At 41.2% G+C, this 119,888-nt stretch overlaps 6 protein-coding genes across 10 annotated transcripts; 5 read left to right on the top strand and 1 right to left on the bottom strand.

The window, feature by feature from the left end:
- The first annotated feature begins 20,659 nt into the window (after window positions 1-20,659).
- On the top strand, window positions 20,660-27,177 carry usf1 (upstream transcription factor 1). Its single transcript, XM_055045730.1, has 11 exons — window positions 20,660-20,806; window positions 21,448-21,494; window positions 21,636-21,685; window positions 23,227-23,342; window positions 23,516-23,629; window positions 23,828-23,981; window positions 24,644-24,731; window positions 24,849-24,907; window positions 25,268-25,362; window positions 25,447-25,575; window positions 26,463-27,177. Exons 2-11 carry the CDS (start codon window positions 21,487-21,489, stop codon window positions 26,550-26,552), a joined length of 903 nt encoding a protein of 300 aa, XP_054901705.1. The 5' UTR covers window positions 20,660-20,806; window positions 21,448-21,486; the 3' UTR covers window positions 26,553-27,177.
- A 98-nt stretch (window positions 27,178-27,275) lies between these two features.
- Window positions 27,276-40,602, top strand: gkup (glucuronokinase with putative uridyl pyrophosphorylase). 2 transcript variants are annotated; one of them, XM_055045340.1, is made up of 23 exons: window positions 27,276-27,409; window positions 28,993-29,099; window positions 29,202-29,246; window positions 29,327-29,480; window positions 29,561-29,632; window positions 31,145-31,233; window positions 31,304-31,460; window positions 32,213-32,290; window positions 32,829-32,920; window positions 33,021-33,126; window positions 33,201-33,280; window positions 33,368-33,436; window positions 34,174-34,234; window positions 34,347-34,363; window positions 34,453-34,510; window positions 34,607-34,699; window positions 35,545-35,605; window positions 35,837-35,950; window positions 36,173-36,230; window positions 37,510-37,578; window positions 38,457-38,520; window positions 38,606-38,677; window positions 40,098-40,602. In XM_055045340.1, the coding sequence occupies exons 1-23, from the start codon at window positions 27,353-27,355 to the stop codon at window positions 40,212-40,214; spliced, it is 1,890 nt and encodes a 629-aa protein (XP_054901315.1). In that variant the 5' UTR covers window positions 27,276-27,352; the 3' UTR covers window positions 40,215-40,602. The 2 variants fall into 2 exon arrangements, 1 of the variants encoding a protein (XP_054901315.1); XR_008606977.1 differs by lacking the exons at window positions 38,606-38,677; window positions 40,098-40,602 and having other exon boundaries at window positions 36,159-36,230; window positions 38,457-38,499.
- A 67-nt stretch (window positions 40,603-40,669) lies between these two features.
- LOC129369749 (ubiquitin-associated and SH3 domain-containing protein B-like) lies at window positions 40,670-80,871 on the top strand. The gene is made up of 14 exons (XM_055045339.1): window positions 40,670-41,071; window positions 71,291-71,344; window positions 72,161-72,347; window positions 72,435-72,633; window positions 73,029-73,198; window positions 74,115-74,323; window positions 74,584-74,728; window positions 75,194-75,320; window positions 75,388-75,507; window positions 75,583-75,675; window positions 75,752-75,896; window positions 76,866-76,972; window positions 77,051-77,160; window positions 77,536-80,871. Exons 1-14 carry the CDS (start codon window positions 40,836-40,838, stop codon window positions 77,671-77,673), a joined length of 2,040 nt encoding a protein of 679 aa, XP_054901314.1. The 5' UTR covers window positions 40,670-40,835; the 3' UTR covers window positions 77,674-80,871.
- A 235-nt stretch (window positions 80,872-81,106) lies between these two features.
- LOC129369748 (mucin-17-like) lies at window positions 81,107-94,293 on the top strand. Its single transcript, XM_055045337.1, has 5 exons — window positions 81,107-81,154; window positions 86,811-87,323; window positions 87,411-87,754; window positions 87,839-87,883; window positions 89,378-94,293. The coding sequence occupies exons 2-5, from the start codon at window positions 86,857-86,859 to the stop codon at window positions 94,270-94,272; spliced, it is 5,751 nt and encodes a 1,916-aa protein (XP_054901312.1). The 5' UTR covers window positions 81,107-81,154; window positions 86,811-86,856; the 3' UTR covers window positions 94,273-94,293.
- Window positions 94,294-97,040: 2,747 nt separating this feature from the next.
- On the bottom strand, window positions 97,041-105,694 carry LOC129369967 (porphobilinogen deaminase-like). Of its 4 annotated transcripts, none has more exons than XM_055045672.1 (14): window positions 105,533-105,694; window positions 103,861-103,914; window positions 103,487-103,559; window positions 102,422-102,471; window positions 102,223-102,278; window positions 101,370-101,447; window positions 100,556-100,633; window positions 100,393-100,468; window positions 99,618-99,731; window positions 99,495-99,533; window positions 99,284-99,403; window positions 99,143-99,196; window positions 98,006-98,092; window positions 97,041-97,918 (listed from the first exon to the last, which is right to left on the bottom strand). In XM_055045672.1, exons 1-14 carry the CDS (start codon window positions 105,554-105,556, stop codon window positions 97,742-97,744), a joined length of 1,080 nt encoding a protein of 359 aa, XP_054901647.1. In that variant the 5' UTR covers window positions 105,557-105,694; the 3' UTR covers window positions 97,041-97,741. The 4 variants fall into 4 exon arrangements, with proteins under 4 accessions (XP_054901647.1, XP_054901648.1, XP_054901645.1 ...); XM_055045673.1 differs by having other exon boundaries at window positions 97,041-97,915; XM_055045670.1 differs by lacking the exon at window positions 105,533-105,694 and adding an exon at window positions 104,015-104,327.
- Window positions 105,695-106,936: 1,242 nt separating this feature from the next.
- Window positions 106,937-115,943, top strand: LOC129369961 (coatomer subunit delta). The gene is made up of 10 exons (XM_055045663.1): window positions 106,937-107,109; window positions 109,478-109,741; window positions 110,519-110,698; window positions 110,774-110,973; window positions 111,064-111,225; window positions 111,350-111,515; window positions 112,446-112,593; window positions 112,827-112,935; window positions 113,347-113,551; window positions 114,564-115,943. The coding sequence occupies exons 1-10, from the start codon at window positions 107,107-107,109 to the stop codon at window positions 114,651-114,653; spliced, it is 1,527 nt and encodes a 508-aa protein (XP_054901638.1). The 5' UTR covers window positions 106,937-107,106; the 3' UTR covers window positions 114,654-115,943.
- Window positions 115,944-119,888: the final 3,945 nt, after the last annotated feature.

Raw genomic sequence — 119,888 nt, 5'->3', positions numbered from 1 at the left:
AGAAAGAAACAAAGAAGAAAGGTAGCAATCACACATGTTGGTTCCACAGGCTTCCCCTGAAAATATGGATAAAACCGGTTATGATAGGGTAAAAGTAATTTGAAGAGGAAGAAGCATATAAACAAGTCAAGTCAATGACAAGTCAATGACATGATGCAATCTGCATTTTTTAACTTGGATTACTTAATTTTTTATTTATTTTTTGCTGACTTAAATAATACATTGAGATTGCTGCGCTGTTTGATAAGTAGAATGGAAATAACTTTTTTTTTGCAAACTGTCTTGAGATTACTTATTGTAAAATTTGCATTTTAAAATCAACTGAATTAAGAAAGGTTACAATTTGCCCAACTGAAGAGAAACGATGAGCAATGTTTTATGGGTTGATGAAAGCAGGGATTGGTGTTTTTCTCTGTAACATCAAAATTTACACTTTACAAAATTTACAATGAGTTTTCCCAAATAACATTGCGTGGTGTCTGAGCAGGTAAAGGTCATCCCTTGCAATATTAAGAAGCTTTTGTCAAAAATTATGATCTTAATTTTTATTCACAAAGCAATTTTCAAAGATATGAGTCATACTATCCTGTACAGCAAAATTTCCAGTATACAAAGTCTGAAAAGTCTAAAACAAAAGGATTTTAAGCTGAAAACAAACAAAAAAAATAACCCCCAATGAAAACAAAAATGTACTACATGGCATGCATTTGAAGCTGTAAACCAACACAAAGCAGGCTGTACACTTTGATGGAGGTATTTGTCTCTTTAAAAACCTGTTCCAGCATCTTCGACACCTTCGACCACTTTAGCTGGTCCAGGCCACAGTCAAATCTGAGGAAGAGAAGAGAAGAGAGTGAATGTCTGGGTGATGTCCAGACCTGAACTACACGGAATAAACTATTGTGAGCTGCAAGAACAATTTGAAAAACTTGATCTGCAGATCAGTCAGGAGAGGCAATCTGATCTGGAGAAATTGGAGGAGGACAAGGCCCTTCTGGAGAAGTGTAGTGAGTATGTTTTATTTTTAATCTTTGTTTTTAGATAAAGTGCACCAATAGCAAACTTAGTTAATGTTATTATAAGTTGGGCTAGTTGTCAGAAGATGTGAGAGAGGTTATTTAAAAAAAAAAACAAGAAAAAAATCACTGATTGAATTGTTGGTTGATAGCCAGCAAACATCTGGTTTCCTTGATAGAGCATCGGCATGCAGGATCAGGTCTTTTTGTCTTTTGTCTCTCCTGCCTTAAGCATCTCTTAAGCATCTCTTAAGCATCTCCGGCCAAAATCATGAAAGCTGATATTCCTGCAGGGTGGTTGCCAAAGGTCAAGAGTATGACTCTGTACAGAGTACCAGATCATACTCTATCACCCCTTAACAGCAGGGTTCTGCTCTCCCGGACAGAACCTAACATCTGGTTTCCTTGATAGAGCATCGGCATGCAGGATCAGGTCTTTTTGTTTCAAGAAAACAAAGAGGAGGGGGGGGAGGAGGGTGGAAACAACAGATGTCTAAGGAGGGGTTGTAACCTAACACCAGAAGGGGGGCAGTGGGGGTTTGATTAGGGGTCAAAGGTCATCAATCACTCATCAATCACTCCTCCGATTAAATTTTGATAGAAGGGTGTCTATATAGTTCTTTAAGGTCAATGCATGTGTTAGAAAATGAAATAAAATAACCTTACTCATCCTTTTCCACATTGTGTTACGACCTCAAGGTTCTATATTTCATTAGGATTTTATTGGCAAACACAAAACGGTTCATTTCGAATGGAGGGAAAAAGATGGCTAGAGCAAGTGTGGTGTGCAGATAACCCCTGCTGACTTTTTCCACAAAGCTATTACTACTTTGTATGACTAACGTTTTTCTTTTTACAGCAACAAGTCTTTAGGGCTCTGCTATTTCAGGCACAGTCAGATTGGAATGCATTTCAATTCTGGCCACATATTTTCTGCTGAAATCAGGTCTGGACTTTGACTAGGGCATTATAGCTGATGAATGCTCTCAACTAAACCGTTCCATTGTAGCTCTGGCTGAGGGTTGTCATCACATGGCAAGATGAATTCCACTACTCTGCAGTTTTTGCAGGTTCTAATGGGTTTTCTCCTTTAATTCCTCTGTCTTTAGATCCATCATCTGTTTCAGAAAGAGCAGAAGCTTTTGAAGAGACAGAGTTCCAAATCAAAGGCTTTAATTAGGAAGCAAAATTTCTTTCAAGGCATAATTGATTCATTGATTTTATATCTGAAGGTTAAATAGTGACTTGATTGTGCTATAAAATCTGACTATATGCCTGGAAAATACTTAATACTGCCTCTTTAAGGGATTTACCTGGCTCTAGTGACCTTTAATGACCACGAGTGGAAAGAGAGAGACAAAGAGAGAGAAAAGACATTCAGCAAAGGTCAACAGCTCGGGACTCCAACCTGTGACAGCCGCAGAGAGGACTGTGACCTCTGGGTCTGTACACAGGTCACATGCTTTACTCTTAACCCAGTATGATATCATATGAAGATGAGGAATACAAAGAACACAACCAAATTGAAAGCAGGTGAAGACAAATACATAAAATCTGCCACAGTCTGTCCTTCATGTCAACTGCCTGACTGTCTCAAGGACTCCCCACAGAGGCAGAACAATCAGCAGCCACAGGAAGGTTGGAGTCTGGTAAAGCTGCAGGCCTGGGCTTCCAGAACAGGGCTTCAGTTTGTCTTTGGGAGAGACAGAAAGTAAAGAAGAGCCTGGTTATGTACGTCTGATCAGTTTCACAGAAGTTACAAATTACAGATGACTGAACTGTAAAACCATGTGGACAAATGAGAAACCATCACTGTTCACTGAGACTTCAAAATATGCATCAATATTAATACTGCCGAGGGACTGGTATGCATCTTGCTTATTGGTAGGTGTCAAAGCTATGCTTTACATTTCAAAAGTAGTTCATATTTTAACTCTGCTCTCTTTCTATAAGTTATAAATAGCAAGTCAGCTAACATAAAAGCAACTCAGATGTGTAATTACTCAGTGTTAGATGAGGTTCACTGTCTATGCAACATGTTAAACCAGTGAGTTAGCAATTTCCATTTTTCACTTTGTACAGTGAAAAATGCAAAGTGTATTTCACTGTATGTTAGTATATGGAGTCCCTGGGCTCCCATGAGGGATTTACACCAGCAGCGACGGGGAGGAGAAGAGCACGCCATGTCCGTGAAGCATGAGACAGAGCAGGTGGGAGACGGGTCAGAGGTCATGGATCCTGTCCAACTCCTCACCATCTCAGCAGAGAACATGGCGTGTGGAGAACATAAGATCAGAGGTTGCTGCTTTTCAACATGTAAGTTAGCTCTGTTTCATTTATTCCCTTTGCACATCATAAGTTGTATATACATTTTATTTTATGTAGCACAACATTAGCTGTTGAAAATGAGCTTCAGCATCTATTTTATCTGTCAATTCAGCAACTGAATTTACAGCAGACACAACAAGTGTTGGAGCAACGTTTGGAACGGGATCCAGGCCTGATTTTTGAGGTACTCAGCCATTGTACTGCTTCTCCATCATCACCTCCTGTCCCCAACCAAACATCCTGGTGCATCTACCAGAGCTGCAGAGAGATGCCTTACATGGTCATGAATGACGGAGCAAAGATTCGCCTCCAGCCTCTTATTGGCTGCTTCGGTTCGGGAGCGGCGTATTTTTCAAAATGCCATCAGGGGTTCAGGAAGAGCCACGGGGACTTGTTCTTTTTTCAAATATTATCTCTCTCATCTTCTATTTTCACATATATGAAAATAATATATCTTCAACAAAGTTACATACTTTAATGCAAATCAACCTCACTAAAACCAAGTAACAAAACAAGTCATTTTATAATGTTGATGCATAACACTGCTCAACAGACAGAAAATTGTCTGGGGGTTTTCAACTGTATGGTCATTTTGATGAGCTGAACCCAATAATCACATTGGTTTTGCTCAATCGGTTCAACTTTCTGAACTACGGAGTAACATGAGCATCAAAATGCAGGACTTATTCTCACATCTGGATCGGTTTCCTGACAATCTGAGATCAATGAGTGATGAGGAGGAGGAGAGATTCCACCGGGACAGGAAAGAGACGGAGAATTTTACACAATGAAGACGTAATGATCAATTCACATGTACCAGTGATAATTATTCAGTTTATAGAAATCCAAGTTTGTAACATTTAATTAATACACTCTGTTAAAAAACGTTGTTTTTTTCTCCTTAAGCCTTTTTGGATGAGAAATATTAACAGAAATGAACTGATAATTTAGTCAGAAGATAAAATTTCTCTATATCAAACTGGAATAAAAACCTGACCTGATTGTGAAAAATGGATGCCATTTTTGGATTCAGGGGTACAAAACAGTCCTAATTCATTTGGGAAAACATAGACGGCTTCCAAAGATATGTTTTATGATATCTGCTTTAACGACTCAACATCATTTTGAGCAGAACTATGAGATGGAATTAATGCAAAATACTAACGTTTCTTTGCCGTTGGATTGGGGTCAATCAGCACTGTTTTATTTTCCGTTCTCTCCCTTCTTTTCAGTACGCAGGTGTAGTTGATGGGACTGGTTGGCAGCTGCCAGTCGGTGAACTCTTGGCATTTCGATGAGCCTCCCAGGTGAGTCCCATTTGAGTAGAACTGACAGCTGGGGGTTGGAGAGTCCTTACATTCAGCATAATGACACCTCAACCTTCAAAAGAATAATAATTAAAAAAAATACAAATCACTTGAGAATATTTATAATTCAATGTCATTATCAAGTGTCAAGAGCGAATTCAAACCTGATGGTGTTGTTCATGGAGCAGACAGAGAATATGCCAAAATCTCCTTGCTTTTGGGAAGAGACTGAAACTAGAGTCAGACGGCGAGTTATCATAATGTCAGAAATATCAACCAACTTTCAGCCAACAGCTCCATAGAGCAACATATGCCCACTCCCAAATGCTTTGTCAAAAGCATATTTAGAGCACAAGTTACAGGGAAAGTTGCTTTTTGTTGAAATTGGGTTCGGATGGCAGTCAAAATCCTGTTGGCAGTGGTTAATGGGGCAGTATGATGTGCATTTTGCATGGCTGAATGGTTGCCATGGGAGATTACACAACTTCTGAAACGAACGTAAAATAATGAAGGCAACACTCCACATATGTTTTTGATGAGGGGATAAAAATATGGCATGATGCCAAGTTAAAAAAAATCATTTTTACATAACACTGCCCCTTTCACTCTCTTTGCTTTAATAAAACAATGATTAATATGAAAGCTGGTCGAGACATTTTTTAAAAGACATCCGTCTTCAAAAGAGAACAATGGAGCTGATGAATACTTAAGAAAAAAGGGTTATAACAGGAATCCAGTGAAACAGAAACTAAAATCAGGGAAGTATGAGCTCCATTTTTAAGTTTTATCAGAACTCCTGCTGCAGGATTTTGGATCAGCTGAAGACTTTTAGCTTGATTTTCCTGACAATAAAGAATTACAGCAGTTCAGCCGTGACGTATCAAATGCATGAACTAGTTTTTCAGCATCCCTCCCAAACAAGATATTTTCTAATTTTGGCAGTATTCAGTTTATTTGTCTCCGGTTCAAAAGCAAATTCTTTTTGTGTAAATGAAAAAAAGTGAAAAGTTATATTGTGGAAACATGCCTGCAAGTCTGCTTAACTGATTGAGTCAATCTGTTGTTATTGTTGGGTATTATCAGAATATCAATGGGGAATTTGGCATGTGCTGTTGCATAATTATACCAACAGGAAACATTTAAAGCCAAAGGAATTGTTCCAATCACAGAGCCCTGTGGTACTCCTCATGTAACCCTGGAGTGGGAAGATTTATCATTGACATGAACAGAGTGGAATCTGTCAGACGGACTGGACTTCAACGGGCCTGGCGCTTTTCTTTTATATCTTCAACACATTCAAGTCTTTCTCAGAGGACATTGTAGTCAGCTGTGCAAAAAGCAGCACTTAGATCGAGCAAGACGAGAACAAACACAAGTCCATTATCTGAAGCCAGGAGGATATCATTAGTGACTTTCATCGGTGCTGTTGATGAGTTTCAAATCAATCACTCAAGTTTGTTTGTGTAGAATATTTCAGGAACAAGGCAGATCAAAGTGCTTTACATCATGAAAACCAGATCACTAGTTGTCCGGATGACATAAATGAATATGCTCACATACTTATGTAGCAACTAGTTTTAAAAAAAGACATTTTAGAAAGGAAAGCGTGATTAGATATAAATGTGTAATTTAGAGGGAAGGTTTCTGTGAGCTAAAATAAATCATTTTGGTTATTCCAAACCTAAGTATTTGTTTGGTTGGACTGACAGAAAAAAGATCCAACCAGTCCAGATTATGATAATATAAATATTATTTAGGGGTGTGAGGTTAAATTTAACAGAAAAAAGTCCTATTTTTGTAGCCTTTGACCTCTGTGAGCTGAGCAAAAATAAACTGAAAGCAAGTCTGTTAGATCACCGGAAAAAAACAAAACGATTCTCCACATCTGAAAGATTTGAAGAAGTTTTACAAGAAAAATGAACAAAACGCCATGTTTCATACAATCACTTAGGTAAAATGCATTAAAACCAACCAGAAATGTAAGAAGAAAAGTAAACATGAACACAGGGAACAGATCAGCGTTTCTCATTTCTCAAACAGCTGTTGCATGTTTTAGCTGTTTCCCTTCTGCTACATGTCGGACTTGAGCAAGTGGCTAATTAACAGCCTCGTGCAGCACTTGACGGCTACGAGGAGGTCATGAGACCATTTGGATCAGGTGTTCTCGAACAGTGAGCACATCTAAAACACACAAAGTAATGGTCCTGGCAGACTGGAATTTGAGAAACACAGGAATAGAGCCACAGACTAACAGTGATATAATCAAATCTGGGGATAAACCAATTAGAGCTGGTTGTGGTGAATGATGAGTTGGATAGACACAACAACGGCAGCCATGGAAATTCTGTTAGAATTGTCATAATTTCCAAAAGCAGAACCCGAGGCTCCAGTGATTTTTAGCCTCGCAGACAAATATTTGGATATATAAAGAAACACATGAATACAAAATTCAAGCACATAACTGATAGTTCCTGTTTGTTTTAGCGTGACCACAGCAGACTTACCGACGAGGAGGAAAAGCAGAAACAGAGAGTTGACCATTCGCCTGATCTGTAACATTTGACAGAAAGACAACAAACCCAGTGATGTCACAGACAGAAACACCCAAATAGATGGCATATTAACCTATTGAAGAGTTTCAGCAAGATGCTCCGTGCTTTTCTAATGTACAAATATTTGGGTCTCATTAACCTGATGAAGCACAGAAAATGCTCAGACTCACTCCAAGAACAGTTTTAGAAGCCTGTGAAAACCTACGAACGCGTTGGATGAGAGAAAACATGCAGGTTTCTGCATCCCAACTGGGGGATCTGTAAAAACAATTAGTTCTGTCCAACACTTCTCACTGTGGAGCAACAGGTGCCATGGAGTGCCTGTGGTATTGATCGAGTGCAAAGAGAAATGTAGCCGATTTTCAGTCTTACCATGCTTCCTTGTCTTCTTTTTTTGTCCTGAGGGTCACAGCTATGGAGGAAACACAAGAATCAGTGTAAAGGGTGGGGCTGGACATGATGAGATAAACAGCTGGATTGGAGCCAGATGGGAGGTCTGTGGAATAAAAATGACTGAGTGCTGTACTGTACATCACATACTCTCTGCATCTGAGTGCATTTGGTGATTTCAAATGTAAGACGTTTTGGTTTTGTTTTGACAATTTGCAACACAAACCATTCAAATTTTAGCTGCTGTGAAAGAAGACAATAATTCTAATAGCAATAATGTAGAACAATATTATTAATTTACTCTTCTTCTGTAACTGACTATTGTTTTGGTTTCCTTATATTAACATAGTTGATATATTAATCATGGTAAATTTGAGTAATCACAATCAAATGATAGCAATTAAGCAATTATTGAAATAATTTAGATTATTTTCAATTGAAAGAAAGCATATGGAACATTGATTGTTAATTGGTGTATACAAAAGCCACTTGCTGAAAAAAGCAACACATTCAGAGGAATAATTAAGCCAAAATCATTTAAAAAATGTTGTATTTGCATGTCGACGGGAAGATGGAACCTATTGGAGTCTGCAAAAGGCTTGAGACCAAGAAAGAGGCCGATGAGTGTGAACAGAAAGTCAGAGGTACAACAGAATGTTTTTAAACCAACGCACGTTCATGAATCACGTGTTAGAATGGTGACGTCTAGACTAAATTATAGACAAGATTTACGAAAACAATCATCATCATTTCCAAAGATGAAAAATAACATGTTCAAAGTCTGATTCCAGCTCCCTCTGCAGATGACACGGCTCTCTGGTAATCAGTGCACATCCTGTTTGTGAGGAAGGGAAGCGACGACCCTCTTGGGGGGCATAACCTTCACAGCCTAAAGGTGAGGCTGAAATCAATTAGCATGATGTAATGTGTTGAATTCACAGCACAGCTTCAAGCTTCACCTGCTCCTCTGGTCTGATCACAGTGAGTGTGGGGATGAGGAGAGTGATGACAGTTTTATATGTGCTGCAAGAGTAAACTGCACTATAGCCCTTTAGACAGAAATCTACAATTACAATCAAGGGAAATTAGTAATTAGCAATAATCTGTCATCAAATAGCAAAAGATTCTTTCTTTTTTTCCCTCTTGAACAGTTTTGAACATCTCAGTGAGCATCCAGATGCTAGCATCCAAGCTATGAGTGCAGGCTTATGTCTAATTTCTTTCTCTCTGTCAGATGTTCTTGCTAATGTTATTGATCCCATGACAGTAAATCAAATTAGCTGAGTTGATAATTTATTTATAATTAGTATGACTGAGATTTATGTTATTTCTAATGTTATTGATTCATTGACAGTGAATCTAACGAGCAGAGTTGATCACTTATTTATAATTAGTATGACTGAGATTTATGTTATTTCTACATAAAATTTAAAAGAGATTATTTTCGATTGAAAGAAAGCATATGGAACATTAGAACAAAAGATTTATTGAATCTTTTAGTTAGTTTTTTATGTCACATGAGTTCCACCCTAAGCAGGCCTGGAGAATAAACCAGTAACACTCTATATGTTGATAAACACATGATCAGATAAAATATTCAATAACTTCAATGAACTTGGAATAAAAACAATAAATGCTTGGCATTCTGGGAAATGTAGACAGAGGAAAAGCATTAACCACCCAACCTCTAATGGACAGTTAAACAAGGTTGGTGATGTCACAGTGGGACAGCGGGGAGGCGGGGTTTAGGAGAGAGAGAGGGACCTACATCCCTGTCTCTCAGACCATCAGACCGTCAGTTCCCGAAACCACACACACATGCACACACCCATAAAACACACCATAAAGCACACAAAGGGTCAGAGCAAATAATACAAATAATTCAACAGTTAAGTGAAAATGTCGCCCACAATATTTGCAGATTTAACAATGGAAGGTTTTTTTTTAGAATAAAACTGCATGTTTTATTGAAATCATGTCAAATCATACTCACACATTGACAACTTCTTCTTTTTGTTATATTTCATGATATTTGGCAAACCAGTCAGTGTTTTATGTGTTTTCTTTTCCCATGTTTTTGTGATCCATTAGAGTTACTGTGTTCATATTCACACAAGGGGGAAAAGTCTCTGTTTGTGGTGAAGAGGTCACGGTCTGTTTGCATGACGAAGTCAAACATTTTACACAGTTTATAGTGCAGTTGTGTAAAATCACCATGACTCTGATACCAGACCACAGAGTAGTATTGACATGATTCTGATTATTTTTTCCACTGTTTAACTTTGAGCTCTCAGTGGTGGGTAAACACAGAAAAATAGCAGGATATTCATCAGATCAAACTTTTAGAAAACTTTAGTCTCCAAACTGAATGTGAGGAACTTTTTCATTTTACACTGAATAGATCCACATTCATTCAAGTGCAGAGGCCAAAGGCAATCGAAGGGTGTAGGTGGAACCTGAGTGGGTGAAACACGGTGAGGGAGAGTGGGGGGCCTCTGTCATCTACAGACTGAATCTGAGGACATTCACAGACAGTCATGGATCATCTCTGGACCCAGATGTGGAAATGGACTCTGTGTGTCCTCTTGTCTGTGGGCCGAGGATCAGCTGCACCGTGAGTCTTTCTGCATTTATAAACAATAATGTGTTGATGTTATTGAACCATGTTCAGATCCCATCAAAGTCTGATTACTTAATGCAGTGGCTGTGTGTATCTGTGAATCTGTCTGTAGACATTACATGGTGGTCATTCCTGCTGTTCTCGAGTCTGGAGCAGAGACTAAATTCTGTGCCAGTCTCCTGCAGCCCACTGAGTCTCTGCTCATGACGGTCACTCTGGTGTCGCAGCACAGCAACGTAACTCTGCTGGAGAAAACATCCAGCACCGAATTTAATGAGTGCTTCCAGTTTCAGGTCGGCTCCCAGCAAAGCTTTTCATTCACGCGCTTGTATTTAAACATGTCAGCATCTTGAATCCTCATCCAATGAGAATAGACATAAGAAAATTCATAAAGCATAATCGAAATGTATGTAATATTGCAATTTAATTCACCCAGCGCATAATGGGTTTACATACGTGTCAGTGCAGATTTCTGTATCTTTAATAAATGTTTTGGGTTTTTTTTTTTACAAAGAAAATGATGGTGTTAATAGATATCCCAAATACAATTGAAACCATATGTTTATATACAACTTTTTCTCACAGTCTGAAGTTAAATCATCCCAAAACTCCTGTTGCTAATTCCAGAGGTCATTGTTTTTTGTTTTGTTTTTTTCTGTAATGTCCATCAAATTGAGAAGTATACTGTCATGACTTCAGCGTTTCTGCTCCACCTTCTGCGCTGATTGCTCATCACTCTCACCTGCACTGTGCTGCTCCCTATTTATACAGCTGATTTTCTCCAACTCAGTGCGAGATCGTCTGTTGCCCTTGTCACAGCTTTCAAGCCATTGTTTCATGTCCCAAGGAGTTTTCTGGTTTACTGATCCTGCCTGTTTTTTGACCTTAGATTCTGCCTTGTCCTTCGGCTGCTGAAAGTACTCTGATCTCCTGTTAAAGAACCCTGCATGTCGCCGACCCTGCCTCCTGCTTGCTGTTTGCTGGATTATCTGTGCCTGTTGCTCTCCTGTGTATGACCCTGGATCGTCTCTCTACTCCGTCTCTGGTTTGTGGACTTTGCCCCTGTGGTCTGTTTGTTCTCTGAGCCCCCAAGACTGTCTGTTGTCCTGTCATCCTACTTCGTCCCACCCCCAGCTGGATCCCTGTCCCCTGTGGATCCCTCCTCCCTTATCTGCTCATTTTTTCCCACCCCGTTCAGTCCCATCGAAATTATTTTTTTGTCATTAAAACTTCTGATTTAACTTTCTCCTGTGTTGGCTGCGTTTTGGGTTCTGGCTTAGTTTGCTTACCTTTACAGTACGATCTCGCCATTATGAACCCACAGCCAAATCCTGATTGGTGTTCCAAGGTGGAGGGTGCTATTTCTGGCCTTGAGAGAAATGTCCAGGAGATTTTACAGGGACTTTCTTCTCTAAGGGTTTCCCAAGCCCAAGCTAGCCCCCCAGTTATGCGGCCACCCCCCCTTTCGGTCACTCCCATGGCTAACGCTAGTAGTGAGCCCAAGATTCCGCCCCCTGAGCGTTTTGATGGGGATCCTGAACAATGCAGACCTTTTTTGACCCAGTGTTCTTTGGTTTTTGAACTCCAGCCCTCTGCCTTCCCATCTGAGTGGGCCAAGGTGGCCTATGCTATCCCTACTGTCTGGCAAGGCTAAGCTGTGGGGAACTTCTGAGTGGGAGAATGATGCTGACAGCTGTGACTCATTCTCAGAGTTCTCTGACGAGATGAAGAGGGTTTTCGATCCTATCCGTCCTGAGAGAGAGGCTGCCAGGAGACTGTTTTCTCTCAAACAGGGCTCTCGACCTGTAACGGACTACATAATCAATTTCCATGCCCTGAAGTCCAGTTGTTTTTGGAATAATGAAGCCCTGTTTGACGTTTTTTACCAGGGTCTGACTGATGACATCAAGGATGAGATCGCTACCCGTGACCCTCCCAAGACTCTCGAGGCCTTAGAAAGACTTGCCACATGGATAGACCAACGCCTCCGCGAACGTAAAAGGGAGAGGTCTTCATCTAATTATCAAAGAAGGGTTTCAACCGTTCAGGTCAGTCAAGGCAGCATGCCCAGAGTCCTCACGCCCCCCCCTTGTTGAGACTGAGGAGCCCATGCAGCTGGGTAGAGCCAGACTCTCAGCTGAAGAGAAAGAGAGGAGGTTCAAGAATCATCTGTGTTTCTACTGCGGAGAGAAGAACCATCAAGCTCTTAACTGCCCGTCAAAAGGACAGGCTCAGTAAGGCTGGGGGGTCCTTGCTGAGCCCGATCTTCAGATCTCAGAACCCTTCCCCCATCAGATTTCTGGACTCTCTTGAAGGGAGGGAAGTTCCTGTTTTCATTGATTCTGGTGCTGATGCTGACTTTATTGATGTTGGTCTAGCTCATAAGCTTGCACTAGAGTTGGAACTTCTAGAGAAACCACGTGAGATTTTTGCTATTGATGGGCATCTTATTGATCAAGTCACTCACTCCACTAAGCCTACTTCTGTGCTTATTTCAGGAAATCACCACGACAGGATCACATTTCTGCTGACCAGGTCTCCAGAGATTCCGGTGATTCTGTGACGCCCTTGGCTCATCAAACACAATCCTGTCATTGACTGGTTCACTGGTGAGGTTCAGTCTTGGGGACCATCTTGCTCCACTTCATGTCTGCGGGAAGCCCCTATCATGGTATCTCCCTGTGAGATCAACCAAGATTACCCAGACTTGTCTAAAGTCCCTGAGGTTTATCATGATTTGTGTGAAGTGTTTAACAAGTCTAAGGCAACTTCTCTGCCTCCCCACAGAGAGTATGACTGTGCTATTGATCTTCGGCCTGGAACCACCCCACCCCGGGGCAGATTGTATTCCATTTCTGGTCCCGAAAGACAGGCGATGGAGGAATACATTTCTGATGCCCTCAAGGCTGGACTAATCAGAAAATCTTCTTCTCCAGCAGGTGCTGGATTCTTCTTTGTGGGCAAGAAGGATGGGTCTCTTAGGCCATGCATTGATTATCGAGGCCTTAATGAAATTACAGTTAAGAACAGGTACCCTCTGCCCCTCATGTCTTCTGCTTTTGAGCTCCTTCAAGGTTGTACGGTGTTCACTAAGCTGGACCTGCGTAATGCCTACCATCTGGTCCGCATAAGAGAAGGAGACGAATGGAAGACGGCCTTCAACACCCCTTCCGGGCATTATGAATACCTGGTCATGCCCTTTGGGCTCACTAATGCACCAGCTGTTTTCCAGGCGCTGGTTAATGATGTTTTAAGGGACATGCTAAACAGATTTGTTTTCGTGTACCTTGACGACATCTTGATTTTTTCGAAGGATCTACCTACCCATGTCAAGCATGTCCGTGAGGTTCTTCTCAGGCTTCTCCAAAATAAGTTATTTGTTAAGGCGGAGAAGTGTGCATTCCATCAATCATCTATATCCTTTCTTGGTTTTGTCATAGCTCCTGGCAGGATTAACATGGATCCTTCTAAGGTGGCAGCCGTCTTGGAGTGGCCCAACCCTTGTAGTTTGAAGGAGCTCCAACGGTTTCTTGGGTTTGCCAACTTTTATCGCCGTTTCATCAAGGGTTACAGTTCATGATTTAAAATGACTTTTAAATTTAAAAAAATCTCATTGTGTCATCTCACTGTTTCACACAGGGACATGTGGGCTGGATTTTTTTCTCTGTTAATAATAAACACCATTCAGAAACTGTATTTTGTGTTTCCTTCTGTTGTCTTTGACTAGTTTTACAGAGGTTAAGGTTCTGAACCACACAAGTCCAATAAAGATGCTTAAAAATAGAAAATAATGAGGGGGCAAATACTTTTTCACATCAGTAACAAAGCAGTTCAAAGTCCTTGCATAATAAAAACAAAACACAATATTCGGCTGTAAATCCATTATAAGGACTTTATAGCGGGTGATGAGCTCTATCTTCCTGGTTTTAATGAAAACGGCAGCAGCAGCAGCGTTAACTGTAGCTGGAGAATATTCTATTTATTTACGTCAATGTTTTTTAACAGATCTATGAGAACAATGTCACAGTAAGAAATGCAACCAGAAAATTTCTGAAGAAATTTAAAAGGGCCCTGCCAAAGTGTGACAGTCGGTTGGAACCCAGCATTGATGCTAATACAAATTAGCATCAATGCTAAACTAAGCTGCAATGTACGCAATAGCATGAGAAAAGTCACAAGCATGTTAAGTAACACGGACCTACGCCATTCAGTATGTTGAAATAAGTGTTCAGTTAAAATGAGCCAAATTGCTAGCATTAGCATATGGGGCATCATTAGCATGTTGTCTTACATTGACTTCCTCCATTTAGTATGCTAAGCATGGCTAATAAGAAAAATAGCTACAAGCTTTTTTTAGGGAAAAGGCTAATAGGGCAGCAATGAAATGCTAATGTTTGTGCTAATATTTGTGCTAATGTTAATAAGTACAATTAACTGAGAGAAAAAGATAGTAAAGGCTAATATTAAAGTAAGTAAATATTATTACTAATACTTAGGCTTTTATTTTGAAATTTCCAGTAAGCTTTATTTTAAATGGCTAAACTCATCCTATTAGTAACAGTGGTTGGGTTGAATCAGTTATATAATGCCCAAAACATTTCACCATGTCTGTAGTTCTAAGATTCTGCTCAGCCTCCTTCTCTAGTAAGTCAGCGTTCCGCCATTACTGTAGTTCTAACCTTCAGCCATCATTGTAGTTCTAAAGGGCAGCTCTGCCTTCAGCCGACTGTCATGTGTGTGAGACAGAAAGGTGGAGAAAGAATTTTGTCTTTGTGAGACACAGTCAGTTCTTCTGAAAAAAGCAGTCAGAACAACTTCCTGTTCAGGAACCGTGAGACGTATTCACAAACCGTTTGAAGCGTGAGAGAGGGCTATTTCTCATCTTTGTTAGTAGTAGATTCATATCTGTACCTCATTCACAGTAATAGCAGCGATGAGAGACAGATGGTGACATCATGACCGACTTTCATACCAATAGAAACATATTTGTGGGCGTGAGTTAAAACTGTTTTGGGATCAGAGTTTCTCACTCTAGCAGAGGAATATTGTGCAAGGCAGTGCACTGACCTGGGAGATTTTTATTTTATGGTAAAGGCTACGACAGTGCACTAACTTGAGAGGAATATTGAGGCTTTTATTTTGAAATTTTCAGTTAGTTTCATTTTAAAGGGCACAAGAATCACATGTGTAATAGTGGTGGGTTAAACCAGTCATATAATGACCAAAATAGCAACTACCTGTTATGAAAAATATGAAGGCTTTTATTATGTCGGGTATGTGATGCTGTCATTTCAACAGTCCACTGTGGTTGTCAGTTAAGGGGTATCATGTTTCATGAGTCAGATGGTTCTTACTTCCTTTGCTCTTCTCCATCTTGTCTGTATTAAATATTCCGTCAAGGTGATATTTATATATTTCTAAATATTACTGAGGTAACTCACTGTTCCACCATCACTGTAGTTTTTAACTGCATGTTAATCCCTCTGAACGCATCATTATCAGGTCAGAATGTTCAGTTCCAATGACATCAGCAGTGATGACATCACTCTATGATACCACAAAGGAATCTCTCTCTTGAACGTAACTCACAGGCAGTTTTCTTAGACCTGTTCCACAGTTCTATCGTGACAGGTCACTCTTCAGAGCATGTTCAAAACAAGCGGGATATCGATTCTGGATATTACACACCTTTCAGAGAAGCAGGAATTTACCAGAATACAGACATGCAGCAACAACAGATTGCTTGTGAACATGAAGCTTTTCCAGCTGAGCTTTCATGGGTCGACATGATGGACCTCAACATCCAAGTTGACTACAATGCAGTGGTTTTCCCTTTTGAGGATGACAGTGACAGTCCCATTGAGCCGGAAGATGAATCAGCAGAAATCCAGGAGGAATCAAGTCCTTCAAGCAACTTTGAGAGTCCAACATCACTGGAAGTCAAGCAGGAAACAAATCCCTCTGCTGGCTTCAAGATGACCCCCTCAGTGGAAGTCGTGGAAGAGAAGAGCCAACCAACACGTCATTGATCTCACAAAGCAGGTAGACGATCTTAAAAAAGGACTGGAGAGTAAGATTTTTGATCTCCATGAGGAAAGAGACCAAAGGATTGCATATCAGGCTAAAGTCAAATCACAGCAGCAGGAGATTCAGAAACTGCAAAAAAATGTTAGAAGAAGAACGTCACATGCAAGTCAAACATCAACATGGAAGAAACGTGCCAGAGATTAAAGATGTGTCAAAGATTTCTTGCTCTTCCAAAGTTACAGCCGACAAGAACATTCTTCAACAGCTGGAGTACTTCAAGAGGGAGGCTGAAAAATACGCCTCCCGCAACAAAGGTCTGGTAGAAGTAATGGTTGAAGAATACAGAGTGAAACTTAAATATGAGGAGCAGCTCAAAAGTCACTCTGAGCAAGCTTCCAAATTCAAAGCACAGGAGGAAACATTGAAATCTCTGCAGGGTCAGATTTCAGACCAGAAGGTGAAGCTGAAACTTGCTCTGGAAAACAACCATCCTAGAGTCTCCATCCAACCAGAGGCCCCCCTGCAAACAGAAGACTCCCTATAGGAGACCAAGGAAAGACAGACCTTTAATCAATGAGGGGTCTCCATGCATAACCTAGCTTGGCCTTTGTGTCGATCTAAACCCAGGTTACAAACAGGAGGCTCCCTAAAAACAGAGGAGACCAAGGAAAGACAGACCTCCACTCAATTATGGAGGTCCGAGGAAAGAGAGACCAACAATCAACCAGGGGGCTCCATGCATAGCCTGGCTCAGCCTTTGCACCGACCCAAACTCAGGTTGCAGACAGAGGAGTCATGCAAAGCCAAACTTCCACACAAACATGGAGGTCCGAGGAAAGACAGACGTCCATGGGACCAACCTCCACTGATTGCATGAAGGGCCTTCATATTGGAAATGGCATGAAGGCCAAGCTCTGCCCGACTCGGCCGGTATGTCGACCCACACCCAGGTGGAACTAAGCAAGGTCTCTATCCAAACCCAGGGTTTGCTAAAACTGGACATTATTCTGAAATTCAAGGCTTGACACAAATTTGGGAAATATAAACAGACACCAGGCCTCAGCCCGAATAAAATTCCTGACTCCGACATCAATGGATTCAACAAAAAAAACAAACTATATAGTCTATATTCTGTCAAAATTTAATCGGAGGAGTGATTGATGACCTTTGACCTCTAATCAAACACCCCACCCCCTTCCGGTGTTAGGTTACAACCCCTCCTTAAATGAACATTCCTTAGACATCTGTTGTTTCCACCTCTCTGCCCCCCTCTTTGTTTTCTTGAAACAAAAAGATGCTGGCAACTCATTCTTATTCTATCCAATGTTGATGAGGACGATTTCTTGCAGGTGCATGGAGTCCAAACATCTGTTCCGCCTTCCAGGTCAGCAATGTCCTGGCTCCATCTGGTGGTAGACTATGAGAAGGCAGCAGACAGAAAAGAACTCCCAACAAAGGCCAAAACCCCAACTGTTTAATGTTCAAATGACTCTTTAAAATCACGTTTTCATGCAGAACATAAGCCACATAAACAACTGTATTTACAAAACATGTTCAAACAGAATCTCTGGAAAGAAAGGCAACACTTCACAAGTCATTTTAAAATATGGTCCAGTAAGTCTGCTCTCAGAAGTACATGTTGTTCAAAACATTCCTCCAATGATTATGTGACTAGTTGTCGGTCACATATGGCAACAAATATTACAACGGTTCATTCATAAACGTGATTCCCTTCCTTGTTCCTCTCGCTGGTTTAACTCAGTGGTTACTTCGTTCAACTCTTCTATGCAGAAATGTTGTCCCTCCCCCGAACGGGGATCAAACCACGGCCGCTGTCCAGCGTTTTGAGCCTCTTTATACCAGCCGAAATGTTTCCAATCTGTAACAAAGTCATCAATGTTTCTTTCAGTAAAGGAATTGATTAAGTTGTTTATTTGAACTCCCTCAAATATTTGCTGTAGTGAAAGCAGCTGGTCCGTGGACGGTTCAATGTCAATTTCTAAGAGTGGCTAGAAAGTGGGAACAGCTGTTGTCAGCATTTTTATTGATGAGTTTTAGTAGCATTTTCTTGTGTTGTTGGTTTATTCAGTAACGGAAATGGAAATGTTGGCGAAAAGTTACAAAAAATAGTTTCTTTCTATGTGAGCTCAACAGTGACCCCTGTCGGCTTTCATGAGTTTATTTAACATGTCATGTCAGCTGTTGTTACTTTGAACGCCCGCTGAATGCCTTCACACTCCTCCATAGAAAAATAGCTCTTTATAATGTGTGATATTTGTGTTTGATTCCGGTCCTCGGTTTCTCTCTTGCACGTCTTTCTCCTTCTCTAAACATCTAAATCAGGAACATTGTTCTTTATTGCTGTCACTCTTTTGTTTTCCTTTTTGATTTCTGTAATCCCAGCATAATTCACAATTTTTTCCAAATTGAAAATTTTGATTTCTTCTTTTCAGCATCCTCCGTGGTGTTAATGTCAGGATGGTCCAAATCATCCAGCATGTTTTCTCCAGAGATCCTGGTCTCTCCTGTGGTGTCTGGATCTGTGGAACAACCCAGTCAGTTTTCTCCTGGTGAAACATCTGGGTTTAAATCAGTAAGCAGGTCGACTTGTCTCTGTGAGTCTTCCTCCTCCTCTGGTAAAACTGGGGCATGTTTTTGTTCTAAATCTTCTTCCTCGGCTCTCAGCATGTTGGGCAGCAGGAGGTCTGCTTTTACTCTTTGCAAATCATTTCTCATACAACACCTTGTTCTCCTTGTTGTTCATAATGAGAGTTGAGCTCCTTGTACAATTTTTTAACATTCTCCAACTCAGGGTGGGCAGTCCGTCCTTTCTCTTCTCTGGTGTCTTCATTCTCGTCTCTGATGCTGTCGATAATTCGCCTTGTCCTCCTCCAATTTCTCCAGATGGCTTTTTCTCTCCTCACTTACCTGCAGTTGTAGTTTTTCAAGTTGTTTTTGCAGCTCAGACTGGTTTCTTTCATGCATAATAATTTCTTTCTTTTCTTTTGAAAGCCGTTTCATCGTGCTGTTTCTTGGTCTGGTATATTTCAGCCTCCTGCTGTAATTGGATAACGTCTGTTTCATATTTACTCTTTCATGAGTTTATTTATTCATATAAAGCGTGAAGCTGATCGAATTCGTGTTGCGTCTTCTTTTCCCTCTTTTGCACAATTGCGATGTCTCTTGACATTTTCTGGAAGAGCCTATCCTTTTCAGCTCTCGGGTTGCTGATGAGCTGCTGATTCTCTCTCTCTTTCTCTTTCTTGTCCAGAAGGGCCTTGTCCTCCTCCAATTTCTCCAGATCAGATTGCCTCTCCTGACTTATCTACAGATCAAGTTTTTCAAATTGTTCTTGCAGCTCACAATAGTTTATTCCGTGGATAATGTTCTCTTTCTTTTCTTTTGAAAGAGCCATTTCCTCTTGCTGAATCTGGTACTGGTTTCATCCTCCTGCTTTGAATCCAGAATGTTTTTTTCATATTTACTCTTTAGATCTTCATATAAAATGTGAAGCTGATCAAGTTCTTGCTTTAGTCCTGAAGCTTTCACAGCTGGAATTGAATTCTTTGCATAAACTTTTGATTTGATTCAATTCGTCCTTCAATAGTTTCTGGTTGTCTATCAAGAATGTGATGTTTTGTGTCATTTCTTGAATCATATCATCTTTTTCATCTCTCCGATTCTCCAGGACATGTTCCTCACTGAGCTTCACTTCATTAATGGTTGGTGTCTCGACCTCTTGAATTACCGGAGCAATGTCTCCTTCATACTGAGAGTGCAGCTCCTCGTAGAAAATCTTCAGTTCATCCATTTCTTCTTGGAAGGTCTTACTTTTGTCCTTCTCAGCATGTATTTCGGCCACTTTTGCTTCAAGGTGGGCCACCTTTAAATCTTCAAACCGTTGTTCCAAGTCCTCTTTCTCCAGGTCCTTCACATCAAGGTGAGCCTGAGAAACAATGGTCACAGCTTTCAGGACTTTTGGATCACTGAACCTTTCTAGTTTCTCAAAATCCATCTTTGCCTTGAAGTAGGTTCTCAAATCTTCTTTGAGCTTTTCCTGCTTTTGTAACTAGAATTTCATCTCTTCCAGTTCCTCCTCCAGGAGGGCCAGTCTTTAGTTGTGTCTTTGTGTTTGTTGAGGCATTTTCCTTTTAGTACAGTCACTAAAGTCATCGATTGGTAAACTAACTAAGGGTCGATCGGAAAGAGCTTTGCAGGCGTCTGAACTGGTCCGTTATATTGCAAGCAATGACAAATATTCAGAATTGTGTTACATACAATTCTGCAGTTGATGACATCACAGCCTGAATCACCAGTGACATCACAGACTCTTCGTCTGCTGGTGGTTTGACATCATTCCACCACCAAATATCCATTCTTGTTTACATTCAAAATAGTCCATGCTTCTCTTGTTTTATCATAATGAGATACTATCTCATTACTATCTCATTATAATGAGATTATTTATTTATTTTTAAGAGGGTGGCAGAAACGGGCTTCCACACGCATGCGTACCATTAACGACGGAACTGCGATGACAAATCTGGGAGGAGGGTCTACGGCAGCGTAAGTACATCTTGTGCAGTGTGTCTTAAAATCGCCACATTTAGCAACGTCTTCATAATTTAAACCAAATGTTGTTTACTGTGGTTAGCGATGCTGCCCAGCAAAGCAGAGAGGAGCTGCGGTTCTTTATGAAGCATCTGTTAAAAAACAAAACACAAACCCTCTGGGCCGAGTCGTTAAGTGTTTGCTGTGACTCGGTTCGCCTCGGTGAAGCCCTTTACTTCCTGTGAAACTTCCAAATTAAAACTTTAGCTTAGTCACATCGAACAAATAAAACTCTGTGACGTGAATAAAGTCAATAAACGAAGCAGCTCGCTAATTCTGAGACTTAGCGCAAACTAAAACCCATTTATTTGAATATCGTGTATCCGTCGCATCTCCTACGCATCCGCATTTATCGTAGTAAATATATATATTTGTAAATGTCATTCCTTGTTTTATTTTGGAAACCTCAGTCGGTCTGTTTCCGTCATCTCCCATGGAAACGGCTGCGGCTCGCCTGTCGTTTCCAGCCATAGCTAACGTTAACAGTCGTTTCAGGTTCAGTCTCCTGGAGATGAGCCATTATCTGGGTCAGCAGTGCTCCGGGGTTTAAAGGAAGTTTCTCTATGGTTTTGTTAACCGTCATTTGATCTCCACAGCCCGGCTGTCGGCCTGCCCGTCCTAACCCCTCGGCTGACATGAAGAGGTGAGTGGGATGCTAGTCAGTTCGTGCTGTTTCATACCAGATAACAATAACAAAAAAGTGAACAATCAAAACGTTTTAAATGCAGTCTTAGTTTATTTAGCCACATAATAACCTTCGTTCTTGTGTTTTTGGGGCGCGCAGCCAACAGAAAAGCCCGGAGCCAGAGGGGAGCGTCACTGTTAACGAGGAAGGTAAATTCAATCTTCCTGAGCCACCTTCACTTTTTATGCATGAATATGTGTGCAGTGGTTGTTAGATCAATTGCCTTTAATGTGAGGGGATGCATCAGACATGTTTACTGCTTTGTGCCACAGTTCAGTTGTGATCTGAACATTTCCCTTTAGTTTCTACACTCACGAAAATAACTGGCAGTGACAAATGTGGAATAGCATTTTATTTCCTATAAAATAAATCCATGTTCATTGTAAGTGGTTCATATTTATATTTATAGCTGTCATATTTATATTTATATTTGTACAAAACATTTTATTTTATAGCACATCACTATTCTCTGTTTATGTCTTTGTACACCTGTTTATAAATATTTAAATCCTGTATAGCACTTCTGGATAGATGCAAACTACATTTTGTTGCTTTGTACATGTGACAGTGCAATGACAATAAAGTTGAATCCTATTCTGTTCTATTCTAATCTTTAAAAAAGTTCTCAGTAAGGAAGAAAAATATGTCTTCAGTGCAGACATGTCTTTTTTGTTGTTGCTGACTTCCTCCCATTCAGCTCCTTAAGATTATTAAATTATACTGCTTCAGTTTTTAGAGTGACAAGTGAAATCCTTCTAAAAACCTAAGTGTTCGATTCAGAAGTGAGTTGCCACCAGTGCAGAGCTTGCTCAAGAATAGCAGCAGGCAGATTTCTGTGTTTCAACACACACAGTGAGAAGGGGACTTATGCAGTGACAGGACAGACAGAAAGTCTGCAGGAAGTATGTGGACTGGACGATGTGGGATATCTGGAAAAAGAAAAGTCTGGAGAAGAAAAGGTGAACACAGATGTTTGCTGCAAGAACAACATTCTTACTGAGCACAAGTAAAAATGAAGAATGTTGCTTCTTACTTGCTCAGTAACATACCTCACAGAACCCCCAGGAAGTCATCATATGTAAATGGACTGAACTTATATAGCGCTTTTCTAGTCATTTTGACCACTCAAAGCGCTTTATACTGGAGTCACATTCACCCATAGACCGGTAGGCAATTTAGGGTTAAGTGCCTTGCCCAGAGGCACATCGACAGATGGCAGGAGGAAGCTGGAATCGAACCTACAACCTTCCGATTGCAAGACGACAACTCTGCCACACAGCCACAGCCGTCTCTACCACTGCAGCACCTCTACTTAATGTTTCACGAACACAAGAAAAGAAAATGTGTCAACAACAAACTACAAGATCTCCCAAATCAGGGCTTAAAAAACACAATGATTGCATTTTGTTCTTTCAGCCCTGAGAGAGAATAAAGAGAGAACCAATTTTTCTGTTCTTCAGGGGTTTGTACACAATTATGCACAATTATCTGGAAATGGTTTTTTTGGATTGGCTTTATTGATCACCAACTGCAGTGCTCCCAGTTCATCCACCTCCAGAAGGTATCCTTAGGACAACATGGGCAGCTATTACTGTGCAGAATTATTACGCAACTGAATGAAAACACATTTTCTCATCATGCTCTTTTTCCCCCTCCATCTTCTTAACCCTTTCATTGGTGGGTTGTTTAGGCTCTGTAGCTACAGCAGAAGATCCGGCCGCCATCGCTGCCATTCAGTCTGCCGCCACCTTCACAGACCCACAGATCAAGTATCAAGTCTTCAAGACAGAAGGAGCCGGTGGGCAGGTACGATGGAGTCGGAAATACTCGTTGTAAAGTAACACCTTTCACATAATACTTACTCACTCATATTGGCAGGAATTTCATGACCCCGCCTGACATGTCGGATTAGTGTCGTTCATAATGTGAGGCAGCGGTAAAGAGAGCGTGGGCTCTGATGGCTGCCCGTTGGGTTGCAGGTGACCTACAGAGTGATCCAGGTGTCCGATGGCCAGCTGGAGGCCCAGACAGATGGAGCTGCGGCTGTCAGTCTGGTCGCTGGTTTCCCAGCAACCACACAGACTGTCACACAGGTGGGAATTGCGCTCCCTGGCTGTAGAGCAATATCAGCAGCACATACAGTTTCCTGCTTATTGAGCAATAGATTAGCGCCCTAAAATATAAAATATAGTTTGTAAAAACTAAACAAATTCAGCCGAAAAGTTTTTGCATCTTCATTAAAATGCGCATCGTCCTTTCAGTGACCGTTGGGCTTTAATGTGTGGTTTTAGGCGGTCATCTCTCAGCCAGAAGGGCTGGAAGGGGACGGCAGCGCTGAGGCCCAGTATGCCTATTACCCAGCCTCCATTGCAGAAGCCACTGCTGGCACCATGGTAACAACAGTTCAAGCTACTGACACTCTGCTGGGCCAGACCACCCCAGCAGGTGAGCTATGCACAATTAAAGTGGCAGTGTTATGTAAAATCAACGTTATTGAGCTTTACGTTATGTTATGGTGTTATCCTCTCATCAAACACGTACCTGAAGTGTTGCTTTGATTCTTTCGTGCATGTTAGAGAAATCCTTTAATCTCCCGTGGCAACCATTCAGCCGTGCTAAACGCCTGGGCGGACCTAGCTCCGCCTTCAAGACCCAACTCTTCCTCAGAGCTGTGAGGAGGAGCAGCTCTCTCCTTTCTCACTCAGCTCCTTCAGACTAGCCAGCAGCAATTAGCAAACACCTGAGCTCATTATTGGAACTACTTCTCAGCGCAACATCAGGAAAAATGTTGCACAGAGGTTGATGGAGAAGCCATGTTGGGACGACTTCCTGAAGGCAGCGTTTCATGAAGAGGAGTTTTATTTTAACCCAGTCTTTAAGGTGTTAAATTACAATGTCAGCTTCTTTTAAATCATATTTGATTTTTATAAGAACTGAATATAACTGAATATTGATTGTGCTGTAAAATGGCACTATGTGACTGGAAAACGAGTCACACTGCTTCCTTACACTCTGAGTTTAAAGCTGTGGAAAGAGGAGGAAGAAAAATTAGCAGTAGCATAAAAGATGTCGCTTTCTGGAGTTGACTGTAAGGTTTTATTTCAAAGGTCAGCTTTATGTGATGATGTCACCCCAGGAAGTTTTAACTGGATCCAGTCAGAGGACGATAGCACCGCGCACTCAGCCATACGTAGCGTGAGTACATCCAGACTCATCAGAATGCCGTTTGGTTCAAATCAATAAGCCTCAGTTCATGAAAATCTTCTCTACTCCCCAAAATAAAGCAACTGAATCTATTTATTGTGTGTGTAGAAAGCAGGAAGCTCCTCGGGGCTCCAGGGATGAAAAACGGCGAGCGCAGCACAACGAAGGTTGGCATGCATGCTTAACGCACTCTGATTTTGTTGGGTTTTCAGTTGTTGGTTGTTGGTCAGACATGTAGTGCTTTAGATGCAGCGTCTATTGTTTCTTTAACTCTAGTGTTTGCAAACCTCTGACCTGCAGGTGCTAACTTCAGCTGATTCCAAATTCACTTTAAGATAAGATAGGAACAGAGTTTCCTCTGTCTTTCCAGCAGTGACAAGCAGTTAAATATTCATATTTAGACTCCGAGGCAGTCATTGTAACACAGGGTTTTACTAACAGTTTGATATTATCAGATATATTTTCTGTGGGGTTTTTTTCAACAACAGCTTCCTAAGAAATCTCCATTTGTCCCAATGTCCCAACAGTCGAGCGGAGGCGCAGGGACAAGATCAACAACTGGATTGTTCAGCTTTCGAAGACCATCCCAGAGTGTAACATCGACTACACCAAGACAGGCCAGGTAACCTTTGACCCCCGGAAAAACTGACCAACTATCGTTGGTCTGCCTCGACCTTTTACATCATTTCCAGGCTTTTTTTTTCAGAGTAAAGGGGGCATCCTCTCAAAAGCCTGCGATTACATCAAAGAGCTGAGACAAAGCAACATGAAGCTGGGAGAAGACATCAGCGTTCTGGAACGACTGCAGGTCGACAACCAACTACTAAGACAGGAAGTACGTCAGCGTGCGGTGTGTCTAACATTAACAGGTGTCTTCTAATCGTGCTGTTTGGACACAATTCAATTGCATGATTAGGAGGAAAAAAATGTGAATATATAGAAAGGATTGTTGCGTCCAGATTGGAAGACAATTTAAATCCAGTAGTTTAATAGTGGTGGACAGACAACCAGTCTTCAGCAAGATGGAAAAGTGGTTCTTAGGAATTTTGTGTGCAATTACAGAAGTCTCCAGACTGACGGTGTGTTAAGCCACTGTAGATAGCAAAATATGGAGTAGATTTCTGAGAAAAAAACTCTGATGTTTTTATTGTTTTTTTTTTCAGAAGTTTACTCCTCCCTTTGTCTTTTACATACAAAGCCCAAAATACGCCAAACATTCCTGAAAAAATGAGGTCAGTATTTGATTCTGACTGTTTTGGTTTGAACTCTGGCGACCTCTTGTGTCCAATCATATAGACACAAGAGGTCTATTGAATTCAGGCTACATGAGGCCTGAATAGAATGAAAATAATGCTTACTGTTCCTCTGCAGGGAAATTCAGAGGTGACATATAAGTGGAAACAAGTAGATTTATGCAAAAAAAAAAAAAAAAATCAAAGGTATAAAGGTGGAATTTAGAGTGTAAAAAAATACTGTGGAATTATTGAAAAATAACACCATGTATTTAAAAAAAAACTGAAAAAAGTACATGTAATACAGTATTTGTGCATTAAAAAAAAATCAACTAACAAGATGGATGTAAACACGTATTCCTTCTGACTCCCACCACCTGCACCGGGTCAAGACATCATTTAAGACTTTGCCCATAAATTCTTGCTTATAGTCACCATGTTTCTAATACTATCTTAAGAAATCCGATCATTTATTTGTGTGTTTTCATAGGTGGAAAACTGGGAATCCAAGAATCAGATTCTGAGGAACCTTTTGCGACAGCATGGCATTGTTGGGTCATCGAGCTCGGACCCTCAGTGAAGCCGGTTGCCAGTGAAGTATCTGAAGATGAAAACACACGGGCCAAAAGAGTACTTGAAATGCTTACAAAATATGTATCTTGTTATTGAGCATACACAATATGGGTTCATTATTAGAATATTGTTTTGAATATTCTCATCCACCCTTTGTGAAATTTTCCAGATTTTTTTTTTTTTAAGCTCTTAATTATGAAATTCACCTAGGAACTATAACATTATTTTTTTATTTAATGGGTCTGCAGTGTGTTTTTTTTTTTTTTTCAAATGAGATTTAGGAAAGCTCTTCTTGATGCCTTTTACTATGAGCATGTATGATCGATCATTCAACTCCAGTACAGGAAGCGCTTCTTATGCTTAAACTCTGTTCTAGTTGGTATAAACAGCACTCATTTTAATGTCTACAGACATTGCATTCTTGTGTTGATGTCTTTTATCATTGTCACTTTAACCAGTCGATACCAAGTTTATCATCCAGATTAAAGTCTGGGTTTGCTCTCTTTCTCTGCTTGTTGTGGACTGTAGTTACATTGCAACAATGTAACCAACGAATGGAATGGGTTTAGGAAGTCCTGCATTGGATGATAACTGTATGTCTTTATAATAAAAATGTAAATAGTGACATTCTATTTTTTGTTTGTTTGTTTATTTATCTATGAATGTGTTCACTTGAGTTGCAAACGGTGGTATTTTAATTTGAAGGGTCCACCTGGAAGTGTACCCTGTTTGTAAGGTCAGAGTCTTGACGATCCTCGGTGGACTTTACGTTTTTCAAGCCTCACCTGAACGAGCCGACCTGCATCCATGATCTGCATCCTGCTGGTCGCGGGCCACGGCACCGTCCTGCAGACCCAGATTAAGGTAAACTAGCTCTGTGGTGTGTTGCAGAGCAAGCAGGGCAAAGTTCACGTCCTTCACGAAAGTGCGACCGCTCAGCGAAGAACCGCGTTACAGAAAGTGGCTTTTAAACATCTGCCGTCCTGGCTACTATCGGTGTCTGTTGATTCGTTGTTTTTGACACGGACACGTTCGTTCCCTCACAGCGGGACGTTCGGCTCCGAGTGTTTTGGGAGTCGTGAGAGTTCTGGGAAGTGACGCCGTGTGCAGCGTCCCCCCTCTGCACTGCGCGGTACCGCAGATCTCCGTCACAATGTAACGGGAACAGGTGTTTAAAAGTCGTAGTTCCGTTCGAGGAACGGCGTTTGTTGCCTTTTCATTGTGCCGAATTTACGAGCCCAACCTCCCATTGAACTGAATAACAAGAACAATGTCACAGAAGTGTCGCTTTACCAAAGTAAATAGTGTAAACACAAAATGGGCCGGAAGAGATATGGGATTTGGTGCGGAGATACAGCAGCTCTTCTGACTGACAGGACTTGTGCGAATTTAAACCAAACTCCTCTGTGGCTCAGAGAAAATCACGGCCTGGGCAGTAAAAGGTGCTAGTTATTCCTTTTATTAGTCCTGCTTTACACATCACGTGTAGATAAATAACAAAATGAAAATCTAATTAATTTTGGGGGGAAAAATAAGACAATTGGCAGAAAATACCAAAAACTAATAACATAGATAAGATACTAATTTCAATTGCACTGATTTTCTTTTCCCCTTTTCCTTTTCATCGGTGTTGAAGGTCAGGGAGAAAAAAAGTGTTTCCAGTCTGGATTTAAACTGATCTACTGGCTGATGAAGCTTAACAGACAGAGAGATTCTTGTTCCAGAGTCTTTGACATTACATTTTACTGAACAAACAACAGGGAGCCAGTGAAGGTGTTCTCAACAGAGGTAATAGATTCACGTCTGTTTGTTTTGGTCAGCAGACGGTCTACAGCACAGGAGTCAAACTCCAGTCCTCAAGGGCCACTGTCCTGCAGATGTGCCACTGGTACAAAACACTGGAATGAAATGGCTGAATTACCTCCTTCTTGTGTAGATCAGTTCTCAAGAGCCTTGCTAATGACCTAATTATTCTATTCAGGTGTGGTGCAGCAGAGGCATGGCTAAGAATTGCAGGACGCCGGCCCTTCAGGACTGGAGTTTGACACCCCTGGTCTACAGCATGTGCTGCAGTCGCTCCAGGTTCTGTTCTGGTCCAACCCTAAATACAAGGAATTACATTTATCAAACACAGTGTATTTACACAAAATCACAAATGGGTGCATATTGGACACCCCTGGCTTAGTTTTGAAGCCCACAGCTATTTTGGAAAATAAATGTTGATGCCTTTATTATTATTATTATTATTATTATTATTATTATTATTATTATTATTTCTTCCTTTATTCCTATTTTCTGATTGAATCAAATCAATAAAGAGTATTTCATGCCTGAATGGATTTATTCAAGGACAAAACCACAGCAAAGCAAAAGCCAGACCATAAATGAGCTGGAAAGAAGACGAGATTGAGAGTAAAGCTTTGGCGGATTTTTGTTTCTTTGCCCAGAATGACGACACGGGTTTATACTGCCATCTGGCCGGTGTACCCAAGGCTTTGCTTCCTGGGACTGGGGGGAAGAAGATTCTTGACTTCTGGTGGGAAACTGTCAATGTGTGAGTTTGACTGGCACCAAACATGAATCGTTCTAACCTCATCAGATGTGGAATGTCCCAGTTAAGAGTTCAGAACCTTCTGAATGCGTTGCCTCTCTCCAGGCGGCAGCTCTTCACTGAGGTCTACCTGGTCACCAACGCAGACAAGTGAGTAGCAGAACCAAGCTGCTGTTGGTCTGGACTTACTGCCTGAGCTTGCTGCTGCAAATCCTTTTTCTTTTGATCAGGTATAAGCACTACGAGCGCTGGGCCACAGCTAACGACTTCCCGGTGGAGAACATAGTGAACGATGGCAGCACGACCCTGAAGGACCAGCTTGGGGCCGTGGCTGACCTGGAGCTCGTCATACGGAGTCGCAAGCTGGACGATGACGTTGTCGTGGTACGAGGTGGACAGAACGTCGGTCATTCAGGTTGCACGGCGATGTACATTCAGCCTTTTCTTTCTCTGTGTTTGAGCAGATTGCTGGAGACATGCTGTGTGCTGATCAGAACTTTGATATCGCTCAAGTTATCCGCTTCTTCAAGTCCAAGGTGAGCTTCTATGAAGTGACTGGATATAAGAATGATTATGCTCTTCCTCAAACGAGCAGCTGCTGTCAAATTAATGCTGCATTCCAGTTACCTGGGAAGTCGTAACTCAGACCTCATAATAATGCATTCAGAGGGATGAGCATGCAGTTAAAAACTACAGTGATGGCGGAACACTGAGTTACGACAGGAGGTTGAGCTGGTATTTAGAAATATAGAAATAGCACCTTGACAGAATATTTAATACAGACAAGATGGAGACCACAAATATGTTTCTATTTGTATGAAAGTCGGTCATGATGACACCATCTGTCTCTCATCGCTGCTATTACTGTGAGTGAGGTTCAGATATGAATCTACTACTAACAAAGATGAGAAATAGCCCTCTCTCACGCTTCAAACGGTTTGTGAATACGTCTCACGGTTCCTGAACAGGAAGTTGTTCTGACTGCTTTTTTCAGAAGAACTGACTGTGTGTCTCACAAAGACAGAATTCTTTCTCCACCTTTCTGTCTCACACACACGACAGTCGGCTGAAGGCAGAGCTGCCCTTTAGAACTACAATGATGGCTGAAGGTTAGAACTACAGTAATGGAGAGGAGGGCAGAGTTGGCAGTTAATGATGGTGGAACGCTGAGTTACGCAAGGCAGTGAATTAATATTAGCACAAGCATTTGCATTTCACTGCCCCCATCAGCATTAGCTTTTTCCCTAAAAAAAGCTTTTAGCTATTTTTTTTTATTTATTAGTCACACTTAATACACTGAATGTAATGACGCCCCACATGTTACTGACAGCTTTTTGGCTAATGTTAGCAATTTGCCATTCAGTATTTCAACATACTGAATGGCGTAAGTCCATGTTACTCAACATGCTTGTGACTTTCCACATGCTATAGAGTATGTTGTAGTTTAGTTTAGCATTGATGCTAATTTGTAGCATCAGAATGCTGGGTTCCAACAGACAGCCACACTTCAGCAGGGCCCGTTTAAATTTCTTCAGAAATGTTCTAGTTTTAAGCTTTACTGTTCATAATAATCACCACTTTTAATTTGTTAAGTTTACAGTTGAAGTAGCTACATGGAAATGATTTTAGACGCACTCCTACATGTGTGTCTGGTAAAATGTCTTTCACCACTTCTTACTGCTGTTGATGCGGGGAGCGGGCGCATCCCCGGTCATAACTGGGGATGTCAGAGTCGTTCCCGCTTTCCTAGTGGAAAATCCGACTTCAGAAGGCGTTGCAGTACATTTTTTCCGACTGGTAACTTGGAATTTTCTAGATCAAATACAACTGCCATCTATGTGTGTAAAAAGTAGCAGCTTTTGGAGCCACATCCGTTGGACGCAAAAGACAAGTGTGGGGATGTTTGACCATAGTGAAAAACCAAACCCAGCATCTCAGCACTAACACCTCAAACCAGCTGTGGTTGAGGGTAGTGATGTGGGTCTGCAGTCAAAGGGTTGTTTATTTTCCATTTGATGGTTGGTTTTTATTCATTGTGTGTGTTTCAGCCCGGAGAGCTGATCATCTACTATGAGCTGGAGGAAGGTGAGCGGAGCAGCTCCAGGGGGATTGTGGAGGTCTGTCCTGAAACCCACAGGTGAGGATGGTTCTATGGACCTGAGCTTCCAGCTTCTTCCTGTTTTTGACCCATTCGGCCTCTGAGCCAGGATAACTCGCTTCTTGGAAAAACCCGAGGAAGGGCGGACAGCATCCCGGCTGGCCAGCGTCGTGTTCTACTGTGTCCGCAGAGACACGCTGTCCTACATGTCCAACTATCTCAGCCTGCAGACTCGAGCCAGCGAGCGGACCTTTGGACTATTCTGGGTTCGTAGGTGATGTTCATTTGGTTAGTTTGTAGTTTTATTATCACTTCTTATTTTCTCAACATAAAAAGTTAAGTTCACTTCCTGTTGCACCACTTAGACCAAAACACCAACATATAAATGTCCATTTATTCAATGTGGAAGGAACCACATGCTAAGAAATATTGAACAAAACACAAGTACCACAGTTGCTGACATCCTGCTGTTAACGTAGCGAGAAAACAATGTTTTTGTCCAGCAGGGCAGCATTCTATCTTCTATAACAGTTTCTAGAAAGAAAAAAATAACTGCATAGTTTTTGGTTATATAAAATGTCACTAAATTTAAGTAGACATGAAAAAACAAATATCACAAAGTGGAAATGCAAACTTTTCTTCTGCATTAGCTATAAAACAGGTTTAAACCAACCTGTTTAAATCTACCTCTAACCAGGTCAACTCTTTAACTCTGAAGAGGTGACCTATAACTCGAACCTTATCAAGAACTGTTGGAGCTGCTTTTGTGTTCAAACACAGCAAAAAGCTGACCGCACACACAGCAGCAGAAAGGGAAGTCATGTCCTCTCTGTGTAGGTGTGTGTGTTACCACATCTTCTCATATCATTGATCACACACTGACTGCTGTAGGAAGTAACCTGTAGGAAGTGTCACGTCAACCTGAGCCACGCTGTTTTCTCCAGAAACAACTTCAGCTGTTTGTCATGAAGTTGGGAAGAAGTGTTGACATGCTGTCCTGTCCCGCCTTTGTTCCCAGGAGTGGCTCATCAATGAGAAGCAGCTGGACGTGTTTGGAATGAAGCTTCCTACTGGCTTCCAGCTCATTGGACAAGTGGTTTGTATCTGATCCGTGGATCTGAAATGGGTTTAACGTTGTGTCTCCCCACTTCACCCCACTAACCGGAGAGTTCAGACTGCTGCATCCTTGAAGCAAAACCACAGATCCTCCCTCTGAGCAGCTGTTAGATTTTATAATCATTACTACTCCCAGCAAACTTAAACTTAAAAACTTGAGGAAAAAATATTGTAATCAGTCTGTTGCTTTTTTCTATGTACAAATTTACACATTTTATATATCTGTAGATTTATTTTGACAGAAGTATTCTTTAATTGGACAAAGACATTCTGTAAAAGATCAAAATAAAAAATTGAGCTTCTTTGCTTTCTGACTTATATTAATCTGTCATAACATAGTGACAGTTTAACAAATATATTAATAAAACTATTTTTATAAATGTTACCTAAATAATAGTAAGTGATTTTTCTTTCTATGCTAATGAACTCTGGGAATATGTCTAAGTAACGCTTCAACATTAAGAATTCAGCTGTAATAAAGTTCCCAAAGTATCTGAGAAGCCTCTTTATTTTGATAGGGCTTGTCAGACTACACAAAGTGGCTGACTCACTACTCCACCAAGAAACAGGACAACCCCGCTCAGCCAATCACATGCCGCTCATATGCCAGGTAAGACAGCCAGGTGTGACACGTCACTCTTTTCTTCTTAGAATGTTAAAACTCAACAAGATGAAGTTGTTAATGCAGATTTCCTCATCTTGTATCACAGGGTTGGATTAATGGGAAATCCCTCCGACGGTTTCAATGGGAAAACCATTGCCATGACCATCTCTAACTTTTGGGCTGAGGTTACTCTGCTAGAGAGTCAAACTCTGGTAACATGCGGTTTCCTGTAGACCAACGTCTCTGGCAGCACGTTTAACTGAAATGCTAACTCTGTGGTTTCCAGGCTTTAGTCCCTCACCCACTGAATGATCCCACAGAGTTTGGCAGTCTGCAGGATCTGTTCTGCATCAGCCAGAGGGAGGGGTGAGGGACCCTAGATACAGGCCAAGCTGCAGGACGGCGTTGATTGCATTCATACAAACCGTTCTGCTTCCGTTGTGAATTTTGCAGGTACCTGGGAGGTCTGCGGCTGCTGCAGGCTACGTGTAAAAAGTTCTACCAGTTCTGCTCCAAACGAGGGTGAGGCTTTTAGCTCCCTTCTTCTGGTGCTGTGTATTTATTTTCACTACCATTATTGGCTCTTCCACGGAAGGACAAATATCTGATTTATTTAATTTCCCTTTGGTATCAAAAAAGTATTTTTGAAAATTTTTTGTTTTTTTTGTTTTGAATTTCAAATAGAAAAAAGTCAATTTTTAAAAGTACTTGAAATAAGAATCACAGTTTTCTTTGGATTAAACTATTTCTGTTTTCACCAATTAAGTCACAAATAATTTAAATCAAGACTCCGGACTTTCCATTTATCAATTTTTATTGTTAGTAATTTTTCCATTTCATAATTTTCTTGTTTTATTAATTTACATGAAGTGTAATTAATTAAAATGATCAGCACTACATTTAACAAGAAAACTCAGCTCTGCATCCATCCTGCTTTTTCTTAATCCAGCAGGCAAAGCTAAGCTAACTGCTATGCTTTGCTGTGCTAACCTGTCCCAGACTGCTGTTGCTGTCCAGCATCTGCTATCAAAGCATGAAACAGCTTGTCAAATTCATAAAATAATGTAATCCAACCAAAGCACAGAAGCTTTAAATTTGTCGTACGGAGTTCTGAAAACTACAGAAAACATGTTTGCTACTCTGACCTTTAGGAAGAAAATTCTCGACATTATTGACAACAACATTTTCCTCTTGTTCACTGAGATTCAGTTTTCAGCATTGCTCCACTCAGTTCTTATTTCACTCTCTTTTTGCTGCAGCATTGCTTTAACGAAGCAGAACTTCACCCTAAAGTATGACACCAACATTCCTCGGCAAGTGGTAAGGATCAGTACAGACAGACAGAATCACTGCTGCCTCACTGCATGATGAGCACCAGTTACATAGCAACACGTTCACCTGTTCTGATGAAATTATTTCTCTTTCTGTTAAGGGCCTAGCTGGAAGCAGGTATATAGTTTGTTTCCCACATATTCCTGTCTAATTATTTTTCATTGTGAACAGAATAAATACTTTCCGCTATCATTGTTCCATCACAGTGCCATCGTTTCAGCTACTCTGAAGTGTCTGATGAAGTTCTACAACATCACTGACGATGTAAGAAAGCATAAAACCACGACCGCTGTCATCCTGCTTATCAGTTGGATTAGAGCAGACTGCCGAGTTTTGATTTCTGCTTTTGTTGTTTTGAAGGATCTTCCCAAACCGATTCGAGCCAACTTCATCCTGAGTGTGGAGACCGATGAGCTGTTCATCACGGCTGGCCTGCAGGACAGAGTGGTGCAGGTCAGTGAACCCCCGCTCAGCCTGTCCACCACACACAGTGTCTGACTTCACTGGTACTTCAATGAAATTTTGAAAATTGGCTATTAAGGAATTTTCGACAGTAACGGTATAACAAAAGTAAAGACTCTGTTAACTCTGATATTGATAATCTGATGCAATTTTGCTAAACGTCTTTTAACTCAGGTGAAAAAAAAACCACCACACCAATATCACCTTGTCAATATTTATTAAGCCCACAGATGAAGCCAAAATGGAAAATCATATCTGTGTATAAAATATATAACAAGGAAGAGAAGTGGTCAACAGTAAACAGGGAGCAGAATCTTCTGGCTCCAGATTCTCCATTTCATTTACTCCTGAAGATGGAGCTCAAATCTCAGAATAACATTGCTTCCAAGTTTTTCCATATTCCAATTGCAGCTTGAAAACAACAATAGGATTCGATAATTAAGTGGCCAGGCTAACATTTAGCAAGAATAGCTAATAACAATGTGTTTTTCTAGATTTTAGATTCATTCATAGAAACATCTTGCATGGATTTTATGCCAAAGTTTTTTTGTTTGTTTTTTTCATAATATTCCAAATGGTAGCAGATATACTGTTATAAGATCAGATGAACCTCCATCTTTATCTACCTGGAATTCTAATTGTTTTCTTGTTTTCATGCTTATTTTTCCAATTTTGATCTTAGGAGTTGTGCTTTGTCAAAGCAGTAGTACCACTTATTTAAAATGTTTTTGTTTCATTTCCAGTATGGTAGTTAGTATATATTGAAGTGGGACTTGTTCTAAAAGGTTTGAGAACCTGGTTGGAACAACATTGACAGGAAACCTCTGTCCTTGCAGGTGTATGAAGGTTTGGTCTACATGGATTTCAGCAAGAAGCTCATGGATGAGCAAGGCTACGGTACTGATGTCACTAAGTAAACAGATGATGAAATGTGGGAGTTTCATAAAACTTTTTTAGACACAGAATATAACTTTGAATGTTCTTTACTTTTGACTACTGCATTATGGACTGTATCCTTGTGTTATGTTGTAAGAGATGCTGTTGACATTTGGCTCATTGTCAGGTGGATCTTGAAGAATCAAGTCACTGCAGTGGATGATTCTTCCTGTGGGGTTTGTCCTCTCTCAGGGAACTATGCTTCTATGGACATGAGAGACCTTCCACCGTTCTGGCTGGCCTACCTGAGTGACCCCAGCGACTCTGGACGCATCCATAGCAACATCCGGCAGCGTTGGCTCAGCGGTGCGTCTTCTGGTCCAGCAGCTTGTGTTTGGAGTTGGAGGGGAATGACTCTTGTCTCTTACTGAATACTGGTTTATAAAAGATCAGTAAAGTTTGGCATGCTTGTAAAAAGCAAGTTGCTTTTTCCCCTTTCCTTGACAATACTACTTTGACAACCTTTAAACTGAAAACCTTTTTCGTTGCTTTTGTTGAACTGCTTTCATATTAGTTGTCCACCTGCAGGGGAACCAGTGGTTGTCGAGGCCATGAAGACCTTTGCTGAACTCACAGACCAGGCGAGGTAGATACTCTCCAAAAACAATCCTAAGTATTGGAAGAAGCGTTTGCCATTAAAGATTCTTATTTCCTGTCCTGTTAATAACATATAATATGATGCATTACATTTTTTCTTTAAGAAATCACAATTTTTAAGCTCCAATGGGGGGGAAAAGTATCAGTTAGAATGTCACTTAAAGTCACAATTCTGACTTAGGTGCCTAAGTTTAAGGCACCTATCACATCAATCACATCATAAATTCATCTGTGCTGGAACAACACGTAATTCAGGCTAAGTTTCCAATATACTTTCTTGGAATCAAATGATATCAATGAGTTGACATGACACTTTGTATATTTACTTTGTAACAATGACTCAAACAATGTATTTTGTTTAGAAATTCTGTTTAGATATTTGAATTTAGTAGATTTGCTTTGGATCCTTTCTGAGTGCTGTGTGGGTAGAAACGCTAACCTATTTTCAAGCAGCATAGTTTTAGTAATTTGGTCCAGAGTGTTTTCAGGTGACTTTGAACAGCTTCTTCTTGGTTATTTAGGATGGAATATTTAATATTTAAGGTTGTTTCTGGTAAAATGGGGCAGTGTGTTTATAGTCAGTAATGACACAAATGATGCGTTTTAAGTAAAGTGGGACTAAATTTTAATAATATATGTAATAAATGAAATAAGAAGTTGGAATACCATGTTTCAGATCATTTGAGCATCTCATTTAAGGTAATTTGGGACAAAATATTTCTTATAATTCAGCATATTTAATTTTTTGGGGGACAGGGTGTTTCTAGTAAAGTGGGACTGAGTATGTGAAGTAACGTGGGAGTATTTATGGTAATTCTTGACAGTATATTATACTTTTTTTAAGCAAAATTAATGTGGGACTGAATATTTCACAGTGGAGATCAAGCATGGAGATCAAGCATCCCCATTGGGGTTATAACCGTACATCTGATCATGTTTATGCACATGATGTATGTTTGACCTGTGCATGTAAACACTGTCTGTTTTCATTCTTTTAGACTTTTTATTTCATTTATTACATATATTATTAGCAATTTTCCCCTCCATAGACAGACAGATTAGATGCATGACAAACGGTGCAGAGAGAAATGTGTTACTGGATTCTATTGGTGATCGTATGTCAGCAGTGTGCTCACTGAGAACCAATAAACAAATCTCACTTGTTTTCTGACTTTTAGCTTCAGTGTGGATAAATCGGGTCTGAGCTCATTCACAGACCCAACTTCAGAGCTGAGGACTGTTTTTGTTTGTTTGTTTTCTTCCCTCAGATCAGCGATTGAAGAGAGAGACTGGACTCGACTGGCCCAACTGATGGACCAGAACTTTGAGCTGCGCAGGTAACCCCAGGTTTTCTGTCCCAGTGTGCAGAATGTTTGTTTGTCGAGTTTTTGTCGCATCTGCAGAAGACTCTTAGTCTGTTGCTCCTATGCAAATATGCATTAGACAAAGAAAAACTGATTCTACTGGGATTTCATGTGCTTGACCAACTCAAAGTAGCTCATATCTATAAAATGGGAGCAAAACAATATGCGCTATTCACATTTTTGCTACAATAAACATATGAAAATGTGTGCTTTTGTATTCACCCAGCTTAGTACTCCTAAATAAAATCAAACGCTGCCATTTCTATTTGGAGCTAGTGTGAAGAATCCACCTGTGTGTGATGTAATGTGTATGTGACCGCAGCTGGAGTGTGAGGACCTCAGAGGTTCAGCAGAGAACAGAAGTGAACAGAAACAACAAACCTTAAACATAACCATGGAGATCAGTTTAATCCCTCTCCTGAAAATGGAAAGTGGAAATATAGTGAAGTTATACTTCACTATATGCTCAATATTCCTCATTTTTTTATTTTTTGTTCTGCCAGTAGGAATGACCATGAAATTGTTACTTCAGTCTACTAATATTATAACTTTATCATCGTATTGATACTTTTTTTCTTGTATTTTTACGGCTTTATTCCTGTAATTTTATGACATTATTCTCCTATTATTATGACTTACTATCATATGATTTTTTTTCTCTCAATATTATGATTATATCTTTGTAGTTTAATGTCTCTTTTCTTAGCCTGGCCCTTGGACTAATCCATTGTAGTGTCACGTCAGTATGATAGATGATCTTCTATATCATATCAAAGTGGATATTTGCTACCTTTTCTAAATAAATGCTTCGATTCTACACCTGCCTGATCTAAAATCGACGTGGTTTACAGGTCTATCTACACTGATGACTGCCTGGGTCCTGGGAACCTCAGGATGGTTCAGCTGGCCAGGCAGGTGGGTGTTAGGAGGTACAAGACTGAGCTCTTTCAAGAGCACCAACTGTACGATTAATTAATGAAGACTCTGTCTGATCTGACAGTTTGGCTCAGCAGTGAAGCTCCCTGGCAGCGGGGGGGCCGTGGTGGGCCTGTGTCTGGACCAGGCCAGACTGGTAAGGCTGAAGCTCATTTTTTAATCGTTGAACAGAAAATGGTTCAAGTTGACTAAGGCAAAAAAAAAAAAAAAATTCACACGAGCATCAAATCCTTCCATCTGTTGTCTATACCTACTTATCCTACATGGAGAGAACCCTGATCTAAAGGAGGGAGGTCCATATCTCCTCAATGAAAGGGATGAGGATGATGGAGCCAATCTCACTGTTGGACTTTGTTACTTACAGTAATATTAAATAGGTTTTTGTTGTGATTATCTAGCTAGCCATGCAAAGTAGTGCACGATTGTGAGATGGGAAGAAATGTGTGCATGGTTCTTAAGATGGTTTGCAAATAAAACTCTGAAATGTGTGGCTTTACTGAAGGAGAGAGCAATCCAACCCAGTCAGAGCCCAGTGTTAGCTCTGTAGCCCAGCTAACTGCTTACGGAAGCTGGAAAAGTAAAATGATCTTGCCTTCCATAAAGCTAATTATTGCTGTTAAGTCATTTTAAATGCCGTTTTTACGGTGGGTACGACTTTAGTTTTGCTAGTTATTAATCACCATTTTCGTCACTTTGGTGAAAACTCAAGTGATGATGTCATGAAGGAAGGACGGGCGAGATATCAGCAAGAGAACCATAGACTTCTAGATGTCTGCAAAAGCACTCAGGGTCAGAAACTGTAACCTCTGGAGACATGCCAAACTGAAGTGGCTTTAATGGCCATCATCACATTTAGAGGAGAAATGAAGAAGCTTACAAGCCTGCGGACGGGGCTGGCTATTTTATGTTATTTTGTGTAAGTGTTTTATTGCAGGAGGAAGTCATAATAAAAGACCATCATGTACCAATATGAACGCAAAATCTCAATAAATTAGCAAGGAAGTTGAAACGAATGCACGACGCCCCTAATCATAGGAAGTCAACGGTTGAAAGCCATGTGCAAGCAATTCAGCCGACAAACCCAACTCAGATACAGCAGTTCTGCCAGGAGGAAGGGGCAGAAATACCAGCAAAAACAAACCAAAACATTTGACCCAATTCAGAGAATTTAACAGTAAATTCTACCAAAAATACTTGGGAACATATGGAAAGTTTTTATTAAATTCTCTCATTCTTCTTTTTTAAATTACCTAAAACAGGAGCAGGAATAGTCTGATTTGACATCAGACTGAGAGAAAGTTTGAAATATCCATGTCAGCCTTGCATCCCTTGTGACGTTCAAATATGATTCATCAAACCCAACAATGAATGCGACGTTTAAAGACCCTGTGGTAGTCAGGAAGAGAGACACTAACAATGATGACTCCTCCAAATATTCTGCATCCATAAAACAACAGCACAGATCTTTACGTGATGGGCTGCGTGCCCTGGTTTTTGCTGATGTGTGAGGCCGGTGCGCCTCTGAGTCTGATGCAGTGTCTCTCTTTGCCCACTAGGTGGAGATGAGGCAGGCTTTCCAGGAGGCAGGCTGCGTCTTCTGTGTCATCTCACCGTACATCCCATCTGCCAGCTCCGTGGGAGGCCCTAACCAGCCTGACCCCGCTCACCGCTGACCAGTACCAGGAATGTTCCACAGCTCAGCGGAGCGGCGGTCCCGTTGTTGGGCCCAGCGCACTCTGGTTGGCTTTATTGTAACAATGGATGCACTGAGCTGCATGCAACCAATTAAACTAATAGCTGTTGAGGCTCCCAGTTTTCTCTGCATCTAGAATAAAGAAACAAGTTACAATCAAGGGGACACAATCAGGTGGAGTTGGTGGAATTGTCAGCAGCATCAATCTAAAGTTATGTAATCATTTTCTACATATGAGAGGTGGAGTTGGTGAAATTATTGTCAGCAGCAACCATGTCAAATTCTGTAATTATTTTTCTATGATGTGAGATATATTTTTAGTAGCTACCGCAATTTTATACTGAAATTAAAAATGCTTTTTAATATCATGCTGTGTTTTCTTGTGTTCTTCTGTGAGGATGGCTGGATGGAGCCGCGGTGTTTCTCTCGGTTCTGGTGTCACTAGTTTCGTGTGTCCACTCCGCGGGGTTCTACAGGCTCGGTTATCGGATCTCATTCGCAGTTTCCTCCAGTGGGCGGAGAAGCCGCCGCGCCGCGCAGCGCAGCGCCGCTCCCAGCTCCGCTCCCCTCAGTGCTTCCCGCTGCCTCAGCTCTGCGGCTCATGCGGACCAGCTGCCCGGCCGCTCATGGACTAACCGCGGGTCTGACCGTGAGCTGTGACGGACTAGGCGGGGGGAAGGACAGCCTGACGCCGGTGGAGGACTGGACTATGGCGGCCAAGGAAGACCTGTACAGCAAAATTCTCCCCAGGAGGCTTCGCCAAAACCGACCGGGCTCGATGAAATCCAGCTCCAACCTGGACGTGCTGCTGTCCATGGGCTTCCCCAGACACAGGGCGTAAGTAGCAGGAGCCGAACAACGTATGGCTGCGTGTGTGGTGGTGTGTGGTGGTGGTGCAGCCGGGGACGCGGCGGCTGGGAGAGCTCTGTCTCTGGGAGGAGCAGCGGTCCGGTCCGGTCCGGTCCGGTCCGGCGGGGCATCTCTCCGGCTAGCTGCTCATCCCTATAGCTCTCGGCACAACAGCAGAGTGGAGCAGAGGAGGAAAATAAATAATTATACTCTTGAAAGATGCGTATAAAAAGTTAAAAAGACCGAGAGAAAAAAAAAGTGTCAGAATCAGTCACTTAATGACCAACTCAGAACAGCTGAGTTGGTCATTAAGTGTTGGCTTCATATTTTACCACGAATGACTGTTTTTATATCTGGGCTGGTGAATAAGTGCTGAGATGTAATTGTGAATGTTTTTCATTCTGGACCTGTGTGGGACTTCAGGAGCCTTGTGTTAGTTACTGACATGTTAAAGAGCAGCTGTAATGTTGGGTCAGTCAGGAGGCCGGAGGTCATGACCCCTGCCCGAATGTGGATGTTCCAGTTTAGGAGGATGTTCAGGTTCTTCTTATTGACGAAAGTTACAAATAAATGATAGTTTTGTGCTTTCTTCTCTAAACGGTTCCATACAAACACATCATTCCTAGAAATGCTTGTGTCCATTAAAAAAAAAAAAAAGTCATAATAATTATGTGTGCTTAGTTATATTATACAATATTTAGGCTGGGACAGAATGATTTTTGTTACATATTGGCTGTCTTCATGAAAATGTAATATATTAGAACAGCTCAATGCAAGGTATTTTATAAGTTTTCAGAAACACAGTATGCAAATGTCCTATTGCCATATTTAAAAAGCCCAGCCTATAGATTATGTTACATATCTGTTTAATGCCCTGACAGTATGATTACAATGCAAAGAAAATGCTGATAGCTTATTGAAATAAGAAGCAAACAGATAACCCTTGCATTTGTAAACATTTTCACAATCAATCATTTCAGAATCGGCTTTCATTGTGAGCACAAACAAGGAGTTTGACTACACACTCAGCATACAGACATTAAGTATAAATATATGAATTTTAGAAGTAAAGCAAAATATATTTCTTGCCATGTCAGATTCACATTGCACCGCTTGCTTAGAAATAACTTTTTTGGTTCAAATTTACTCCTCATTATATTTTATGTCTTTATAAATAATACTTTCTACAAGAGAACTTGTAGAGATGCCATGTTTTGATACTTATGTAAAAATATAATCACGTCATAAATGAGTTAATTGCGATGAAAATCTGACTAAATTCATAGCTGTGTGTTTTCTCTGGGGCTCTAAAGGTTTAAGAAGCTGTTTAGTTGTCTCTCATAGCATGCCTAGTTATACGTTCATCCAGTTGAATCAAAGAAAGGTATATTCATTTGTGATGTCAGTCAACCCTGACTGTGGTACTGGCCTCTTGTGGGTGAGCGACTTAAATCTGAAGCCGAAGCTAGAGACTGTGTCAGACGTTAAGGGAGATGATCTATGATGCTGAGGAAATGAGTAGCACTTTACCTGCACTAAAACGTAATGTTAGGATTTACTGACACTGGGGCAGTATGTGTCAAAAATACCTCTGTGAACTCAGTTGGTGATGTCTGTCTGTTTTCAGAGTTGTGCAAGATCCTTATTACTAAGAAACTAGCTCCAAGCTTTGTGGAGTTTACTGACGTTCATAGCTTTGCTTAGATTCTCACATTTCATGTTAGTGCAATTCTGATTCTGTTTAACGAGAAAATCAGCTAAGAAAAAAAAAATCAGTATGTAAACGTGAAATTAGCAGAGTTGTTGCTTCAGCTAAGCTTACCTGTGGAACGGTCTAAGAGGAGGGTTGGAGGTGTCGGAGCGCTTTGAGCTCTCAGTTGTAGGTGGGAGGCGTATATTTGGTAACACATTCCTGTTAAATTGTCAGGTTTCTCTTGGAAATGAGAATTAGATTATTATTGTTTTCTTCCACTACAATTTTAGAAAAACAACCACACTTATAGCATACAAAAGTCACTTTGTTTCAAATAAAGGAACACACTTAAATTAATACTTTAGTAAAGCACCTTTTGATTACATTTTTACAATTTTTTATTAATTTTTTTTAGTTTTAGTGGTATTAGTGACCCTAATTGAGAGTAACCAGTCAAAACCTGAAGCGCACGTTGAAGCTCTGTGGTGGTCCCATCATGTTGTGAATTTTATTCAAATGAAACTGGAATTTTTGTGAAGATGAAATCAGTTTAAGCGAGTGTGAAATATCAGTTCTGGTCCAGAAACCTTTTGGATGTTTGCTAGGATGCTGAAAATGAAGAGAGATTCTGTTTCTCTTGTAACGATTTTAACACCAAATGCGGCATCTGAAAAAGTTGCGCAGGACACACAGCAGTCACCGTGCTCTCGCCTTGGAGGGAAAAAAATGCCATTTCTCTTTCTCGGCTGATGCTGAGCTCGGTTCGTGTTTGTCATGTAAAAACAGCACAGTTAATCGCAAATTCCTTTAATTGGGTTAGAGCTTCTTGTGAACGGGCCATTAAATGCATTTGCGCCTAACACTGACAGCCATGTAAATTAGGGGAGGAATACTCTGCAAAATCAATCCATTTTTGGTTCGGTTCTTTCTTCTTCTGTATCGTGGATGTCATGAAGTGATGTAAAACCCGAGGACATGAAGATCGTTTGGCATCAGGCCCGTCGCTGTGACTGTCCCAAACAGCAGCAGTTCTGTTTTCAGCTGTACATTCTAGTTTGTCACCTCAACAGGAGGCAACACAGCCCACGCATTTTAACTTTTAAAGTCGGCACAAAGAGCTCAGTTGTGGCAAGTGTGCAATGTGAAATGTCCGCAAAAAAATCAAACATCTAAAATGAACTCGGCTATGCCAGACTGAGCGAAAACGTAATTCTGAAGAGCGTGCATGATTAACTCCTTAATTCTTGAAGTTGTGCTTGAGGAAGGACTGATGCAGCCTGAGATGAGGAGGTGAGATTATGTGGTTAGAGGAGCAAATGTGAAAAAAAGCTGAGCTGAAGAATACGGCACGCTTCTCTGAGAGGATTTGCTTTATGCTGAATGGAATGCAACAAAAAAGGGTAAAGTTTTTCTGGGCTGTAAAAAAAAAACATAAAGAGATGAAAACACAATTATTGCAATAATATAAAATTCTTATTCTCAACAGCAGTTCAGTATTTTTGCATCTTAAATCTGTGAAGTAGCCTCCTAATTCTGTTTTTGATCTTGCCATCTTACCTGAAGGCAGCAGAATGCATAACAAGGCCTATGTTTCCAATTGTCAGGCTGTTTGTAAGAAAACGTGTGAAATGCTGCAACAAAGATAAAACGAAAAATGCGAATTAGACGTGTTTCCTAGTGTGAAATTTCATCAGATGTTGGAGCTGGGGATGGCTGCAGTAAACAGGAAGTAGACGTTGAAAACTAGCGCGGAGCACAGATCTCAGAAAACTGGACAGACTCCTCACTTTGTAAGCTGAAGATTTGGACTTTCTGTTTCTAATGTGATACTTCATTTGCTCCTGATCCTGGGCACTCCAATAAACCCTCCAACTCTCCCTCACTATCCTCTTCAGGGCCCACTTGATTGCTGATTTATAATCAAAGTGTAACTTGAATATATCGAGAAAAAATCTTTCATAAGATTATCTGAGAAAGTAAATAAGTAAATGCCCCGCGTTCCCATCAGGTCACAGCTGTAGAAAATCATTAATGAAAGCTTGTACTTGTCCTCAATATCAACAGACTTTCCTTTTTTCCATTCATTCGGCCATCATTGGGAATCTTCTGACCTCTCCCAGTCAGACATATGCTCCACATTGTGTGTGGTTTGCTGAACGGACACAGAAGATGGTGGCAGGCCCCCAGGCAGGTCTGCAGTGGTCCTGTACAGACTCCCTGAGGGAAGCCACAGCCTCTTTTATAACACCACTACAGGCTTTGACACGACGTCTGACCTTCCTTTACGACCTGAGCACCCTGACCCACTAACTATCCTGACCATTTTCTGCTCTTTCTTTTGTTGTGGTACAATTCTCAAACATCTCTCTGTTACCAGGAGACTGCTTTTGGTCTGGAGAACAAGAACATTTTGAATTGGTTGAGGTTACAAACGTATCTTTATTTCTGCTTATCATCATTTCTTTTTATCAAAGACAAATTAGAAGAGCTGCACCCATTGAAATTTTGTTTGCAGTTTTTATAAAGCATTGACTTACAGACGCCAATAAAATAAACCAAAAAAATAAAATCCTGGCTCTCCCCAACTGTTCACACCAGGAACAGAGGTGACGTGTCTGAGTGAGAGAGCAGTTGCTGTAAAACACAGAAATGTGCAGTTACAGAAACTATATATAATAAGAACAAATGATTGTGCAAAATTTTTCTCTTTGTAATTGATTAGTAAAAATGAACATGTTCATTCAGAAGTGTAGTTTCTAGCAAAGCCCGACGGCTGTTACTATTCATGATGCGTTCACTGATCAGAAAAAGGATCAGATTTTTCAGCGTCCAGCCAGCTGATCATCAGGCTGGATTAACTGAAAAGGTAATTCCGGTACGCAGCCAATTTCCTACTGCATTTCTAAAAATGAATTGTTACGACTAACAACACGTAGATGGAAACTGGAGAAGAAGTGCATCATCCTGGACCAGGAAGCGGTCGTGAGTCGCCTGCACTCACTCGTGAAGATAAATTGCTTGAAAACAGAATTGATTTTTTATTTTTTTTCCCCCCCCAGAGAGCAAAAGCTTCCAGGAAGTCACAAGGTGCTTCTCGTTTACGTGGTAAATGTCAGCCATGTGCATGTCAGCCAGCTCTTAATGTAATGATCAATTATACATGAAGCAGAGTCATGCTTGTTGTTTTAAGAGCTGTGTAAATGTCTGCCTGGATGAGGGGACAGAGGATTTGTTCAGGATCGACGGTCTTTGTGTGTGTGAATCCTCGTGTGGTGGTGCTGCAATGTGACAAAACGTTGACATCTCTACTGATGTGAACATTTTTTGTTGGATGATTAAGACATGTATTGTGCATGTACAATGTTCTTAAGACTGTTGTATTTTATAAGTTTCTGCCCTTTTGGGGGTTGCAAAGCAGCAGCATAGATTTTTTTTAAATCGCAATACGTTGGAGCAGAGGGGAAGAAATTCAAGAAGATGAAATGTATGTTCAGAGTTCAGCTGAAACCAAGGTACTAACTGTAGAACCAGTTTTTCTAAAGCATTTAATATAATATAGGGGGTTTTCACACCTGATAGTCCAGTAGACTTGATTTGATTGGGAGCCAAACTTGCAACATTTACAGCTGTTGGTATTCGCTTTCACAGTGCACTGTGTCAAATGAACCAAACCCTTTGAAAAACCTGTTCCCCTCCTCACCTTTGGTGGCGCTGCCCCAGGAACCACTGAAGGAAACAAAAAAGACACACGGTGCAACTTCCTTCTTCAGGAAATGTAAACAAAGCCAGCTATATTTTCATCTGACTTCCTTTTCATTCCACGTCTGATAATAAGACATTTTTCTCGCTATCGCCAGACTCTCATGTTTCTTTTGGTTGTATTTACCCAGAATGCCGTGTGCTATAGTCCATTTCCTGCTTTTGAAGTGTGCTTGGCATTCACATATGCATTCATAGCACAACAGAGTTGACTTCAGCCGAACCAAGGCCAAGTTTTATGGCCGGGCCAGAGTTTGTTTTTTTTTGTTCTGCATCAGAGTTCTGTGACACATTCACACCTCCCCAAAGTAACCGGACTTTCTACACAAACACACTCCAGGCAGATTAAAGCAGACTAAATTTGTACAAAAAAACATTTGTATTTCCTTTCAAGCAAATTATTGGACATTTCACAACTCCTTGCATTTTTTTTATAATACTTTGCATTATAAGAAATATGTATGGATCATTCTTAAAATGTATTTCTATAAATACGTAACATTTATTTATAATATTAATGGAAATACTACTTACTACAAAATGACCTATTTGCTTAGTCAATGCTATAATTGTCAGAACTCACAATAATTGTCATAATTTTGTTAAAACGATTTGTAGTTCAGTAGATAATTATCTATTGGACTCGCATGGACTTTAACGAGTTTATACTATCTGGAGTTGCGTTCCACAAATAAGTCAAACTGAGAATATGAACAGCGAATAGGTGGTTGTCCACCTATTCGCTGTGTTTTAATGCTTTTTATTACCGACATCCATTAACTTTTGTATTCGAACATTAAAACAGGAACCGTACTGTCGCTAAAAAAAGTGCCAACCTGGACCTTTTAGGACAACTTCTTGAAAATAGAAAAAAGAAAACTTTTCTTTGTTAAATCAACATGCATCTGTTGCCTGCTAATGTCCTGATGAACAGACTGTCACTTCCTTTGTAGATGTTGAATTTATTTTTATACCAGCTGCTGTCCAAACTGACACGCAGAGAGGCTAATCTCCTGATCTGGTTATGAATGCAGTGAAAGGTCATAAACTCTGATATTTGACTCCAAACTTTGTCTCCTGTGACACAGCTGGGATCACATTAAACACATGTTCTGTATAGCTCAGCTCTTAGGCTGCATGTATTTTCTGATTAGAAGGAGGACAATGTTCAGAATGCTAACTCCGTTTCATCTGTATGAGCCGCATATAGCATGGGAACTGAAGCGGTGTGGAGTTGCTATCTCATGAATTATTGAATCATTTCCTCTTTTTTGTAGCTGGGTGCCTTTGAAGTGTAGATGATTGTGCGCCTTTTGCTACGTTAACAGCAGATGGTTTCAGCTTAATGGGAATGCTTTTACAAGATATTAAGAATCTAATTTATTTTTATTCATGCATTTGATATATTGTCATCATATGGCCGCATCGTACAAGGTTAGATAAATGTCATTAGCCTCCTTCCTGAAATAGGAGAGGACAAATGTTGCAATCATTTATTGGTGCACTTCAGCATGGGGATGGTATTGTAGTCCATTTGAAGCTCTGTCCGGAAACAGACAGCGCTATCAGATTATAGGCCCATTGTCTCTACTCAAATGTCTCACTGAGGCTGGAGGAAATGAAAGGTAGGGCCACTGCTTACTGAGAAGGCCAGTTTGCATCTCATGCTAATGGTGGTGGAGCAGAAAGAAAGAATCTGCATGCAAACTTGCTGAAAGTTTTAACTTATTTGACCAATTTAGAAAAGATGTTTCATTCTCCCATGAACAAGGACACTCACATTGGCTTCCAGTCTGGAACAAAGCAACAATTCCTCACTGCAGCTGCTGTAGAAGCTCATTGTTGGCTGTAAAACTCACCTCTGTGTTTTATTCTTAAATAATTAAAGTCTAGTTAATGCGACCATGTAATTGATTTGATTTACAAAAAAATGGAAATATGCCAGTTTAGAAAAAAATCTAGTTTTTCACAAAATTATTATTTTTTTTGCTAGATTAGCTGTTTTTGTTTTTGTTTTTTTTTTCTTCTTCTTTTTTTAATCTGTATCAAATTTAGCATATTTAGCAAAACAGCAGTGGTAACACTTTAGTCACAATGATTTCTGGCATCCATTTTCATACAGGAACACTCAGCAGATTAGAAGTTTTGTTCAGGTTAATGTTTCATGGTGTTTGTGGCAAATCTCACAGCTTTTTTTCCTCACTCTGAGGGAAAGCAAACAGTGATGAGTTCCCAGAAATCAGGAGCAGCTGCTGACATTGAACTACTTTCTGCTATTTCATCAGTTCACTGATAGCAGCTGTAGCTCAGAGGTGAAGCCGTGTAACAAATTTTAACCAGGTTTAAATTTCTGTTAACAGTTAAAGGAAACTCATTCATGTGTCACCTTCGCTTCATGGCTCTTCTATTTGTCATTATAAATAACCTTTTTTGCATTGCTTTGGTGTGGCGATATCATGGTTGCACCTTTTATCTTTTCAAGATTTCCTTGTAGTGTTTTTGCCAAAACACTAAAAACCCCTGTTCAAAAGAGGATAGAGACATTAGAAAAGCAAGAGGATACATTTATTGTATGTTTTTTCAACTATTCTAAAATAAAAAAAAAAATTTGCTTACAGTAATATTAAAAAATGTAAAGTATTCTTTGAAAATTGATTTGACAAAAATGGATGTTTTCAAACCTTTATTTCTCTGCATTTGCCTGCCGATAACAAAAACCTAACATGTAAGATAGTGACGTTGCATCAGATCAATAACACAAATTTCCTACAGAAGCGTGGGATGTTTGCTTGTTGGTCTGGGAGAGGTAACATTTAATTTTTACTGCTAAAAACAATTTCAGAAAACACAACACAATTCAATTCATTTTGTAATTGACAAAAATTTCTATGAACAAAAACATAAATTAAAATTATGGAGGGACCCCTGTTGGTCAGGGGACCTTGGAATAACTTTCATAACTTTCCTCCTGACTGTGTGTATTGGTGGATATTAACATGTGTGAACTATTAAAAATGGCAGTCTACATGTTTTAAAAGGGGTCTCAACTTAAATATTGGTGGATTTTAGCTATCGTCCTTTGCATAGGTACATTTCTGAATTGTAGAGAAGGTTGTGTTGACAAATATCCAAATATGAGTATAGAGAGACACTGATTTCCATAACTCATGTTTTGTTGGTCTACTTCTCCTCAATTCGAGTACATCACATCTTGTGACGGGAGATCTGATTCATTCAAATTATGAGACACAAACACCTGAACCTGAACACAAATGAATCATCACTTGTTTCATGTAGATAAGTAATTAGGGCTTTTTAGTCTTTTGGAATATCCTGAATAAAACAGAATTTTTTTTTCCATATAATTTTTGGTTTTTGAAGAAGCCCTGGTATTAAACTCCTCCAGTATTGATGTACTTACTTCCACTGTTGCTGAAATGAATTCCAGTCTCAGCATTTGCATGACCTTCAGTTTGATTCATCAGGTCCAGGCCTGCTGGGATTCCCCCTCTGAATGAGACATATTGAATAGGTGAGTAAGTACATCAGTGGGTGGACTACCCTGAGGTTCTCCCCAGACAGTCGGACAGAAAGCTTCACGTTCGGCCCTGGGTTTCCCTCCAGCTGACTGGTGACAAATAGCACAATCCCAATTGTTGTATCTAAAACTAAACCGCTGGCTGTTCAGAGCTATTAGACAACAGCAGAATCTCACAATGTGTCATATCAAACCTCATGTGTGTGAATGAGTCATTGTGATCCTGACTAATCAAGGTCACACAGATATATTCTCTGGTTACACTTAGAAATGATCTTTTTATTTTTGCTAAAACTCTTTCCATGTTCCATGTTCTAATAAATGGTACATTACACAAGATCATACACAAGGAAGAATTGATGTAGGTGTTGTGTAAAAACAACACCAACATATAATATGTAATTGTGGTAGCGTTGCGAGAAATTGCAAAGCTGATATAGATAACCTGCATATCTTGACTTTATCTTTATTTTCTAATGTCTGTCGGTTTCTAATATCTGTTCTAAGGTTTAGCATCTCAACCTTTAGCGATATACACCAGCTGTGGTCGTCACTGCTATGGTCCACAAAGCAGGACAAAAAATATTCAGATAGCGAAGCATTAATGCAATCAAACACATCCAAAACACTATCAAAAATTGCATTCAAGCAGACCTTTGAGGTTGATGTTTTCCTCATAATGAAAGCAGTGAGGTGGAGAGTCATTTGATATTTTGTACAGCTCTAGACAATGTACTTTTTTTTTTACTTCATCAGTGAATGCTGGATAAGTGTTTGCGTGTTAGAGTTGTCGTATTCCTGTCTTAAACATCAGATCCATACATGGAGAGCAGAACCATTCCCAAGCAGGAAAAGCATCTGAAGAAGTGTCAGGATGTTCAGTCTAGATACTTTTGGTGTATAGGTTGAACTTATTTGTACACTTTGTGGGTAACATTCATGTTCACATCCATTTTTGTCAGAGAGCGTTTAATGCAAAACAAACTGCAGTGTCACTATCACGTCTGTGTAGTTTAAAGGACATATTTGGAAAAACAGGTAGTGGTGAAGCTGGAAGTAAATTATTTATTTTCACAGGCTAAGAGTTGGAGCCATCCAGCTTTTGTATAAAAATCAATATGAACCTTCACAACATCATATTTCAGACCGCGCCTTGCTGCCTCCGCCTGGATACAGGCGCTGAGTGCGATCCCAGCGCATTTTAAAAATTCATAAACCAATGCAGCTGCCTGCTTGAGCAGAAAGAAGACTCCTTCTGCATTATAACTGTACGTACTTCAATCTCTAAAGGTAGACTTGACTCACCGAAAAGTTTTAAGAAAAGGAAAATTAGAGACTTTTGGAAAGTTCTCCTAACACCCACTCTGACTGACGCAATCATGTCGCGTTCCTGCCATGCTTTTGTATCAACTAAGTAACATTCTTTCTGCTCCCTGCGGTACGTGTCATTTTCATCTGACAGGTTTGTAAGCTACACCACCATGTTTTCTCAAACTTGGAAAGAAACAATTAGCAGTACTTTCACTACAGCGTGTCCTCCATGCTCCTCGACATGCCAAGGTTAGCACAGAGTCTGGCATGTTGAACATGTGTAGGGAAATACATTTAGGATAAAATTCAATGTATTTGCTCATCCGTCCGTCCGTCCGTCCGTCCATCCATTCATTTTCTGATCACCCTTCTGATCACCCTTCTGATCATCCATTTTAACGGGGTCGGGAGTTGCTGGTGCCTATCTCCAGAGGCAGGGTTCACCCTGGACAGGTCGCCAGTCTGTCGCAGGTATTTGCTGATCAAGAAGAGTAAAAAGATTAGCAATATATTTTATAAAATAGTTGTTTTTAGACTTCAGACTAAAAGTGTTTGAATCATATTGCAGTTTGAGCAATAAAGTCTTTTCTTTTTAAAAAAGAGGAACTGAATTGTTTTTTACAGAACCAGAAATAGCTTTTCATTACTATTTTTCTTGTCCTGTTCTGTTATGTACGTATATATAACAGAACAGGACAATTTTTATGTGATTACTTGATTAGTCATAAGGGTGATGATTACTTGGTGACTGAAGTGATGTTTTATAGCAGCCTTATCGCCTGGTATTGGCACACAAACTAATCTGTGAGCCCAGTTGCTGTTTATGTTTTGCATTTTGTAAAGGAGAGGCCCACAGGACCGGGCCTGGGGAAGTAAAGTAGATTTGATGTGTCATTTAATCTCATCCCTAATTTGGTGCTGACTAAATGTGTGTCTGTGTGTGCATTTATTCACACATTTTCTGTCTGTAGGTGGCGTTGCATTAATCTGCTGGGACTTCTCCTCCCCCTCCCCTCTGTACCCTCTGTGCATGTGCTCGTGTGTCGTCCTCAGTCAGGGGCTTCTCCGTGTCTGTCTGTGTATACGGGGTGTGTGTTCAGCGACGGCCGCGCCATCTGCCCCGGTGCTAACTTTGCCAAAACAGTGACTGGAGCGGCTCCAGCGGCCGCCGTCCTCCGCCTCCCACTGTCTGCCCCTCACATTGGCTTCAGCGAGGCACGGCAGGAAGCGGCTGCTCCATCCCAGACCCGCTTCCTCTCCTCTCCTCTCCCTCCCACAGCGCTCCAGTAATCCTGCCAGATGACTGCATTTGAACTGAGTGCTGGTGAAAACTGATTTGATGAGACATTTAATTGCGTCCCTGGTTGAATGTGCGCATTATCTTATTGGCGTTAACGGGCACAGACAGTTGACCTGGATGGTAAACACTGCTCACTGTCCATGAGCTAATGTGAGACAAAAAGTCACTCCTGCATTTTTATTTCTGTTGAATATGGAAAGTCATCAGGCAATGCAGAGTATCATGCAATTGAAGAAGCACATATGAATATGATGATCTTATCGGGATGCTGTGATATGAAATTTTGAGCAGATATCAATATCCGATAAGCAGCCACTGTGGCTGATCACCAATATTTCATCTATTAAACATGTTTCACCTCTCGACGCCTTAAAAAAATAAAATAACTGCAACACTGACTTCACTACTGCTTTCCAGTTTCAGTTAAACTCCCCATAATCCTTTGCTGCATCTCTGTCACTCACATGACCAACTCTGCTGAAACAAACAGCAACAAGATGGAAATAAATATCAGTTGATAATATCAGCCTAGTTTGATTTGTTAGATGTATAGAATATGTTTTAAAAAATGTCGAGTAGCAGCCGACAAGTTGTTAGTGCCGACATATCATACATCCATAGTTGTTCCCTAGTTTTAGTACATAGAAATTTAGGCTAGAAGGGAGGTTTAATCTTTAAATTTTCATTCTCAGTCGCAAATAAGCAGAGCGGCGGATGTCCACTTAAACATTCTACAGAAATTTGATTTAAATATGCAAATTGTCTCTTAAAAGCTAGGTTAAAGCTCAGAATGCAGCTCTCTCCAGAACAGGTCAAAACCCAAAGGTCAGATTTTTATACTTTTATGTAGGCACCAAAAACTAGAAAGTTTTAAACATGTTTTTAAAAGCAAAGTCAATTTTCTGGAACAGATCAAGATGTCTGGCTGCTAAAAGGAAAACCGACTGGTTCTACCTACTGAGGAATAGTTCATATATGCTATATATCATTTATGAAATGAACTGTAAATCATTTTGTCTTTGTTTTGAAATAGTAAAAGTTGTACACCGACTGCTCCTTCACACAAGTTGTGCCCTCACCTCTTCTCCTGATATGAACGAGACTTTGTTCACACAGCAGGAACTGTAAATGCAACTTTTTCATGGCATTCTGAACGAACGGCCCAATTCTGATCTATTGACCCCACAGCATTGCGCCACTTCCATGTATGATACTAATTCGAATACGTACCGCACAAACAGCTAGCTAAAGAAAAATACAGAAATAGCTGAAAATACAAGAACCAACAAACAGAACTCAGACAATCACAAAATTCATGACATCATGAAACTAAAAAAAACACTTCTAGTTTTTCTGGGAACAAATAATTATTTTTTAATGAAGAACAGAAATCCATCCCTTGTTGTTAAATATTTCTTGTTTTAAGGTAATTGTGAGCAGATTGGAAACTGTTGTGGCTTCAGAACTTGTGGTTTTGGTTTCATTTCATGTTAACTCAAAAACAGAGCAACGTTGTAATAGATCATTAGAGGAATGAGCTAAACAGTCAAAGTAAAGCCGTATGCAGCTGTCCTTTTTCACTAGCTGATCACATCTGGCCCAAATCACAGGTTCTGAACCTTAACATCAGATACCTCTGCACCTAGTGTTGGATTTTACATCAGTTATTTGCAATTGTTTCATGGTTGCTGTTCACCTTCTGTTAGACCTGTTGTAATTCCCTAAGCACATTTACTCAACTATGAATAATCCACATGTTCACATGTATCACCAGACAAGAGAACATGCAAAGCACTTCAACTGATGAGACCAGGCCTCAGTCTAGTGCAGTGATGTGTCAGTGTGGATTTATTTCAACAGGACATTAGAAACAGCTGAAGTTGACCAAAGTGCTTTACAATTTATTCACACAAAAATAAGTTTGCACTCACACTTCACTGTGTCAAACAATTCAAACTAATGGAAAAACCTGTTCCGTTGGTTCGCCTGTGTGCTGCTGCATCAGAGTTGGACTGAGCATTCACACCTTACCCAAATGAACCGGACTGCAGTTCTGGACAAACGAACTATGGTTTGATGACAACAAGACTGATGTGAATGCACCTTAAAACAAGAGAGACAACAAACAAAGTTAATAAGATACCACCGAGAACTATTAGATCTAATGGAGTCTCATGTTCAGCTTCCATCATATGCCAAGGAGAAAAGATGGGTTTTCACGTCAGCATAGATAAAAAAAAAATCAACACTTAGCAGTCTGGATATGAATGGATAAGTTATTCTGGAATAAATAGATTCAGATTAGTTCTAGAACAGTTCAGAGACAGCTTCATGGAATCTCATGGCCGTCTTGTTCAACATTAGTGTCTGACGTCAACGAATCAAAAACATCATATAAAATCACTCATAAACCTTATGGGACGATTTCTCTAAAAGAGTCGAGGCAGTCAGCTTTTCTTTTAAATAGAGATCAGTTATTCGAAACTAAGACTAGTGAAGCCAAGTTTTCACAGAGCTCAAAGTCACTATGTAGGTCCATATCATGATTTTAACTCAAAAACCCGAATGCTTATCCATTCTGGTATCTGACCTGCAGTAGGCATGTGTTAGATGAGTAAATTATATTGTCTTAAACTACTGATGCCTGCTAAAGCTCTGCTGTCAGACCAATCAAGACTGTAAGTAATAGCCTATGAATTCAAACATTTCCCCAAAGATACCTTCTACCCAGTGCCTTCTCCCCTTATAGAGCAATTTTAATAAATTACATAAGTTGCAACATCTGAACTTCAGGTCCCAGTATATATAAGGAGTCTCTTTCCGGAGACTCCCTGGGACAATGTACTGTAACACAGGAAAAAGAAGATCGGTTCTATTATTGTGAGTGAGGAAGTCAGCGTCCCCTTCCGCCACACACAGTACAATGCTGGCTCGTTATAGCAACAAAGACTCAGAGGACAAACACACACTTCACCGAAAGAGCTGACGAAACTGCCTGAGAGTGACCGCAGATCCCCTGCCCACTATGAAGGCACAATGAACACACACACCGCTCACTCCCTGCTGTGGTCCACACAGCAACTTTTCAGACTGACTTTTATCCCGATGCCGAATATGCTGCCGAAGATTTAAGGTTATCATGGTTCACTAAACCAAGGAAAGAACAAAAACTGAACTTGAGAAAACATTTTTGTTAACTGAAATGAATAAAAACGGCAATTTATGGGGGGAAAAAAACTAATTTCTCGGCAAATTACTGTACTCCATCCTCCTCCTGGCGGCTCTTACGCTAGTCCGCAAAATGGCGACTGCAAAAGTCGGGAGAAAACAGCAGTCGGTTGGTCTTTTAATTGAATGAATGTTTTTGAAAATGGTCACTTATGTTTAGTATTCTTTACCCAATCAGTATATGTATAATCACAATGCAATACTCTGACCTCTCTGAATCCTGCACCTAAAAATTAACCTAAATATGAAAAAACTATTATAACAGATAAAAACAATATTTAACTAATAATATCCAATAAAACCTAGCAAACGCACAAAAAACTAACTACAGCTAAACACTGACTACAGCTAACTGAACTAGAAAACTAAATAGTGCAATGAAATACAACTAAATTAATGACAAATCAAAGGTTTTCCAACTCTGGTAAGATTACTTCCAGACATATTCCTGCCCTGCGTGGCATGTAAAGAGTGATCTGGTCCGCTCTCAAGGACATCAGTACCTCTCCGATTAAAAGTCAGGAATACTCAGCATGTTTGATTGCTTTGGCCTTAATCCCAATGTCGCAGCATCATGTTCCTCTGTGTTCCTCGAGAACAAACGGTAACGCAATATCCTGGTTCTATAGCAGGATGTTGATCCTGGTATAGAACAGGATCAATGCCCTGTTCTATACCAGTACAGGACATTGATCTGCTATAGAACAAGGTCTTGTTCAATACCAGAACAGACAGAAGAAACTTTAAAAGCTTTAGAGATTTTAAAGTAGAAAGCTTTAAAATTTTTCAATTATGAGAGATTTTCAATTCAGAGTTTTCTAAACAAAGCACTGTCTGGAAAACATTCTGAAAGCCAAACATCATTCCACAGCCTCTTGTATCTGATTTACAGTACAAGAAATGAAGTCTCATGCTAAGCCATGTTCTCTTCCAAAAGTCTTTCAACTATTATTATTCCTTGGGTTCATTATCTGCCCTCCTCTGTGGAGACTGTTGTGACCCGCTTAGGAATCTGTGCCTGTTCACATGAGCATACGCCCGCTTTCCTCTTTCCTCTATGCACAGGTCTCTGCTCTGTGTGCGTGGGCTGTCATGTGTATGGATCTCTTTGCAAGTATGTGTGTGTGTGAGAGATTTGTAAACAGGAAGTGTGAGGATGCATGCAGTGAGGGGACACAGATAAATGGGATTTCCCACAGTGACTGCTCAGCTGAATGTGGCTCACAATATGTGTGTGTATGTGTGTGTGTACATGTGCGTGTGTGTGCGTGTGTGTTGCATTAAACGCGGGTGGGCTGCTGTGTGGTGTGTGTAAATTCTGGACAGCTGATTAGCAGCTGGGCACCAGCGCTGCGTATCATTTCCCAGATAACGGTGTGTCCGATCTGACGTCCCCAAGAGCGGAGCGGAATGCTGACCTCTGTGCAGGGCATGAGTCAGGGCATCTGCTGGGGTTGGAGGTCAGGGGTCAGAGGTCAGGGATCACTTCTACATGTGTTGGAAACAGACGAACAAACTGCAGTTGTCAGACAATAAAGGGAGGGGCTCAGACGTCCCACATAGAGCAGACAATTGTCAGTAGATTTAATATCAACTGTGAACTGGTTTACTTCCTCTGTGGACTCGACTCAGACTCAGAGCTGGAGATTCATAGGCGTTCATGGTGGATAACTTAGTTCGATGAGGCAAACTTTTATTTTACTCTGAAAGAAAATTTAAGTTTACAGATGTGTTGAAAAGCCTGATAATCATGTGGATTTCACATGTGAATGCTTTTGTATTTGCAGATGCATTGATTTGTGAATGGTGGCTGAATCCTGATCTCCTGTACAGTTTTGTTGGCATGCTGATGCATATTTTACATATTTTCAAAATGGTGGAAAGATTTCAACAAAGGTGACCTATAGCTGTAGCGCTAAAGCATGGTGTGTTCACAGTTTGGGAAAGGATTGGATTTTTGAGTTCCTGATCAGGCGATCCACTTTCAGGGCCGATCAAGCTGAAAATCGTCCAATCTTTTCTTCAAAAACACGCATCGTATTTACTCTGGTAGATTTACCTGGCAAATCAAAGTTTGAAACATAGAACTGGATTCTAATTGGACTCTAATTTGAGACCATTCAAGCAGCTGCTGCTGAAACCAGGCAGGCGAGCGTTGCACCGAGGCCCACGGCCCAGTTCAGAGCTGGCCCGTTAGTCTGCTTCATTCAGATGGTAACTTTCTGCGCTGTTGATATGTAACGTTTTGTCTGCTCTGCTCTTTCATCGGAACAATGAGCGAGGAAAGTTCCACTGCATGAATGAATGTCTGTTGTTAGAAGAAGTCATTAGTTGTTACATCAATGTGATTTGCTCCGACAAATGTTTGAATATGCATCACGGAAAGTTTTAATGTTTCCTGTTAAAGAGAATTTAAAACTATTATGATATTTGATTAATTTCAGAAGCATATTGGCTCATCTGATTCATAAACCGGTAAAAATTAGTGAGTTTTTCCAGAAAACTATTTTGTGTTTTCTGCTTGCCGATATAGAAAATTATTGATTGAAAGATTATTATTGTAAATGTTATAAAGTAGGCCCAGGTTTTCTGATCCTGTCAGTGGTGAGATCATTTTCTCACTAAAAGTGACTCATTTTACTCCATAGTCACAACAAATCCCCACTGCATTGTGGTTTTATACTGAATATTCAATAGCTTTAACAATTAATTATAGATATAAGTTATTTATTCAAGTACAATTTTCAACTAGGAAGATGCTGAAAGTACCTTTAAATCTGATTTATTTGTTACATCTTCTGCACATAAAGTAGCAAAAAAAGATTCACAATTCTCTTGTATAACAGAGTAATAATAATAAGCCATAACGTAAACAGATTTTCTTAAGTAGAGCTGACGGCAGCCAGTGAACTAGAGCGATTCCTTTAAATGGCAGCTGTTTGTCCCCTCTGAGCATGCTCAGATGATTACTACTGTCTACTGGGGAATCAACCTCCTTCTGCGGCAGATATGTTGAAACCAAACACGTGACTCACCTGAAACGTCTCCGCCACCATCTTTATTAGAGGAAAGACAAAGACAAAGGAGTTCCAGCAACTTCCAGCCTTGTAGTAGATGTAGAATCTTCAAAAGAAAATACAAAATCCAACATTTTGAGCTCAAAATAATGTAAAAAAAAGTAAATACGTCTAGATTAACTAATTACATAGATTTTAACATGTTAAAATATGTTACGTGTTTTTACATACAAAGGTCCCAGCCTGGAACCATTGTATTGTGTTTTTGGTATATGCGGAAATCTGATGCAACATTTTCAATTCAAAAAAGTCTTTTTGAATTGAAAATGTTGCATCGTTGGTCAATATGAGGTTTTTGATTAAAATGTGATTAATTGAGATTAAATGATAAAATAATAGTAGAAATTTTTAGCTAAATAAAAAAAAAACAGTCCCACCACTGCTACCATCACAGCATAATAGAAAAATAAACTGAGGAGCAAACACAAAAAGGTTTGTGCAAAAGTGTATCAAACATGATGTTATATAATATAAAATGTGAGTTATTGTTCAGTGCATCTACAAATGTTGGAGGTCTTGGAATATCTGATGACTGTACAGCCTTTAAACAAAGATGCTTTCTGCATAGTTTTGTTTTGCTGAATAATGTCAAACGTTTGATATACGGATAAATATTTCACACTGATACAGCCCAGCGAAAGGGCTTTTTTGTTGTTGTTTTTGTTTTGCATGAAACTCGCTGAAGACATTAATTTTGGTTCCCACTTCGTTTGGTTTCTGTGTTACAGCTGCATTAATTTTTTAATGCTGTATAATTACGTACTTGTAGCTTAATGTGCTCTAAGCTGTGCTGCAACATGCTTAGCGGTGAATTTGAACATGCAGCGTCGTATGATCAGGCCTGAGCTGGGCTGCGTGGGCGCGCTGCCGTGTCTCTTTCTCTTCCTGTCTCTGTCAGGCTCTGCTAACACTTAACAGAGGATCTCTCTATGGTTGGAAAACTTGCTTTCACATCTGTGGGCGACAATCAGCGTGTGGCTTTCTCACAGTAAATCCATTTTGAGATAATAAGAGAAAAAAAGGGCAACAATATTAAAAACCTGATCGAGCTGAAGCAGACGCTGCAGGACGAACAGAGAGCATGTTGACCCTGCAAAAACTTTACATGCACTTTTTTCTTTTAATTAAAAGAAAAGGAACGTATGCAGAGCAGTTCTGCTTAAAAACTTTTCATTTTCCAGTTTACTCATTGCTGAGGAGGAACATTTTGATCAAGGGACATCTTTTTATTCCTTTAGTTTATTCAGCCCACGCCATTCTGTGAGCGCCGAACGTGGAGAGGCGGACGGCGAGGCGGACGGCAAGGCGGACGGCGAGGCAGTGAAACAGCTGTGGACAGATCAGGGTGCCATGGGAACGCAGGGAGGGGCGACCAGTGGAGAGGGACGACTTCTCTGGGCAAGGACTAGCTGTGTAACACATGAAGCTGCAGCTTGATTATTCTGATTGATTCTGATGAAAGTGGCGCATTCTGCTCATTCTTTATTTAACCACTTACATTTATTTTATGCGATATTGAGAGTAAAAGAGGCAAAAAAATGAAACAATTAATAATAAGAAGCAAAAAACAAATAATTCAGTTTATTCCTTAAAATGAATTATGTGTACCAAAGAAGGCCTCTGCAGCAACGTGTGAAAATCTCAAACCTTTTTGGTTGACATAGCATCAGTAAGACTAATCCGATGATTATTTTTTGGATTAACCGACTAATAATTGCATAGCAAAAGGTTGTTCAAGGGAGATTTTTTATTTTTTGACAGAATTCAAACCATCTTTATTCAACTCTGCCTTAATATCTGTTCTGAGGGAGCTGTTCTTTCAGTAATTTGCATTTTTTAGAGCTTACTAACCCAGTTGGCGATCATTTCAATAATTGATGAATCACGATTAACTGTTTGAGCCTTAGCTGATAACACTCGGGAGCATTTTCACTGTTAAAGTTCAGGCATGTCACGGTTTTAAACTCAGCCAAAGTTCTGGTCACCAACACATATCCCCATGAATCTCTAAAGCAGGAATATCTTCAGTTTTAATATTAGAGTTGAAGCAACACGTGTCGGAGATTCAAATACATCGGTAAAATGCATGGAAGGTGGAACAATTTCAGTCAGACTTCCTGTTTGAAAAATTCTGAGAATTTAAATATTTATGAAGCCAAACAGAAATATTGCAGCTCCATTTTCATTGGGGCAACAGTTAGTCACCACATCATTTTCGAAATAGTTAAAGTGGTGGGATTATGTATTATAAATGAACATGCCACCATTTTATAACACAAGCAAGTAAATGTGTTACCTTAAGTTGTTATGAAAATAGTGTATATATGAAAATTAACAACAAAATGTTTTACTTTGCATCATAGTTGTGTCTCATTTCTCTGTCTCTTTTATAAGTTCCTAACCTTCCCCATCATCACAACAATGGTTCTCCATTATGCTGTTTGCAATCGCACTTAGGATCTCTTCAGATGATTATGACATGATACAAAACCCAAAAAAGTTAATTTAGCATATTATCCCCTTTAATAACATGTAAATGCACCGATACAAAAATTTGGGTCAATATCAGTATCCAATATTGATATGGCTGTTATGCTAATCAATGTATGTACGTTATTTACATATTATCTATATTTGACTATCCTATCCTAAAAACTACTCTGCTGACTTTACTACTGCTTCAGCGAAACTCCCCACAATCCTTTGCTGCATCACCATTACTGTCACATGACCAAACAAAAACCACTTGACTGGCACATGTCCTCCCTGACCCGTCCAGAAATAAACAGCAGCAAGATGGAAACAAATATCGGTTTTTAATGACACCCTAGTTTCATTTGCCAAAACTCATATGCTAAAAATGAATAACATCGGTTGATGTCAACGTTAGTGCTGATATATCATGTGTCCCAAGTAAATTTAACTAGAAAATAAAAAATATATATATTTTCTGGGGACTCATTTACATGTGTGACATGCATAGCTGGAGTTCAGAACATAAACACTCCTTTAATAATTCCTATGGATTTCTTCATGTAACTTTTTGCATCAGCAGGTGGAAGTTGGCGTGTAAAACATCGACTTCAGGTTCCTTCATGACCGTGTCTCGCTTTGCAGACGCGACAGAAACACGTCTCTGGTTTTGTGGCTTCATCTTCCCACCTTGGTGTGGCTGAAGTTCCTCGGGCCTCAAACTTCTGCTCTATAGAGCTGAAATGAATAGTGTCAAAGGCCGAGAGCGCTGAGTTGCACCGTCATGGCCACGTCGAGGCACTTCCTCGTTCCCAGCATGCCGAGCTGATAGCTGGCCTGCTTTGAGCAAACGTCAGGCCTGGCTTCCTAACAACTACCTTCTCTTCAAGTTTGATTTTGTCTTTGCTTCAAACTGAGCGAGGTCTGCTTGGTCCCTGTAAAACTGCGCAGCGTGTTTACACGGGAACCTCCTTGAGCCTTCACTAAACTCATAATTGACATGCGTGACTCATCTTAGGGCTCGCCTTGTGAAACTGCAAACCGCAACTGTGGAAACCCTGTCAGGCAGCTCAAGAAAAGGGAAGTGGAGGTTGTCTCAGAGAATACACACTTCATGAAAGATTCATTCTTTTGTGTTTCTCTGAAACTAAGGAAAGTCGTGGTATGAAGAAAGCACACCACCTTTACAGGCGACCTATTATGTTTCCTTAAACAAGTCAGAATAGGTCTATTGGCTATACAATACATGATCATTGCATTGTTTGCATGAAATTATTCTTAGATAATATTTTCATTTGCTAGTCAGAGAAATTTATTTCTGATCTTTTTAGGTCTAGTACACACGTTGCCAGATATCTGAGAATACATTTGTATAATTTTTGGTCTTTCAACCACACGAAATGCAGTTTAATATTGATTTATTAAAATTATCACTTTTAAAAACTCTGACCAAAGTGAGAAAATTCTGCGTTGGTGTTTGCTGAAAATGCAGATTTAGGGTCCCGATTTCAACAGCTTTAACTTATAATACGGTATTTAAACTATATATCTGTCCACAGATATATAGGTTGAACCTCCTGGCACCATGTTTAATTTGTGGTTGTTTTGAAGCGTTGCGCTACACTGCCCCCTATGGGTTTGGCATGTTTACGCTCGCAGGCGCATTTGGGTTCATGTGAATGAACATTTTTCTTATGTTGAACTACAATTAGTAAAATAAATACATAAAAGCTTATCTTTTGAAAGGTACTCCATTGACTTTGACTTTAAAACCCTGAAGTAGTCATAGCATATCATAGTGGTTTACACTGTGATAACGGTGGATGTATGAGAAACACGGACAGCTGAAGGGAAAATTTGTCATCATCTCATTTCAGTCTTTTGCTGTGAAACACTGCATACTACTCTGGTATGAATCACTCTCTGTCCAGTACACACACACACGCACACGCACACACACACACACACTCATATGTATATACTCATATACTCAGCCTGCAAACTTCCACAGACCTCAAATGGATTAAATATTTGTGGAATGCACCAAAGCTGGCTCAGTCCAAGAATCTCCTCAGCTCCAATGAGCCGGAGGACATCCCGCCAGTGACCTGCTCCTTAAGTCTTGAACGAGAACTGAGCTCTGCTCACTTGTATCAGATGTTCACTCCTTGGCTGAGGTAACCTGGCAACACCAGCACCAACTAGTTTGTGTTCGTTTTGAGCTCAAAGCTTTGGCTGACCTCATGATTTAGTAATGAGGCTCTTTTATCAGACTGGATCTATCGTTAAAGGCATTTCATGCATCCCTGTGGTGCATCTTCTTATGTCTGCTCTATATATGTTTAAACATTTGTTTCAGGAGAAATGGACAATATGGTGAAAAGATATAATTTTAGAAATATTTTTTTCTTTGCATGTTTAAAAAAATACTCAATTTTAATTTGACTTCAGTTCTGTTTTGCGCTGATTAAACACATTTAAGATATAAAGGTATAAACATCAGAGAGACATTGGGAGAAGGCACCCTGTAGCACATTACTGAAGGGAAAAGTGTGAACAGCTAGTGTCCAGGATGTGTGGGATCTGCAGAGATGTTAGCTCCTCCTTTCCTGACCCAGGCCTGTAGACGTCCTGGATGGAGGGCAGGTTAATCCTGATGATCCTCTTCTATATTCACCCAGTAATCAGAGGTGTATATACAGTTGTTTAACAGTACTGACTGAAGAGCTTTACAAAGTCAGTAAGACGAGAGAAGCTCTTTATAACTTCAGTTCCTTTACTATTTTTATGGTGACTGTTTCTTTAATAGTTCACAGGTATGAACTATTCACTGAGCTTTTTTAAATTTATCATAAATTTCTGGGTGAAGGATCTAATTGAGTTATTCTTCCTTTCTCCTTGTTTCTTCTATTCCTGTTTTTACTATTTCAAGATTTTTCTTTTTCTTTTCTTCTTTTTTGTGTCTTTTTAGCAAACAAGCATAGCGAAGCCTCATATCTGGTGTTGCTGGCCATATTACAGGAACTTGCATTGGTCTGTCCGTCTGGGGTTCAGAACACTAAGTGCTTTGCATCATATTAGTGTGAAAATACTTTAGCCTAACTGCTAACCCAACATGACACCAACACTGGAGTAAACTGGAAATGGAGCCAGGTGCAGTCACCCACTTCTCAAGTATTTTGGCTTCATTTCTTGTGTTTATGGACCATCTGCAAATACTTTGTTTTGAAAGGGAAGCAGTGTTAAAGATTCCATATCTCTGTTTATTTCTATTTCTATTTTTAACATGTTGCACTTTGCGCAATGAAAATAGCTTACATCCTGCAACTCTTCTCAATTTCATACAGACTCTTGAGTCATTTTGTGATGCTTTGATTACAGCCTTCATTTAAAGCCTTGCACTCCTGACAGTGAAATAAGCCACAAGCATCATATGATGCCAGTCATTGAATAAAATAAAATAACTAATAAGCAGTGAAACCGGCAGAATCTTTCAAATAAAAATATGTTGCAATTTTTTTTGTCGCACCGCCCAGCACTAATTTCAACACAGGTCTTTCCACTGTTGTAGGAATAGAAAAAATAAAGCTTAAAGTTTTGGACAAAGACTAATTTAAATGTATTCTCAACATAGTAATCTATATTGTAATTGAGCACATATATAAGTGACTAAATCTTTGCTGAGCTTCTGTTTGTATAAAAAACAAAGTTCCATATATCCTTGTTTTTACTGGTTTGCTGATAAATAAAACTATTAGATAAAAAGCTATTCTATCAGGTTTCATGCAGCATTTACTTTCTGGATGGCTTGTCCAGGGAACGTCCTGTTTTCATGCGACACTTTCTCGTGTCTGTGTAACTGACGCTCCTACAGCTGCCATACTTTTATCCATATAGCCGGCGTCCTGACGTAGAACGAGAAACTTTCCGCTCTCCAGCTCCCCTCGTTGCGCTCTGACTCATCCAGGCGCTGCGGAGAAGTCCTGGAGTTATTTACATCTTCCCGACACATTCGAACCTGAGGCCAATCTCACGCAAAGGAGCGTTCATAACTCGCTGGACGGTTGTACACATTTCTTTTCCTGGAAACACAAATGCAGTTCCACTCTTCCAGAAATAAATGTGATGAATTTTTTCTTCTTTTTTTTCTTACATCAAAGAATTTGTGTATTTCAAGAAGCACTGTGATGCTTAGAGTCATAGAAGGTTTTATCAAGGAAATAATAAGTATGAGGAATCTTCAGCAGAATGTGTTTGACCTGCAGGTGGGAGGGGGTTTTCACGAGACGTCTTGTCTCCTTTCGGTTTTGTGTACCTACAGTGATGATTACTGTTTTTTTTGTTTGTTTGTTTTTTTCATTTTGTTCGTACAGAATTCTTTTTTGCTTTTTTTTTTTAAATCTTCCCCTGATCATCCTCATCATCCTGTACAAAAAGTTTTTTTTTCCATTTTTTAAGGTTTTATTGGCTCTAGTGGCTTTTATTTGATAGTGAATTGGCGGAAAAGTGTAAATAAGAAAAGGTTCATAATCCAGTTCATTTATAGTTCTTGGCTGTCGTGTTTTATGTTGGAGGTTAAAAATATTGTCCAGCTCCAGTGTTGAGTGTTCTTCACCAAATGAGAGTTTATTGGGCAGACTTGCATTGTTGTGCCACTATCAATATATTACTTGAAATTGGCATCAAAACTACACTATTATGATTTATCGCAATAATTACTGTGATAACAGGAACATTTGTTATCGCAACAGACACACCTAATATTCACTAAAAGGGAGTTTGTGGGTTTTTAAATTTTTAAATGAACATGTCATATCTCAGTGTTTTTAGCCCTGCCCAGACCTGTCTTTGTTGCCAAAAAGTAATCGACCACAAGTAATATATTAACCACTCATAATATCTCAACAGAACCCCATATTTAAAAAAAAAAAACAACAACTCAAACTACCATTTAAAACGGACTTTAAATTTCATTTATTTATTTGCAAAGTGCCTTTATTCACTGATATTGTGACTTGGTGCTTATAAATAAACAGAATTTAAATTTGAGTGAGTTGTTCTGTGAATGTTCAGCAGAGTAAATAGTTAAAGGAAGAGCTGGTGCAGGACAGTGGTGAGCATGACCTGTTCAAAAGAAGTGAAGAGCGCGCAGCTGTGAGTGGACACAAGAAAACGACCCATAAAGTTTCCAGATATTTCTGTATTCTTCTTGTAAAAGGCATGTTAAATTTGGAACATGTTCTATCCATCAAGTTTCAATTAGTCAAGTTTATTTGTATAGCACATTTCAACAACCAGGCAGTTCAAAGTGCTGTTCAAAGCAGCTAATCTATATTTATATCTAACTAGTGTTCTTCTGCATGGTGCAGTGTGTGTAGCTTCACTTTACGTCATGATGCTCATAAAGACAGGTTTCACCCAATTCTCTTGAAGAAGTGGGAGTTTGTCGGCCTCACACGTTGCTTGACTAAATAACGATGGCGTCACTGGATCCACTTCTCCTTTTCAGTTCTATTTCAGAGCCTTTGGTCAAATATTATGTCTTTATTGACTGAGGTGACGGGTAGCGAGGCGTAAATCTTTCTGTTCTTGTGCTGACTGTGTGATCGACTGTCTTGTTAAAGTGGTTAAAGACGCCTGAAGCGACCTTCCCTTCTGGCACACCAGTTGCGTCACGACGGCGGAGCTGCCGCCGCCGCTGTGAGCTCACAGGCTGTGGTCAGAGCGGCGGTGTGCTGAGGTCACATGTAAAGCTGCAACAAACGACTTCTGTTTCCTTTCTCTGGTGTGTGAAGTAGAATAATTTAAAACGTCTACTGTTATAAAGAAATGGTCAAAATGAACTTCTTTGTCTTCTGACCTTTATGGACAACCAGGGTTATGGCATATCTGTATCAGACATCCAAACCACTTCTGTACATTTTGATCTTTTTTTGTTAAAATTTCATTTTAACTGTGATAAATTGCTGACAGGTCTGAAGACATTGTCAAAGGTTAGCCAGGTGGGTAGGGAGATTCACGTTACACTATAAATATTACTTTTCTTGTGATGGCTACAGCACCAGGATGGAAACAACCCACCATGGTCGCCTGCTTCCCTACTCGATTCTGCTCGATTCTCATTTCCATTCAGTTTCCTGTCTCGGATTTCTCCCACTGAACTTGATTTCTTCGATGGAATTTCTACCGGACTAATCAGTGAACACAAGGAGATGTGAACCATAAAGTCTATTTTTTGCTCTGTTTTAGAGCTGTAGTCTGCCCTGGCAACAGCAGTGGAGGAAGTAAACAAAGTGGTCAATCTGCGTTGGCCACGCCTCTAAAAATTGAATTAACAGTCGCCTCTGTATGAACCGCAGCACAGAATGGCTGGTTTCCATAAAGGTTTCCTGATAGATTTTTTTTGATGAAATCTAGGAGAACAGATTCATCTTAAATTCATTTATTTTTGTTGTTGTTGTTTTGGCTTAATTACTGCTCTGAATATGTAGATTGTTTTTTCAATAATTGTCTTTTCTTTTGAATCTGTATACTTCTATTAATTGAAGAATAAATCAGTCTACAGTTCTTTCAGTAATCAAGTCATCATGATTAATTCAATTAATCAGTTCAAACCTATGTTTAGACATATTTACAACAAAAAAAACATGTCTAAAATCAGTCATTTTAAGTTTGCTGAACTTAAAATTTCAGAAAATTTTAAGAGAAAATTTGCTGCAGATCTGACTTTACAACTTTTTCTATTCGTGTAAAGTCCGAAGGAGTTTAACAGTCTTTGGGTTTTCGTCAGAGAATGTTTCCATCTGCCCTCAAAGACGTGAAGCAAGAAAACCTTTAACCAGCAGCGCCATTGATCAGCAGCACACACGTCGCTCTCGCTCCCCGTGCCGCTGCCCCCCTGAGGTCCACACTGCCGGGCCTCGTCCCTCCAGCTCGGCTTAATGAGATGCTGATGAATCAGTTCTGCTGCTCTTCCTCATCCTCTTCAGCCAGACCTGAGGCGGATGAGTAAATCACTCCTCAGTCAGCTCCACTTCATTCACGCCTGTTTGTTATATGTCTGGTGATGCATCACCAGTTCCACAGTGGGGGAGGGAAGGAACGTGAAACATGAAGTAGTGACACAGAAACTGAGCATGTTCTTTGTGTTTGTTCATCCTTGCTATAAGTCGGCTCTAAATGTCGCCCTCTGCTGCTCTCGGGGTCTTTACGAGGAACCAACACTTCCTCTGACTCGTGATCCAGATTCTTCTGCCCACACTCTGGCTTTCTCAATTCCTCCCATGACAGAAGCGCTCTCTTACTCAGCGATGCGTGCCGGCCTTTCAGAACACACAGCGGGCAGTGGAAACAGTGATCTCCTTTTTTAATAGTTTTATCTTAATGTGGGCAGGTTTAGCTGGAAAATAAATCAAAGACATTCAGAGATGTATCACTGAGTGGAAGGAAAACTGATGAAACCACTGATTCAGTGGACCTCAGGTTTGTGTGACACGCTAATGCATAGGAAGTAGGGCTGACACAATTATTCAGATGAATCGATTATTGAAATAATTGAGTAACTGAAGTATATACAGGCTTGAAAACTCATGCATGGCGGTTTTAGCTTCACCTGGTTTTGATTCTGTAAAAAGAAAATCTATGAAGCACCTTTCGCTCTCCAGTTATTAATGCATAGTTCTTATGTGTAGTCGCACTTCTGGGAACTTTGCAGCTGACAGCCATCTTGGTAGGTGTCTGTAACCAATTGTCTTGACGGTGACAATGGAGTTGCTATGACAACAATGAATAAGCCACATTCTCTGTCTCATCCTGACTAGAAAACATCCACAGTGCATCTTTACTTTGCACTGTGCTTGCTTACTAAGATGGCAACTTTTATGTATTTTTTAAAAATGTACAAAATAGGCTTATGTAGTTAAAGGAATAATCTGCAGAATATGGAATTTTTTTGTACAATTAATTTACTGTTTGAATAAGCGATTCACTGTCAAATATTTCTCTCCTAACAAAATATTCATTAGGAGCGATGTTGAGCCTAAATGTGCGTTTTTGTGTTCATTGCAATAAAGAATAAAATAAAACACGTTCAGTAACAGTGTGGAGTCAGAACTGTCAGAGCTGGATTTACCGCTGCAGCGGTCGTCACATTTAAATCAAGCACAGCAGGAGCAGAAATGACTTTAAAAGCACTAAAAGTGTCCATTGCGTTATTCTTCACATTTACTGTGTGTTAAATAGTCTGACGGAGACAGTGGGAGGTTTTCTCAGGCATAACAACACGTAGAGCAGCTCTTCCTTTCCCCGCCTGCTGCTCTCAGCTGTCAGTCAGCTGTGTTTCTTGTTTCAAGACGAGGAAAACATCCAAACTTCACCGTGAGAAGAAGACAGAGATGATTTTAGTATTATTTTCCATGTCTAGTTGAGAAAAATATTGAGAAACAAACTGAAAGGAATAGTTAGCATGTGTGATGATGATGACAGTAAATGGACTAGATAACATGCTTCTGAGTTAAGTAAATACTTTAATATTCGTAGGCTTGATACATACTTTAAAATGACCTACTGTTAATGTTTGAGAAGAATTGAACATTTAGTGAAATTTTGTATTACCACTATTACAACCAATTCGAATTTCAGCTTTGATCTTATAAGTGATTTAAAATTTATGAATACCTGAAATAGTTTTTGACCTTCAACCCTCACCAATACATAACATTTTAAGAGCGAGATTACATTAGTAATAAAATACACAGATAGCGACAGCAGGGTTAACAGTGATGTTTTCTGTCCTTAACAACAAACCGGATTTAAAACAAGCATCTTCAGAACACCAGTAAACCAAGTGAATTGAATCATATTGGAACAGACAGGAGAGATGATGGTAAATATATAAATATGTATTAAGCTGCATCTGTTGCAGTTTTCTGGCCAGCCACCGATTACTGACCTTTAAACAGCCTGACCTTCCAATTCCAATTTTGGCCAATATCAATATTTTTTATCTGAAATGTCACTAAATCTAGCAAGAAAGCTGCTGAGTTGGCTGAGTGACGTTACTGCTGTCAACTAGTGTTGACAGTCATGTCCAGACGTGACCTGGTGGGCTGGTCAGTCAGTCAAACGTCTCTCACAGGAGAGCAGAAGAGGACAGTGGTTGATTTTTAGACCTTTGCTGTGGAAGATAAGATTGGCTTTACATGCAATTATCTGCCGATCTCCAATCTCCCCATATTAAGGAAATCGGCACCAATAAATCTGTGCACCCCTAAATCAGGTAACATTATTGGCTCTAAATGGGTTTTGTTCAGCTGGACTCAGGGTAAAAACGGCTCTTCAGGCTGTGCAGGCGGCAGAAACCAAAAAACTGAAAGTCCTGGTTCCGCCTGAACTTAAACTGTGAAGGCAGATGTTTGAAACGAGACGTTACAGCAGACACTGTTGAATATTCTGAGTCAAACAGTAGCTGAATTTCCGTTTGCTTCACTTCTACCAGCCACACAGGAAAGGCTGAATAATTCACCAGCCTGCCTTTTTCCCCTCACGCCGTTTGTACCCGACTCCCACAGCATCCCGCTCGGTGAGCGGCTTTGAACCCTTCCCAGCTTGTTTCTCCTTGGATCTGTTTCCAAGGTCACACTTTCCTCCCAGACGCCAGGCTTCGGCTCTTCTCTTTTTATTTCTCCATCTGTTCCCAGAAGCTCCTCAGAAGCTCAGCAGCACTGAGACGTTTGGCAGCTGATCTCCCTCTCTGCTTCCCCAGCGCCTGCCTCTGAAACCTGTCGTGGACACACTGTTTACCCGCGGTCTCTGCTGTGTTCTCTTCCAGCCTGAAGTCTCTGGTGTCAACTGGAGGTCGGAGTGTTCAGGCAGCATGTGACTGGTGAGTTTAAACACGTGTTTACGTTTATCCATCCTGAGCTAAACCACTAAATGTGGGCACAGCACAAAGCACACACTCATCGCAAGTCCAGGTGTGAGAAAGCTGTGTGTTGTGGCGCCCTCTGGTGTTGTTTTGTGCTGCAATACATCTGAATATTTCAGTAATGAATGTTGAAATAGAAAAAATTGAGGATGTCAATATATTCCAACATTTACCATCAGCTTAAACTGAATGAGCTGAAAGGGAAAAATAGATACATCTCTCAGTTATTAATGACAAGCTAAATTAAAAGCTGCATTAGATCTACAGGTGAATTATTTATGAGAAGAGATGATGCATAAATGGCTGTCAGTCGTGATTTAAACTCTATGATGTTAACAAAACACGTCAGGCTTGCAGAAAAGTGAAAGTCGAAAACGTGTGAATGAAGACGCTCTGGTCGGATCAGACCAAACATTCCCCCACAGTGGAACACAGACTTGGCAGCATCATGCTGTGGAGATGCTTTTCTTTCGCATGGACGGGGAAACTGGGAGGATTGTATCAAATTTCCAATTTGATACAATTCAACTTCAATTTCTCTTGATCTGGACATGATGAAATTACAGGCAGGTTCTGTTTAAAAAGTGTGATGTGTCACAAATGATTTCTCAAAGGGCGCCGTTAAAACTGAAGAATTCTGTAAGGCAGTAATGTTTATTATAATGTTTATTGTAATCTCATTGTATCTTTGTTCAAAAAAACTGTTGGGAACGACATATCATCTTCATACACTAGTTGACCACAGACATTAGAGCAGAAATCTGTCCCCACCAGGCTGTTCTCCCATGTGGACGACCCGTTCCTGGACGACTCCCTGCCCAGGGAGTTTGTTCTCTACCTGCGACCCAGCGGGCCGCTCCAGAACCAGCTCTCACACTTCTGGCAGCAGAGCCGGGTCACCTGCGGCAAAAACAAGGCCCACAATATTTTCCCACACATCACTCTCTGTCAGTTCTTCATGGTGAGCTGAAACTACCGGCTCCCGTCTCAGCCGTGTTCGGCCCGTCCCACCACAGGACCGGCCTTCTGACTCCTCTCTTCCTCCCAGTGTGCCGACCCCAAAGTGGAAGGCCTGGGTGAGGCCCTGCAGACCACCGTGCAGCAGTGGAGGGGCCGCTTCCCCCGCCCGCTGCCTCTGGAGCTCTACACGTCGTCCAACTTCATCGGGCTGTTTGTGGAGGAGCAGGTGGCCGACGTCCTCAGGCAGTTCGCAGCCGACTTCGCCACAGAGGCCGTCAGGAAGACAGGTAGGGGTACCAGAGGGACTGCCGGACGCAGTGATGTCACTACGCCTGTTTTAGGGGGGCTGGCATCCCCCTAAAATATCCTCAACTACAGAAACAAATTCAGTGTAATGTGCTAAAGATACATTTTATTTTAACCACATAAAGTATCATTTTTAGCCTTTACTTCATATCACAACGGTCTGGAAGATCTGGGTGAAATATGGCCAGAACTTCTCTGTTTCTGTTGCTGTTTGAGAAATGTCATATTTTCCCTCCTGTCTCCTGGGGACTGAGCCCCCTCGTCCTCAAAACCGTGTGTTTGTCCCCTGGTGGACAAACACACGGGTTGATGGTAGGTAGGTAACTTGTAATGATTCCTGACAGTAGAATGACCATTAATCCTCTGTCTCCTCCAGAGGTCAAAGTGGAGCCTCACAAGAAGCAGCTCCACCTGACGCTGGCCTACAACTTCCCCAGTGATCACCTCTCCTCCCTGGAGAAACTGGCCCAGGGCATCGAGGTGAAGCTGGGCTGTGATTGGCTGGCTGTCCTGTTCTCCCGGGACATTCGTTTTGCTAACCATGAGGTAGCTCACACTCTGAAAACGAATAAATAAATGAAACAACGCTTCCCATGTTGGACTGGGCGATACGGCTTGCGATTAAAGTCTAAGATTTTTTTTTTCAACCAAATCCTGTTTTGAATTTATTGTTTGCTTCTCGGTTTATTTTCTATCAAAAAATGACAAAAAACATTTTCAAAAATGGCTTTTATTTCAATCATCCCTTCTGTGAGTTGTATCAGGGCCACACTAAAGAATTTTTGTTCAATTATGAGGATATAGTCTTAATGTTAACAGAATAAAGATGCAATTTAGATGAATAAAGATGAAAATGGATAAAAAAGTCGTAATGATGAAAACTAGATCAGGATCTGACAGGAACTGCTCAGTTCATGGAGTTTTCTCTTCAACATCGTCTGGACATTTGTTTCAAAGTCCTGTTACAGCCAATAATTTGATGCTGATATTTTAAACAATGAAGTATTTCCACTAAGTATTATCTAAAATATACACCAAAGTATTTTATTTTTTGTTATTTTTGCGTTGGATTTCTGATAAAATTATTTCTTTATTATCCTAATATTTGAACTTTATTCTGGTTACAATAAAACGTTATCCTTATAGTTGCGCGACTGTATTCTTGTAATACTTTATTCTCCTATTTAAAAATAAAACAATCTTAGCCTGGCCCTAGTATTCTGCTGTGTTGTTTGATCTTTAGTGGTAAAACAGGATCGAAGGCCTCTGGTGTGCAGACATCACTCTGAACTATGAAAACTAAAGGAGTTGATTGTATATTTCCATAAATTAAATCTGTATATTTCCTTAAATTAAATCTTCAAATGGATTTATGGCCCCGCCCTAATTCCATGTCACACATAACGTTCAAACCCTGGTCGCCTCACAGTGTTGAGCGTCATGCCTCTGGATGTGCCTGCAGACGCTGAGGGTCATGTACCCCTACATGCCCCAGAACGATGACGAACTGGAGCTGGTTCCTGGTGATTTTATCTTCACGTCTTCCATGGACCAGACCAGCACCAGCGAGGGCTGGGTCCACGGAACCTCGCTGGCCACCGGCCTGTCTGGACTTCTGCCGGAGAACTACGTGAGCTTGGCCGACGAGTCTGACACCTGGGTGTTTCACGGGTGAGGACCAGGATGACATAAATAAATCAGACAGATGAAAAAGCATGAGGGAAAAAACGGCTGCAGTTCTCTGGAGGAGCAATGATTTCCCTTTTTTTTTTTTTTACTGTTTTTAAAATGTACAATGTCCACACTGCACATCTTAAGCCAGCTGATTCAGGTTCAGTGTTGGAGTAGAATTTAAATTCAATTCAATTTCAGTTTCAGTCCCTCAGATTCGTTGCAGTACAGTCAGCCGTCCGTCTTTCTTCTCTCCCCAGCTCCCATTCCTTCTTCAGCTGTGGTCCCGGTGATAAAGCTGGTAAGGACAAAGGAATGTTTGACGGCCTGCTGGACAGCCGACGTCCCGACAGCACCAGTCCTGGAGACACGCCTGCTCTCAGTCTGATCTGCCACCCTGTGCAGGTACTGGTGGCTGTGATGCTGTCTTTAAAAAGCTACTGGTTCCACTGAGAGATAATTTCACTTATAACAAGATATTTTTCTCATAAGTGAAATAATCTGCCAATGCAACAAATAGTTGGTTTTTTTCATCAATATTAAGAAATCATTGACTCAAAACAAACTTCTATATCTCCATGAAAAGACAGTTTGGTTTTATTGTTAGTGTACTACCATAATCTGCACTAGAAATGAGAACAAAAATACTTGGAAAGATTGAGTGTTTTTTCTATGGTTCATAAAAAGAGAAGTTTCTCATTGCGGTGAAAGAAAACCGCTCGGCATTAATTCTCCGACAGGAGGCTCACACCTGCTGGTGCAGTGAAATCCAGTTTGAGTTTTGTGTGTTTTGAATGACTCTCAGTTCAAAGCGTTTGCTCTTCCGTGCCGCTGCCTTACTCCATCATTTCTGGGCCTGTTTCCCTGCAGCAGGTCCTGCGGTTCAGCGGCAGCCACACTCGGCAGCCCAAACGCACGGTGTTCGTGTGCCGGCACGGTGAGAGGATGGACGTGGTGTTTGGGAAACACTGGCTCACTCTCTGCTCGGACAGCAAAGGTGAAACTTTGAACTCTGCCAGGTCTGACTTTACACCAGAGGTTAAACGCATGTTGTTGCTCTGCAGGCAGATACGTACGCTCCAACCTCAACATGCCTCCCAGCCTGCCTCTGTGGGGAGGACAGAGAGACTACGACATGGACGCCCCCATCACTGTGTTTGGGTCCACTCAGGCCCGATTAGTGGGTATGTCAGTGAAAGAGTGGTCAGTAGCGTGGCTTTTTGAAACATATCCCAGGTAACCGTGTGCTGCCTTCTCAGGCGAGGCCCTGTTGGAGAGCAACACGATGATAGACTTTGTGTACTGCTCTCCGTCGCTGCGATGTGTTCAGACTGCGCAGAACATCTTGAAAGGTGAGCCGGTTCTGCTCGGGAGTCGGTTCCGACGGCCCTCCTGTCCTCCCTGACCGCCGGGTGTTTGTGTGAGCAGGCCTGCAGCAGGACGGGAAGCTGAAGGTGCGCGTGGAGCCGGGTCTTTTCGAGTGGACAAAGTGGGTGTCAGGGAACGCCATGCCAGCGTGGATCCCCCCCACTGATCTGGCTGCTGCCAACTTCAGCGTAGACACGGCTTACAGGTGAGGGAGATGTCCGTTTCCATGACAACACGTCACATTTAAAGCCTAAAACCGCCCTGTTCCAAAGGAGGAGGGAAAGTTTGCTGGAGGTGAACAGACGGGTCCAGTGCTGCTCTGACACAGAGACTCCAGTCAAGTCAGTGTTGCTTTTCAAAAATGGGATTTCTGACTCGACTCAGATTCCTGGTTCAACACTCGAGGTTTTGTAGCAGACTTTAGGATTCGGTTTGTGCTCAACAAAATCAAGCTAAGATTTGTTTTGGGGGGTGGTCCGGTTGGTTTGTCGAAGTGTGAATGTGGAATCAAACTCTGAAGCAGAACAAGAGAGTGAACTTTGGTTGGCCTACAAACCTAGGTATCAGTTCTGTTGAAGTGAACTTTGGTGCGGTTTGAATCCATATGTGAATTCCAAGCAGACTCGAGACTTCTCCAAAAGCAGAAAGTGGACTACAGTGCAGGGCATTCTGGGTAACTACAACAAAATAAACATGCCAGTTGAACACTAGGGGCAGAAATTTCCAGTTCTCCTCAACCAACTCAAACCCACATTTCATTTTAAACCCACAAACTCCCATTTCTTTCTGCTAAACACACCACTGTGTTCCTCTGGATGAAAACTTTGGTATTTTGTTTTGTGTTGGAGACTCTTGGTTTTTTGGTTGTTTTTTTCCTTGGCATTTTCATAAATTATGGAAATAAATGGCTGCTCAGTTATCTGACATAATTTCATTTAGTTGTTATTTTAAAGCTTTGTGTTTGTTCTGGTTCTGATTCCCATTTGCACCAGCTGACTCTTGTAACACACCAGTTCAAACCAACCCCCTGCTGCTGAAACCCTCCGTTGTTTTCTCACCGCAGATGATGAGCAACATTTAAAAAGTCGCTATAAATTGTTGGTTGTCGAAGCAGACGCAAAATGTCCGCTGGGTCGATCTTCTCTCTCCTGATAGTCTGTCTGTCTCTGCTCAGGCCTCTGATCCCAGCCAGCAAGCTGACTGTGTCCGAGTCCTACGAGAACTACATGAGTCGCAGCTACCAAGTCACCAAAGACATCCTGTCAGACTGCAAAAACACAGGTAGCCCGAGCTCCTCCGCCGCCGTCGTTGTCGGTGCTCATGCGTTGGTGGTGATGTCTGACTTTCTGCTCTGCGTAGGAAACAACGTGCTGATCGTCGCCCACGCGTCTTCCCTGGAGGCCTGCACACGGCAGCTGCAGGGCCGCAGCCCCCAGAACGCCAAGGACTTCATACAAGTTGTACGAAAGGTCCGTCTGCTCCACGTCATTTTGGTTTCCACAGCACACTTTTCTCCTGTCATGGCTCCTCTCCGCAGAGCGTATCCGCAGTGATGCATCATTTTAACTCCATAAGCATCCTGTTTGTTTTGAAATGATGAAATCCTGGTTAACGGCCACTGCCTCATTAATATAGATAGTGACCATCCGGCATGCTGGGAGACATATTTTAAATGTTGTTCCTATGTCTTCATATAAGAAAGTTTTCAAAACAAATAGAGTCTTAGGGGAACCTGACAGTAGAAGTTGGCCACATCTGGTCTGTGAGTCTCTGCTAAGTTACAGTTATAAAAGCTGTGCTGGGAATAATGCTAGAAACCTGGATGTGCTGTGTTTGGTCCTCAGATCCCCTACCTGGGCTTCTGTGCCTGTGAGGAACAGGGAGAGACGGGAATGTGGCAGTTAGTGGATCCTCCAATCCTGCCTCTGACTCATGGACCAAACCACTCCTTCGACTGGAAGGAGACTCTTCTGCAAGAATGACGCCTTCCTGCTCCGAGTCGGTCACAGTGAGCTCCCCGAGCCACATCCACTTCCACCCCCCCCAACAACCAACCAACCCAGCAAAATGACTGGAGCTCTTGTCTTCTCAGCCTGTTCAGAAGCCGCAGTCCCTGCAGTGGATTGGCGAACGTTCACACTCTGCTGGCGTTGTGGGTCGACTCAGGACGCTGACAGGCTCAGGCGGTCTGACGGTGTCTGGGTTTCTGCCGCTCTGTGTGGAACCGCCTCTTGAATTTGGTCAGATCGACATTGCAAACTCTCTCATGTAATACTTCTCATGTTGATTTATGCTAGAGCATGTTAGCAGGCTAATATGCTAGCTTAGAACTAAAATTAAAGCTTGAACTTCAACTTCCTAGTATGCAGTTGGGGGCTTTTGATTTTTTTCTTGCTCTCTGTTAGTCGTGCCGCACCAACACTTTTACCGGCCTGGGGTCTGGCCACCCCATGAGAATGGACACCACTGGACATACGTATCAACAAAAGGACTATTGTGTCCCTGTGTGTGTGTCCATGTGTGTGTTGAAATGCAGCGGAGGCTCATCGCCGTGGGTCTGGTTGCTGGTGGTTTCAGGTCAGATCTCTGCAAATTGATAAAGTTTCTCCTGTTGCATAATTAACTTTCTTCTCTTAATGAAACTAAATCAAACAACAAAGTGGACGTTTCGCAACACTCCTGAAAAATGTCGATTTTTATGCTCGTTCTTATTTTGTTTTTCAATTCTGCAAACATCTGATTGGGGATTTATTTAATTTTTTTATTTATGCCAAAAAAAACACATAAAGAGACTGTAACCCTCCTGATGGTGTAAACAGCAGTTCTCTCCCAAACTGTTGCTGCTGACAGTAGTTTGTCCTTCAGCAGCGCTGATGGACTGCAGCAGAGAACATGAGAACGTCTTCATGTTGGGTTCCCTGGAGGCAGCGCAGCCTTTTCCCACACATTCAGTGTATTTAATACATAACACACACACACACACACACACACACACACACACACACACACACACACACACACACACACACACACACAGCTTCGACAGCACATGTTGCACTTAGTGACAATCATTCAGTAGCATCTTGATTCTGGCCCAGCAGCGATTATTGTCCAAAGGGTTGGAATAGCTGTAATCATGTACTGAGAAAGGTCTTCCAGTTTTATCTCTATTTATTTTTAAGCCTCTTTTTTAAATAAAAATAATGTGTACAAAGAAAAAAAAAAGAACCTTTGTAGCTGCATGCAAGAATTTAAGAAGGAGTGTCTCAGGTGTTGCATTTCGCAGGTATTTGCAGCTTTGCATCAACTGACTGTAGTTCCTCCCTCGTCTCTGTATGTTCTTCACTTCTCGGCTTTGAAAGCCGCAGGCACAACGAAGTCGTTTATGTAGCCACATTGTGCTACTAGTTCACAACAGATTATCATTTACATTTTTTTTTTAATAAAACTTTCAGGCTGAAACTTGAATAGATTGTTTGGTTGCGATGCTGGAGTTTGGTCAGACTGGACTCCGAGCCCCGGGTTCTCCTCAGATCCTGACAGAATGTAGGAGGACATCATTCAGAGGAGCCGTCAACTGGAAAGAGGTCCAAACATGATGCTGGTCTTCTTTTCTGAACGTTTCAAAAGTAAAATCAAAGAGTCAAAGTTGAGCCCTGCAAAGCCGATCAGCGTAGCAAGAATGGAAAATAAACTGCAGACAGATTAAATAAAAACATCTCAGGTCCGTTTCTGTTTTAAAATAAAAGCACTTTCCACTGGTTTGAATACATTTCAATAAATTCCAAATGTAATTAACTTTCCCCATCAAGCTAACCACGTTCTGTCAAAGTTAGAGAATCCTCATAGGTGCAGACAGAGAGTCAGAATAATGTACCATGAGATTTTGTAATGTTGTGTCATTATGGTCTTTCACAAACCGGATCCATGGATCGCTTCACTGGTTTTTTATGTGGAACCTGATCAGGCAGTTGGAAACGGATGTTAAGTGTTAGTTTGAGCGACGCTCATCACCGCTGGTGTTTTTATCTCCACAAAAAGGGATTCCTTACATTTTTCTAAGCTGACGTTGAAAAAAATACAACTTCACAATCACAATGTTTCCATCAAATAAGAAACACATTTAAAATCACACATAGTCTGTTCATGCAATGTCTTTAAAAAAAATCCAGTGCCATGATCCTCCTGCAACTTCCTGTCGTCTTCTTCGCCATTTCTGCCAGTGGCAACATCTCTGTTGTGGTTCAGGTGACTCGTGATGTGAAAAAAAATGTTGCCATTGCAATAAAACAATTTGGAAATGGCCAAAAAAAATCCACCTCATCCGAGCGCAAAACTTTTTTTTTTCAAATTGCCCAATTATATGGTCAATGAAAATGCATGTTATAGTTTGCCTACCTGTTGCAGAAAGATGCCATATAACTGTGATTTTGTAGAAATGTGAATAGATTGTCAGAGTGGCGTCAGACTGAGAGCCAGTTTGGTTTGTGCCCCGGGTTTTTTCTTACGTTAGCTGTTTTCCCTGACTAAATAACGGAGACATAACGGAGAATGTTCCGTTAAAAAGAGGAACATTCATTTATCCCAGCAGGAGAAGAAAAAGCAGAGCAGAGCCATGTGAGGGAGACTTGGTGGAAGAAGCCATATTTTTTCTGCATTTCTTATTTATTGTCTGAACATATCAAATGTGTACAGCATATAAGTTAAAGTTCCACCTTTTCAAGCCAAAATATATGTCAGTATGTAATTTAAAATGAAACGTGTGTGTGTGCAGTTTACGACTTTTTTTTTTTTTCTTTTGCAAACACGCAGCTATCAAGGAGAAATGGCTACTTTTTTAAAAAGCTTCCATATTTTCATGCAAAGATGTCTGGGGGAAGGAAGTAGGGCCAGCATATGTGTTTTTTTGTTGTTGTTTTGAGACAATCTCCATTTGGTTTTTAAATAGTACTTTTGGTTCAGACGCTATGAAAACAAGCAACATTCTTTTCTCGGCAATAACTTTTAAAAGAGAAGGCTATCTATTGTTCATTTGCAGTTTTCATCTAAGTAATTCAGCAGCCGGACAGCTTTGTCTTTTCTAGTCTGGATGTTTCTGCTCTTGCTTCTGTTACAATTATAAATGTATTCACGTCCAACTTTTAAATAAAAGAGAACGTCATTCTTTGGATACTGAAAAACACAGACTCGCTTCCTGATTTCAAGCCATTAAACACATTTGTGGTCATAATGTGACAAAATGTTAAAAAGCTTGAGGAAAAAAATGACAATGCACCTTATTGAATGGGTGGCTTTATTTTCCACATCAGACAGGCTACAGTTTCAAAAGTAAGTAGAAATCCAAGCCAATAAAATAAAAATAAATGCCTTCAACTGTCACTGAACTGATAACTGATGTTTTTATTCAAAATGAAGGTGGAGGGCAACAGACAGGAGGACGTCTGCCGGGCTGAGAGGGAGCAGGTAGGTCCAAACATCTGCAGGAAGAACTGCTCTAATTATTCACAAGGTCAAATTAAATGTCTGGATGTCATTGTAACAATTAAACAGAACGCAAAAGAATTACAAAGATATTTGAAGTTATAGTTTTAAAAAATATTGCTTCATTGGTTGAAAAAGAAAAGGGAAAAAATAACCACTAACAGCTAGCTTTATTATAAATTATGCCAATGGAAAGTTAATTGGGGCCTGCCATAGAAATGTATGGCATTTGTTCATCACCTCAAGTTAACTGTCTCTTCCTACTACCGTTAATGTGGCCCGTACCGCTGCGTGCCCCCTAACAATAGGCTATATAAATCAAAACCTGCAGCTCAATCCCGTGAGGGGAGATATTACTTTTGTTGGTATTTTGAGTAACTGTGGCAACATAATTAACAACAAATGAGCCAAATTCAAGTCAAAACAAAAGACTAACTGACACAAAACAGACAGAATTTTGTCTCCCTCTGATCTGCTCTTTAGAACTACAATGATGGCAAAATGTAAGAATACAAACATGGTGGAACAACTGATATAAAACTCATTGCATCTCTGAATAGCGCTGCTTGTTATATCTTACATGCATATCATATAGTGGTGGCAAAAGCAACAAAAAATCTAGTGCTGGACTTAAGATGGCGTAAATGCACACATATTCATAACATACTTTGATTAAATTCATAAATTTCAGTACCAAAAAGTTTGCTTACCAGACGAGTCTCTCTAACCTGAGAATGTGAATCTGAACTGGGCTGATTCTGTGTCTTCAAATCATTTTAACAATTCATAACTTATAACTTCTAAGTCTGAAACAGGAAGAGGTTTGAAAAAACAGTCTGTGTGCTACATTTGGTGCATCAAAGAGTGATGTCATCACTGCTGATGTCATTGTTACCATTGAAGCTGAACATTCTAATGATGCATTCACATCAAACACATTTTGAGCGTCAGGCGATTCTGGTTTATATTCAAAGTCTATGTGGAGTGTTGGATGCGCTCGATGTGTCAAACATTCCAACAGCCCAGGGATTCCCCGCAGAGCTTCACTTTTTTGGCTCAGCTCTCTCTTCACCATGACGGATCGGTACAACTCCCACTTCACGGCAGACGCTGCGCTAATCCCCTGTCGATGTCCGGCTCCCTTCTCCCTCATTCGTGAACAAGATCCCAAGACACTTGAACTCCTCCACTTGGGGCAGGACCTGGACTTGGAGAAGGCAAGACACGCAGCTGGACCTAGTCCTGGAGAAGGCACGACACAACCCTGGACCTGGAGAAGGCGCAATACACCCCTGGACCCGGAGAAAGCACGACACGCCCCTTGACCTGGACCTGGACCTGGAGAAGGCAAGACACGCCCCTTGACCTGGACCTGGAGAAGGCACGACACGCCCCTTGACCTGGACCTGGAGAAGGCACGACACGCCCCTTGACCTGGACCTGGAGAAGGCACGACACGCCCCTTGACCTGGACCTGGAGAAGGCACGACACGCCCCTTGAACTGGACCTGGAGAAGGCACGACACGCCCCTTGACCTGGACCTGGAGAAGGCACGACACGCCCCTGGACCTGGAGAAGGCACGATACACCCCTGGACCTGGAGAAGGCACGATACACCCCTTGACCTGGACCTGGAGAAGGCACGATACACCCCTTGACCTGGACCTGGAGAAGGCACAATACACCCCTGGACCTGGAGAAGGCACGATACACCCCTGGACCTGGAGAAGGCACGATACGCCCCTGGACCTGGAGAAGGCACGATACGCCCCTTGACCTGGACCTGGAGAAGGCACGATACGCCCCTGGACCTGGACCTGGAGAAGGCATGATATGCCCCTTGACCTGGACCTGGAGAAGGCACGATACGCCCCTTGACCTGGACCTGGAGAAGGCACGATACGCCCCTTGACCTGGAGAAGGCATGATACGCCCCTTGACCTGGACCTGGAGAAGGCACGATACGCCCCTGGACCTGGACCTGGAGAAGGCATGATACGCCCCTTGACCTGGACCTGGAGAAGGCACGATACGCCCCTTGACCTGGAGAAGGCATGATACGCCCCTTGACCTGGACCTGGAGAAGGCACGATACGCCCCTGGACCTGGACCTGGAGAAGGCATGATATGCCCCTTGACCTGGACCTGGAGAAGGCACGATACGCCCCTGGACCTGGAGAAGGCACGACACGCCCCTTGACCTGGACCTGGAGAAGGCACAATACACCCCTGGACCTGGAGGAGACACTCTTCATGCCTTTTCCGGCTCATCACTAAGGCCTCGGACTTGGAGGCACTGATCCTCACCCTGGCCGCTTCACACTTGGCTGCAAACTGATCCAGGGAGAGCTGCAGATCACGTCCATCAGGACTGATTGATTTGAGAAATCAATCAGTTTCTCAAGTTGTTTGAGTTCTACTTTAACATCTAGACTCTGCAACATCGGAACAGTTAAAGACAGACTTACAGTTAATCAGTTAAAACTGATATAAAATTTTATATCAGTTTTAGGGTTAGTTCAACTGTTGAACTAACCCAACAAATCTGTCCCCAACAGTTGAACTACTGAGTTATCAGGTAGTTGAACCAATGCTGTAACAGTTTAGTTTGAGAACTCAAACTGTGACTCATATGACCCCACAATCTGTCTCGGGTCCAAGGGGAGCAAACAACTCCAAAAACCAAACAGAGAAGCAGTCAATGTAGTTTATTACAAGGGAGTCACTTTAAAACCGTCCTCTTGTCTCCATAAAATCCAGGGTTCAATAATTGCCCTTCAATAAAAGTCATCAGTTAGAAGCCACAGGTTGGTCTCTGCTTACGATGCCGTTTCTGGTCGACAGTCCAGAGGAAAAACAACAAACCCAAAACAATCTAAACATGCAAATCACGACAAGAAGTGGAAGTAACAAAGAAAAGCACAATCACATTTTCCTCTGTACATCTTGGCTCTGAGACATCCATCCTTTGTTTTCAACTGATTGTCCAGTTCTGAGCAACTGTGTGAGCTTTTCTCTGTCACATCGGAGCAGTTAAAGACGGACTTGCAGTTAATCAGCAGCCACCAGTTTTAGAGCCTCTTCAGCAAATCTGTTCCCAACAGCTGAACCACTGAGTTATCAGTTGGTTTGAACTAATGCTGTAACAGTTCAGCTCTCAAACCGAACTGCTATAGCATTATCATCAAGCCTGTAACAACCACCACAAGAAACGACGTGACATATCCCGTAACTTCTGCCGTACACAGCTTTTTCCAGCAGACTGTTCTCAAAGCCTTTAAAGGCCTTCTTCATTTGTTCCTGCAGCAGCTCGATCATTGGTGCTGACGTGTTCATCCTTTGTTTTCAGCAGGTTCTTTAGCTGCGAGCTGCTGTGTGTCTTCTTCTGCTTGACGAGAACTTTGCTGCACATGCTGCTCCGCTTCTTTGACGTTGTTGCAAATTTCCTTGGCATTGTGAGACCTTCTGCCATCCTGTCGACCATCTTGTGGATGAGCGCAGTTTCCTCTTAGCCGAGCTGCTCCAAAGCTTTCAAAGCCCCTCAGTCGATCAGCAGCCTGAGCTCCAGGTTTGCTGCCAAACAACTTCAGCTTTTTCCCTTCCAGTACCTTCTCCATCGGGTCAGGAACATCGGAACATTTAAAAAATATTCGTTTTATGTTCATCTTCTCGCTACAAGTCTGCACGACACGATTCCAGTGTGAGAACTCTTTGAACTTGTGTTTGCTTGTGAGGAGTCACTGAAGGAGACAGCGACTCAAAACCTGTCAAAGCCTTTGTGACGCCGTCATTCAGTGACATCATGTCAGTGACATCATGTCAGTGACATCATAGGGCAAAAACGCCTTGTCAAGTCTCCCATTTTTGGCCGGGAGATTATTAGTAGTAATTCTTTTGAACATGAGTTATGTGTTTGTTTCTTGTTGCTTTTGACCAATAAGATACACAGAATTTCTGATTGTGAGATGATAAATAGTATCATTATCTCAGGTTAGGGCCCTTTTATCATAAATAAGGTATTATCTATTTCTCTTACTTGTTAGCCATGTTTAGTATATTGAATGGAGTAAGTCAATTATACACAGCATGCTAGTGGTGGTCCACATGCTGCTGACAGTATTCACGCTAAAATGAACATATTTGTCAAATTAGCATAAAATTACTAACATGGTTCAAGTCCATGTTATTCACATTTTTTTTTGCTAAGAACGCTGGGTCCAAACCGACGGTCACACTTTGGCAGGACCCGGTTAAATTTCTTCAGGAATTTTGTAGTAGAAGAGATATGTTTCTCCACAGACTGTTTAACTGTTTAAATTAAAAATGTCTTTGGGGACATTAGGGAAAGCTCCACTTCCTCTCAGCTGTCACTGTTGTTATTCATGCCACGCGAGGCAAACTGCTGACATGTGCAGTTAGAGTAACTGATGAAACTTTTAAGCGAAGCCTTAAAAGAAAAACACTGACACTGACTCGGTGTGAGAAAAACAGATTTATACGGAAGCTTTTAACTGCCAGAAATAGGACATGAATACTGGAGCAGTATCTCTTTAAAACGTGACAGTTTCTCATCATAACAAGACAAGTCAGATATATTTTTCCTCAGATGACTGACTTGTTAAAGGAGCTCTGTCTTCCCACTCCGTTTCTCCCAGCTATTTATTTATATAGCACATTTTCAGCAACAAGGTAATACAAAGTGCTAAAAGCTGCTGTCATAAAAAATTAAATCAGTTTGATTTGATTTAATCATATTACATCAGTGTGAAAAGATGTACTCATCAAAAGTAGAAACAATTATTAATTACAGGGTCGGCATTCCATAAAATCGACTTGTTTGAGCTTTACATCCTGTTATGTTATCTCCTCATCCAAAACACACCTGGAGTTTTGCCTTGACTGTTTTATGAATGTTTGAAAAATCCCTTATTCTCCCATGGCAACCATTCAGCTGTGCAAAACGCCTGTGTTGTCTGAACACCTGACATTGCAACCAGCGCCTGCAACTCCTCAGCTCCTTTAGACTAGCCAGCAGCAAATAGCAAACACCTGCTAGTTGTTGCTGAGTTCACCATACCAGCTACTTCTCAGTGAAACGCTGGTAAAAGCTTAAAACAGAGGAACCTTTGACCTCTATTATGTTGTGATGACTTCCTGTGGGCGGAGTTTCAGAAAGGGCAGGCGTTTTTAAAGAGACAGAGGCCCAATTTCAAGGGATTAAAATACAAAGTATTTTTAAGTCATATTTGAATTATATTGTATTTTGTATAACAACTGAAGGCAATAGTTACTTTATTGCCTTTATTGTGCTCTATGTGTATATAAAACACATAATGCTAACCTTTATATATTAAGAGTTTATTAATGGGTGGTTTTATGAATACATTCTTCTACAACCAACCCTTAAGAATATCTGTGACCTTGATATGGCCCAAAATGAAAATAATTTTGAAACCCCATAGAGAATCTGTGGAGGGAGCCCAAGAAAAAAAATATTTTTGTTGCTGTAATCCCAAGATTACCGAATTTCTAAATTGACACTACTGTTACATTGTTACATTTTTGTTTTGTCAGATATCTGCCTCACACTCTACCGTAGCTTTAACAGCACCATGCTGATGTGTTCTGTGGTTTCAGCAACATAAAAAAGTTTGAACTTTGAGACACAGCCGAATACCACGTCATGATGGACACTGCTGAAGACGACCTGGAGGGCTGCTGGGGATGGCCCACGGCTCCAGACTGCTACATCCCCAACTCTATAATCAGGAGCTGGAGGAAGAAACGAAAACGTCACACTGGGGAAGACTTCTGGGACGACTTGTTTTCTGGCAATCTGTTCCAGGACATCGAACTGAGCGATGAAGAGGATGCATCTGCTGACAGGGTCTTCTACTCTTATTTTGATGTTGACAAGGTCGATATTTCTGCTGAGATTGAAAAGAAGAAGCTACTAAAACCCACGTTGCGGAAATCAAGCAGAGCGCGAGGAAAAGCACTCACTGGAAGAAAGGTTTCAATGAAACCAAAAGTAAGTCCGAAGAGAAAGGAGTTTGAGTTTGGGCAGTTGCCTGACATGGAGCCAAGGAGGAGTCTGAAAACTTCCAGAAATCTGCTGTCTCAGAAGTCAGGTCGAAAAAGAAAAGACAGGTAAGCAATTAAAGACAAATATGACTTTAAATCCACAAATGTGCTCAAATGTAACTACTATACAGTCTAGGTGTTTGTGTGTGATAGATCTTCCAAAGCAGAAATTGAAGAGGGCGGACCTCCTACGTCAAAGGAAGATCTGAAGGACAGTTCAGGGCTGGGTGAAGACGTTCAGCTTGGTTTTGGTGAAGACGTTCAACTTCGGGTTAGTGAAGACGTTCAACTTCGGGTTAGTGAAGACGTTCAACTTCGGGTTAGTGAAGACGTTCAACTTGGAGTTGGTGAAGACGTTCAACTTGGAGTTGGTGAAGACGTTCAACTTGGAGTTGGTGAAGACGTTCAACTTGGGTTTGGTGAAGGTGTCCAACATCCACTTCAATCTGACTCCATGTTCGATTTAGCAAGCCAACAATTTGACACCATACCTGGAGGTGCAAAGAATTAATGCTCATGTGTGTGAAAATGTCTGATTCCATACAATACAAACATTTACACTGTTTTTGTATTTTTTGCAGAGGCGCAGCCTGTTGACTATGTGGATGCTGACATCTCAGAGCAAGGTGACATACGAGAGCCCTTCATGCGGCCATCATGGCTGTTCTTTTGAAGCACAGCATTCAAAAGAACAGCTGACTAACTTATAATGAGCTGCAAAATGTTCCCTTCTCAGAACATATTGGGAAGTAAGGAATACTTCAAATGCAATGCCCTGTCATTCAAATTCAAAAATACTTTATTTATCCCAAAGGAAAATTAAATGTTGTTGTAACTCAATAATTTAGATTCTTTAAAGATCCATTGAAGATGGATTTCCTGTAGTAGACTGCACTGCACTGAATCTGAAGAAGCCTGTGACTGAAGATGCCTTCCCAAGACAGGAATTCTGGGAAGGCAGATGAGACCTTCTCAAAATGCCTGGGAAAACTCTCTCATGACTGTCCTCTTCTTGAGACCGTCAGAGGATGGCCAGGGTTGTCTATAATTTCTTGATCCGATGAAGAATGCTTCTTTGCATCGTCATCTCCAGAGGTCCCACAAAACCAGCCTCCTTTATCAGGTTGTTGAGCCTTCTCAGGTCCCTGGTTCTGATGCTGCTGCCCCAACAGATGACGGCAGAAGAGATGACGCTCTCAGCAACAGATTTGTAGAAGATCTGCAGCACCTCACTGCAAACCTTGAAGGATCTTAGCTTCCTCAAGAAGTACAGTCTGCTCTGTCCCTTCTTATGGACGCTTCACTGTTGCGTCTCCAGTCCAGTCTGTTGTCAACATGAACACAGAGGTATTTATATTCCTCAACCACCTCTACGTCTTCTCCCACGATGGAAATAGGGTCTGATAATCCTGTTCCTCCTGAAATCAACAATCATCTCCTTTGCTTTGTTCACATTTAAAATAAAATTATTGTTCACATCCTTACACAAAGCATCGTGTTCCAACATGCTGCCAATTAACACTAGACACTGTTACATTTATACCTGAAGCTAATTAACAATTCTCTAAAACATCAACTATTTCCCCTAAATCACTTCATAACAAGTTAGGCCATATGTTACTGGTTAAAGTCCATTTAGAAGGCCATATGTGCCGCAGCTTTAAATTCCTGTCTGACGTCTTGAGATGTTCATTCAATATTTCCACATCATTTTCATCTATTTATGAAGTATTCCATACACAGGAGTTCCTCTATACAGAGTAACAGGAGGAAGTGGTGCAGAGCTCTTCATTAACTCACAGTTGGGATGGACTTCTTAGGGACTGCAGTTTTCTCACTTTTTCTTCAAATGTAACTTTGACCATAGCAATAAACATTTGAGCTTTAGTTTCATCAAATCACAGGACATGTCTTCAAAAGCTATGGCGTCTGTCCCTGAGTGTATTTGCAAACTGTGATTTGTTTGAGATTTATGAATTTATTTGACAGGGATGATTGATTTCAATTTATATTTCTGCAAATGTGTGCCATTAGTATTTATATATTTGTAAATGTGTGATGATATTCATGAGCCCTGGACAGTTTGAAGTAACAATTCACCTCCTTTGTTTTTCATGTAGCTTTAGATGATCAAACACTGATCAGTACCACCGAAACTGCTTTACTGGAGACTCCTCCAGCAACTCCAGAGGATACATTCAAACGGAAGGTTACCTTCGAAGAGCCTCAAGATGAAGTTCGTCTGCTAAAGTTGAAGCTCACTGATAAATATGACATGTACCAATACGAGATGGCGCTTAGTGAAAAGGCTTTGTCACTCTTTAGAAAACAGAGAGAAACAGTGTCTCCTCGAAGGAAAAGATCTAAGTCTAGTTCTGGAAGAAGAAAAGTTAGTTCTCAAAAGAGAAAGTCTCTTGGAAGGAGAAGCCTTGGTGGTAGAGGAAGAAGGATTAGTTTTAAAAAGAGAAAGTCTACCACTGGAAAGAGAAACCTGGGTCTTATGAAGGCACTGCAATTGCCACTTGCTCATTTATCTGCAGGATTAAATAGAATGACCAGGCCTATCAGAGGCAAACGTCGATCTACTGGTCCATTGACCCCTACATCCCGAAAGGAGTTCAAAGTCCAACCTGAAAGTCCTTCAGGCACTGGTGATAACATTCTTCCTCCTTCTGTATCCCTCGGCACTATCGCTGACCAAAGCCCCCTTCCTGATTGGAGGAAGAACCTGTACAAAATGATTTCTCTCAAGGGTTTCCGTTCTTCACGGGCACAAAGGCGGTTTTCTGTGGAATATCCAGAGGGGGCTTCCATTGCAAATATCCCCATCTTCCAACAGGGACAAGCTGAAGAATCCCAACAGGAGATGGAGGCAATTGAATTGAAAAAGAGCACAGAGTCAACTCGCCAACAACTCACCGAAGAGCAGTTTGCAGCAGAACATCCACAGGAGTCTCCTAGTGCCTCTAAGCCTTCAGTACCCATCCCTGAGCTCCAACGGGGTAAAGCTGAAGAATCCCAACAGGAGAATCAGGAGATTGAATTAAAAAAAAGCACAGAGCCAACTCGCCAACAACCCACCAAAAGACAATTTGCAGCAGAGCATCAACAGGAGTCTGCTGGTGCATCTGAGCCTTCAGTAATAACCCCTGAGCTCCAACAGGGCAAAGCTGAAGAATCCCAAAGGGTGAAACAGAAGACCCAATTGAAAAAGAGCACAGAGCCAACCCACCAGCAACCTGCCAAAGAGCAGTTTGCTCCAGAGCATCCACAGCAGTCTGTGGTTTCTGAGGGTGCATCCCGACCCTCAGAAACCACTCCCAAGCACCAAAAATTGAAACTGGAGAGCCAATTGAAAAAGAGCACAGAGCCAACCTACCGACAACCCACCAAAGGGCAGTTTGCAGCAGAGCATCAACAGGAGTCTGCTGGTGCATCTCAGCCTTCACTAATTACCCCTGAGCTCCAACAGGATCAAACTAAAGAATCCCAAGGGGTGAAACAGAAGATTCAATTGAAAAAGAGCACAGAGTTAACCTACCGACAACCTACTGAAGAGAAGTTTGCTCCAGTTCATTCAGGCGAACCTCCCAGTCTATTAGAATCATTCAAAGTCAAATCTGTTGTTCTACAGCCTCGACTAAGTTTGGCACAGTTGTTTGATTTGACAAAGACAACAGAGCCAACCCAACAACAACATACCACAGAGCAGCTTTCCGGAGAGCATCCACAGGCTTTTACCCATGCATCCCAACCTTCCACCCCCATGCTCCAAATGGATCAATCTGAAGCGGCCTTAAGGGTGGGGCAGGAGATTGAATTGGAAAAGAGCACAGAGCCAACCCACCAAAGACCACATTTATATGGAGAATCAACAGGAGCCTCTCAATATGCAGGATCCACTCCATATGCAGGAGCTCCCCAACAAACAGGAGCTGCCCCATCCACAGGGCCCCCCTCATATACAGGAGTTCCCCCATATACAGGAGTTACCCCATACATAGGAGCTCCACCATACACAGGAGCTCCCCAACAAACAGGAGCTGTCCCCTCCACAGGGCCCCCTTCATATACAGGAGTTCCCCCATATTCAGGAGGTACCCCACACACAGGAGCTCCACCATACATAGGAGCTTCCCCATCCACAGATGATTCCTCATATACAGGAGCTCCACCATACATAGGAGCTGCACCATCCACAGGGCCCCCTTCATATACGGGAGTTCCCCGATATACAGGAGCTTCCCCACACACAGGAGCTGTCCCAATCACAGGGCTCCCCTCATATGAAGGAGGTATCCCACACACAGGAGGTGTCCCACTCACAGGAGCTACACCATCCGCAGGAGCTCCACCACACATGGGAGCTGCCCCATCCACAGGGCTCCCCTCATATGAAGGAGGTATCCCACAAACAGGAGGTGTCCCACACACAGGAGCTATCTCATACGCAGGAGCTCCCCCACATGTGGGAACTGCCCAATCCACAGGAACCCCCTCATATACAGGAGGTACCCCACACACGGGAGCTGCCCCATCCACAGGGCTCCCCTTGTATACAGAAGTTCTCCCATATACAGGAGATACCCCACACATGGGAGCTGCCCCATCCACAGGACTCCCCTCACATACAGGAGTTCCCCCATATACAGGAGGTACCCCACACACGGGAGCTGCCCCCTCCACAGGGCTCTCCTCATATACAGGAGTTCCCCCATATACAGGTGGTACCCCACACACAGGAGCTTCCCCATCCACAGGACTCCCCTCACATACAGGAGTTCCCCCATATACAGGAGGTACCCCACACATGGGAGCTGCCCCATCCACAGGACTCCCCTCACATACAGGAGTTCCCCCATATACAGGAGGTACCCCACACACGGGAGCTGCCCCATCCACAGGACTCCCCTCATATACAGGAGTTCCCCCATATACAGGAGGTACCCCACACACGGAAGCTGCCCCATCCACAGGGCTACCCTCATATATAGGAGTTCCCCCATATACAGGAGGTACCCCACTTATGGGAGCTGCCCCCTCCACAGGGCTCCCCCCATATACAGGAGGTACCCCACTTATGGGCGCTGCCCCCTCCACTGGGCTCCCCTCATATACAGGAGTTTCCCCATATACAGGAGGTACCCCACACACAGGGGGTATCCCACACACAGGAGGTATCCCACACAAAGGAGGTGTCCCACACACAGGAGTCTCCCCATCCACAGATGAGTCCTCACATGCAGGGGCTCTTCCATACATAGGAGCTGCACCATACACAGGGGCTTCCCCACCCACAGGAGCTGCCCCATCCACAGGACCCCCCTCATATGCGGGAGTTACCCCAGACAAAGGAGCTACACCATATGCAGGAGCTCCACCATACACAGGAGCTGCCCCTTATACAGGGCCATTCCCTTATACAGGAGCTCCCCCATCCCCAGGAACTGCCCCATCCACAGGAGCCCTCTCCTATACAGGAGTTCCTCCATTTTCAGGAGCTCCCCCATACGCAGGAGCTACACCATACACAAGAGCTGCCCCTTACACAGGGCCATTCCCTTGTACAGGAGTTCCACCATACACAGGAGCTGCCCAATCCACAGGAGCCCCTCCATATGCAGGAACTGCCCAATCCACAGGAGCCCCTCCATATGCAGGAACTGCCCAATCCACAGGAGCACCCCCATATGCAGGAACTCCACCGTACACAGGAGCTGCTCCTTACACAGGGCCATTCCCTTATACAGGAGCTCCCCCATTCCCAGGAACTGCCCCATCCACAGGAGCCTCCTCCTATACAGGAGTTTCCCCATATGCAGGAGCTACACCATACACAGGAGCTGCCCCTTACACAGGCCCATTCCCTTATACAGGAGCTCCCCTACCCCCAGAAGCTGCCCAATCCACAGGACCCCCCGGCTTTGCAGGAGCTCCTACACATATAGGAACTCCCCCATTCACAGAAGATTCTTCACATACAGGAGCTGCTCCATACACAGGAGTCCCAGGAGTCCTCCCATACCCAGGAGCTCCCCCATACCCAGGAGCTCCCCCATTCACAGAAGATTCCTCTCATACAGGAGCTGCTCCATACACAGAAGTCCCAGGAGTCCTCCCATACACAGGAGCTCCCCCATACCCAGGAGCTCCCCCATACACAGGAGCTCCCCCATACCCAGGAGCTCCCCCGTACACAGGAGCTCCCCCATACCCAGGAGCTCCCCCGTACACAGGAGCTCCCCCGTACACAGGAGCTCCCCCGTACCCAGGAGCTCCCCCGTACACAGGAGCTCCCCCATACCCAGGAGCTCCCCCATACACAGGAGCTTCACCATACATAAGAGGTTCAGCATACAGAGGAGTCTCTTTGTTACAACTCACTGAAGGGCAGTTTGCTGCAAAGTATCCACAGAAGCCTCCCTGTACATCCCTACCTATAATAACCATGTCCATTCTACAAAGGGGCCCAGCTTACGCCAACCTTAGGGAGCTAAGAGTGGTTAAGGATCTAAGAGTGGCAAAGAAGAGTCAATTGAAAGGCAGCAAAGAACCAACCCCCCCAAAGTCACTTTTCTGGACAGCCTACACAGGAGCCTACCCATTCAAACTTCCCAAAGTGCTGTTTGCTGCAGAGCATCCACAGGAGCCTCCCCATGTCAATTTACAAAAACATGGTTTACTGCAGAGAATCCCCAGGAGTCTCTCCGTGCCAACCCAGCGAAAGGCTGTTTGCAGCACTGAAACAGGACATTTCCCATGCCATCCCGCAAAAGTGCAAAAACAGGAGCCTAAATCCCAACAGCCAAAAGCAACGATGGGACTGGGTCAAGCTGAACCATCCCTAAGGGTAGTGCAGGAGGTCCAATTGAAAATCAGCACAGAGCCAGCCCAATGTTCCTTCAGCCAAGTGGTTGCTTTGTCTTCTCAACAAAACTTCATCACCTCACAAAAATGTGGGAAGACGCAGTATGGAAAACTGCAGTTTGACTGGGTGAGAGGTTCATTAAAATGAAAACTGATTTGTTTCAAGAAAACAAAGTAAAGTACCTTGTCTGTTATCTTTCCTTCATGTGAGAATGATTCAGATTAGCTACTTGTTTCACTAGACACGGAATAATTTCCAGAAAATATTTTCATTCCCATGGAAGTGCAGAGAGTACTCTAAAATGCTATTTTCCCTCTGGATCAATGGGTGGCACTTTGGTGCCACCAAAGTGCCTATGAATGGTACATTACCATGGAACATGGTGAGTTTGGAGTTGAAGGTCAGGTTAGCATGTTAAAACCTAGAGGAATAACTTCACTTTGCTCGCTAATTTTCCTGTAGTTTCCCAGATCCAGGGACTTTGCATGTGCAGGGAAATAATAAAGAAACAACCATTCGACATCAGACTTCAGATATATCTAGAGATTTATCAGAAAATTCAATGCATACAGAATGTTACGTCAGCATTACACCCAGATCATCAAGAAGTCCAACACATAACAAAACATAGAATTACCTGCAACGAGTTGAAAAGGAAAGACAAAAATACATTTTTGGGAATTGCTCACTTGGGCTCAAACAAAGCAATTCGATCTTCTGCTGTAAAACAGACCTCTTTATAAGGATGTGTATTCCCTTAATTTAAATATATGCATTAGAAGGTGTGTCCTCCCCTTGTAGGGCTGTTTAATGTTAATTTTATTACCCTGCTTGAGACCTGTTAAAATCCAAAGGCAAATATATGGAGAGAACAAAGGTCGTTCTCAAACGGAGTCTCCCCGTACCAGTCTCCCATTTAAACATTCCAGACCAGAATTTATAACCTGCAACTAGACCTGGTGGTTTTTCTGTCTCAATGATTCAACAAGAAACTGATTTCTATTTTAAACAAACTGGTACAAAAATTTAATGCTAAATAATAACTATGAGTTTGGATCTAAAACCTGCAGGGTTGTCTGCTTTTAGAAAAGCTCTTTTAGAATACCTGAAATATTTTAGAAGTAAAATAGTTTCCTAATCCTATTGTATTTCAGTAATATAAAAGGCATGCAAATAGTATGGTTAGAAACTAACTAATTCAGAACATGCTGTTAATGTTTAAAGGAACTATCTTAATACATTTGATTATACTTGTAGAAGACTTTTCTTAAAGGTTGTAGTGTTTTACTGAACTCTTAAACAAACACCAAAGAATTTACTGATCCTGATAAGAGACAGAGTCCCTGTGCTGAAGGGAGTAAACCCCCGCCTGTCTGAAGACCCTCCTTAGTAATCTCTGTAAGTTCAGAGAGCCAGCAGTTGTTTTAGTTTGGATCTTTATCTAAGTTTAACTTTGAATCTACTCAAAATGTTCATGCTTGATCTGATATGTCATATGCACAAAGGTTGACTGTCTCTAAAGTTCTGCTAACCAAACTTACATTCTCAACACACGTTACCATTTAAAGAGTTTTTTTCACAGCCCAAGTCAAGGTGAAACTTTCATTCTCAAACACAATTAAAAACACAAAGAGTTGAGGGACACCCAAAAATCTATTTTCCGTGTGAATGTGAGGCACACATGGTTAAAACATTCCTGCTTTCAAAAAAAAAAAAGAAAAAAGGTTCCCGTGCGGTCTGTGCCTTTTGGGCTTGACATACAGGAGACACGTCACTTCCTGTTTGTTTGATATTTGCCCTCCAGTGACGTGACGGGCAGAATTTCGCTCTCCGCACTGAGCAGAAGCCATTTGATTAATAGCTGACCACATTCGTTGTTTGGCTCGTGATTTACTGCGCAGTAGGGTCACCAGACGAGCTCGATTTCCGGGGACAGTCCCCGTGTTAGCGGACCTCTCCCCGGCTGAAGCCGACCCCGGAAAAGTCCCAGATTTGAGCTTTTTATGAATGAGACAAAAAGTGTCCTCAAGATCGTTATTACGGTAGTCGGAAAGTAGAAAGCGCGAGTGAGCGGGTTGCGCGCAACAACAGTAGTTACGGTAGCTGCTCGCACTGCTGTTAACGTTACAAACATCGGAACCACCGCACAGATGTTTCTGGTACAGATTCACATTTATGGATAAATCAATGAGAAGACAGGCCTACTGTTCTCACTGATCTATAAATGTCTGCACGTATCTTTAGATCAGATATGAGGATTGATAAAGTGAATATATATATATACTAGAAAATACATTTCCTTTTGATTTTGGATCATTTAGATGGTAGGGTGGGTTCCTTATCAAGGAACAATAAGGTTCCTTTAGGACCATTAGGACCATCATCATCCTTAATCCACCTGCTGCTGCTCACTGCCAGTCAGCTGGCTGAAAAAACAAAAAAACCCTAGTTTCCGAGACAATTTCTGCTGTTTGGGAATATTTTGTGATGATAAAAAAGTACAGGAAGTCATAAACTAAAAACAGGACAGAGCACTAGTCCTGTTGCCTGGCAGCAACTACAGGCCAGGTACAGAAACAGATAGGCACAATGTTGTTCTGTAGAGCATAAAAAAAAGATGTTTTTCCCTGGTAGTTTTTCAAAATTTAGCAATTGTTTGTTTCATTTTGGTCCAAGTCTATGCATAAAAAATATATCAATAAATATGTCATATTAATTTAAAGGTTATAGCGTAGTTTTCAGCAACACGCCAAATGATTGCTGCTTTGTGATTTTTGTAAAAAGCAGTTTGATAATTATAAGGAAATAATTCTAGTCTCACATTTATATGAAAATAGCTTCGCTGTGAGCGGACCAGGCCCTCGGAGCAGCCTGAGCCTCACGTATGAGGCTGAAATAACAGACACACACACACATTTAAATGTTTGTGCGAACACAGTGCTAATCACGTGCTCTTGCCAGCCGTTTTCTATTTATGCAAACATTTTTCACATTGTAAGTAAAACTTAAAAACATCTCTGGTTGTAAAGAACAGAAAACTGAACTGCGGGAACAGTTCTGAAGCTACAGGTTCGAGCGTTGAAATGTCCGGTTCAGTGCAGAAATGTGCAGATCCCAGCCTCACTCTCCAGTTCTGATATGGGCAGCATTGGACTCAACATTTCCTTCCTGCTTACTGTGACAAACACATTTCATCTCTTGAAGTGTATCAAGACTATGCATGCGGTGCGGATAAGCTCTTCCTTTCTGTTCCACTTGGATGATGGTGACACGTCCTGGACTCATTGCAGTTGGTGATGCAGTTGCTGAAGGCCGTTTTGTGTTTCTCCCTGATCATCCCAGTGGGCTGATGTGTGTGTGGTTAAGGAGATGGTTCACTGAGGTAAGTACAGACTAGCACCCAAATAAAGGCCCATGAACAGAAGGGACTCCTGACAAACTGATGTTCTGAGCGCAACTTTGGTTCAAGTAGTGTTTACACAACAGTTTTTCAATCAAGAATCAAGTGGGCTTTAAGTTAGCATTACACAAGACTGACGTTGTGGTTTTACTTGAAACAAGGTTGCGTTAAACTGAACAGTCCCTTCCATTGGAGGCGTGGGGGACGGGGATGGGATTATCTGGCATCGTTGAGCTGCCGGGCCACCGTCAGGATCTCCTTGGCTCCTTTGCTTAGCAGTAAATCAGCCAGTTTGACGCCCAGCTGCTCAGCCGCATCCTGGGCTTCAGCTGGGACTTTGATGGCTGTGACTCCCACTCTCTGGACCTGCTCGTCCACTCTCTCCAGGTTCTGCTGAGAGTGAACATCAGTGGGAATATTAAACCTGAGAATTCACACTTGTAAAGAAGAGCAGTGGCCAGGGAACGCTTTCAAACTCGCCTTATTGCCGGGGGCGATGCTGGTCTGCATGGTTTCTTTGATGCTCTGTGATCCATCCAGACTGTACACGGCGCCGGTCAGGTAGAGCTGAAAAGGGACGGGCAGGTTTACAGTTTTACTTGTAAATATTTTTGAAGACATTTGTCAAACCATGCACAAATATGTGTCAAACAGCATCATGTAGAGTTGACTGGAAAATCAAAAATCGTGTGTCTCAATTTAGACGAATACGGTTTGACCTTTTGGTTTGGACAATCATTGTCTAAACACATTTGTTGAAGTCAAGACTGCAAGTGACTGGTTTGAGTCAATCAGAGGGAAGCAGGTCTGTGTTTGTTTAATCAAAATGAGTAAGAATTCACAAAATCCTTAATATTTTTACATCTTTTTAAAATTATTATTAAAATAAGATTTCATATTCATCCATGATCTTATCTGAGCTCAGGTCAGGGGGAAGCAGCAGGCTAAGCAAGAGAACCCACAAGTCCCTTGGTTATGTTAACTAACTGTATAGAGTAACTGTATAATGTTATTCAGTTAGCTGTATACAGTTAGTATAAAGTTACTTTATGTAACTAACTGTATACAGTTAGTTATACTGTATACAGTATAGACATTTTTTTTCATGTCTGAAAAAAAAGTTCAGATGACATAATTTACACATTAAGCAGTACATAGTAAACCCAACAGAATAAACCTTCAGAGGCAAATAAGGTGATGAACAAAGACATCTGGAATGACATATAAAGTAACTGTATAAAGCTACTTTATACAGTCGGTGACTGTATAAAGTACAATTACTTTATACAGTAACTGTATACAGTATAAAGTTACCTTATACAGTTAAAGTGACTGTTGACACCAACTGACTGGTTGGTGTCAGTTGGTGCTAATTAATTTAACTAATTAATTTAATTAGTTAATTAAATTAATTTTTGGTGCCCACTGACTTGGAATAAACGGTTTAATTTCCTTAAAGCGTTTACAAGTTGCTGTTTGATATAGTAACTTGAACTGGGAGAGACTGCTAACAGAGGACTGATGAGGGGCCCATGTGCACAGGAGCCCAACTTCACACAGTCAAAGCAGCAGTTAGTAACCAGCAGAGTAGAGTCCTCCTCTTCCCATCATTCTTACCTGGGAGTCCTTCACCTGGGTGTGCACAGCCACAGGAACGCTACAGCCGCCCTCCTATTAGTAAAAGTTATTCTGAATAAAAATCAACTCCTTAATTTAACACAAACAAATTTGTTCTAATAGCACAGGTTTTTGTTGTACCAGTTGTTTGAGGAAAGCTCTCTCAGCGATGCAGCGCAGCACAGTGTCGGGGTCATGGAGAACAGACACCATCTCCAGGATGTCTGCATCTCTGGCCCGGACCTCCACTGCCAAAGCCCCCTGAACACAAACACACAGGAGTTCAAGTCAACATGATTGAGCACAGAGTTACCTTTCCATCACACAAACTGAACACAATTTATTCCTCTACCTGTCCAACAGCATACATACAGTCTTCAGGCTCCAGGACCTAGAAGTAGGATCAAAGAGTTTTTTAGATGTGAACCAATCAGAAATATCTAGGAGGATCTGACATCATCATTAGAAGGAGTACCATGCTGATCCGGTTCTCCCAGCCCATCCTCTTCAGGCCGGCAGCAGCCAGGATGATGGCAGCGAAGTCGTCCTTCTCATCCAGCTTCTTCAGACGCGTGTTCAGGTTCCCACGCTCAGCGCAGCCGTTAAGAAACACATCATCTCAGTGGAAACTAGAAAACATGTTGTTTTCTGCACTCCCTGGAAATATTAATCAACTTTTCACTTTAAAAGCCAAAGACTTCAAAGTATTTTCAAATGTATTTCAGGTAACAGACAAGCACAAAGCAGGGCAGAACCAATTTTGAATTGGACTGAATTGGATATAAATGCTTGCAATACTTGTCAATTTTATTTTTGTAGCCTGGAGCTGCGTTTACATAACAAATATGTACAAAACTATGTCAATGTTCCATGAATAAGTTTGTTCATGCGATGAGTCCTTAAAGAACACGAGACGCCATCATCCTCCAACCACTTCCTGTTGTCTTCTTCATGGTTTGGGTCAGTGGCAACATCTGGCTGTTGATCATGTGACTTGTGTGATGTGAAAATTGCAGTTTTATGTTGCAGTTTTTTTTTGCCAAAACTGTTATGTTTCCATTAAGCAAACTTAATTTTGAAATCTCAAATTGAGTAATTTATCAGGTTGTCTTTTTTCACGCTCTTCACAGATTTCCATGACTTTGTGTTGACTTATAACATGGATGGAAAACAATCACACAGAATGTGACAAAGTTCAAATCAGATAAATACTCTGGTCATGAAAAGAGAAAAACTGTCAGAAAGGATACGATGTCCTTGAACTCCAGATGGGGAAACCTCTTCTTCAGCTGGGCAGCGCGGCGTAATGAACTCGTGCCAATAACACTGCACACACACACAGATACATACTATGAAACATCATCTGTTCATTTATTCATAACCAACACTCCAAGTTTTCTAAACGAGCCCCACCTTTTCTCTGGAAGGGTGTCCAGAGTTTTTCCGGTGTTGCTTGGATGAAGCACCACTGCATCATGGGGGTTCTCCCTCCTGAAACAAAGGACACAAGTGGTACATGCTGCTTGACCCTCTGTCCCCTCCATCTGCCCACGGACATGAAGACAGAGTAATAATAGACTTATTGTGAACACAAAGTCACTGTCCAGCTCTGCTGCTGCTGGAAAGAAACACTAACATTTGTGGAAGAAACTGGAATCATCTAAAAGTGTTAAAGCGTGGCATTTGGTTCTTTATAAAAATAATGTTTTAATATTTACCATGTTTTTGAATCATTTAAAATCACTACAATCAGTCATAACATCTTTAAATAAAATATGAGAAACATTCTAATGGATGAATGCAGGTTAATTAATAAAAACATAGCAATTATAAAACTGTGTCTTTTTCACATTAGCAGAATATCAACAAGGGTTTGTGCATATTTGTAATGGAAAGCCAGCTATTATCACTCAATGTGTTGACACCATGAGCCTTTATTTTCCTCCTCCATATTGAGTGATACTCAGAATTGTTGCTCATTTCCTCTCTGCTGTGGGGAAGCATCACTAAGCATTTGTGCTTCGGTCACCAAAATGGTCAGCAACAGTCCTGCTTGTGCACAAACTTCCTTTAACTATGTTTGTAAAAACCATAGCAACGTTCTTCTACAGCCGATGACTTCCTGTTTGCGGACTAACAGAGGCAGTACTTCCTTAGTGGAGTCTGAGCTGCAAACGGAACCAGATGTGACCTGAAACGCTCCAGAGGCTGCAGACTGTGGACCTACTTCAGCACGGCTCCGATGGTGAACCCTGCAGGCAGGCTGGTGGGAAGATCTTTCAGCGAGTGAATGACCAGGTCCACCCTGCAGGTCACACAGGAAGGACATCACTCACACCAGCGGCGGCCATGTTTCACTGGAATAATGCATTCATTCAGCTGCAGCCTGGAAGCAGCTGCTACATTTGAGACTGCACTTTACAAAGAGTTTCCCTCTGGAGGACAAAAGTATTCATGCCCGCTCACATTTTGTCTCATCAAAATATTTCATTGGATTTTGATGTGATAAAACACAAAGTGGGCAGAATTTGCAGGGCAGTAAACTTGAACCTGGTTTTTCATTCTTACAATTTAAAAAATATGAAATGAATCTGTATTAAACATTCTTCAATCAATTTTCTGTAGAGGCAGCAGCTTCCAGATTTTAATTGTGAAAAACCATCATTTCCCCTCCACTTTATAACTTCATGCTACTTTGTGTTGGCCTGTCAAAGAAATGAAACGATTAACTGCAATGATCAATTACTGAAATAATCGTCAATAAATTTAGTAATCGACTAATCATTTACTAGAGTGTGCAGACTTCAGAACACGCCATATGCTGAAAGAACAACAGTCAGAGATTTGATTAAGTTAAAACCGCACAGTAAATATATATCTATTTTTGGCTAAAAAGATCAAAGGGTGTGAATACGTTTGTGCATCAAATGTGCAGACAGGCCCAACAGCAACATGTATTTTACTTTATGAGATGAATGAATCCTTAATCAACTTAGTTGCTATTCTTCCTTTATTCCAGCGAAGAGCGTAAGTTGAGCATCCAGCTGGACCCTGACACAGTCCACAGGAGTCACACTTACTCGTTCCTCTCCAGGGCGTTCTCCAACTCTTTGGTGAATAAACTCTTCTCACCAATCTGAAGGAAACATTTTAAAAATAAAAACAATATTTATTATCCAGGCCTGCAGGTTCCTTACTTTTCTAGACTGCACAGTAAAAACTGCTGGGTGAAGGTGTAGCAGCACAGAGTACATATGATACCGTAAACAACGATCTTACCTTTGATAAAGCTCTGTCAAGAATTATATCTCCTGTTGTTGACATGGCAACTAGAAGACAGAAGAAATGTATCAATGATAGTTGGGGTCAAAACCAAGAACAGCAAAGAGATGTGTTCATACAGGTCTGAACAGTGAGAGCTCCACATCTGAACAATCACACAGTGCTCTCTGTGCAGTGAAGATAAGATCACTTTGCTCCCTGCAAATCACTTTATTTCTATTTCTGTCATATTATGATCTGTGGTTGTTTCTAAATATACTTCAGAACACAGAAAGAAAATATGTTATGGTTTGTGTAGGAGTAGTATACAGCGATTCTTCGTGACAAATACAGCAAATATCAGCAAATGGCCAGGAAGTTTATTTTCGAAACAGGGAATTATGAAGAAATAATTATTCCACAGTTCTGTGTGTGACTCATTTTCCAAGCAATCATCACAGTTTAGAGCCTCGGTGTAGTCATGGGAGGAAATGATTTAGCTTTTGGTTCTTTGTGGTATATTATTGACATATCTACATGTTAATTCTGATGAACTACTTACACAGATTTTAAAAAGCAATAAGTGTTCTATAACACTTTATTTGACTGAGGGTCCTCACGCATGACATGAGACAGACGTGACCTAACACCTGTCATGAAGATGAAGGAGTTTTCATGAATGTTTATGACTGTTGTCATGAAGTGTCATTCGGTAAATAAGGACGTTTTTAATGCAAAGTTGACCATTTCAATGGACTTTTAATGCCAGTTTTAATGCAACTTCACATTAAATAATGATACTTTTAATGTATCATTTGTCAAACAATGACGCAATAAAAAGAACTTCATTTTTTTTTTTTTAGTCAAAGTCATTTCCTCTGGTTGCCACTATTTAACTAATTAGTAGTGTGGATGCAGGCATATAATTTACCGATTAGATTAAAACAGACACAATAAATGAAACTTGTGCATCCATTCATAACAACGATGACTGGAGGTAAACCACAGACGTTGTTCAGACCTGGTCTGACTTTACTAACTAGTTGTAAAGTTAGTAAAGGATCCACAGCTTCAGCTGCTCACCTATTTCCAGGTGGACGTCCGGGTAGAGCTCCTTCAGCTTGTCGGCCACACTGTCAGTCTGGATGCGAGCCAGCTACAACAGAAGACGGCAAAAGGAGTCAGTTTAGTTTTTATTTAATTTTTTATTAGCCCTACCAAATCTAGACGGCAACAAATTCTGAAATCGGTACGGAGAGCAGGATGAGAAGTTCTCGTCAAGACTGTGTTATCTCTGCTGCAGACATCCTGCTCAGCTGCCTCTGCAGCCGCATGGCCGCATCAGATAACTCATACTCAACTGACATTCTGGACCTCTGCAGCATCTCGACCCAGGTTCAGAATGAGAGGCAAAGAGAGACGAGAAAATGTACCGGAGGAGGAATAACTGAGCGTACCTGGCTCTTGCGAGTTCCGATCCTGATGACCCGGCTGACTTTGCCGTTCCCGTCCTGACAGGGTACAAACAAAACAAAAAAACTATTCAAACAATCTCAGTCAAAGAATCTCTCACCGCTCCAAGCACAGCACCTTCCCTCTGCTGTCCCTTACCCTGATGTACTTATAGGGTCCTTCCTCCATTACTCTGGTTCTTCACTCTGAGGCGCTGAACTGTGGAGCTTATTGTGTCTGGGCCTGCTTGCTGCGTCTTAATAAAAGGCTCTGTGCTGACTGAGGTCATAAAGTCTCAAGAAACAGTGGTGTGACTCACTGATCCTCCCCTCTTACCACCCTCCTCCTTCTGGACACACATACCTACAGATCTCTGGTTCTGACTGATAAGAGTGTCGTTAGAAAAGGCAGGGGTGGGTGTCTGAGACGGAGGGGCTGCTGGCTGCAGGGTGTGACCATGGTGAGGCCGACATGTGGAAGACCTGGCTCACCGTTTTTATGAATGGAGATTCCATGCATAAAAACCGAGTCAATATAGAAAGAGGACACCCTTAATGCTCAAGAGTGGATACATACACAAGGCAAAAAGAAATTCTTGGAAGCAGCAAAATAATCAGATCCTGAAACCTTTGTGACTCTCAGGACTTTGTGTGAGGTTTGAACTGGGGAGGCAATTAGTTGAAAAAGAAGAAATTATCTAACATTGGTCACCAAAAACTAGGAAACAGCTTCAAAGTCTTTGTACAGAAACCAAAATACAGTTATATCAAATAAATAGACATAATAGCCATTAGTCATTCAAAGTATTATTAGTTTAATTTTCTGTAGAAATATTTATTTGTTTTTATAGTAGCTCAGGAGGTTCAAAAGCCACAACTACCATTTGAGCATAACTTCCACTTTAGCATAGCTTTCAGTTTTTTAGCTTTTGTTGCTGCATTGTGGCTTTTGTTTTTTATCAAACCTCGTGGTTCTCTGCATTTTATTGGACCCTAAAACCAAATCCGTTGGTATGCTGGTGTGTCACAACCTCACCAAGTTCTGAAAGACTCAACCTGAACTCTCAGATAAGATAACATTTTAAACTTTAGAGCATCATAGGCCTTAGACACAGTGAAGCTGACATGACATCACCATGGAGTAAGAGAGTGTTAACCATAAAAGGCTGTTCCAAAATGGCCACATTTGAGTTTTACTGTTTTTTTCCATTGTGACTACATCTGATTGGGTCCGAGGCAAAAGACTAAGACTACATAACCATATGATTTATTCTGATTGTGAAATTGTAACACCGTCATTGAAAATCATCTCTAAATTATTGTCATCTGTAATCATTTATAGTGACTAAATGTCCTTCAAAAAGGATCTCCTGGAAGCTACGAATGAATGAAAGAAGAAAGTTTATTTTTATTTTGAAAAGGGAGAAAATTAAAAACAATATATATTTTTTAAATCACAAGTCAGCTCGAAAAGGAGCAGGAAGAAGTCCAGTCTCTGGTTAAAGCCTTTAACTGGCTTTTTCCCCTCCTCTTTTCCGTCCAATCCGAGCTTCTCTTCCCGAGCAAACACGAACATGAGCCAATCAGCGCGCCATAGCTAAGTGACGTCGGCGGAAGTTAACCTAAGCACCATGTACTTCCTAAGAGCAGAAATGAGGATGACCAGATAAAAACCTACCTGTGAGCTCGCTTCTTCCGACATGTCGGCTATCTGTTGACCTCAAGTCGTTTTGTGGGGCTCGGCAGGTTTCTTTGTTCGACACTCTGCACGTAAAAAAAATAAATCCTTGCAAATTCTCAGAGCTCCACTCTCGTTCTGCTCCATGCGAATGAGAGTGGATGCTTGTGACGTCATCAAAGTAGAGGTCATTTCCTCATTCTGACGAGCGCCCTCTAGGACCGAAGTGTCCAAACTTTTTTACACCGGGGGGAAAACTCTTCAAGTTAAAAGCACTTTTGAAAAAACACATAAAAACGCAAAAATAATTTTTCCGTTAATTATTTTTCTTTTTATCTGCTCAGCAAATATTTTGTTGAAGTCAGAGTTTCCTAACATTTTGTTTTCTATTTAGTTGGTCTACAAATTGATTTTAGTTTATTCTCAGCAACAAACATGAGAACCTGCTCAGAAAATTATTGGTTCTATTTGTCTAAGTTTAGTAAATAATTGCTGGATGTGTGTGGCCCCACATACAATGATATTAAAATGAATAATTTAAAAAAAGCAGTCTAAAAATAAATATTTGTAATGCTGCGTAATAAATAAGAACCCCTGAATGTCGTTGTTGGTTCATCCATGCCCTTATTTCTTCAGCAGCATGTTGCATTTTCCATTGTCCTTTTTTTTTTCTTGTTAGTTCAAAACCATTTACAAATTTGACAGCTTAATAGGGATTGTATTTTTGATCAAAAATATTTCAAATAGAAAAAAAAACAACAATTAAAAAGCACTTTTTAAAATTTTTATTTTCATGGGAGTTAAATGTCTAACCCAGAGGGGAGCTATAGCACCCCCTACTGTCTCCTTTGCGAAGTCACTGGTTGAAGAGGGCTCTGTGAGAAAAATAAATTTTTAACAAATTATTGCGGATAATTTGCCTATACAAAACTGAATAACGCAGCCTGCAACCGATAGAAGTTCAAATGCGACGATAAAATAAGTCTAACATTAACATTTTTGGTCAAATATATTTTTCACAATTTGGAATATGTTTAATTCTATTTATTTAAGTGTTATTCATGTAGATTGACCCATTGAGATCCAAGCTCTCACTTATAAGAGAGAGAAAAACCTGAAAAAAATACAAACACGGCATTAGCACACGTAATTAAAACATTTGACTCAATAAGTAAGTTAATACATTTTTAACAAGAGCTTGTAATGTTGTGTTTTTTGTTTCAGTGCCACAATGATTTAGCAGTTTTGCTCTTGGCGTTGATAAAACAGTCTAGTTTGGATATTTTCTGAGAAATGTAGGTCTGCAGAAACAAACAAATACTCCTATCCTCCACCAAGGCCAACATTTTGGAGCCCACGTCACCGGTTTCCACGGTGGGCTGATCCAGCGAGTCTCTTCCGGTGGATACGTGGCTCTCCGCTGCCGCTGCCATATTGACGCTAACTAGCTAACGCTTCACCTTACTCGAAGTCAGCTGTATTCGCACCCTGGCATTCCAGAGTGACGATAAATCTCCTCCCAAACCACATACACCACGGACTGAAGAGCGTTCACACATAAAGAGAGACCAAACATGGTGAGTAAAAGCTGAAAGTCATTGGAAATCGTTTTAGTTGTTATCGGGCCTTGCAGTTATCATAACAGTGGCTAACGCTAGCACTTTTGTGGCCTGTATTCTATTAAACGGAAACGAGAGAAATTCAGCAGCTGATTCAGCTGACTGCCGAGGCTAATGTTGTGAATATTGGTGCACAGCCAATGAATGTTTCTTTTTTTACTAAGTCAGTGCGACATGAATCAGGGATATGGAGTCTGCAGACACTGCTGACGTTAACTAGCCTCACATGCTAGCGCTAGTTATCATCTGTCACTAGCTGGACCCGAGCTAAGCGTTCAGACTGTCCCCTCCTGGCCCTCCACAAACAACTCTTCTAATACAAAGTATAAACCTGTGCATATGCTCTTTAATATAGTCTCCAAGCGATGACAGCAATGTTATGCTAACCAGTCTTAGCTTGTCTAGAAGCTCAACACGTAGTCAGTTTGCCTTCAACGTCAACGTGGAACAAAAGCAGCCTTTTTCTTTAGGTTGTGATAATGTTCCTTCATTTGAATGGTGTTTGTAAGCGTCATGTAAAGCTTAGTTTTTATGGGGGTGGCTTTATATTTCATAGAGGGATGTTGAGCTGTCCCAATATTGTAACGCATTCTGTACAAACTGTTTCTCTCATGTTGCTCTCTGTGTACATATGGTCACAGTGCCTAATCATTCTAAAGCAACGTCCACTTTATGCTGGACACAGAGAGGGCATAAAATTAATAGCTTATTATTCCTTTCTCGTTAAGATTATCCAAATAATTACAGTTCTAAAGCATGAAATATTCCCGGTGATGACACTTTACCTCAACGTGAAAGTAAAGGCTCACGTTCACCCAATTCTGAGGATGTACCGGGATTCCTAACTTCCTTTTTAATCAGTGTTTTTCTAAAGTAGGAGGCTTATGAAATGGACTGCAACAAAATCATATCTGTATCATATTTCCATCTGGTGGTAGACCGACTTGTTGCCATTTTGTCCCAATAAATTACTCTGTTGCGTCTGTGTTCTTATATAGGGCTGCATGATTTAAGGAAAAAAAAAGGAAAATTTGACCTGATTTAAAATAATTCAATGATGATACAGATTCTGGGAAACCCATCATTTTACCCAGTTTTCTTTATTTTGCGTTGTCAGTGACCCCAGCAGTCTGTATGTTTAAACCTGCACCTGTTTTGGGCTGAAAGTTCATTCAACTGCAGTGTGACCTGCATTAAAACTAATGCTGATTGTAATTCAATATATATTTTTAGCTCTAATATGTCATTTTGTGTTTTATACTTATTAAGTACTGTCAGGAGCTACAGAGATTAATTTTCATAATAGTTTAAAATCGTATGCATAATAAAATCATGTTTATTTTCTGAGAACTCTGAATGACACTTTGTTTGTTTTAGATCTGATCCGCATCTGAAACCGTTGACTTTTATGAATTATGAACGATTATTTTGTTTGATGAAAACAAAATGACTGACTTCCTGTAGATATTATTTATTGGGGATATATAACATTTATTAACAAATAAACAGTAGAGAATCATTTGAAATGTGGTTGTCAACATGGATATGACAAGGCCATGATCTGGAATATGATACAGTCTGAATGGCACTATTTTATTCTCAACCTTTTAGGAAGCCAATTTAACAAAAATATGAGATCAGCACACGCAGTGGATTGAACTAGACATTCATTCAGGAGTTTGCAAATGAACACACATGACGGTCCCCAGGAAAGACGCATAGGGGAAAAAGAGGAGGTGGAATCTGCTTTCTTTTATATCTTAACAAAAAATCTTAAGGGAAGTCCACAAAGAAATCAATGAATAGAGTTTGTGGAGCTATTTGAAATGCCTTGCTGCTGAAATGTGCTATACAAATAAAATTTGATTTGATATTGATTTGCTAAACATGCCAAAAGCTCCAAAACAAGGAAGAGTGATGGATGGGATGGACCCACTTTACTACATTTGCTCCTCTTTACCTTCTAGAAGATTATGATGCTGCAGTAAACCACTGTCTCTAAATATATCACTGACATACAGATTGTGAATGTATGGAGTCAAAATCATGAGCTAACATTTATCACACTTCAAGCTGCAGTTTTCTAAATTATTCATATTACTGATATTACCATAAAATTCCTTGACCAGTAGTGTATCTGATTGATTAGTCAGACTAACTGACTGATTATTGTTACTCTGACAGAATATTTATTTCTGAAATTATTATTTAAAAAATAAATTCTCCATTCTAGTTAGGATTGTGAACTCTAAATGAGAGATGCATGCAGAACGGGAATGTCTGCAGGTGTTTCATCGGTTGACCTATACCCCACCCACCCCTGCAGGTGCTGTTGGCAGCGGCGGTGTGCACCAAGGCCGGGAAGGCCATCGTGTCGCGGCAGTTTGTGGAAATGACCCGGACGCGGATCGAGGGCCTGTTGGCCGCGTTCCCCAAGCTGATGAACACGGGCAAGCAGCACACTTTCGTGGAAACAGACAGTGTGCGCTACGTGTACCAACCGCTGGAGAAGCTCTACATGGTCCTCATCACCACCAAGAACAGCAACATTCTGGAGGATCTGGAGACACTCAGACTGTTCTCCCGTGTGGTAAGAAAAGCCCAGAGGACGCTTGGAACATTTACTGTACGCCACAAAAAAATGGAATTGAAGATGCTTTTAATAATAATGTGGCAGTTGATGGTTAGACATTTCAGAAGAGCAGAAATTTTTAAATTTTAAATTCTAATTTAATCTGGTGATGGTTCTGAAAAAGCAGAACAGAGCCGACTAAACATTGAAGAAGGGAGATGAACCATACTGATGGAGCAAAGCTCACATGCGCACGCACACACACACACACACACACACACACACACCACACACACACCACACACACAAACAAACACTGGCCGCCTTCAGACTGCAGCTGGGTGTTTAAACACACACATATGGGTTTCAGTTGAAAATTTCAAGACTTTTAAAGAGGAAAAGGATTTATTGATAGAACTGATTTATTCTTTCTCTCAGTATTGTGGAAATAATTTTGGTGATTCTAAACCAAGAGAAGTTTAGTCTGGTTTCACTGCAGACAATAAAAAAATGTGTGTGCAACCTTTTATGCATGTTATGCAACCTTTTGTGGTGTTTCTCCCAGGAGTTGTAAGTTTTTGTTGCTCTGGTCAATGAGACAGATGTCTAAATTCTGTTAATTTCCAGGATAACTGAACCTGTTTGCTTAGTCAGTGGCCATCCTGCTCCAGCGCCACATTTACAGTGAAAGACAAAATGTTTTTCCAAAAACTAAAGTTGTTGTTTTTCACAAAACTTTGTGTTGGTTGAGTTTCCTGTCTGTATCAGTTCATCCCTGTTACTGCTCCGCTCCAGATCCCAGAGTACTGTCGTGTGCTAGAGGAGAGTGAAATCTCGGAGCACTGCTTCGACCTCATCTTTGCCTTTGACGAGATCGTGGCACTCGGCTACAGAGAAAACGTCAACCTGGCTCAGATCCGTACCTTCACAGAGATGGACTCCCACGAGGAGAAGGTGTTCCGAGCCGTCAGAGAGGTAAGACGCCGGACATGCATGAAAACAGAGAAAAAAGGAGAAAAGGACTGTGTCAACGGTCAGTAATGTTTGCAGACTCAGGAACGCGAGGCTAAAGCGGAGATGAGGAGGAAAGCGAAGGAGCTGCAGCAGGCCAGGAGAGATGCCGAGCGCTCTGGGAAGAAGGTCCCGGCGTTCGGCGGGTTCGGTAACGTGAGCAGCATGTCCTCAGGGTCCCTCATCACAGACACCATAGTGGAACCTGAGAAACCCAAGATCACACCAGCTCCAGTCCGGTACGGCACCGTGAAACGCAAAACGGTCCCCAGCTGAGCGTGCAGCTCTTCTCATCGGTCAGCTGATGAGTTGTTTGTTTGTTCCTCCAGATCAAGCGGGCCGAGCAAGGCTCTGAAGCTAGGCGCTAAAGGGAAAGAAGTGGATAACTTTGTTGACCAGCTCAAGTCTGAGGGTGAAACCATCATTTCCTCCTCAGGAAAGAGAGGCTCAGACGTGTCCAAGGTTCTGCCACCGCCAGTCAATGTGGAGAGGTACACACCTCTGGTTCAGAATGGATTCACTTTCCAGTTTTCCTACATTGATTTTCTTGGCTTTAGCATAACAAAATCGGTCGATTGGTGTTTGAAGCCGCTACTGTGTGTGTTCGCTCCTCAGCGTACATCTGCGCGTGGAAGAGAAGATCTCGCTGAGCTGCGGCCGTGATGGCGGTCTGCAGAACATGGAGGTGCTGGGCATGGTGACGCTCCGGGTCACAGACGAGAAAAACGGCCGCATCCGCCTCGTCATCAACAACAACGACAACAAAGGGCTGCAGCTTCAGGTGGGTCATTAAAAAAATCACTAATAAGCATACTGATGTTCGGGCCCTTATGAAGTCCACACCTATTAATTTTAATAAACAACATTTCAGCAGACTTCAGGTATTTGTGTTTTATCTTCATCCCATTTTCATTATTGTACTTAATGATGAATATAATGTGATGCTACATTGTGACAGATCAGAACACATGGATTTTCCAAATGAGAGCTTTTGATGTTTATAGTTGAAGTAGATTTTTTGTCTGAAAAATATGAAAATACATTTTTTTTCAAATGTGTGGAATATCTGAAATTCTCTGAATGCAGCAAACTGGTGGAAGAAGCTTGTTGAAGAAAACCAGATGTGTGACCCAGTCAAAGGAAATGTTACCAAACACTGAGGAAATGAATGTAAACCTCTGACTTTGAAGATATTAATAAATTATTCTGAGATATATTATTTCTCTGAATTTTGTGGCATTTAGAAAGTAGAATTAATTTTGGTTATTCCAACCAACCTAGGAGAGGAGATGTTTGGTCTGATTTCACTTCAGACTGTGATAAAAGTATTTTTGTATGGTGGATATAAACTAATAGTTTCACCTGCTTATATATTCTTGTTTATGGAAATGTATTGAACTTTAAAAATCAATAAGTACTGAATAGGGGGAACTTGTACATTAAAATGCACAAAGCATTTCGAACAGGTAAAACTCTTTTTGGAAATATTCTTTGGCCTAAAGAATATTAATTCTGCTGTTCATTAAGACTTTCTTTTACATAAGAAAATGTGCTAAAGTGGCTGTGATTTGCCACATGCTGCTATTGCTGATGTTCCCTCCTAGCTACAGTTCAGCAGTAAAGCTAAAACCTAAACTAGACAAAATGATCCACATCCTGTTTGAATTCTGATTGGTAAACTAACTCCAGGTTAAATGTTGTTGGTTTGCAGACACATCCTAACGTGGACAAGAAGTTATTCACAGCTGAATCGGTGATTGGTCTAAAGAACCCAGAGAAGTCCTTCCCTCTCAATAACGATGTTGGCGTTCTGAAATGGAGACTCCAGACCACAGACGAGTCCCTCATACCTCTAACCAGTGAGTGCATATTATCCTTCCTGTAGATTATCCAAATTTATTTTAACGTGGGACTGTTTGCCACAGAGATGGAAATACTTGAGCAAATCTAACTGGAATGTTTCCATTTCCTTTGATAATGCGATTACTGACTGTAAGGTGCGATCAGCATAAGTTGTGCTGTATCTGTTGGTCCTCAGTAGTCAGAGTAGAGTAGATGTGCCGCTTTCTCATCCAACTGCTCTGTCTCCCAGTAAACTGCTGGCCTTCAGAGAGCGGCTCCGGCTGCGACGTCAACATCGAGTACGAGCTGCAGGAGGAGAACCTGGAACTGAACGACGTCGTCATCAGCATCCCTGTTCCGTAAGCACCCCAACTCTCCATGGTTACGCTCCAGATCACGCCAGTCAAATTCAATACTCTAAACACAGAACCTTTAATATTACAGCTGTGTACATGTATATTATTTTATCAATCAAATCACAGCAGTTTTTTCTGTAATATCTGATTAAATGAAGGGGAAAAAATGGCTATTTAATTTTAGTACAGACATTGAACACTAATTGACATTTGTGAAAATGTGCTAAAATGATCCAAAACACTATAAATAAAGATAAATATCTCTTCAAAAAACAAAAATTAGAACCTACAATATAAATGTAAATATCAATAACTGGAAGTGATCTCAGGTCGCTCTCTGAGCCAATGAGACGTCTCTCTGTGTTTGAATCCACTGTGACGGTTTGCAGTCGTCTGCCTGTCGTCGTCCTCCAGGTCCGGGGTGGGCGCTCCAGTGATCGGAGATCTGGATGGCGAGTACAAATACGACAGCCGGCGAAACGTCCTGGAGTGGTGCCTACCAGTCATCGATGCCAACAACAAAACCGGCAGCCTGGAATTCAGCATCGCCGGGCAGCCCAATGATTTCTTTCCCATCAATGTGTCCTTCGTGTCCAAGCGCAACTACTGTGACATTCAGGTGAGCTCCCAATGAAGGTGCAGTCTTTTCTTAAGAAGCTTCGGTTTAATAGTTTTAGATGAAATCAGTGCAGTAACGGTGGGGATGGTGAATAGTTGGTACATAGATTGGAAGAGGGAGTTTGAAGCTGCTGGATGAAGAGGTCTGTTGGCTCTGCACTGCTCAGCAGTGTGGTTATGTGGTCACTTGGAGCCGTGTTGGTTTGAGAAACTTGCGGCTCACTGCTGAGACACGAAGCCCTCACACCTGAGAAATGATGAGATATCTGTAATGTTTCACTTCCAGTCATCCTTGATCAAATCAATGAACCTGTCAGACTTTTTGTGTGAAGTGACTTCAAATAACTAGGCCTGCACCAACTTATACAGATTATATATTTTGATGGGCAATTCTGCTAACAGACATAATAATCCATTTTACACATAGTTTTGGTTGTTTATTTCCTTTTTAGTTATTTGTTTCTGGTTGTGTTTTATTTTATTCATTTAAAAACACCTTCCATTTCTAGTCTGTGTTTTGAGACTGAACTTGTAATATTGTACCATTATAAACATATTATTTGAAAATGGTCTCAAAATAACAATATTTATCAGACTTGTCACTTAAACCAGTAAATAAATGCATGAAAAATTAAAACAAGCTCAATTTCCATTTTCATTAATTATTGTTTTTCTCTTTTATTTCTAACTTTCTACCAAAAACTGGATGATGAAAGTCTTCAGTTTTGGTCTCAACCGGACCGTTTTTTTTTTTTTTTTTTTTTTTTTCGTTTTCGTTTTCGTTTTGAAGACTTCAGTTTCCATTTTTTCCCATTCAGAATAAAGTTGAAACATTTCATGTGAAATGTTGATTATCACAGACGTGACCATCATGTGACAAGTTACAGAAATTCATGTAACGTGTAATTCATATTTTAAAAAAATTCTTTCGAAATGTTACATTTTGTTTTTTAGTCATTTTCAATTACAAAGTAAAATAACCCCCTACTTTGTTTTTCTTTTATTCCTCTTAGGTTACCAAAGTGTCTCATGTAGATGGCGACAGCTCCGTCAGATTCTCTTCAGAAACCTCCTTTGTTGTTGACAAATACGTAATTGAGTAAAAATATTAGAAGAAAATGGCAAAATGAGAAAAAAAAAATCACCATTTACAAAAAAAAGTCCAAATCTATGCTACAGAGAAAGATCGACGATTTCCAGCCTGCTGCCCCTGTATATTATCAGACTGTACACAGACAGGACGCCTGCCAGTGCTGTGGCAACGGCACCTCCTGTGGGGAAGAGCAGCAGCAGCAGCAGCAGCGGTGTATTTATGTTTGTATGACAGAGGATCATCTATATATAGAGTTAATTGAACAGGAATAAAACCAACACACAACTTCTCCTTCCACTAATGCTGTGGTGCAGAACTGTACAGAGGATGACTGGAGGATGACTGTGGGGATGAAGGAGAGGCCAGCTGTGTCAGTAAGTGCAGGTGGAGGAACAGCAGGACCTTAGCGCTGCTAGCTTAGCTCCGCCCCCTCCCCGATCATCATGCATCCTCCACAGATGGGCTCTCTCTCTCTCTCTCTCTCTCTCTCTCTCTCTCTCTCTCTCTCTCTCTCTCTCTCTCTCTCTCTCTCTCTCTCTCTCTCTCTCTCTCTCTCACACTGCGGTGATTATGGAACGGTGGCTTTCTTCTCCCCCCTTACTGTCGCTGTCTCATGTGTGATTGTTAAGCTCTTGTGACTTTCTGTTTTCATATCTCAGATTTTCCGTTTCCTGGAGAACGTAAACAAAAGCTCGTCTTGTTATTTCTGCTCTTCTTTTCGACTGTTGCTCATTCTGACCACTGCTCAGCTCAGTGAATTTGGCAGAACGTTGTAAGGGACTCACAACAACACACCTATCAGTAAAATCATTAAACTTCCCCACCATGTTGTTTTTGGAACACCATTAAACCACTCCTCGCCTCGTCTAGAAGGGACGCCATGTTTAATTGTGCTCCATTTTAGTTCAGAGATGAACCCTGAGATTTCGCACTTCAAGGGTTTAAAATCAGATTCAGCTGTTATTTCCCCCACCTAACATTTCCCATCACCTCCCCCCACTGAGCTGTAATGCTCATCCATCCAGTCATCCTTTACTTCCATCGTCAAAGAGCGTCAACATTATACATGAAGTCAATTTGTCTTTTTTTTTTTTTTTTTTTTTTTTTAGTTATACTCCCTCCTTTCCCGCCCTTCAATTTCAATTTAGCAATGGTTGTGTGGATGTGGGGTCAACAATGACCAGAAACAACTTTTCTTTTCTTTTTTTAACAAAATTGCAGAAGGGGAATCCTGACATTCCAGTGTAAAACTAGAAAAAAAAAAAACTTTAATGGAATAAAATGTATTATTAAAACTGTACAGTGGACTTTGTCTTAATGAGCCTTTATTCCATCAAATGGTTTAACAGAAATTTGCTGACATAATTTTTGCATTTTCCTACCAGCAAACCTGGGGTTTATGCCAAATACCAATTTATGACCTACACTCAAAATGCCGTCGAGTTGTGAAAAATTCTCCACTAGAGAAGCATTATGCTGTAGGGATAAATGTTATTACAGAAAAATGCACCGGAGTTGACAGGAATTCTGTGACAATACTTGACAATGGATGTCCAGACGTAGTTTAAGAATGGGCAAGTATTTCACATATAATGTTACTGCTTTAGCAAAACATACCTGGATTGATTCTTTCATTCATGAGGTCGGAAGAATCATTCAATCTCCTGTGGGAACCCTTCAGAGGTGCTTAAACGCCTGCCCTCACCAAGCCCCGCCCACTTCCACAAATCTCTGAAGAAACAGCACAACTTCCTTCACTAATTGTAAACAAAAATGGAGGCCTCAGATTTTAGCTTTTGCAGATTTTATTTTTGCCTTTGGATGAGATTTAGAAATCGGTAGTTATAGATTTTATTTTTTACTTTTTTATGTTTACATCTATTTATTATAAATGTTCTTTCACACTCTTTTTCCACTATGCAAAAGAAAAGAAAATATTTGAGTAAACAAGCAAAATTAACTTCCCAAGGAACAGATATTGAAAAAAGTTCATGAGATTATGATCAAATTTAAGGCCCGAGGGCCAAATCTGGCCCGCCACAGCTTTTTATGTGGCCCTTTAGACTCCAAATTATAGCAATAGGTCCCTCCAGTTTTTCACAAATAACTGCAAAATTCACACAAAAATCAACAAATCCCCACATTTTTTTCTGATTTTATCAACATTTCTTCTCAAAAGTTAGCCAAAACATTTGCTGTAGTTAGTTGCTGTTGGCAAGTGGCTGCTGTTACTTGATGGCAATTCATAGTCCACGGCTGATAGGGCAATTAATAAAAGGTCTCAGTTAACATAATAGCACAAATATTGTAAAAAAATCCTTTCAAATATTTCAAAATTAACACCAAAAAATCTGTTATGTTGATTGCAGAGAACCATAAAAACAATCCTGGATGGACTGATTAGTGTGAAAAGATGTCCAATATTATGTTATTTTAAGTAACAGTCATTGAATCCTGAAGCACCTATTTATTAATTGTTTTTTTTTTATCAATACGTTCTGGGCCATCAGGCCCTTTAAGAACATTCCGATTTTTGATCTGGATCCAGATGGAAATGAGTTTGATGTCCCTGATTTACGGGATGAAACAAGAGAATCATGAACTATTTTGAATGTAAACAAGAATGGATATTTGGTGGTGGAATGATGTCAAACCACCAGCAAAGGAATTCTGTGAAGTCACTGGCGATTCAGACTGTGATGTCATCAACTGCAGAATTGTATGTAACACAATTCTGAATGTTTTTCATTGCTTGCAAGATCATGGACCAGTTCAGACGCCCGCAAAACTCTTTCAAATCAACCATTCAGGTAGTTTACCAACCAACGATTTTAGTGATTGTATTTAAAGAAAAATGTCTCAACATGCGCAAAGATACCAAAGTGGGATGACGGAACCCGATGCAAGAAGAGGAGATCAGCAAAACCCCCGAGGCAGGTTCCCTCCTGAACACCCCAAAGCCTTACATGAGGAATCTAAAGACTGAGCTTCCTCCTGGAAATGAAAACCGCCAGGAGGTTTGAAGACAACCAAAGACTGGCCCACCTGGAGGCAGAGCTGGAAGAGGTTAAAAAAGCAGAAAGATCTCAAAGAAGGGTTTTTCAACCAGGCCAAAAAGGCAAAGATGGAATCTGAGAGACAGGTTCAGTGATCCAGAGGTCCTGAAAATTGTGGTCATTGGCTCACAAAGACGTGAAGGACATGGAGAAAGAGGACTTGGAACAACAGTTTGAGGACTTAAAGGCGGTCCACTTCCATAGCCTGGAAGCAATAGCTGCTTAAATACATGCTGAGAAGGAGAAAAGTGAGTCCCTCAAAGAAGAACTGGATGAACTAAAGACTTCCTACAGGGAGCTGCACTCTCAGTATGAAGCAGATGTTGCTCTGGTGAGGCAAGAGGCCAAGATACAAACGATTTATGAAGTGAAGCTCAGAGAGGAACAGATCCTGGATAATCTGAGAGCTGAAAAGGACGATATAATTCAAGAAATGACAAAAGATCACATTCCTGATAGACAATGACAAACTTTTACAAGAAGAATTGAATCAGATCAAATGTTCATACAATGAAGGATTACAGTTAATTAAGAATTTACAGCAGCAGGCTGAAACATACCAGCAGAAAATAAAGCAGGAGGAAACAGCTGTTTCAAGAGAAAAAGAGAAGATTATCCATGAAATAAACTATTCTGTGCTGCAAGGACGACGCGAAAAGCTTCATCTGCAGATACATCAGGAGAGAAAAACTCATATGGAGAAATCAGAGGACAACATGAGAGCTGGGAATGCCATCCTCCAAGAAAAAAAAAAACAAGAAAAGGCCTGGATCATTTCACTAATAGTAATGATTGCATTAATGTAATACAATCATTACATTAATAGTAATGATTGCAAATCCTGCAAGAGAAAGAACGGAGTGCCCAGGCTGAGTTGGAGAAGGTTGAAGGTTTGTACCAGGAGCTCAACTGTCGGTATGAAACCGATGTCACTGCATTGAAACAACAAGCAGAACAATACCAGCAACAGATGAGTTGCATGAAAAATGAATTGGAAAGAGCGAAAGAGGATCTTCTGCTGCCCGACACGCTGAGAGCAGAGAAAGAAGATTCCCAACAGAAACACATCACAGTTTTCCAAGAGAAGGAAGAAGACTCAGAGCCAAGACGACCTGGTTAAAGATTTAAGTCAAGAGGTTTCTTCAGAGGAGGAACTCCCAAGAGAAACATTACCAGGTTGTTCCATAGATCCAGAATCCACGGAAGAGACCAAGATTGATGAAGAAATCGTCCTGGAGGATGTTGATGGGACGAACTGCAGACTATGCACCTGCAATGTGTGGAGGAGAAACTGATGGAGAAAATGCAGAGAAGCATCATCGCGTTATCCTTCAGGGGGCGCTGTGTGGAAAGGTTCTGGAGTTGGACGGTGTGATGACCTCAGTCATGAAAAGTGAACCTGAATCACCGCCAGTTTCAGCTGTTCTGGTTCAGAGCATGAAGATTTGCTCCACTATACAGAAGTGAGGGGCTGAGTTGGAGCAAAGCCCTAAAACGACTTTTTGAACTTCTAGGAGAAATTGATCTTTTCATGACAAACAAAGGAAAACTCTTGTCTGAACTGTCCGATCCGAAATGGCTGTGACTCTGCAGTGTTATGTGACGTCACCGAGCGTCTTGCTCAGCTCAATCAGAAACTACATGGACGTAAACGAGTCATCACACATGATCACAGCTTTCCAGCGCAAACTCGACCTGTGGACGGTGGAACAAAACCATTTCCGTGCTCGTCAGATCATCTCGGCCTCAGCTTCCGGTGCTTTTCCATGTGCTCAGTTAACCACCAAACTAACTCTGTTAATAAACGAGTTTGATCGGCGCTTTTCCGACTTTAAATCGCAACACTCTGATTTTGACATCTTTGCCAATCCTTCCACCGCCGATGTCTGCAGCGCCCCCTGCCGCCTGCAGATGGAGTTAACTGCGCTGCAAAGCGACAGCGGCCTGACCGAGTCGTTTTACCGTCAAATGGCCCCTGATTTGATGCCACAGCTTCGGTGAGCACGAACAAACTGAATTAAAATAGAATGCATGTAAAACCAAGATAATTTTACTAAAATATGCATATAGCTTATTGATTTTGCTTGTGACACCCCTGTCCTACCAAATATACTACATATACTACAGTATATACTATATTACATATACTGTCATATACATGATCTTAGAACAACAGTACTATGTCTCTT

The sequence above is a fragment of the Poeciliopsis prolifica genome, unplaced genomic scaffold (assembly GCF_027474105.1).
Source record: "Poeciliopsis prolifica strain line A6 unplaced genomic scaffold, Auburn_PproV2 SCAFFOLD022, whole genome shotgun sequence".
Classification (NCBI taxonomy): Eukaryota; Metazoa; Chordata; class Actinopteri; order Cyprinodontiformes; family Poeciliidae; genus Poeciliopsis; species Poeciliopsis prolifica.
Note: the sequence above shows the minus strand (reverse complement) of the source record. Positions and strands in the feature narration are given on the sequence as shown.

What these genes read in the sequence shown, in the direction of transcription:
- usf1 (XM_055045730.1), top strand. An exon ending in GCGAGCGCAGCACAACGAAG is followed by an intron (nt 24,908 to 25,267) that starts GTTGGCATGCAT and finishes ATGTCCCAACAG; the next exon opens with TCGAGCGGAGGCGCAGGGAC. An exon ending in ACTACACCAAGACAGGCCAG is followed by an intron (nt 25,363 to 25,446) that starts GTAACCTTTGAC and finishes TTTTTTTTTCAG; the next exon opens with AGTAAAGGGGGCATCCTCTC.
- gkup (XM_055045340.1), top strand. Translation starts at nt 27,353, where the DNA reads ATGATCTGCATCCTGCTGGTCGCGGGCCACGGCACCGTCCTGCAGACC. An exon ending in TCTACAACATCACTGACGAT is followed by an intron (nt 34,511 to 34,606) that starts GTAAGAAAGCAT and finishes GTTGTTTTGAAG; the next exon opens with GATCTTCCCAAACCGATTCG. An exon ending in CATGGATGAGCAAGGCTACG is followed by an intron (nt 35,606 to 35,836) that starts GTACTGATGTCA and finishes GTCCTCTCTCAG; the next exon opens with GGAACTATGCTTCTATGGAC.
- LOC129369749 (XM_055045339.1), top strand. Translation starts at nt 40,836, where the DNA reads ATGCGGACCAGCTGCCCGGCCGCTCATGGACTAACCGCGGGTCTGACC. An exon ending in GTCAGACTGCAAAAACACAG is followed by an intron (nt 76,973 to 77,050) that starts GTAGCCCGAGCT and finishes TGCTCTGCGTAG; the next exon opens with GAAACAACGTGCTGATCGTC. An exon ending in TCATACAAGTTGTACGAAAG is followed by an intron (nt 77,161 to 77,535) that starts GTCCGTCTGCTC and finishes TTTGGTCCTCAG; the next exon opens with ATCCCCTACCTGGGCTTCTG.
- LOC129369748 (XM_055045337.1), top strand. Translation starts at nt 86,857, where the DNA reads ATGATGGACACTGCTGAAGACGACCTGGAGGGCTGCTGGGGATGGCCC. An exon ending in GGTCGAAAAAGAAAAGACAG is followed by an intron (nt 87,324 to 87,410) that starts GTAAGCAATTAA and finishes TGTGTGTGATAG; the next exon opens with ATCTTCCAAAGCAGAAATTG. An exon ending in ATTTGACACCATACCTGGAG is followed by an intron (nt 87,755 to 87,838) that starts GTGCAAAGAATT and finishes TATTTTTTGCAG; the next exon opens with AGGCGCAGCCTGTTGACTAT.
- LOC129369967 (XM_055045670.1), bottom strand. Translation starts at nt 104,044, where the DNA reads ATGGAGGAAGGACCCTATAAGTACATCAGG. An exon ending in GACCCTATAAGTACATCAGG is followed by an intron (nt 103,915 to 104,014) that starts GTAAGGGACAGC and finishes GTACCCTGTCAG; the next exon opens with GACGGGAACGGCAAAGTCAG. An exon ending in TTGACAGAGCTTTATCAAAG is followed by an intron (nt 102,279 to 102,421) that starts GTAAGATCGTTG and finishes TGTTTCCTTCAG; the next exon opens with ATTGGTGAGAAGAGTTTATT.
- LOC129369961 (XM_055045663.1), top strand. An exon ending in ACAAAGGGCTGCAGCTTCAG is followed by an intron (nt 111,516 to 112,445) that starts GTGGGTCATTAA and finishes GTTGGTTTGCAG; the next exon opens with ACACATCCTAACGTGGACAA. An exon ending in GTCCCTCATACCTCTAACCA is followed by an intron (nt 112,594 to 112,826) that starts GTGAGTGCATAT and finishes TCTGTCTCCCAG; the next exon opens with TAAACTGCTGGCCTTCAGAG.